This window comes from Zootoca vivipara, chromosome 10 (genome assembly GCF_963506605.1).
Source record: "Zootoca vivipara chromosome 10, rZooViv1.1, whole genome shotgun sequence".
Taxonomy (NCBI): Eukaryota; Metazoa; Chordata; class Lepidosauria; order Squamata; family Lacertidae; genus Zootoca; species Zootoca vivipara.
In genome coordinates this window covers 25,088,811-25,232,989 of record NC_083285.1, presented here as the reverse complement: position 1 = coordinate 25,232,989, position 144,179 = coordinate 25,088,811, and the positions used below count along the sequence as shown (strand labels likewise).

The 144,179-nt window shown below is 43.2% G+C and overlaps 1 protein-coding gene across 4 annotated transcripts; it reads right to left on the bottom strand.

Annotated features, from left to right (window-relative positions):
- Window positions 1-23,015: 23,015 nt before the first annotated feature.
- On the bottom strand, window positions 23,016-143,776 carry SLC16A7 (solute carrier family 16 member 7). 4 transcript variants are annotated; one of them, XM_060279631.1, is made up of 5 exons: window positions 143,756-143,776; window positions 56,378-56,609; window positions 33,219-33,362; window positions 29,394-30,206; window positions 23,016-27,218 (listed from the first exon to the last, which is right to left on the bottom strand). In XM_060279631.1, exons 2-5 carry the CDS (start codon window positions 56,586-56,588, stop codon window positions 26,947-26,949), a joined length of 1,440 nt encoding a protein of 479 aa, XP_060135614.1. In that variant the 5' UTR covers window positions 56,589-56,609; window positions 143,756-143,776; the 3' UTR covers window positions 23,016-26,946. The 4 variants fall into 4 exon arrangements, with proteins under 4 accessions (XP_060135614.1, XP_034982462.1, XP_034982463.1 ...); XM_035126571.2 differs by lacking the exon at window positions 143,756-143,776 and adding an exon at window positions 122,697-123,078; XM_035126572.2 differs by lacking the exon at window positions 143,756-143,776 and adding an exon at window positions 116,393-116,869.
- Window positions 143,777-144,179: the final 403 nt, after the last annotated feature.

The window sequence follows — 144,179 nt, the reverse complement described above, 5'->3', positions numbered from 1 at the left end:
TTTGCTTTGGCCCAGTTGTCTAATCTGTTAAGGTCATTTTGAAGTGTGATCCTGTCCTCTGGGGTATTAGCCACCCCTCCCAATTTGGTGTCGTCTGCAAACTTGCTCAGGATGCCCTCAAGCCCATCATCCAAGTCATTGATAAAGATGTTGAATAAGACTGGGCCCAAGACAGAACCCTGTGGCACCCCACTAGTCACTACTCTCCAGGATGAGGAGGAGCCATTGATGAGCACCCTTTGGGTTCGGTCAGTCAGCCAGTTACAAATCCACTGAATGGTAGCATTGTCTAGACCACATTTTACCAGCTTCCTTACAAGAATATCATGGGGCACCTTGTCAAAGGCCTTGCTGAAATCAAGATAGGCTACATCCACAGCGTTCCCTTCATCTACCAGGCTTGTAATTCTGTCAAAAAATGAGATCAGATTAGTCTGACATGACTTATTTTTCAGAAACCCATGCTGACTTTTAGTGATCACAGAGTTTCTTTCTAGGTGCTCACAGACTGTTTGCTTAATGATCTGCTCTAGAATCTTTCCTGGTATTCTATGACTATACACAGATGGGATTTCACATATTAAAATAACTCATATTAAAAACCTCTTTTAAAATTCAGCTAGCAAAGTAAGAAGGGGAAATATACAGTAGGTAAAATATAATAATGCATCAAAAACTTTCAGGTCAGGGGAAGAAAAGTTTCTTTCAAGCAATTATTCATTTTGTATAAACAAGTTCATTAAAATAAAATAAGCAAACTTATCTCCTCTGAGTCTAAGATTCGCAGGTGATGGCTGATCCTTTATTCATCAGTTGACTAATAATAAAAGCATTTTTAAAATGTTAAAACAGAGGGGGGGGGGACATCTGAATTTGTAAGTGCCAGAGGAACAGTTTCCACAATTTGTTAACAACCCAAGTGAAAACAATGTTAAATTATTCATTTAAAGTTAAAACCCAAATCATGTAGAGCTAGTTGGGCGGAGGACGGTTTCAAGGCATCATCTTCATGAGTGTCTGAAGATCACAGCTACAATTCTGATTATAGTTTTAGCCAGGGGATTATACCAGCTTTTATATTACAGAGGGAAACATTACATTTTATCTGTGGTACTGCTTTTACTGTTAGATGTAAAAAAAAAAGAAGAAGAATGGGAAAGGGGGCATTTTGTCGCACAGGCACCATTCAGGCAGATTTTAGTATAGTTAAAACCATTTTAATTAAGCAGGAATGATGCTTTTCATCTTCAAGTTCACAAAAAAAAGAAAGCATTGCCGTATTAACATCTATCCAACCAAGTTTTATTCATGGTAAATCCGTTGAAATTAACGGAGCTAAATTAGGCACATCCATTAATTTCAATGGGTATAACTATGTTCAATGCAACCTATTGTTATCCATCATACACCTTCCTGGATTGCATGTCTGTGCAAACTGAAGCTATCCACTGTTCAATAGATTTCTTTTTGTTTAACTTGAGAGATAACCTCATCCTCAAGGCTTCAGGAGGAGGAGAATAGATTAAATAGCAAATATATAGGATCCCAGCAGCATTACATTTAAAAGGATATTAAATCCCTCAGATGGTGGGTTGACTCTATGCAGTTCTAACAGGACAAATATAGCATATATATGAGACGGTATAAGAAACATGGGGCACAATGTTAATTTTAATGTTGCTTTAGGCCACTGAAGAAGGCCTTTGTGTTATTTGGATTATGTTGAAATATACTGCATAGGGTTTGGCCTATTAGGGATCTATGATTGGTGTTTTTGCATCTATGATCATTATTTTACTTTAATAAAGAATTCTGTATCTTAAAAAAACAACAACACCTACTCTTAACTCTGGTTTTGGTTTTAAATTGAACCTCACAACTCAAGTTTCCACCCATTTATAGATGACTTCCTAGACTACTTTTAGGCAGTTTCGTTCCATGAGTTCTGATTAATTCCAGGTATCCCTTTTCTGTCAATTTTAAAGAAGGATCAATGATTGCCTCTTTTCACCATAACTGAGAAGAATTAAGATTTATGGTTTCTTATATATCTTACTGTTGTGCCGAAACGACGGGGGGGGGGGAATGGGATTCTGAAGAATTGTTTGGGAAATGGAGAAGAAAATATTTGCAGCTTGAGAAAGCATTAAACCTTATGAAGTAGCAAAAGTAAACAGGCCTTATTTTGTTCACTAAGCCCGACCTTGGTGCTATGCCTCCTGATTATATATTCTATATATCAGAAAGTAGTTCTTTGAATTATGCCTCTGTGAGCCAATTAGAAAAACTACTTTCAAAACACATATGATGCACCGTTTCTCATTTAGTTGACCTTTTGGACAGCTAAGCTAATAGGCTTGACTCTACTATCAATGGATTAGCTCCATCACAACAAGTTTAAGAATCTTTTGAAAATGCTAATTTAAATTCAGCATTGAGGCAGGGTATGTAGGCGGGTAACTCCCATCTTTTGCAGGGGCTCAATTGGTACCAGCGCCTTCTGTCAAGAGTTTGGGTGTAACCTTTGACGCCTCCCTTTCCATGGAGGCGCAGGTTGCATCCACAGCAAAGGTGGCATTTTTCCATCTCCGCCGCATCAAGCAGTTGGTCCCTTACCTCTCTCGCCCCGATCTGGCCACAGTGATCCATGCGACGATCACCTCCAGGCTTGACTATTGTAACTCGCTCTACGCAGGGTTGCCCTTAAAGCTGACCCAGAAACTCCAGCGGGTGCAGAATGCCGCGGCGAGGCTCCTTACAGGGTCCCGGCCGCGGGATCACATTCATCCAGTGCTTTACCAGCTGCACTGGCTCCCGGTGGAGTACAGGATCAGGTTTAAGGTGCTGGTTTTGACCTTTAAAGCCCTATGCGACTTGGGACCCTCGTACCTACGGGACCGCCTCTCCTGGTATGCCCCGCGGAGGACCTTAAGGTCCACAAATAATAATATTCTGGAGATCCCGAGTCATAAGATGGCTAGATTGGCCTCTACTAGAGCCAGGGCCTTTTCAGTACTGGCCCCAACCTGGTGGAACGCTCTTTCCCAGGAGACCAGGGCCCTGCGGGATTTGTCATCTTTCCGCAGGGCCTGCAAGACAGAGCTGTTCCGCCTGGCCTTTGGGTTAGACTCAGCCTGACCCCTGTGTTTTTCTCCCTCATGGCTTGGATTTATGGCCTACTTGAAATGAGGCTGCATTTTAATACTGTATTTTAATCTGTATTTTAATTAATTGTTTTTATGTTTTATTGTGGTTCTGTTGGTGTCAGCCGCCCTGAGCCCGGTTTTTGACTGGGGAGGGCGGGGTATAAATAAAAATTTATTATTATTATTATTATTATTATTATTATTATTATTATTATTATTTGAACCATTTCAGCATATTCTATTCCATTAGCTTAATTTACCAGTCTTCTTTTGCTGGGACTGTACTGAGCTAGGATTATCCAAATGGCTTTTTCCTTTTCCTTTTTCCTTTTCCTTTTTTAACATTTCCAACATCTAAATGAAGTAGCTACAACCCATGAATTTTAAGTCATTCTTCCAGAATTTTTCCCAATCTGTCCATAGGTGCGTCTTAAGTGTCATTTTATTTTTCAGTTGTATTTACAAACTGCAAACTGCTATAAAAAGCTTGCCTCCTGAAGGGGGGTGTTGTTGTTGTTTAAGTGTTGCTAGTTCTTTTCTCAGCGGTGGAGCCTTGAATCAAGAGAGGGTCAGGAGCACCCGATCCCTTTTGTGAAACTAAGTTTCCAGGAAGAGAGTTGCAAGTGTATCTTGAGCATGCATTGGCTTTGATCAAGTCGCATTTCGGGGCCATTTTTTAAATCTGTGGAACAGAAGTTGTTGATGGCTAAGAAGATAAAGCTCCCATTTCCAGATATTTGCAGCCAGACTGTACCCCTGACACATTCATTTGTGGCCATATTCTCTCTCTCTCTCTCTCTCTCTCTCTCTCTCTCTCTCTCTCTCTCTCTCTCTCTCCTCCCTCTCTCTCTCCCTCCCTCCCTCTCTCTCTCTCTCTCTCTCTGTCTCCCCACAAGAAAGGCTTCAGGAGATGAAACATAAAATACACAGTTAATTATGTATATCAAGAAGAAGCTTGAATTAAATGAGAATTGTTCCCAGTGTGCAGAGGGTGAAAATAAGATGGAAATATGAAAGTGTTTCAATAAAGATTTTTAATGGAAATAAATGAGATGAGAATTTAACTGACAGTTACCTGGGGAAACCCATAGGAAATGAAGGCCCTAGCAAGCGATGCCTCTGGAACCCTTTTTATTACCGAGCTGTGGGACATAAAAGCTCAGGTAAAGAATATCTTTAGAAAAAGCTAAATGAATAGGTTTTCAGAACTATTGTTTGATCTAAATGCAAACCATTTGTTGGACACAGATATGAAATCTGCTCGACTCTTTAAAGACATCCTTGTTCTCCCTAAATGTCAGAGGCCCTGAGTAAATAGCCATTACAAGGAACCGCTTTCTACTTCAAATTACCTTTTCCCGGCGATACTTTAGAGAAGACGTGGAAGGGGGAAATGAAAGAATATATAAATCAGATAATGTGACCTGCACGCGCACACACGTTGTATAATGCTAAGTCTCTTTCTTCTCTCAAATTTAAGCAGTTCACCAAAGCCCACTTCTCAGTGGAGTCTTCTGAAGGTGTCACACCGTCACTAACACTGGCACTGCCCCTTTGATAGACCTTAATAGAGTTCAATAAACTGGATGGAATTTGATTGTGTGGTTTGAATTTTTTTATTTTTTTTTTAAAAAAGTCACTGTCCCTGCACACATGCTCCAAAGTTTCCGCTTTATAGATACCCATTGGTTTGGGATTTTTGTGGGAAACCGAGAGCTGCACCTGAGCCAAAATGGCTCCTCACTTGCTCCCCAGAAGCAGATTTAGTCCACAATGATTAATTATTATTATTTTTATCTAGTAGACCCAATTTGAGTCCCACGACTCAAATGGAATGTTTTGTTGTTGCGTGTCAACCATCCCAAAGTTTGAGAGTCAGTAGCACAGGTGTTCTAAAGCTGTTCCTGGAACAGCTTTTGAAGAAGACAACAGTGGTTACCGAGCCTTCGTTGCTGGTTGCAAAGGGGGGAACAACACAAGTTAAAGCTTCGGGGCCCCGACAATGTAGGTCCGCCACTGGACTGGACTGTGCACCCTGTATACAGCATGTTGACTAGTAGCTCGTTGTCCCTTGTAATAGATCACCTCTTAAAAGGTAAAAGTAAAGGGACCCTGACCGTTATGTCCAGTTGCGAACGACTCTGGGGTTGCGGTGCTCATCTCGCTTTACTGGGCGAGGGAGCCAGTGTATAGCTTCCGGGTCATGTGGCCAGCATGACTAAGCTGCTTCTGGCGAACCAGAGCAGCGCACAGAAACACCGTTTACCTTCCCGCTTGGAGCAGTCCCTATTTATCTACTTGCACTTTGACGTGCTTTCGAACTGCTAGGTTGGCAGGAGCAGGGACCGAGCAACGGGAGCTCACCCCATTGCGGGGATTTGAATCGCCGACCTTCTGATCAGCAAGTTCTAGGCTCCATGGTTTAGACCACAGCACCACCCACGTCCCAGATCACCTCTTACACTGTCACTATTCCAAAGCTAACACTCAAATTCACTCAATAGTTAGTGAGCTTCTCCTTAGGCTGTACTCTGGCTTGTTATCTCCTCTGCTCCTGTGGCCATGAGGAGTCAGATACGAATCCAGACAGCTGAAGAATGTATTTAATATTAAACTTAATTTCTTCTTATAATAATGTTCCGTCACTGATCAGAAGGAATGTAATTGGATACCAGTGTATGTAATCAAATTAATTTTGGAGGAAGGGGGCCGAATGTATTTCACACAAGGGCCCACTACAAAATTTGGCTGCCACAGTAATGATAGGATTGCAGGCACATGCCTGCTTGGTCATACAATATAAATGAGTAAATTAAAAAACCCACACAAAGTCCTCGAATAGTCTTGCTCTGGTAGCTTTCCAGCCCCCTAAACAAAACAAAGTGACAGTGAACCGTATTAATGACTTGAACATGCTTAGCTCCTGTCGTCGGTTGCTGATGTATGCTAACCTACCTATCACCAATTATTATTTACATCCCATTTCCATCTCATAAAATTCCTAGCACATACTCTATTAGCACCATGGTAAGAGTGCATATTTATTATCGTCGACTGCTTATACATCTCCATTGGAAATCAGCAACTGTAATAGACCTTTTTTGCTTTTAATTTAGCATCTGACTGACTTCCATTGGTATATTGACTGAAGTCTGCAGCTCCAAAGTGCGAGAGCAGGTGTAGAACTGCTTTGCAACAATCAGATTTTTTTTGGGGGGGGGAACCTAGCACCTTGGCTTTGAAAATTTATTGTGCACACATTTTCTGAGCTGGAAGTGGCTCTTCAAAAGTGCTAAGAAAAATGGGAGAACAAAGTCATTTTAATAATTACCAAGAGAGACCATTTCAACCATAGATTCTATCAAGGGATCGCAAGGTTTCTGAGCATACTTCAGGACGGATTTAAGTCAGGGGAGTTAAGGATATTTTGGGATGCAAATACTCTGGCTGCCATTGCCCAATTAGCCGATAGAGCATTCAGTGCCCAGTATCCTGTTTCAAATATTATTCTTTTCTTCTTCACATTGAACTGTCTATCAAAAAAGAAAGTTATTCAAAATAAGCTGTATTTTTTCAAACACAAAAATGTCTCTGGGAGATTTGTGTGGCAAGTGAAGAGCCTGTCGGAAGGACTCGAGCAACGAAAGATCAACTCGTTAATAGGCCTGGTTTGCATATCATGCCAGGGCCGTCTTAAGCGCCCCTGGCGCCGTGGAGCGACGGATCCCTCCGGTGCCCCCCCGCCTTGTTTCCCAGCGCGGTGGGCGGGCAGGTGCAGCTGCGCGTCAGACCGGCGGACCGGCTGGCCAGCGGGCGGGCGCAGCTCGCGCCGCCCTCCTGGCGGGCCGGCACCATGGTGCCCTGTGCCACCGGGGGTCTACCTAGAGCTGGCCCTGTATCATGCTAAGCCAAATCACGGTTTAGTGTGAACGCTTGGGGGTCTGGACTCCCAGCCAGGAGCAGGCAGCCACTTTGCTTGTCTCCCAGTTGCTTTGTTGCTGCAGTGCACTGAGCTAAGCCAAGGTTTGGATTGTCATTCAAATCCAGGCTTATTATTTAGCTCTCTCCAGCTAATCAGAAGCTGTACCCAAGGTTTGTCCTTTAGTTTACAACTTGCAGTTAGCCTGGAAAGAGCTGAACCACAACCTCAGGTTCCAGTGACATACTAAGGGTGGTGCAATAGCAGGGGAAAGGCAGAGAGGAGAAAACTGGCTGTGGTCTCCTCTCCCAGAGATTATGCAATTTGCATGTTCATGCTATACCATTGTTGGCTTTGTGTAAGGGAAGGACCCTGGGACACGGGTGGTGCTGTGGTCTAAACCACTGAGCCTCTTGGGCTTGCCGATCAGAAAGTCAGTGGTACGAATCCCCACGGTGGGGTGGGCTCCCGTTGCTTTGTCCCAGCTTCTGCCACCCTAGCAGTTTGAAAGCATGCCAGTGCAAGTAGATAAATAGGTACCGCTGCGGCGGGAAGGTAAACGGCATTCCCGTGTGCTCTGGTTTCTGTCATGGTGTTCCATTGTACCATAAGCGGTTTAGTCATGCTGGCCACATGACTGGAAAAGCTGTGTGTGGACAAATGCTGGCTCCCTTGGCCTGAAAGCGAGATGAGCGCTGCACCCCATAGTCGTCTTCGACTGGACTTAACCATCCAGGGATCCTATACCTGGATGCTGTTAGCACCTTTTCCATTTAAGTTCTATTTAAACAACAGAGCCAAAGAAGTTCACAATTGATTCCATGTTGCCAGACGGGACTTGGTTATATAGAACATAGGACTCTACCTCATCCTGAGTCAGACCATTGGTCTAGCTGGCTCTGGTTTCTGCTGGCATGTACTGATAGCGGCTCTCCAGAATTTCAGGCAGATGACATTTCTAGCCATACCTGGAGATACCAGGGATTGAACCTGCATGTCTGTAAATCACCTTGAAACATACGTGATGGTAATTCTTCTCCTCTTCATGCAAAGCAGAAAGCTAATTATTCTAGCAGTAAGGGAAGCATAGCTGCCAAGTTATCCCTTATTTTCAGGGAAATTCCATTATGCTGAATAGGCTTCCTCGTGAGAAAAGGGAAAACTTGGCAGCTATGAAGGGAAGGGGGACACAGTCCCAAGTTTTTACACCTCTCACCATGCAATCATATGCATGTCTACTCAAAAGTAAGTTTCACTGAGATCATAAGCATGTAAAGGATTGCAAGCCTGCAAATTACTTCCATGAGTGAAAACAAGTGTCAAGACGGTCATTTATGGAACCTGATCCTAACTGGTTGGATACTTCTCTCCTTGCCCCAAGCCCCAACAAGCATGGCCCATCTGGAAGAGCATAAAATGCATAGTTGCCAAGTTATCCCTTTTTTTAAGGGGTTTTCCCTTATGCTGAATAGGCTTCCTCACGAGAAAAGGGAAAACTTGGCAGCTATGATAAAATGCAGTGATTTAGTATTGCTCATGAAGATCTCTCTGTGTTGGTTTCACCTTACAGAAGAGTCCCAGGTAACAACAAACAAAATAGATTTAGTTCGTTACTTGCTTGTGCTGAACTGGCTTAGGAAGAAAATTACTGTTTGTTTTTATCATAAAAGCAACCTTCTGTTTCTCTTACTTGCTTTATCTTGCCTTAAAGAACATGACCACAATCTGCAGGCTTATTTTTACTGCTTCACATTTTTCCTTATTAAGGAAAGCCTATAGCCCTCTGTGTCAACAGCTGATGTGGGTAACAGATATTTAAACACACAAGGAAATCATCACACTTGACAGAGAATTGTTGAAGACACTGTTCACTTTATGCTAAATTTCCCACTGGATGAATCTCAGGGGAAAAAATTGCCATAGATTTGTTCAATGGGTTTATAAGGCATGTCTGATACAATAAGATTTGCTATTTCCTTTCTGATCGGAGTACGTACATCACTCTCACCCTGCACCCAGAAGGCCAGATGATGAGGAGAAAAGTTATACAAGCAGTTCCTGTTACTTGTTGGGGTGGGCTTCATATGTTATGGAGACAGCTTGGGGAATGAGCCGTTTTGTATATGGAATTATAGCTTGTTTATTCCATGCTGGTTCTGTATCTCTCAAAGCACGTTTTTGTGCCCCCCTGAATTGCCCTGTAGGTGCTCTGTTGAGATTCCATCACAGCAATGTTGTAAATTTAGGGACTTTCTTTGTGATGACCTACGGTTTCAGCAAAGAACACTGGCCTGAGCTATCACACAGAGTTATGGCAAGGCAGAGCGGTGAAATTGCTGTGAAATCGTTGTCATGTAAACACCTGGATACCTTTGCCGGAGCAGAGCAAATAGTGCCTGATGTCTCTGAGACTGAAACACCTAGAATGGAGGAAAAAAATTCCTTTCCTGTTAACTATAATATGGTTAACAGCAGCGTTAGGGAGATGATTTAAGTTGGAGAGATGGTAGGGGCAAAGGGTAACTTTAAACCTCAGGGGAAACTATGTATCAGCCTCCACTGCTACTGTGTTTTCCAGGAGGTAATAGAAAGAGAAAGAAAGTTCTATGTGAAAAACACTGTCAGCTCAGGTCAGCTCGTTCTGGCGCTGAAAACAAATTCTTGGGCTCAGAGTACACTCAAAGTAGGAATGGGCTAATCCAAGGTCCCCAAACTAAGGCCCGGGGGCCGGATGCAGCCCAATTGCCTTCTAAATCCGGCCCTTGGACGGTCCGGGAATCAGCATGTTTTAACATGAGTAGAATGTGTCCTTTTATTTAAAATGCATCTCTGGGTTATTTGTGGGGCATAGGAATTTGTTCATTTTTTTCTTCAAAACATAGTCTGGCCCCCCACAAGGTCTGAGGGACAGTGGACCGGCCCCCTGCTGAAAAAGTTTGCTGACCCCTGGGCGAATCTGTCCATTTTGATTTTGCTTGGTTTCTCATTTTCCCAATCTTTTGTTCAGCTCCCTGCATTTTCACACCAGCTTGCAATGTTGTTGTTTTTTAGATCCCCATGAAAACTCAGCTGCATTTTAGGGTGAATTTCTTCTAACTGACACAATTTTTTATTCGATTTTGCCTCATAGATTTGGCAAAGCAGATTTTCCCATATAAGGATGCTTTTTTGGTATGTCATTTTCACTAATATGTGAATTCTTGTGCATACTTTAGCGTTGGCTGGAGAACTCCACTGTGGAAGATGGAGAAGTACCAATTGTGAAGGCTGGCTGTGTCTCGGTTCTGATGTTGCTTTCAGAAAGGTGAACTGGGTAGAATTGCTTTTAAGTGTGAACTGAATTAATGGATGGGTCACTGGCCTAATCCTGCAGGGCTAGTCTTACGTTCTTACGGAATAAACAAACCACAACTGTGGGCAGCAGTACCAAAGGTTTCAGGGTTATTCCTTATTTCCCCATCCCCCGCAGCCTGGAAAAAAGGAATCTATTCAACATAACTAAGTATTGGGCTGGCTGTGTTTCTGTCAAGGCCTCAGGATTTGGGTCAATAATTTTTCAAGCAAAAGTAAAACCCAAGCCGAATTCAAATGTTTGGCCTCTGCCTTTAGACCCTCCACTTAGTTTATAAGATAATGTGTTTTGTCAGGTGGAAAAGTGATATATTTGGGGCAATTCTTTCATCATCCATATAACCTTCTCCCCCCCCCCCTGTTTCTGTTGTTTTTCCACTCATGAGTCAATACTATATCTGCCTGTTGCCCTCTCCCTGGAGGTGGACTTTTGAGAGGAAATCTATTGCCACAGTAGGCAATAACGCAGGAGAGACTCAAGGTGCATTGCTAATCCAACAAATTCCATGTACATGTAAATAAGCAAGAGCAAACAGCCTGGGGCTTTTATTAATATCCAGCGAAAGACCTGGGATCTGTTTTGTTTGCTATAAACATGAGCTTGTTCAAAAGAAACTGAAAAGGAGGGTTATTAGTGTCAATCTCATTGCTCTTTAAGTAGTTCTCTCCCCCCCCCCTTTTAAACAAAAAAAGGTATGGATAAATAGCACAGTGTTTCGAAGTAACTGAAATTACTAATCAGAAAAGGGGAAAGGGGAAAAAATCAGGGTAGGGTCGGAATGTGCAGGAGCAATTAATGGGCTGGGAATATTTGGAAATGTATTTCATTTTGGATTAGTTTACAGGGGTTATTTGAAACGAGCATTCAAAAGTTCTCTGAGGACTTTCGAAAGAATGGCAAGATAAAAGGCAGAGCTATCAGTATCATCTGGGGTGCAATTCAGGTCCATTGGAAACAATTGTGTGTGTGTGTGTGTGTGTGTGTGTGTGTGTGTGTGTGTGTGTGTCTAGGGAACGTGTTAAGCATGTACTGTACAATGATGGAATGTAGATTGCATCCTATTTTGTTTCTGAAAAGAAACGAGTTTGATTTGTGCCATACCTTGAGAGGAGAAAGTTGCTGCGTGTTCTCTACTTCCCTAAGCTATGTCGGCAGCGCCACAGTTTCCTTTAGAGCAGGGTGAACTGGAGACCTATTGTCTTTTTTGTGATATTTACAATTCTACAGGTGGTGCATAGGTGGAGACAAGCAGCGTGAGCACTCTGCTCCTAGACTAGATGGACATTTGGTCTGATCCAGCTTCTTATGTCTCTATTGACAGAGAGAGACACAGTCCTTCACGGGTGCCCCCCCCTCTCTTCCTCCTGATTCTGTTTCAAAAATCTACTTCACACACAAACACAACGACCTTATTTTATCTGGATAGGGCAGGATATTTCACCTTTCCCAAACTGGTTTCCACATGTCAAACATTCCAGAGAGATTTCTGTATCAAGAAACTGCATTCTCACCATTAAGGGTCATCAACAGACAAAACATTAGCATTTTGGCCAAATCTCAGGCCTTGATCAGCCATCATTGTGAGGCAAAATCCTAGTGCAAGACAACTACCAGACACCAAGCCCACAATGATATTATGTATAAGTTAACATTATCAGAAGTGGCATGCTTCACAATCGCAACACATCATTTCAAAGAAAGGTTTTTGGATGGTATCTATTCAAACATTCACCTGTACATAATCAAGGATTACTTTGATTAGTAATCTGATGAAAATGCAAGTGATATTCATGCATGTGAGTACAGTATTCTGTGAACCAATGCCTTCGACCTCTGTAATTAATATGATATTCTATATCTGTTAGTAAGGGTGCATCAATACCATGCAAACTCACATAGCCGTTAATTTACCACACTGTATAAGATGTGTGGGATGTGTGTGTCACTTTGATCCCCTCTAGTGGTGGATTTATAACCGAGCACATGGGGAAATGGTGAGAATTGGATAGATGCCTTTTAAATAAGCATGAGCTTCCAGTAAGTGAGGCAAATGACCGCAGCTCTCACCAGGAGCACAACACACCAAGCTGTGCTTGATTTAGCCACCACAATAAAGGAGCATAAAATACTGCATATTCTGCACTCAACTGTCCTGAAGCAACACCACTTTGTGGGATTCTTAGAGACATGCTTTGAAGGTCCCCTGCCCTCAAAAGAACATTGGCTTCTCATCTCTGACCCCAATCCAGAGCTTTGCTTGAACTCCAGTAAGGACACACACACACACACAATTTTACACAATTAGACCAGGCAGAGGGCCTTCTCGGTGGTGGCGCCCACCCTGTGGAACACCCTCCCACCAGATGTCAAGGAAATAAACAACTACCTGACTTTTAGAAGACATCTGAAGGCAGCCCTGTTTAGGGAAGTTTTTAAGGTTTGAAGTTTTATTCTGTTGGGAGCCACACAGAGTGGCTGGGGAAACCAAGCCAGATGGGCCGGCTATAAATAATAAATTGTTGTTGTTATTGGCATTTCCTTGTGCTGCTCTGGTTTGCCAGAAGCGGCTTAGTCATGCTGGCCACATGACCCAGAAGCTGTACGCCAGCTCCCTCGACCGACCAGCAAAGTGAGATGAGCGCTGCAACCCCAGAGTCATCCGCAACTGGACCTAATGGTCAGCGGTCCCTTTACATTATTATTATTATTATTATTATTATTATTATTATTATTATTATTACTGCTGCTGCTGCTTCCCTTCAGCAGGGGAGTAACTCTTGCACACACATCCATTGTGTTGCAGCAACAACATGTGCACCAGGGAAATTTCCTTATACACAATAAATAGTTTGACCAGTTTCTCAGAGCATACATATCTTTCTGAAAACAGGGAATGTTATGCAAACTTTTTTTTTCCTAAGCAAGTATCGCAATTACTTGATCATATGACCTTGATTGTGTGATGATCGTACTTGAGATTTAATTTTCCTTTGCTTGTTGTTTTGATTGCATTTTTAAATTCTTATGTACAACATGGCCTTAAGGGGATTGTCCTATCCTAATTTAAAAGCGATGTTTCTTAAACAGCCTACATGGGGGAGGGGGAATATGGATGGCAATGTGTTCTCCCCCCCCCTTCATTTAAATTGCTGGAAAAAACCTAGATCTCCGTGGATCTGTGAGGAGCACAATTAATGGTCAATACTAAATGTGCATGTGGATCCAAATTGAGCATCTGGGCTGGCTCATTGGGCAACAGGAAAATAATTTCCATGGTCAAGCAAGCATACACTGTTGCGAGTAGCTAGGGAACCAATCTGCTGCTGATGTTATAAAGCCAGAGGAGATGAGAGGCAAATGGCAAGAAAGGGTAGCGCCAAGATGGATGTAGCTTAAAGGAGCTTGACTGCCGCGTCTTTCTTACAATTAGTCGTGTACATGTATCAATCACGGGAAGGCAAATCACAGCCACCACCCTGGTGGTGAGCTGTGCCTGTGAATATCTTCTTATCCTGAGCAAACTGTTTTGTATGATTGGCTCTTTGGACTGATGAAGCGTATAGCGAAACCTGTAATATATCTGGAAATCAGGTCTTCTTTCTTTCGTCCACCTGTGTTATTCCCATCAGGGTGGTGGCTTTGATTCACCTTCCCCTGATTGATCCATGTATACGGCTTTGTGTTTCCAACCTAAGACCCATTGAAGAACATTTCATTTAGTTCAGCTTTGGCAAGCGGCTTTGAACATTTTTTTTTATATTTTCCTATGTGCTACCCTCACCCGTTGTGGTGGCACGGGGTTGCCGTTCCATGTTTGGACTCACGTTACTTCTTGAACGGTTCATTAATCCAGTCTGTATAATGTTCCATAGGACGCACCTGACCATAGGACATGCCTAGTTTTTAGAGGAGGAAAACAAGAATTTTTTTTTTTTGCTTTCTTGAATTGTCCTAGTCATAGCAGCCAACTCCTAGAGGCCTAGGTGCCTTTGCCCCTGCTCCATTAAATATTTGAGGAAGCTTCTTTTGCAAAGGGGGAAAGCTCCATTTTTTGAGGAGCAGCTCAAAGTTGTGCAGCTTTTTTTGCAAATGGGAAAAGCCCCGTTTTTTGGGGGGGGGGTCAGCTCACAGCTGTGCATCTTTTTTTTGCAAAGGGGGAAATCTCCATTTTTGAGGATCAGCTCAAAGTTGCTGAGTTTCCTTGCAAAGGGAAGAAATCCTGTTTTTATGGGGTTCAACTCACAGTTTTGCAGCTTCTCTAGGAAAGGGAAGGGACCCATTTCTACAGTTTCCAGACAGGTAATCTAATCAGCCAATCACATGTCTCCCTCTGCAGACAACAATTGAGGCCTAGGCAAGGGACCGGGCAGGCCGGGAAGGGACTCAGCTGCTGAGCGGCTTCCTTTCAACACTCTCCCTCTTGTCAGCCTTTAGCTCTTTCTAAAAAGAGAGAGAGAGCACGATCTGCCTTTTGCCCCCAGGCAATTCAGCTTCAGGGACCATGCATCCACCCCATAAGACACACAGATATTTCCTCTTACTTTTTAGGAGGAAAAAAGTGTGTCTTATGGAGCAAAAAATACGATAATCCATTCCATGTTTCCAGTATTTCTAGGTCTTGACTTGCACATGGTACCTTAGCAGGTTTTTTGTTTGAATGGTTACTTATCTCTATTCTAGCCATTATTTCGATAAATTTGGTTTTATATTGTCCAGCCAGTTTGTGGTGTTGTTGTTTTGTTTTGTTGTACCCTCTCCAGTGAACCACAGCCCAGGCAACAGAAATATGTGCAAAGAACAGTCAGAGCTGACAAAGCCATTCAGAAACTTTACATGGGGAATTTATTTTCACTTGCTTAATCCATTCCTTGTGGGTATTCTTCTCAAAATTCTATAGACACATTCTAGACATATTAGATGCTAATACAGGCCTGGAATAGGAATTAACAGGAAAGAAAGAAAAAATATGCATTTAAATAGAACATAATACAGTGTGTATGCTTTTATACAACATTAATATACAGTATAGACAGCAAAAGTTTGTCACGTCGAAACAGCTTACTGAGGCAAGAAAGAGAGAAGTTTGTTGTTGGTCTGAACATCTTTGGAATGTGAATAGCACCTCTAGTGAAAGAAAAAAAACACGTGGTTGTCAAAAGGTATCTAGCCAATATCTTGAAATAAACAACTTCATCAACAACAGAACAACAATGTGCTGGCATTCAAATTAAAAATAAAACAGTAAATATAGCTACCAGGTGTCTTCATATTGCTTTGAAAATGTCAAATAGGAATGAGACTATGTTTACAAAGCGGAGTGTGAAAGGGGAGATGATCAAGATGATTAATTCAGATGAGTATCAAAAGCCATAATCCAGAGAAATGCAGAACTTAATCTGTTGCAATAGATTTTCATTTTCTTTCTTGAAGAAGAAAAAAAAATGTTTTCAAGTAGCAGCCCCCTGCCACTCCCGCACACACCACATACCCAAAGGTTTTGGAGATCCAGGGTGTTTTCAAGGGGAAGTGTTTCTATGAAATAAAAATAAAAATGGCAGAAGTTCTGGTCTGCGCTTGAAAGCCCTTATTAGACAATCTTAAAGCACCTGTCTCTGGATTGCGATAATGGACTTTATTTGCATCCTAGAAGCAAACAGCCATTCATCCATACCTGCATACGGATTTGGAAATGCATGGCAGTAACATGAAATATGGACCAAGAACTCCCAGAAGTGCAAGCTGGATTTCGAAAGGGCAGAGGAACCAGAGACCAAATAGCAAACATGTGCTGGATTATGGAGAAAGCTAGAGAGTTCCAGAAAAACGTCTATTTCTGCTTCATTGACTATGCAAAAGCCTTTGACTGTGTTGACCACAGCAAACTATGGCAAGTTCTTAAAGAAATGGGAGTGCCTGATCACCTCATCTGTCTCCTGAGAAATCTCTATGTGGGACAAGAAGCTACAGTTAGAACTGGATATGGAACAACTGATTGGTTCAAAATTGGGAAAGGAGTACGACAAGGTTGTATATTGTCTCCCTGCTTATTTAACTTATATGCAGAATTCATCATGCGAAAGGCTGGACTAGATGAATCCCAAGCCGGAATTAAGATTGCCGGAAGAAATATCAACAACCTCAGATATGCAGATGACACAACCTTGATGGCAGAAAGCGAGGAGGAATTAAAGAACCTTTTAATGAGGGTGAAAGAGGAGAGCGCAAAATATGGTTTGAAGCTCAACATAAAAAAACCCAAGATCATGGCCACTGGTCCCATCACCTCCTGGCAAATAGAAGGGGAAGAAATGGAGGCAGTGAGAGATTTTACCTTCTTGGGCTCCTTGATCACTGCAGATGGTGACAGCAGTCACGAAATTAAAAGACGCCTGCTTCTTGGGAGAAAAGCAATGACAAACCTAGACAGCATCTTAAAAAGCAGAGACATCACCTTGCCGACAAAGGTCCGTATAGTTAAAGCTATGGTTTTCCCAGTAGTGATGTATGGAAGTGAGAGCTGGACCATAAAGAAGGCTGATCGCCGAAGAATTGATGCTTTTGAATTATGGTGCTGGAGGAGACTCTTGAGAGTCCCATGGACTGCAAGAAGATCAAACCTATCCATTCTTAAGGAAATCAGCCCTGAGTGCTCCCTGGAAGGACAGATCGTGAAGCTGAGGCTCCAATACTTTGGCCACCTCATGAGAAGAGAAGAATCCTTGGAAAAGACCCTGATGTTGGGAAAGATTGAGGGCACTAGGAGAAGGGGACGTCAGAGGACAAGATGGTTGGACAGTGTTCTCGAAGCTACGAACATGAGTTTGACCAAACTGCGGGAGGCAGTGCAAGACAGGAGTGCCTGGCGTGCTATGGTACATGGGGTCACGAAGAGTCGGACACGACTAAACGACTAAACAACAACAACAACAACATGAAATATATGGGGGTGGGACAAACTGCAGTCCTGCCATTTTAACTTGGACATTCATGAATATTAAACATTGGAAGCCACATTACTAACCCAGACCAGAGCCAACCCAGCCATGATAATGGAATTCAGACAAATCCAGTTGCACTATATTGAACAAGATTAACTTGAATCCAATAGTAACTTCTCTCTCATTTGCTTCCTTCCTTCCTTCCTTCCTTCCTTCCTTCCTTCCTTCCTTCCTTCCTTCCTTCCTTCCTTCCTTCCTTCCTTCCTTCCCAAAGGGGTTACTAAAACACACTTATTTATTAAAGCCCTGCATGAAAGAGGGCATTTCTCTGCACCCAGCCTGGGTCTTCAAGTTATCTAGAGCATGTGTTGATTCACAGAACCATATCTGAGGATCAATCCTCTTTACCCCTTGCTTTCCAGGATAGTGAAATATGTGTGATATTAGTTTAAATGCTCTCTACCTTATGCCCAGATCCCTAAATTAGCACATCATCACAAAGATCTTTGCGAAGTTAGGTATGGAAGCCTATGAAAGTGGCAGGATTCAGGTCCACTGGGTGAAAGTTTGGATTTTAGCTTCACCACCTCCACGGTAAGTCTTCACTGCCAAGAATCCAACCCCGAAGCTCTAATGTAGTTCATTTCATCTTTTCCAGGAAAGTTAAAGATAGTTCTTCAGTATATTCCATGCCCAGTGGCTGCTGATTTGCAAATCAACCAATCTCTGAGTCTTTGATTAGAACAGAAGCAGGGCAACGTTCTGGCTACAGAACATCACATACCCTTGGCCTTCTCTGTCCTCATTCTTTTTAGAGGTCACTTTGTTTGGTGATGGTAGCATGGAATTGCTATGAAGGAAGTCCTGCAGCGCTGGATTGTGTTTACTGCAAGTCAGTTTAGCTGTGGACAGCTCCTCAGTGATATGCTGAGATAATTGACATAATGTAGTACTAAAGGAACTCTCTTCGAAAGCTTTTCATCATTACTCTATATGCAATCTATATAGTGCTTGTTGAGCTGAGGTGGTAGAAGGACACAGAATGCTCACAAGCACTCCAAGTGCTCAAAGAACAGACAGGCAGAATATCTGCAGTCTTAGCATTTTAAAGAAAAAAATATTGGTTTGACTGGGGTTAACATTTCTCATAGGGACCTAGGGACAGGGACAGCTTTTGGGGGGTAGGATGAAGACTGGGAAGCCCAAAGTGTCTAAAGGAAAGCTTCAGAATAGGCAACAAACTGAGAAACGGTTAAGAGAAGGATAAAAGGGCTTGAAGGAAAAGGCAGAAGAGACAGTCGCACTCCCAACTTCCATCAGTCCCAGCTGGCAATGCCAATTATGAGGGATGATGGGAGTTGTAGTCCAACCACTTCACTCATTCCTGTATTTTGGAGAACCACAGGTGTCTCCCTACCATCCCAGAGTCACCAGGCCTTATTGCTCCTTCTCCTTGTTGTTACTACCTGTTTGCATCCCTTCATTTAGCAAGTAAACAATATGAACGAAATCAAGGAGCAGCAACTTCTGAGAGGTGGTATGGATTGGACCCAGAGGGACAGGCAAGTGAATGGGCACCAGTAATGATGTGAAAGTGTATGAGATGGGCCTGCTTCAGGGGTCAAACTGTGAGTATCTTTTCATACCCCCCCCAAAAACAAAGTCTAGTACATGACTGCAAACTTCTAGTCTAAATGCTTTACAGTGCACTGTTCATTTTTTATTTGCCTGCACATTAGATGCAAAACCACATACGAAATCCGGGTTGTTGTTTTGTGTTCAACAAAAACTGCCTTCTCCTAGCAAGACTTCCTGGTGTGCTACCAAACTGGAAGGGTCTGCAGAAAATAGCAGAATCATCTAGGTGCTTTTGAAGCCAAGCAACTACTGAGCAAACACCTGAGTGAGATGCAGGGCTGTTGCAAGTGGACAGACTCAAGACAAATGCGAGCATTTTAAAATCTGAAGAAGTGGGCATGCACACGAAAGCTCATACCAAAATAAAAACTTAGTTGGTCTTTAAGGTGCTACTGAAGGATTTTTTTCATTTTAAAATCAATTTCAGTGGAATCAAGAAGACTGTCATATTGCAACCACAAAGAAGGCCATGGGTGAGATCTAATTGGTATCCTTACACTCATGGAATGATTTTGATCTAGTGTGTGCCTTCATTAATGGAAAGAAAGAGGAGGACATTCCCCCCCCCCGGCTTGCACTAATTCCCTACAGCACATTCCACATCTCCAGCCTTTAGTGGAGGCATTGACTGGATCCCAAGTTCTTCTGTGATTCCATCCTGTGACATTAGGCTTAAATGGTTTGTGGATTCGGTTTTCCTGCTTTCAAAATCCTCAAATGCATATGTTTTCATGGCTAAGGCATCCTTCCTTACCCTGAACTTCCAAGAAGCAAGATGGCAAACTCTTTGGTTTGTGGCTGTATAATGCCCTGGATCAGGGGTCACCAAGCTTTTTGAGCCAGTGGGCACATTTGGAATCTTTGCGAAAATACTGTTGGTGGCAGTCACAAAATGGCTGCTGCAGGAGCATCACGTAAAATGCCTACCACATCCAAAAGTACAAACAAGAGAGGAGACCACAAAATGGTCTGGCCTGCCACCTCGTCCACTGGGGGAAAGGCACCTTCGTCAGTCACCATCACACACATACACGCAGAGGTCTTTATACTCCTCCTCTGTTCAGAACAGAAAAGAGAGTGGGTGTCCACTCCTGGCATCCAATGAAATGTGGGCAAGTTTAAGGGTGTGAGGCTGAACCAGTGAAACAGGAAATGTGCAGACAAAACAAGCAGTCTCATGTGAATTGCGTTTTTGGGAGGAGATGTTTAATGTTTTTGAAGGAAATATTTTGTGGGTGCCGTAGGAGGTGCCAAAGAGCACACTAGTGCCCATAGGTGAACGGGATGCAAGACCTCAGGGGTTGGTTTGTTTTTAAAGACAACCTAGAGTACAATTTGTTCAGAGATCATCTATACAACATATACACACACATTTTAAAAAAGGCAATTCCTTGCACTCTGACAGCAGTGAAAATATGCAGCAGTATTTCAGGCCACATTGAATTGTTGAGGCTCGGTAGTACAGCAATGTTATAAAATATTGCAATTCTCTCTTTTAATAAATACTTGAAGTTAAGACTGAAGATGAGAATAATCAAGTAAAAATAATAATTTGTTGAAGTGTTTTTCATCTGTTACAAATAAATTTTATTTACCAAACACAATTAAAAAAAAGAAAAACATTCCCAGCAGATATGAATGATGAAGATTACATTCTGATAAAGGAAGGCTTGCAAAGAACCAGGTAACTTTGATTCTTTTAGACTCAAGATTTGTTCTGATATATATATATATATATATACCTTTTCAATACGTTCATGTACATTCATGTTAATGTCATTATTTACACATTCCAGTAAAACTAGACATATTGGCTGTGATCCATAGCAGGAAGATATGTGCATGGAATAGAACTGTGCACAGTGAGGATTTTGCTTACTGTTTTGGCCATAACATATTCCACTGCAGAAGTGGTAAGCTATTTTTATATGGACCAAAGGATTGTCTCTTTAGCAGCGGGAAATGCTGTGGTTAATAATAAAAAAAGCAAGCACCACTAGGGCTGCACATGGAGTTTACTTTTGGATCCCAGCCACTGTGTGTAAATTTAGGGGTTGATTCATTAAGAAAATCATGCAGGCATTGTGCTCGTTGCCACAAGGTATTCAAACTTGGTCTATACATGTAGAACCCTGCTTCCACTCCAACTATCTCCTAACAAGGGCAGATGTTAGGACTACAGAGAAACACCTTTTTCTCTGACAATGTAAATATGGTATCACTTACAGCTTAAAAAATCAGGCTGGGTGGGCTACTGTTCTTATTTACACAGCTACAGTACACAAAATGGCTGCATATTGTGGATGGAGGTTGGTTGATGACTGCATTGGAAATATATGTTATAGGTGCTCTTTTGAGGTTTTGTACTCATCTTCAGACTTGGAAATACAGTGGTGCCTCGACTTACGAAGACGATCCGTTCCGCGGTCATCTTCGTAAGTCGAGGTCTTTGAAACTTGAAGCACTGCTACGGCGCATGCACGAAGCGCGATTTCGCGCTTCTGCACATGCGCCGACCGCGCACGCCAAAAATACTTCTGGAGGCTTTGACTTCGGAAGTCGAATTCTTCAGAAGTCGAAGCCTTCGTAAGTCGAGGTATGATTGTAGCAAGAAAGGAGGCTCTCGTGAAAGAACAGTCACTAAGACATAAAAAGAAGGGGATGCTGGAAGGAAATGCTTCCAATAGTTCATGCCAAAGACAACCCAAGCATCAATGGATTATCCTACAATGGAGCTCAAGAGAAATACACAGCTTTGGGTATTACTTGCATGAAACTCTCAAAGTTGTGTGGCTCCTGTTGCCCTCACCATCAGTGCTGAGACATCTGAAGCAGATGAGGCTCCCAGGCTCTGTCCGTGATTTAGATCTGTGGTCACCCAAGGTTCCAAGTCATGTGGGTTCGCCTCCACCTATAGAGCAGACCCTTTGCTTCAGAGGTTTTATGTCTCAGCTCTGTGATAGCAAGAAGAATGGCACAAGGATGGGAATTGGTCCAAATTTGTGGTCCTTTCACCAAGGTTGATCATCTAGCATAAGATCTAGGAACCACAAAATGTTCAGAGCCCCCTGCAAGAAGGAAATGCCCATAAATTAAATTGACATAAATAAATATGGAATTTCCCAGAGCTCAAGAATATTCAGAACTTGAATTTGGCTCAGGCATGTCTCTAGTTTACAGGAAAAGAAGAGGAGGAGGAGATGTATTGCATTCTCAGAGAACCAGGGAGGTGTTTGTGGCTATTTTTTTCTAGAAAAATAGCACTGATAGGGATCACTTAATCATAAGATGTTACTTTAATAGGATTGAACTGCACAATGGTCAACTTCAGGGCCAGCCCAAACATTAGGAAAAATGAGGCAAGTGCCTCAGGCACCAAAGACTGAGGGCAGTTGTCGCTCATGGCTGTTCCTGCTGAGCTCTCCCAGCTTCTCCGATGTCACATGACCTTTCCAGAGCCCCCTAATCTGGTCTGCTTTCTCAGGTGTGGTTGAGGATGCTATTCCATCCCCAGTGTTGCAATACAATTCAATTGCCAGGCAGTACATGGAATGGAGTGGAGACACAATCTTTCCTTAACCTCAGACAGAAAAATCTGTTGGGCCAGCCCTGGCTAACTTTCATAAATTAAGTTCTTTTTAAATAACAACCATATTGTTGTTCTCTAGGAGATCCACATAGTATTCCAGATCCTGGACTACGAGTTCAGCTCTGAGCAGACTGAGTTACATGTGGTTTAAGTGCCTTAGGTCTCAAAAAAGGCAGTGATGCTTTGGATCAGCTTTGCACTCTCCCTTTATAGTACATAGAATACCAATGTAAAGAAAGACAAGCAAAACAAACATAATGAAATTATTCCAAAACAACAAATAAGATATGCAAAGAAGAGAGCTGGGGCAAATGTGTCACCTTGTTCTCCCCTCTTTTTTTAAACAAAAAACAACCCTTGAGGTGTTAGCATATTTAATATGCTTGAGAATCTGCCAAATAGTCATATTTTTAGAGGGTTTTTTTTTTAAAAAAAGAGCTTCAATGAATTTGAAAACGTTCCTACTTTTCTGAAAGGAGTGCTGCATAAACAGTGCATACATATTTTATGAATCAAACCCTGAATTTTCACTTCTAAAACATTTGTTCTAAAATACCCACCAGAGAGCTTTGCAGCTTCTCTTCCTCATATATTAAACAAACATTGTCTTGAACTACATTCATTGTGAGATTTGTGTGTGGTTTTTTTGTTTTTTAAAAAACAAATTACAATTTTCCTTGCAGGCGGGAAACAGCAATGCACTTAATTTATACCATGTGTGCTTAACTATGAATAATGGCTTAATATGGAGAAAAAAGTGGCAACCATCTATATATATTTATGTGTCACATCAAGCTAATGAACCCAAGGTATATATGTAAGTAAGTGAAGGGTCGGGCTATGCAGATAAGGTTTGGCTTGGTTTTTGAAGGCTGCTAATTGATTTCTTTGGAATAAAATAAATGACCCACAGCATAGCAGAGTGGAGAGGTGAAACCGGTCCCTCACCCCAGAATCTGGGCTCAACAAGGATCATATTGAACCCTCGTCCCAATTATGTCATTGAAGAAACCACTACAATTTTTTCTTATGTGAGTGAGTGACTCCTATTCACTCATCTAGGGGAAAAATAAAGCTTTGCATTTTGGGGGAAATATTCTGATCAAAGAAAAACATGACCGCCAGCTCTGAAAGTGGTTGGCCTATTCACGACTGATAGGGAGTCCATGGGTGTGGTACAAGATTCATTGTAATCCCAAATAGGACCCCTGCAATATACAACCCTTCACTCCGGTTCCACCTGTCACAATGAAGAGCATTTTCCTAGGACTGAAATAACCCTTGCTTTAAAAAGAAGCCTCATTGGATGTGTAGGGTAGTCTGCTGTTCAGTTATCTTGCTGGTATAGCAGATTACAGGTGGAGAGGGGCTATACCATACATAGGACAACCTCCCCCCCGCCTTTGCTCCATCCTGCCTATTCATTCAAAGTCCCCCAGATTTGTGAACTGATGTTTGGGTGTGATCAGCGCTATTCTTCTAGAAAAAGAGGTGCCAGAACTCATCATCAATACCTCTTAGGATGGCAATGGCAACCACCTGAGAGGTGCCATAACTGAGTTCTAGAAGGTTCCAGCTGGCAAAAAAAAACCCTGAGTATGATCCATATTAAAAACAGGGTTGGGTGCTGTTGCTTCCACGAAGCAAAACAAGTTTCTCTTTGCTCCACGAAGCAAAACAAGTTTCCCTCTCCTGGACAGGAAGCTTAAACTCCATGCTAAAGGGGCACAGAATGGAGAGGGCACCCTACTTTTTTGGTTCTTGGTTTAAGCAGCATGTATTGCATATGTCAATCACAAGGATTACAGTTCATCTTGTCCATCTTTGAAAGAATGGCTGCCTTCTGCAGGCATAATGGGCGGGGGAGCACACTGTAAATTGGTGGCTCATTTTCATTTTCTATGGAAAATGTAACAGCCTATCTATATGCAGATCAAATACTGGGTTTTACAGGACCTTATAGATGCATAGCTGCCAAGTTTTCCCTTTTCTCGCGAGGAAGCCTATTCAGCATAAGGGAAAATCCCTTAAAAAAAGGGATAACTTGGCAGCTATGTATAGATGAAAGACTGAAATACATTTAAAGTGGTGTTCTGCAGGACATAACGCTTGACCCTGCTATAGTGCATAACACACGTTTCACCTCATACTCTGCATGAGCGCAACACAGTTTTGCTTTGCATTGCCATCATGGTCTTAGAAATGGTGGAAGGATCTGGCCACATGCACTGTTAACCTGAAAGGGGCTTATGGAAGGGGATGCATTGGCCAGGCTAAGTTCAGAAATGCAGCTGGGATGAGGCTGAGGACTTCATTTGCAAAGACTGACAAACACACCCATTGCAATACATACTACTTTGACCTGATCTGGTGCTACTTCAATTTCATCAGTGTTGGGAAATGTTCTGCATGACCAATAGGTACATTTCTGTGGACACTGGGCTGAAACAACTGACTAGCTTTGAATCTCCGGACCAAGTTGGTCCATAAGGAACTGATAACCGCCAGATTTCTTTGGCCTTCAAATAATTTGATCTACCTACACAGACGAAAAAGCTTACTGTCTCTGATATTGACAGCGGGGGGAAATCCAGGATGGCCAATTAGGTTGTATACAGCTCCCACATTTATTTTATCTGGTCCCTGTTAGCCCTATGAATGCCTGAGCACACATGGTCTATAGTAGTAAAGGACTAAGGCTGGATCTACACTGATCTGAAAAACGCTATTAAACGCTATTAAAAAGTTACATAGCTCTCAATGCAATTTCCCATTGCCAATGGATCGCTGCTCTGCAGCACCCTCTGGTGTCACATTTTTATAATGTATTTTTAACATTATAACCGACCAGTGTAGATTTGCCCTAACTCCTACTTGGCAGGAATTTTGTTAGCGGGGGGTCAGTTTTGCGTATCTAAATACACTTTTGAGTCCAAAATCTCAAGAGCAGAGGTAACTGGGTAAAGTGGCAGTGACAACTACAAATGTAAAACAGATTTAAAACATGTCTGGAATACAGTGATGAGCACAAGGCAACGTGTTGTTCAGAAGTTATACCCTGATCCTAAACGTCTGGGTCAGCATATGTAAGTATTTGTGATATTGCAACAATGCAGCAGTTGGACACAACCCATCCCAAGTGTTATTTTGCAAGTCTTAGGATCAGGCTGCAAATATTATAGTGTTAAATCTATTACAGCAGAGGGAAATGGCCCTTTATTTGCCACAATTAAAACACTTATTGCGCTTAGCAATAAAACCCACCAGTTCTTGTATCTGATTTCGTTTGTCCTTGAAAAATCCGCATAGTAAAATTTGATCAGAAAGAAAACAGCTTTTGATCCACTGAAAGTTCCCTATGAAAGAGTAATTTGCTTTGTGCGCTTTTTGCTCAGGTAGCTGTTAACAGTAACCTTTCGTTTTTAAAATCATGTTTTCACCTTCTTTCCTCCTCCTGACCCAAAACATACCATGCGAAGAGGTCAATAGGCATTGATCAATACCTGAAGGATTAAGACCTTTGTTTTCCATTCCTAGACAACCACCTATTTTTGCATTAGACACATGTTTGAAGCAGGAATCGTTTGTTTGTTTTTGGAAGACCTTGCCGTCCAAGTTCTACCCTGATTCGAGTCAGCATTTGAACGGACTCACTCACACCAAGTTAAAAACAGGAGACCTAATACTTTTGACACCAAAACAAAACACAGTATAATGCCTCAATCCTATTCCGTCCCTGCACGGAGGACAGAATGGGGTCTGGGTCCACGGAGGACTACAGCGTAACCTACGCCCTTGCTGCACCGTGCTACTTCTGTACTGCTGGTGGATACAGACTTTGCATCTGAGGAGCTTCAAGGTGCTAGATGGTTCAGGCAAGGTGCAGAAAGGCTTCACTTAGCTGTGAGTGGTTGGCCATGTTACAGACATCGAAACTGTGAGGGCCAGGCTTTGGCCTCCGGGAATACCAATGAGCAGGAGGGGTCCCAAATGCAGCGGATCTAGCTTACCACTTTTCGAAGCATTCCCTTCTAAAGAGCTCCCCCCAACCCCCCTAAATACAAGAGTTTCAGATAATCTAAACGCACCATGGTTACCTTTTTCTGAGACAGCACAGTGGGAGAGAGAGAAATTACGATGCTGTTCTACAGTGAATCCCTCTGCACCTTCTCTCTCTCTCTCTCTCCATGGAAGGGGAAGGATTGGGATCTAAGCGACGGATTTTATGCCCCCCCCCCTTTCAGAATTGCGACTGATTATTATTTCTATAAAAACCTGGCCTGTACTTTGAAGAAATACTTCTAATGGAAGTTATAAATATGAGTATTTGAACCATATCTTTTTTTTGTGTGCGTGCGCGCACATTAAATATTAGTTTCTCTTTCTGACAGGTTGTCTTGCAGTTTGCTCGATCTGCTGACCGTCTCTTCGCTCTCTTTGTGGGTCAAGGGCTCCACTTCCTTGGAATCGGCATGCTTAAGGGCTCTTTGCCTCTCCTCTTCCGCTCTCTTCTCCTTTGCCAAAAGTCTGTAGTTGATCGCGTTGCCAATAAATAGCCAGATGCTTGCAACGATGACAATGACACCGCAGACAAAATACATGTATTTGTAATCTTTCGTTATGTCCACAAGCAAACCTGGAAGATAAAAAGAGAATCTCTGCAAATAATACTGGCGATGAAACAAATCATTCTCTCATGGCAGACAGAAAGGAAGGTCCGAATGCAACTTTTGGAAGCAGAAATAGTTCTTCCGTGATGCTCCAGGTAGTTGAAGATTTAAAATAAAAAAAACACATAAACAAATAAGAGTTTCTTTTTCAGTATGCTTAAATTTACATACTGAATTCACATAACAAACAACTATGGTATTTGGTATGTTATGAATTGGCATTGGTATTTTCAAATAATGGCTCATGTGAGCCGTCTCCAATAAAATGGTGTATCAAATGTACAGTGCTTAGGTTTGGACCTGCTGTATCTACTTCTAGGTGTAGAAGTACAGAATCCAATGTGAGATACACCAACATATTATGGTAAAATACAAGTAAGTGATATGATAGAAGATCTGTAAATTTTCATCCCACCACATGTGTTACTTAGCTCAACAGTGCCAGGATTTCTGTGCTATCGTTGACTGTTTCTTGCAAATGGTTCAAGAGTTAAGGCAATCATCATCAATCTGCTGCTCTAATTTGTTAAATTTAACATATATTTAAACTCTGCTCATCACTGACTGTAATTTTTGCATTGCATTGCCATTTGACTCTCACCTCACAATGTTCTCCTCTGTTAACTAGGATTTCGCTTTAGGCATTTAATGAAGTGGGCCTGAGTACACAATAGCTTATACTAGAATAGATTTTGACAGATTTTTAGGTGTCCCAAGACTCTTTTGTTCCAAGAGGCTAACATAACTACCTCTCTGGAAAGGCTTCACTGGTGTAAGGCCCCTTACTTCAAGAACTGCAAGGTTGGAGGTGTGTGTGTGTGCAAGCAGTGAATGAGGAAGAGAACTCACATTAGCAAAGGTGCTGTCTGTTTGCTGAAAATGACCAATCCAGAACAACACAGATGCAGCTTATTGATTATGAGTTGCTATGAATTGTCCTTTTGACTGTGCATTGGTGTAAAAAGTTCAGAATAAGTAAACTATATAATGGGAGATGGGATCCTTCCCAACTATGGACTGTCAAGGGATTCAACAGAAAGTAATGCTATGTTTGCCACCATTAAATGAAAGTAAATGGCAAGACGGGTGTAAGAGAAGAAGGGCAGAAACGCTCTGAAAGCGTATATGCCAAAATTAGTTTGGGAATCTTCAATGAGAAACTAGTAGTCTAAGCAGGACTGATCATTACTAACCCAAGAGGTAAATACACCACTAGGTGGCATACTGAGAGCTAGAGTAGCCAGTTTCTAATGGAAGAAAGCTCTTTTCGCGTGGAGATTAAAGGTCGTGATTCAGTTCAATCGCGATAATTCAGTGTTCTGTTCAATGGTTTTTAAAATTTAGACCAGGGCATATTAAAATTATATCAATGTCTACACACCTAACTTTGAATGAAAATAAAAGCCATGAGAATATCTGGTGATCCATTGCTCTTCCCTCCCTATACCCACTGAAGGAAATTCAGATAGGACTCCCATTGCATTAAAGGACAACAGCATCTTGTGGGATTGCCCACAACAGCATCCTCCGCACTTGTGATTCCCAGGAACCAGGCATGTACACTGCCTTGGTCTTCATGGTGGAAATGCAGGATAGACCTGTAATACCAACAATAATATTGTAGGGCACAGTAGGAAATGGTAGAAGGAAGGATCTTTGCGCATGCTGTGTGGAAGATAAAGAGAGGTGAGGAAAGGGGAGCCTGTGGGGAAAGCTCACCATGTCCAGTAAGACTGTGTGCTGTTTGAAGAAAGCCAGTGAAGAATGGAAGGAGAGGAGAAATCTGATTGGGATGACAAGTGACCAGAAGATATGGGTTGCTTGATTGAGAGGTGGGAACTTATGGAAGCATGGAAGGAAGCGGGAGGGCGGGTGCAGGGAACCAAAGAGCCAAGGAGAAAAGGAATTTAATAAAACGTTTTCACACAGGATTTAAAGACAGAAGGAAATGTGTGGACAAGGAAACATTAGATCCCAGAAGGGTGGGGCCAGGAAAGCAAATAAATCTGAATGAGGTGGGCATGGAGTTAAATTTCCTATATTGACTTGTACCAACCAGCCAAACTGTTGGTTGCAGGTCTCTTAACAGTTCAAATGCATACTTGCCATTTTCTTATCATGACCATCATCGATATACTCACCTCCCAAAGGAGGGCCTAAAAGAACAGGGCAGCACTCCACAATGGTGACGAGTCCTACAGCACTGGAGAACCGGCTAGCACCAACCAAATCCATGAGGGTCTCAAAAAGGACACTGCTGACCATGCCGAAGGCAAGTCCAAAAAGTACTGCATACACGACCAAGCCTGTGTAGTCTTCGGCCAGCGGGCACATGATGTGGCAGATGCCATTGTACAAAACGGCGAAACTAAAGAAGTATTGGATTTTGGGCCGTATGTATTTGGAGTTTGCGAGCAAGCCCATGGACGGCCTGGCAAACATATCAACAAAAGCCAGGATGGAGAGGAGAAACGCAGCAGAATATTCATCGATCCCCTTGTGCTTGGCATAAGGAGCTAAGAATACAATGGGGGCAAAAAAGCCAAGGAACATGATGACATTTCCAGATAGATAAATCAGAAACCCTCTGTGTTTGAAGAGGGAGAGATCTAAGTATGTGTTGATGGTTTGCCAGACGGATTTCTTGTCGTTCTTGTGCAAGGCAGAATCTCCTTTCCCCTTTTCTAGGTCTTTTTTGACTGCAGGTGCTGGTGTGGGTCCAACAGGCCTCATAAGAGACCCGGCCACGCAACAGTTCAAAAGAAGCCCTCCCAAAATGAGGAAGCTTCCCTTCCAGCCAAAAACATTGAAGAGATACTGATTGAGAGGTGCCAGAGTACTTAGAAACACTGGACTCCCAGCCATGGCCAGTCCGTTAGCAATGGGGCGTTTTTTGTAAAAATACTTGCCAATCATTGTCAATGCTGGCTGCAAGTTGAATGCCAAGCCCAAACCTAAAAGAAAGAAAGAAAACACACACACAAAAAAACATGAAAAATAGAGCATTCCCCTAGAATAGTACCAAATTGCCACCTTCCAGGCACCCCATATAAACAACAAACAGCCAAAATGCCAGCTAGTAATTCTCCAGAAATATTAAAAAGCTGTTGGCGCCGGCAAATAAACGTGAGCATTCATTGCTTCCCATGTGCTTTAATGTCACTGATATGCCACACAAAATTTCTCTCGTTTCCCTCAAATTGCAGTGCAATAAAAGCGAGAGCTCTGCAACGCACGATTCATGTTGCAGACAACGGAGTGACAGAGGAACAATGATATCAAGACCTTGAGCTCACTGTTTCTGTATTTTACTAAGCTATAATCCAATTTGCTCCTGGTTCATTTCACAGAAGTTATTAAATGTCACCTTCTCGACGAAAACGGCAAGAGTTTAGGAGGATAAATCCTCTGCCTTTAGCTTTATCTTTTACTTAGGTTTGAATAGGTACACATAAAAATAAGGCTTAAAATGCTTAATGGACATGGGCCGTTACACAGAAAATGACGCCCTCCCACATCATTGCGGGGTCCCGAGGTTTCCCATGGAGGAGAGACTCACACAAGCATTTCAGATTCCTTGTTTGGTGCTGTGACTGGGAACCTTACGGGAAGAATATAGTGGAATAGGCCTGGCATTGCCGGCAGCCAATTTGCCTCTAGCAATCTTACAGCTGGGTTACATTAGTTACCAGAAGGAAGAGTAGCCCTGAATGCATTCATGCCATATTATCTGAGCAGAGATGTCTTTCCTCTATGGATGTTACTCATCCTATGTGGATAACACTCTTTCTCAGTCTACAGCCTAATTCTAAGTCCTCACATACCGGTAGCACAGTGGCTAGCAGGTTTGATTTGAGCTGGAGAGACCTGCTGGAATGGCTTGGAGTGACTTGCTTTCTCTTTGGCTGACCTACCTCACAAAGCTATTGGGAGAATAAGGTGAATGAATTTACCATGTTTTTATGTGTATTAGATGAGGTTTTTTGACTCAAAAATCATGTCCAAAAATTGGATAGTGGCGTGGGGGGGGGGGGAAGCTGCGCACTGCCCGCCAGTTGGTTGGCGAGCATGCAACTCCCCCCATGCCACTGCGGGTGACGTGCGCTCTAGGGAGCATTTCCCGCAGCGGTGTGGAGGGGAAGGTGCACACACCAGCCAGCTGGTGGGTGGCCTGTGCTGTCGGGAGCTTCCTGCCAGGGTGTGGGGGGGACCGGCTGCTCACTTTGCCAACCCCCATCAATGGCCCTGCTGGGGTGATGGCGCAAGTGCAATTCCCTCTTAAAAAAGCTCAACAACTTTGGGCCATCTCCCCTCATTTCCTTTAAATTTAGTCCCCCCAAATAGGAGGGGGCCGTCTTATACATGGAAAAATACAGTACGTCTGGTGGCTGGAATGGTGAAGCTATTCCAAGATGCTCAAAGACAGGCCAGTATCATCATGACCTGCCAGTTCCTGAATCAGTCTCTGTCTTCAGAAGTCCACTTGTCATGTCTACTCAGTGCATGGCTACTGCTACAGATTATTTTATTATTATTATTATTTTAAAAAAAGCATACAGGATTGCCTGTCATAGCTTGATCCGTGCATCTTTCAGTTAACTTTGCACAGCCAGGTCAGCATGCTGCATCTTTGTGACTCAAGGCTGAAAGAATTGACAGGACATGACAAACTGCAGCCTCAACGTCAGCCTGTAGGTTGGCAACAGCATCGTGTTGTGAAAAGCACCGTGTTTGAGAGACAACAATCCTGTGTGCCATTTTTTATCTGTGTGTGGTGTCTCATTCACAAATGCAGACCATCGCTTGAGCGTGCAGTCACCTTGGGCAGTATAACTAAGCCTAGAAAACAAGCCACCTAGAGGCTCCGTTAGGGTGGGTGCTGAACAGCAAACTGTCTGCTGGCTGCATGCATATGTCTCCAAAGCCATCAATACTTTGAACGGGAGTTTAATAGAATGGGCATTCTATTAATAGGGCTTTTGCTGATGTTACAGCATACAAACCCAATCCTCGTGCTCTTGTACAGTAACTGAAGCCCATTTTTGGAAACATTGCATTTAGAGCTTGCTTCAGGGGTGTACCCAGGATCAAACCTGGGGGGGGGCAAGAGAGGGGAAGAGAGAGGGAGGGAGGGAAGAGAGAGAAGGAAGGAAGGAAGGGGTGAGAGAGAGAGAGAAGGGAGGGAGGGAGAGAGAAAAAGGAAGAAAGAAAGAGGGGGGAAGGAAGGATGGAAGGAAGGAAGGATGGAGCTCCCGTCCACCATCCCCCAGCTCAGGCTGCTCCTCCCCCCTTCCACGTTCCTGTCGCTGGCTGCAGCTGCGGAGGGGGCGAAAACAGCCCAATTTCAGTCTGCTTCTCGCCCTCCCCACATTCCTGTCGCTGGCTGCAGCTGCGGAGGGGGCGAAAACAGCCCGATTTGGGGCTGCTTCTCCCCCCACCACCACATTCCTGTCGCTGGCTGCAGCCACGGAGGGGGTGGAAACAGCCCGATTTCCATAACCCGCAGTGATTTTTCCCCTTCAGTTTTCGAAGGGAAAAAGTGTGGGTTATGGTCTGTAAAATACGGTAAAAACATTTTTGCTTCAGGCGGGGGGGGGGCAGCTGCCCCCTTGCCCCTCGCTGGTTACGCCCATGGCTTGCTCCTACATTACAGAATTTCCACATAAAACACTACTACTACACCGTGAATAAACTCATAACATAGCATGGGGCAACTGGGGCATTTCGGGTACAGTTGGATTTGTGTTCCTTGCTGTGTATGGTGACATGATTAAAGGCTAAAAGAACCTGTAGAAAAATGAAGTACTGATTACTATAATAGGTGCTGCCATGAGCTAATCAATGCCTGGGCTGTAACTGCGTGTGACACAGTAAGAATGATGCAAAGAACATGCACCACAAGTTGAATTTCCATTTAAAAAACTGAAACCCAAGGGCTTTGTCTGGGATAGTGGGTTAATACTTACCTCCAATGACACCTATGCAGATATAGAGCTCTAGGACACTGTTGCAGAATGAAGAGCTAACCATTCCAAATGAAGCCAGGACCCCTCCCGCAATCATGACTGGCCGGCTGCCATATTTGTTCACCAGGACGCTGCTTATGGGGCCTAAATACAGGGGGAGGGGGAAGAGAAAAATTACTTTCTGAAAGCATAACTGCAATGGAAATAAGGAGCACTTTCCATGAGGGACAGAAGACTTCACACTCAGCTTGGAAAAGATGAAGGAACCTGGTTGATCACATCACCGCATTCGCAGCAGCCTTCCACTGAATCAGTTTTAATCCTTACAGAGGTGAACATGAGAGGTCCAACTGCCCATGTATAACCTATTCAGGGCTGGGCCTGCTGTGCAGTGCAGTGAAGCCACCTACTTCAGCTGCTGTCATAACATGGGCTGGCGGGGAGTGGATAGATGAAAGCAGCAATTGGTGTCTAAAGAGCAGGGATGGGGGCAGGTGGAGTTTGGAATCAGTTCCCGTTTAAGGGTGGACCTGTCTGATTGGCGCTTTCCAAAGCAGTAGTGGTACCTCTACTTACAAATAACTCTACTTACGAATGTTTCAACTTACAAATGGAGCTCCGTCCGCCATCTTGGATGCGGTTTAGATAGGATTTTTTCTACTTACAAATTTTTAGATAGGGTTGCTTCGACTTACGAATTTTTTCTCCCAATGCATTCCTATGGGATTCGACTTACAAATGTGCGTTCGGAATGCATTAAATTCGTAGGTAGAGGTACCACTGTATGTTGAAAACTTTTCTGTCCTGACTTTCCATAATAGTTAGCTGATTATGGATTTTGTTTTTTATTTTTGTATGGTTTTTTGGTTTTTTTAAAGTGTGGTTTCAGATACAAAATTGTTGTAAACCACTCTGGTATTTTTGTACGACTAGAACAGCGGTGTATGAATATCTTAATAAACAAATAAATTTGCAAACCGGAACACAGCCACTTTGAAATCCGCACTTCTCTGGATTTTGTGATACAGTTCTCCAGCTGAGTGACTTGCGTAAAAATGCATAGGCTATGGTAAAGTGTGCACGCAAACACCTCTGTTAGTGAAAATAACAGAGCAAATGCATGGTATTGGCAAAATGCATGATATTGGTGAAATCACCAACATCATGGGGCCAGATGATGCATGATATTGGTGAAATCACCAACATCATGGGGCCAGAGACAAAAGAGGGCAAGGCAAGAAATGGGGATTTTACTTTTGTGTAGTATGCAGGTTTCTACACCCATCCAAGGACACATTCCAGCCAGGCAAAATTACGAAAGGAAGGTGCAAAGCATGTGCTATATGCCTTGGATGAGTCTTGTGGGCGAGATGGAGAGGCTGGAGGGGGGCTGCTTAACAATTGCTTTTGTTTTATTTTGAAATGGGGTTCCACAGAGAGAGTGGCTATGCAGAAAAAGTGACAGATAACAGGACTTATGTACATTTGGTACATGTGCATATTATATATCATGGATATGAATACATTTAGAAATCAACCAGATTTCTGAAGGCAGCCCTGTTTAGGGAAGCTTTTAATACTGGATGAATCATTGTATTTTAATATTCTGCTGGAAGCTACCCAGAGTGTCTGGGAAAACCCAACCAGATGGGTGGGGTATAAATAAATATAAATATAATAATAATAATAATAATAATAATAATAATAATAATAATAATAATAATAATAATAAAATCTGCTTAGACACCAACTATTTCTCTTCCTAGTAGGGATGGAAGAAAAATTTGTTTTTTCAACATTTGCCACCAAACTGACCTCATTTGCACCTCCCTGATTAATTCATAGACAAAAATGTAATTATTCTTTGCATTTCATACTTCTCTGAATTGCAGAAGTTCATGTCTCAAAAAATATACCAACATGCAAAAAATTGCATATTTTCAGATAAAATATGTTTATAACGGTAACATTTAGATAACGTACATGTTGTGATAAAATGGCGAGAACCAACCAAGTCCAATTACCCATTGATTTCAGTGGGTCAACTCTGAGTATGGCTAGTATGCTTGGGGTGGAAATGCACAGATTAAACTGGAAACCAGATGGAAGGGATTTATGAATGAACGCGTGTGAAACTGACACAGACTGGAAATAGACTGCTCTGTCCAGCATCTCTTTATATGCTGCTAAGGTGTATATCATAAATGATGAACTCTGAAGCTACATAGGCCAGTGTAGTACTATTCTGTTGAGATAAGGCTTTTAATGCAGTGGTGTAGACCCACAAATTGTGAAAATCTGTAGTCATAAATCATGTTTCTAAGGAAGCTCAGTTGCTAGACTTATTTCAGTCTGTTATGCATTGTGGTTTTGTGATGTGCTATGTCAAGCCATTGTTTCTCACATGAACAATATACTGTATAGTTTTGAAGGGTTTAAAAATGGAATGTACCGGTATGTATTAAATATCAAGACTGAAGGGATGTCAGACACATTTGGGGAATTTTCCTCACCCCCAATTCTGTTCCTTCAGGATCTCACCTGTCTTAGTTTTGTAAGTACTAAATTACCATCCTTAAAGGAAAAAGAAATAAAAAGGAAGCCAAAGCAGCCTAACATTTAAAGCCAGTGCTAAAAACGACTCTGCAATAAAGTGAAATGTCAAGCACTGCATTTGGTTTTTACTGAAAATCTATCTGTATGTTGTCCAAGGTATAAGCTTTCCATTAAAAAAAACAACCCAATAAAAGAACAAACTTTGCATTTCCAGTGTGAGAAGTTAAGTAAAATATGCTGTAACCTACAGGTGTTTATGGAGGTCTCAGTTTGACAATCTTTAACTTGCAGGCCTATCCACTATGGCGATAAAGATATGTTTTAGTCAAATATTCTCCCCTTGTTCCTGGAATGCTGTGCTAATAAGGAATCAGTCACATCTCAAACCCCAGGACTTCTTTTTCAGAGTATATGTCAAAAGATTTCAAGCACGAGAATAATGGAAGGCAACCTAGCTTTTGAGATGTTAGCCCCTTGTTGAGCAAGAAATGAGTTGGCTCCAGCCATGTTAAAAGACCCACCAAAGTCAATGGACCCAAGTTAGACATGTTCATTAATTTCAATGGGTCTCCTTTGAGTAGGACTAACATTGGACACAACCCAATATTAATCAAGGGTGGAAATAACTTTTTGGTAGTTTTTCACTCTTGACCTCCCCTGCCCCCAGTTTCTCCACCATCCCTACATGAAATTTGACAGGCCGCCCACCCCTGTTACAGAACCTGACAAGATTAGAACATCTTCCTTAGTTAGGTTGCAGCTGCTCCATTCATTTCAAGCAGCTTATACCACTTTAACAGTCATGGCTTCCAGCAAAGAATCCTGGGAACTGTAGTTTGTTATAGCTGCTGGGACTTGTTAAGAGAACCCTATTCCCTCACAGAAATATAATTCCCAGAGCTCCGTAGGAAGAGGAAATGATTGTTAAGCTACTCTGGGAATCGTAACTCCCTGAGGGGAAAAGGGGTTCCAACTCTCCACACCCTTAACAAACTACATTGCCCAGGATTCTTTGAGGGAAACCATGATTATTAAAGTGCTATAATTGAGCTTGAAGTGTATAATGTAGATATGGTCTCAATCAACATATTAATCTTCCATTGGGGAAATCATCACATAGACCTCCAAGACAGAGGAGAGGAAGCACCTTCAAAAGGCTAAATGAGTCTTCCCACACTTTTAAACACCATGATAAAATATAGCTTTGGTGGTGGGATACACAAAGGGTTACAGACGCAATTATATTTCACTAAATAAGAAAATATGGAAAATGTTACCTGCCATATCAAGCCTAATGCTAAAGTTAGCCAACCACCACGAAGGAATATGTGCCTATTTTTTACTTTAAGAGTCTAATATGAGGCTACAGCCTCTTGCCTAGATGCCAAGGATATAAATCCAAATACATTGTAGCTATGAGCATGTAATCAAGCCTTTAATGGCCATGCACAAATGCAATTGCACATTTAACAATTTTTATTATTTGTTAAGTGGTGTCTGCTACATAGCAGCCTGTCTCTTTAATCAACCCTGTTTTTCTTTTTTTCTTTTTTTGCAGTCACTGGCATGATGTTCATGCTATTCTCCAAGATATGTCTTTGACGGACCAAGTGAAAAAGGCAACTCTGAAACAAGATGAAGGCTTGCGACTGTTCAGCTAGGGCAATCTGTTTTAACAGAAGCTAAAGAGAAAATCCTATATCTATATCTTTTTAAAATATATATAGCCTGATTGAACTCCATGGGTTTTACTCCCTGATAGATAGGTGTAAGACTGCACACTGAACACAAAGGTCTGAACCGGGCTTCTAACCACATTCCTCTCAACATGGTTAGATGCCTCCACATGATTGGAATGCTGCACTACAGGGTTATTGGTCATGCAGAGGCATCTAAGTTCATTCATCCAGACATGCGTGGAAGCCTCCTTTCTACCCAATGCATGGTTGGGGATGGCATGCGTGGCCTCATACCTCTTATGCCAGATATGGGGAACTTGTGGCACCCCGGATATCATTGGAATTCAGCTCCCATCAAGCCCAGCCAGCATGGCTAATGATCAATCATAACAGGAGTTGTAAGCCATCATCTGAGGCCCATTTTTTGTGCCTCCTCCATGAGAGGTCCAAGAGAGTGGCAACATGAGAACAGGCCCTTTCTGTGGTGGCTCCCTACTTGTCGAATGCTCTCCCCTGGTAGGCTCGCCTGGCGCCTTCATTACATATGTTTAGGTGCCAGGCGAAAACACCCCCCTTCTCCCAGCCTTTGCCGAAGTAAACAACCTATGGTCTTTCAAACTGCAGGAGGGGGCTATTGTTTGATACTACGGTATGCATTTTTGTGTTGTTATATTGTAAACTGCTCTGTGGTCCTCAAATGAAAGGCAGTACAGTGGAACCTTGGTTTATGAACACCTCGGTTTACGAACGCCGTGGACCCATCTGGAACGGATTAATTCACTTTCCATTACTTTCAATGGGAAAGTTTGCTTCAGTTTATGAACAGACTTCTGGAACCAATTACACCCATGCTTCAGGTTAAGTACGCTTCAGGTTGAGTACTCCGTGGACCCATCTGGAACGGATTAATCCACTTTCCATTACTTTCAATGGGAAAGTTCGCTTCAGTTTATGAACGCTTCAGTTTATGAACAGACTTCCGGAACCAATTGTGTTCATAAACCGAGGTACCACTGTATAGAAATTTTATTACTATTAACAATAATTTTAGTTCAACAAGATATGGTGGGCACAGGTCCTACTCCCTCTCTCTTCTCTTTCATCATGCACCCAAGGAGGACTTAGATTTTCATGTTTTGTATTCAGAGGTGGACTTTAGGATCTCAAATTTCAGTGGCGACCTGTGTGATGCTAAAATTTGGTGCCCTCCACCTCTTTCACTCTGTTCTACAGCACTGTTGTGGCGTCCACTGCAGTATGGCACCCACTGCAGCTGAACCGGTCGCATAACTCTAAAACCATCTTTTTGGGTTGATAGAGATCCATCACCTTTGATGTAGAAAAGAGGGTAGTTAATGGTCCATGTGTAGGAAAGGATTTGGAAGAAGAGAAAAGAGAGGGGGGGGAAACCTGCAACATTTCAATATGATGAGTAGTGCTCATATCTGTTGTGTGTATCTAGTGAATTGAAGGTTTGGGCATGATATTATGCATTTTAAGTCAAGCACAGACAGAATTGGGTTCAGCAATACTGTACAGATTTCTTAAACAATATAAATAATAATATGGGAAAAAGCAGTACACTTTTTATGTTTTCAGAAGCACAGATGATATAGAGCATTTCCTTTTCTCCTTGTTCCCCCAAACTATGTAAGATTATGGTAGTGGCAGATAAGTTTAAAGAACCCAGAAAGGAATGAAGATTTGTTTGGCATAAAATCCATATCCTGCTGTGCTCTCAGGCAGAAGAACATTTATCAGTACAAAGGTATTAGGTAATAGGTATACTCCATTCATTTGCGAGTCAAAGAGAAGCCAGGATACAAGAACCATTACATACCTACATTTGTCCTATGCATCTCAAAGGCTAAAATCAAACATGTTTAAGTAAGTAAAACATATATGTACTTCTCCCAAATAAGCAACACTTTTGAGGGCTGACAAAAAAATTGACACATGCTGAGATTCAGGGCTAGCAATGTAATGTAATAGGCAATATAGGAACAAGTTAGATCATTTGGTCCACATTGGCCAAGATAGTATATATGGACTGGCAGCAGGTACTGTACTCAAGTAACACCTGGTGTTACTTGATGGAACCTGAGACCTGTCACTGAAATTCAACAACAGCAAAATGATGGCAGATGACCCCACCTGCAAAATCCTCTGACATGCCAAAGCAGCACAACATCAATAAAGCCATAAAATGGAACATAATGTTAAAATAACAGTTACAATAAATATATATATAAAAAGCCAGCAGGAATGAATATCCGCAGAACCACATGCAAGAAATCAATGTGCTTTGTGATCTGAAAGCCGGCCTAAATAAAAATGTAATCAGTTGTCGCCTGAAAGTTTTGACTGTGCGGGCCAAGCAGATGTTCCATAACTGAAGGCAGAGGGTGGCAATGAGAATGCCCTGTCTTGTGTCATTACTTTCCTAGTTTCTTCCACAAATGGGGCAAGGATCAGGGCATTGCCTGCAGGTTGTAACTCAAGTACTAAGATCCCAAGTCACTGATGGCTTTTAATGTTATTAGCAAGACCTAGAGTTGGACTTGGCAGCTCTCTGGCAGCCAGGGCAGTACTTTCTGGACTGGGACGATATGATCCTTGCTTGCTACTCCTGGACTAAAGCATTCTACACCACCAGCAGCTTCCAAACTATCTTCAGGGTTAGCTCAACACAGAGTGAATTGCACTACTATGTCTGGGATGCTACAAGAGCATCGGTTACTGAAGCCGAGCTGAATTGAGGCAAGCAGTAGAAGTTAGTTCCTTTCTGGCGCCATCTTCTTTGCCTTGATGTTGATTTAATTCTGTGGTGTGCTATAAAGGTGCCACACAACACACTTATGATTCCAAACAGACGGATAAGTCCTATGGAAGCACATATAGCTATATCTATGCTTAATTCAGACAACTGCTTTCTCTCTCCAAAGCACAATCGCTTCAGTTATAAACATTCTGATTAAGATTATTGAGTGCTGCTGTGTGTTCTGGATTACTTCCAGCACCAGTGCCTGCTCAGAGAGGCCCTGATCACCTCTGCTCATTGTTTCCACTGTTTATACAATGGCACTGGAAACACCGAGTGACTATGGATGTTGAAAACACTCACCTGTGCAGTGCCTCCCAGAGGTGGCAACAGGCACCTTTTGTGATCTCAAAAGGGGTGGCATAAATCAGAAACTTAGATGCAAGGAAGGCTGTGCAGCTTTTTGATGGACAAATAAGGACCAGTAGCTGACTACAGAAACGTCAATGCAATCAAGGAGTTGGCCTTGTTTGCAATGTTCAAATGGTTCACAGGGTACAGGATGGGAGGCTGCATAGATTTTGGATACACCATGGAAAAATAATTCCTCTTGCCAATGCACATACTTCTCATTTCAGCCAGTATAAAAGGGAAGGTCCATAGCTCAGTGGCAGAGCATCTGCTTTGCACACAAGAGATTCGTGGTGCAATCTGTGGCATCTCTAGGAAGGACTAGAAGAGACCCATGCCAGAACCCCAGAAAGCCAGTGCTAGACAGTAGTGAGCTACATAGGCCAGTGGTCTAACTCAGTATTCAGAACCTCCCTGTGTTCCTAAGAGTTAGGTTTGGGGCTTCCACTACCAACCCTCCATTCAAACTGGCTCCATCAACATTCTTGAAATCCCAAGGGGATTGCCATGACTCTTGCCTCCTACTTCTTTTTAATCCCAAACCCAAAGCAGGCTGCAAATATGAGTTGAGGCAGGGAGTGGAGAAAAGCTGCTGTAGCTTTTCCCATGTCACCACCACCCTCCCCAAACTGCTTTCCCCCACACTCGTGAATGGATGTGGAGTCTGTATGGGAAACACATGGCAACCCAGATTTGGTGAATTCTAACTTCCAGACTGGTAGAGGGCCTTCTCGGTAGTGGCGACCTCCCTGTGGAACACCCTCCCTTCAAATGTCAAGGAGAAAGAAAGAAATACACAACTTTTAGAAGACATCCGAAGGCAACCCTGTATCAGGTTTTTAATGCTTGATGTTTTATGTTATGGGTGGGATATAAATAATACATTATTATTATTATTATTATTATTATTATTATTATTATTATTCCCAGTCACTATGGCCAGCGCTCAGGGATGATGGGAGATGTCAGTCCAACATCTGGAGGCACCAGACTTTGGACTGATATCTGTAGCTTGTCTTTCATGGATGGGCAGAGAGTTTAGAGAAAGGTTTATCCAAAAGCCCTCTCTGCCAGTCTCCCCTAACATTCATCAGCATCTTTGCTGATTACAGACATAAACTCAGGTTCTCTGTGCTCCTCTCCAACTCCATGGATCTCTTTTTCTAACTGAAATATTCTTTCTGCGAAGCAGAAATAGAATCTTCATGCAATATACAACTTTCAAATACTGTAGCTTCCTTTACAATGTTTTGGGAAGTGCTGGTTTGTTATATAAGTGTTTAAATGTGCTGGGGTGAGCATTAAGAAACTCAGTGGCAAATGTAAGGTGCCTGGTAGAATTAATAAATGTTTCCTGTTCAGGAATAGACAGGCTGATTCCCGCCCTCACCGTGCTTAGCATTTAACAGTGATTAATTCAATCCCCCAAGGGCTTCTGGGCTTCTGTGAATCTAAGCGCCACGCAGCCATTCCTGCACTAAAAACGTTCCAGAGGTTTCACCTAAACATTATTGCAGGTGACCTGCACAGTGCAATGCTGCCACAAAAGATTACTCCTTCTGCAAATGAGATGCCAAACCAAGAACGGCTAAGCCCAATCCTTCTTCCCAGTGAAGTGAGAAATGATATAAATTTTTTAACAATGGAGCCGATAAAAATTTATGCACTTTTCCCGCGCTTAATGAGAGATTCGAGGGGGGCCTTGTCGCTTGCTATACAAATGCCCTTAGTGAAACATTTAAAACTTCCTGCTGAGACCAAGCTTTTGGAAATATTACCCATTAATCTCAGTGGGTGATTCTTTCTGCCATGGATGGTTACTTGTGAAAGCCTGAGCTACAATCTGGAATGGCCTGGTAGTTATGCTGAAGGAAGCAATTTTTTACATTTTTTTAAAAAGGAGATTAACATAGAATTTGTATGCTTCTAGAGTATTTGGGGGGGGGGAGAGACACTAACATTCTTCTCATTGTAAAGAAAGCCTATACCTAATCCCAGGAGAGGATGGCCCATTGGTGCTAATGGGGCACTGCCCCACCTACCTCAGTCTGCCCTTAGCCAGTTCCCCACGGCTTGGCACTTTGCTTCCACCTGCCATTGGCTCAGCCTCCTCCTCCTCCTGACCTTCCTGACTCATGCTCCACTAGCCCCAATTGGTACCAACCACCACTGTGGTTTTTTATGCACCCCCAATAAAATTTACACACTGCTTGACTGTAGAAAAACGCACACCCTCGGAGTGGTTTACAAAAAGAATATGTGGCATGCCTGAATCCTTAACTAAGCATTAAAATGCAGTTGGCTCATCGTTCTGCAGCTATGTTTTAAATGCTAAATAGTGAGCATGGAGGCTGGAAATCAGGTTCAGGACTGTGGCATGCTAGAGCTTCCCTCCCTGCTGTAGTCCCAATGAACACTCCCTTCTTTCGCACCACTGAGATGTGGTGGCTTGGGTGCGTGCAGGCTCCGTGCTGCCCAAACCGTCCGTCCGCTGCCTTCCCTCCCCCCAGCTGTAGGGCGGCTGAGTGTGAGGAGGCAGGAAGGCTCTGGAGGCCCCACGGTGCACCCTGCCCCTATGGACGGCTCGCCCCGCCCTTGCCCTGCACCAGGCGCCCGAGTGGCTTCCTCCACCGCTGTGTGGAACCACGAAAGATGTGGAGCCAGCACTGAAAAGGCACTTCTGCTGCCCTCCACACTTCATTTCTGCATACCGTTTTTGGTGGGCAATGTTGTGGCCGGGCATTGGGCCCCGCAGTGATCTGGCTGGGGGCGGAGACTGATACCCTCCTCGTAGCCAGTCAGCTGCTTCACCAGCACTAGGTGGGGCTCTACCCATGGGCAGCCCTGCTGTCCAATCAGCACCAGTAGAAGGCGTGACCATGGCAACCTTAAACTGTGGCACAGCCTGGGGACCATCTTCTCATGCCCTTCTGCTGCCCTCCATACTTCATTTAACAAGTGAAACACCAGGAGAAGCTCCTCTGTTGATCTTAATGCAGAGGTAGGCCCACCCAGAAGAAGGTGTTTTCTCAGATATTTGGGCCCCAGATCACTCATGGTTCATGTCATCATAAACACCTTGAATGACTGCCCAGAAGTAACTGGCAACCAGAGCATCTCTTTGAGAATATTCTTTGCTACTACTATATTCGGGGGGGGGGGACGGGGGACGGGACGGCAGACTATAACTATGAACAAGGGCATTTTGCATTTTTCATTCTTAAGGTCAAGAAATGTATTAGTTTCCCATTATCACCAGGCCGTAGCTCCCCATACTATGTGGTTGCTTCAGTGCCTGAATTCAGTTAAGCTAAGGGAAGACATGAGATTGCTGGCAACTGTACCCTTGTTTTGCAGCTGCATAATTCTCTCAGCTACAGAGGAGTTGCTTTCAGATGACACCTGCAAAACAGAGAAAGCTCGCAAGTTTTAGTCCCAATCAGCCCAGTGTCCTGAGGTTGCTGTTTTAAATCTCCAGGATGTTTTATTATATGACCCCTGACTTCAAGGTTAGGGATAATACGGATTCGCTGCAACTGTTAATCAGGTGAACAGCATTTCTTTATTTAACTATCACCATAAGAAGGAAGCTTGCACTGCATCCTGCAAATATAAAGATGGTTTTGCTTTGACAAAAGGTTCTTGCAAGATTTTATGAGATGATAATATTCTGCCTGCCCCCCCTTTTTTCAATGGGATAATCTGTGCTGCAACAGAACCACAAGAAGGTGAAAGGAAAAAAGCAATGTGGAACACTCCCAGGAGATAATGAGAAGATTTTGGTTTTCTGAAAATACATTTTACATGCAAAAGATAACAGCCATTCCTAGCTTAAGTCTCTCATAAGTGAGCAGGAACTAAGAAGCAGAGATAAGTTTAGCAGCAAATAAGTATTAAAGTGGAGAGCTTAAGCAAGTAGTTATCTATATAAAGCATTCAGCTCTATCATTGTTCCCTTATTTCTGGTTCCTCGCACTTCCTATTTGGTTTATTTATATTTTCGCCAAGAAGGACAATTCAATGTTGCTTCATTTCATTTCATTTGTTTGTTTGTTTAAAAGGAAGGATAAATAAAGATTGAGAAGGGGTCCATCAACACTCTTTGAAAGGGTTTTAAGCATATGGCTGACAGTGGTATTACTAGCCAATCAGGTTCTGACAGCCTGAGGTACTCAGGCTGTGCAATTGCCGATAATGACAGTAGGCCCAGGAGACCTGTTAACTAACAGTATTTCCTTACTAGAAAAGCCTGGCATTGTAGCCTAGGCTTTTTCTAGTAAGGAAATACATTTTTGGGAAAAAGCTTCACTATGCCTGTAACTCTCTTTCATTACGCTTTATGCCATGCCACCCCTGGCAGCCATTTTGTAACTGGCACCCACAGCACACTCTCAAAACGCAAAATGTGCCCACTGATCCAGAAAGGTGGGCAACTCCGGCCTTAAAATTTAACAGCAGACAAGCGGCAGCACAGGTGCTCTTTGGAGCTACCTCCCCAAGGATTCCTCAAAGTAAGGGAACTCCAAGGCATTGGTGTCCCTGAACTTCTGGTCTCTGAAGAGCAGGGAGGGCAATTTTGCTTGCCACCTTATGCAATGAGGAGGAACAGCCCCTTTGCTGTTCTGCTGATGGGGCTGTGTGTCTTCCTCTTCTCCTCTCTCCCTGTGGTGCATTACTGTGTGTGTGTTTCTGTATGAAGAGAGGCGAAGAGCGAGGCTATTGCCTGCTGAGTATGCATGTGAGGTGTTATGCATATGAGTGTGTGGTCTCTATCTGCCTTGCGGCTTCAGTTGTATGCACTGTCTGCCAGTGATTTATATTTGTAGGGAAAGTCAAAGTCAAAATATCTTTATTGCGCTAGCGATTAGCCATAGCAAAAACCCGACCGACATCAACAAGTAATGCCGAATACAAACAATAAAATGACAAATTACATAAATAGCGCTGAGCCGCAAGCATAACATAACAAACTAAAACATGAATTACAATGACACAGATAGGGCTAGTGTTTAAAACTCCTAAGGCCGATTATAGAATTACGGGTAGATGCCAAGCAGCTAAGAACAGAGATGGACTTTTATTAATACATTCTGGAAATGAGTAAGTGTGTTAATTGTCCTGTTCTAGATCGCAGTCATGGTGCTCATGATTGCTGGCACTCCTATTGCATCCAGCGCGTCTTCATTGCAATCACTCCATTGCATTAGAAATGTAAATTCCCACCTGCTTTTAATCAGTGGGCCCCTATAAATGGGCTCTTGTTTATGGCTTGCCTACAAAAATAGCACAATCTGCACACATATATTTGTGGAGGACGATTCCCCCCCCCCCAAACAATAAATGTCACTTAGCCGACAGATGAAATGTCCTCAACAACAACAACCAAAGAAGCCCACTCTTATTATGGTACTGTAGTTTTCATTTAATTTACAATTTAATTAATCAATGCGCTGCTTGGAAAACAAGGCAATTAGTTAACCTACAAACAAACCTTTAATTAACTGACAGCTTTAGAAGCGGCAGTATATATGGCAGTGCAAATACCTTTAACTGCAATTCTGTGCAACCGAAGCAAATGCAAGTCGTTGCTCTTTTCCGTGCCTGGTTCCAGTGATTATTGGCGCAAGTACTGAACACATGCATCTGGAATTGGCCCTATCACAACCACCTCCCTCTCCCAAGGCCATGCCTCTTACTAGTCATAATTCAGACTCTCCCGGAGTCTTTATACCTTACTGTAATGTGTGTATGGACCTACAATGATGGCTCTTGCTCACCTGGAAGATGGTATGAATGTGTAGAAGCTAACCCAGGGCACAGAAGTAAACTTTACATTTGTCCCACCCGCTTCTGCTTCTGGACCGAACTGGGGCTGCTGGAAAGCTGCCCAGAAGGAAATGTGACCCACCGACACTTTGCCGCCCTTGGCTCCTTTGGGAGGAAAGGCAGGATATGAATCTAATCAAATAAAAAAAGATACATTTTTTTTTAAAAAATGTTCCCAACTGTTGGATTCAATGTCTCTCTGGAACGTACATGGGGTATGATTTGCTTGGCTGTCCCCAAACCATGTAATGTCAGAAGTATGACCTAGAATGAATAATAGCCAGCCTTCAACATCATGTTGCTTTAATTGAGTTATTTTATGAAGTTTGTTTCGGTATAAAGATATCGAAACCACAGACAGAATGTAGCCACATGCTTAGGCCCTTCTTCTTTCGGTGACAGTGGTGGGAGTCCTCCTTTCAGCCCTTTGATGTTTGTCATGATTTCCTGGTAGTTTTAGTTTATTTTTCAACAACTTTTGAAAATTGGTGGTAAAGCACCTTTGAGTCCCAATTAAAAGTCCCAATCGGATTCCTGGGTAAATCTGGGGTGATTTCAAGGCACATAAAAAGCAAAGGTAGCTGTGTTGGTCACAGTGGAGCAATGCCTTTATTAACCTCAAGCAAAATGACACAAAAGCATGGCAGGTTTTTGCGTTTTCCGGAAGTCTTCATTAGGCAAGCTGTTATACACCAGCACAGAGATCACTGTTTTTCATGTGCCTTGATGAATACCAAACCTAGCAGTTCAAGGCACAGTCTAAACCTAGAGGGCAATGATTTCTCATCAGTTGAAGATCGACTTCAGATTTTGTGGGCTACATCCCCTCCAGCCATTAGATAACACTACACAATTTGGTTTCAATCGATTCTTTCTACCTGGTACACTATTCAAAATTAATTCCTGGTTTCACTAAATTAAAGACTGCCATGTTTACTTCTCTTAGCTCTTGTTCTCTGCCTACCATGGGATGAAATGGAGCAGAGGGGAACCATGGACACCACCTTAAGCTCCCTGGAAGATAAAGGTGGTCTATAGATGTGATGATAGATAGATGATAGATACATTCAGACACACACACACACACACACACACATACATACATACATAAAGGTAAAGGACCCCTGGATGGTTAAGTCCAGTCAAAGGTGACTTTGGGGTTGTGGCGCTCATCTCGCTTTCAGGCCGAAGGAGCCGGCATTTGTCCATAGACAGCTTTCCGGGTCATGTGGCCAGCATGACTAAAACGCTTCTGGCACAACGGAACACCATGACAGAAGCCAGAGTGCACAGAAATGCCGTTTACCTTCCGTCCGCAGTGGTCCCTAGTGTGCTTTTGAACTGCTAGCTTGGCCATAGCTGCCAGGTTTCCCGCTGAAAAATGCAGGATCAGCAGCGGCGCGGCACCGGGAGTCACTTCAAATTCCGGTTCCCCGCGCTGCCCGATTTCCGGTGCCCAGACATGGGCAGAGCGGCACCCAAAATGGAGCCTCCCTGGCAGGTAGGAAATCCAGGGGATTTCCGGGATTTTTTTCTATTCAGGATAACAGTGGGAAACGGATTAAAATCCGGGGGTTTCCCGTGAAAAACGGGAGACTTGGCAGCTATGTAGGTTGGCAGGAGCTGGGACAGAGCAACAGGAGGGATTTGAACTGCCAACCTTCTGATCGGCAAGCCCAAGAGGCTCCGTGGTTTAGACTACAGCGCCACATACATACATACATACATACATACATACATACATACATACATTAATTATAATAATAAATTATAAATAAATAATATTACATGGTGTGGAGAAGGTGAATAGAGATATGCATTTCTCCCCTTTAATAATACGGGAATCTGGGGCCCTCCAATGAAGTTGAATGGTAGGATATTCAGAACAGACAAACGTGCAGCACATAGGAGTATGGAATTAGCTCACACAAAATGTAGTGATGGTCATCAAATTTGATGGCTTTAATAGAATATTAGACAAGTACATGGAAAATGATGCTCTCACTGGCTTCAAGTCATGGTCACTGTGCTATCTTCAAAATTTGAGGCAGCATGCCTTGAAAGGCCAGTTGCTTTGAAACAGCAGGGGGAGAGGAGAGGGCTATTGTGCTTATGTCTTGCTTGTCCCTACTGGAGAGGGATGTGGTAGCTGTGACTCTCCAGATGTTGCTGGACTCCACTCCCATCATCCACAACTACTGGCCATGCTGGATGAGACTGGCGGCAGTTGCAGTCCAACAACATCTGGAGGACGACAGGTTCTTCATACCTGATACAGGCATCTCATTGGCCATTGTGGAAAAACAGGGTGCTGGACTAAATAGTCCGTTGGTTTGATCCAGCAGAAATCCTCTTATGCTCTTTGGCAGCTGTGTGAGTGCCTTGTGCATCCCAAACTACAGAGGAAGTCTGTGAATCAGGGTTTAAATGTTTTATTATATAAGGAAACAGGATCAGAGTTAATAACACTTGCGGTTGTTTTTATACTTGGAAGCTAACAGATGCAAGGACAGCTGAAATTGGATGAATCAAACATGTTTTCTCACCATAAAAATAATTCCAAGCTTATTACATCTTGTGAGTGCAAGATCTGGCTGCCAACGGTAGGCTAGCTTAGAGCACCATTCCCTTATCTAAATTAACAATCCAATCATTTAGAACAAATGCTTTAGTAATTTGGATGCACACACACACAAAAGTCAGAAAAGAAGATATGACAGGGAGCAGGCAGCACAGCTTGCCAAGCTGTGCTAGAGAGAGAGAAACTGAGATGCAGATTTTCTTCTAAAAATATGTGCATGAAAAATGAACATTGGGTCAAAACAAGTTGTGAACTGCTAATGCCTTGCAAATGACAAAGGATTATGCTTTCCTCCATAAATATATTTATTGCACATGTTGATCACCAAAGGGAACTTGGAAAAGATTAAAAGCCTGATTCTAGCTTCTGTTGATCATTAAGAAGATAAGAAGAGCCTGCTGGATCCAGCAATCTACCCCAACATTCTCTCCTCACAGTACCAAACAGATGCCTATCGGAAGATCACAAGGAGGAGCTGAATGCAACAGTACTCTCTCCAGCTGTGGTTCCCAGAAACTGGCATCCAGAGGCATACTGACAGTGGAGGTAAAACACAGCCATCATGACTAGTAGCCATTGATCACCTTATCATCCATTAAGTTGTCTATCCCCCTTTTAAATATTTTCTGCTGAAAACCTAAGGACCAGGGCTTCTGCACAAAGACACCACGAGAAGGCCTTTGTATCAAAATAGGAATCAGTGCCACCAGTGGAAGAACATTTCAAAAAGGGCATATCTGGGGCATGCAGGGTGAAAAGAAGCCAGGGCTAATACGGCAGAGGTATAACAATCTAGAATGACAGCTCCCTGAAGCAAATAGCGCAGCCTTGTAATTGTTGAGGGATATACCAAGGATGTTTTGAAGGGAGAGTGGAAAGAGCTACTTCACTGTTGTACAAAATGCAACACTAGCAGTTGCCAGAAGAACATAAGTAAAGGCCAACCAAAGGCCTATCTAGTCGGGCATCCGCCAGTTTCTCCAAAATGTTCCACCAGATGCCAACCAAGAAGCAGGTGATTAGGGCAATATCTCTTTCCCCCTATGCTCTGGTGTTCAGGAACATGCTGTCTCTGATCCCTGGAGGTAACATGCAGTCGTTCTGGCTAGGAGCCCACTGGCAGTCTTGTCATGGATTTTTCTATAAATGAAGCTTCTGCTTGCATCACAACAGCCACATCCTACCAAAGGATCAGGCTGTTAAGAGAGCAACTTTTCCTTCAGTATTATATCTGAAGGTTCACTGAAGATCTACTGTTTGCTCATAAGACCAGGATTCTAGCTACACTAACAGTTCCACCCTGCTTATCTATGCTCAGTGCTGGCAAAACATTGGTGCAATGGTGATACAGTTTCATTCTCTGTACATCATTTGGTGCAACTGTCAATGAGCTCTGTTCTTATGAGCCAAACAGTAGCTCGTACTGTGACTCAGCAGTATCATGTTTCCCCAATAGAAGCCATTGAACCTTGGCCTGAAAACAGCTAGCCTATGATTGCTTCAATACACTTTTAAAAACAAACAAGTGGATATTTCATAACTGAGAAACAGTGGCAGATTTCAGCTTCCCAGCACAGCATTCTTGGCACATACCACACGGGCTGTTTCAGTTTAAGATATGCACAACACATTTTACAGAGAGTATTGACAATTTGGAGGAGGGCAACCAGAATGGAGTGGGGTTTTGGAAACCACGTCCTAAGAGGAATGGCTGGAAAAGCTGGATCTGGAGAAGAGAGCCTAGAGAGGAGAAATTTAAGGGGAGACATGACAGCTGCCTTCAAGTAGCTGCCACATAGATGATGCTGTACCTAAATTCCTGCACTGAGCAGGGGGGCTGGACTAGATGACATTGAAGATGCCTTAAAAACCCTAAAATGCTATGATTTTATAATGTGTGTCTCTCCCAAGATGGTTGCATATACTATACCTTATGCTGACAATGATGTCTCACAGTCCCTAGCAGTAATTCAACCCTTTCATAAGTACTGTAGTCTCCATTTTTTTGGTGTCACATTTTATGGGAACACATCCCGAGTTAGTTTACACACTTTCAAAACGCCCTTAAAACTAATGCAAATGTCAAAGAACAGAGCTTAAACAAATTAAAGGTATGAATGCTTTATACAGTGTTTTAAAGAAGCTCCTTATTTATTACTGCCTTTCACAACCTTTTGTCATTTATAATAAACTCTCCTTTTCCTGCTTATTATATTTTTTTCTTTGAAAATGATATTTATTTATTGAGAAAGCCTTTGACACAATATTGACAATTGAACTGATCTACATTTGTCCTGCAACTTTAGTATTTTAGATTCTTAAAACTGCAGAAGCATCACTTTAGTAATCTCAGAAGGATGATTTAGCTGTCAGCTTCAATGCTTCCATCCTACTTCTTTTCCCGAACAATTCTGATCACACACACACACTCCATTAAACTAGTTCTGGTGTTTTTGTCTAGGTTTGGCAGCAAAAGTCGCAATTCCTACTTCTTTGTCACCTCTACCAGCAAATATCAAATTAATTCAGCATGATGTAAAAATGTCTGTCTCTCTGTGTGTAAAAAAAAAACCCATCCAAATGTGAAGTATTCCCTCATGCCCAGGAGGCATTTGGAAATTGGGAAGTTGTGTTTTCAAGGGCACACTAAATGAGGTTCTTAAAATTCAAGGCTGTACATATCCTAATAGAGGGTAAAAGTTTGTCCCACACAGCAAAGGACACAAAGGTCACACTGAGCAATTTCCTAGTCATTGCCCGTTTTGTTTTCTCAAAACCAATGTCTTAACTGACAAGATACTATTGATGGTCTAGGGAAATAATTTCTGGAGTCTTAGTTAACCATATGAAAAACTTTTTGTTTTGTTTGTCTTTGCTTTTTCTTTTTTTTAAATGCAGCCATCTGGTGTTTGTGTTACAGTGTACATGAATTTTGCAACTGTCATTTTTGCAGTGCATACCATTTTATCTTCACAGTAATGTTGCTAAAAATGTCTGAATTGCCTTGTTGGATTTGGACCACATAGTTCAGCACTCTGTGTCCAACAATGGCCGCCCCTTGCATCTTACAATAAAGGCAGAACAGAGGATGGAAATAATTCTCTTCTGCTGTTTGTTCCCAGCATATGTTAACAAAACGTGCACTGACCTTGAATATGGAAGTTCTGCCACTTCAGTTTGATAAGCCTAGCCTTCTAGAATTGTCTTAAAACATTTTAAAGAACCACTCATGCGAGTGATATCACAATATCCTTTGACAATATGTTCCATAAACTGATAATGCCTTGCTTGTTCTGAACCTGCTGCCAATCACTAGTCTGAGTGCTCATGTTTGGAAAGGGCAGGCAATTCCCCTTTATTCATTTTCGCTGCATCATTACTTGCTTTATTATATGATATTTCCCCTCTCTCTTCTTTTGCAAACTAAACTTTCAACACAGCCTCCCCGCATTATGTACTGAGAGCCTAATGAGTAACATTAGCAAATATTCTGAACACACCAAATGAAATGTTCTTTTTCCAATTAACCTTCAAAATAAACCGCAAGAGCTTATCATTGAACTATTTTTTAGTTGTCCTGTGAACAAAAACATCAGGAGCTTGCTGCAGCTAGGTAACCTTAAAAGGCAGATATTTTGACAAAGCTGTAACGGTTTCCACTGTAAAATGCAATATGGTATCCAAAGAACATATCAAAGAAGGAAAACTGAATTCTGCAGAAAAGCAGATCATGTAAATCTGCAGATACTTCCTCTTTGTTTGCAATGCATCCTGCTTCGAAAAATCATACCATTTGGAATTTTTGGGTTGTGAGGTAGCTAACAGAATAAGGTTACCAAATCTTTTTCAATGAATCTGGGTTCCTCCTAAATAGATGCATTTTGTCAGGGGACTGACTCGTAAATCCGGGGACTGTCCCTGGGAGAGATGGAAGGGCATGAATTGAAAGGAAGTCCAGAGGTTGGGAGAGAATGAAGATGAAATCTATCTCTGTCTTCCTTTGGTTCTTGAAACTATCACATACAATCCAGGGGTTCTAGTCGTGAGAACTAGAGGCATGTTACTTTATTTTAAAATATAGATAAGCTGCAATTCCACAATGTACCCACGTTACAGATAGTACATCTGTGCAACGAATGTATGAATACTGTATGGGCAAACAGCTGGGGCATTGATTTATTTCCCAGTGCTCATACAAATTGAAAAGCAATTTTATTCTTGTGAAACGATGGGAGATTTAAGTATAAAATTAAAAGCAATATATATATAAGTGTGCTGATTGTCCGGTGCCATCCCACTGTATGTCCAAATCCTGATGATAGTATGCTATTTATTTAATTTTTGCGGGGGAAAGGTACTATTTAGCCCACCATATGAATGAAGGTTTGGAAAGTGTCTGAACTTAATGAGGGGAGAAAATGGCAGCAAAATAGCTTGTACTTCCTAGACTAATGTAGCGGTCAGGCATGCCTGAGATGACCGAGCCGCCATACTATACCTTTAGTTTAGGGCAACACCCAACAGATAGTAATTGAGGATCTTTGTACTGACTTTACTGAGAAAGTCTTGTGGCTGAAAAAGAAAAGAAAAAGCCCTGGAAACACATATAAAAAGAAAGAAGCCTCCTACTGACAAACGTGCTCCACAGAGGAGCAGGTCCACAGTGTAAGCCTAAGGGGCAAAGTGAAATTTTTTATACAAAACTTGATTCATTTAACTTAGCACATCTTTCCTCTGCTTTCTTGAAGGAGGTAGCGGGGGGTAGTTGAACACAGTGCTTGACCTATCTGTTGGAATTAACCACGAATCCAGGAGACCATATGGATTTGCCAGATGGCCTGCTATAATTTCATGACATTTATTCGAAGTATGAAGTTAAGTGATAAACATAATTAACATTCCTTTAGCTCCTTCCTGGATGTCTTTTATTAGTTTCATTTTTCCCCAGATATTGAAAGGTAAGTTAATACCTTGTTACCGAAACACAGATGCCTGCTAATTACCTCAGGAGGCTGAAGGCTCCGAAGCAGAGATCCTTAGTCTTAGACTCTCACTTACCCAACGACCCCGCTGTGAAGATTAATAGGCAGAGCGCTAAATCATAATGAGTGTGTCAGATCTCAAATGTTTTTCAGGTTCTCCCTAATTAGCATTAAGAGATACACAGTGTGCCCACAACATTTTCAAGATATCTGCCAGGCTTTGCCATAAACAAGCTACCTGACACGCTATGCTTTTCCTGCTTTCATTCAAGCAGTAGTACAACAAATGTTAAAAACCAAACAATCGAATTCGATAGGAAAAGCAACAACCCAAAGGAATAACTCCCTTCCAAACATTATTATAGTTGTTTGCCTTTTTTCATCCTCTGCCAGTGATTGTTCGGTGCTTTATTTATTGGGAAGCTATTTTGTGGTGGCTGTGGCTTCAAAGAATGTTTAGCTTTGGCAAGGCTACCTGCTGCTAGCACATTAAAGCCATACAGCAAGATAAGAAAATAACTGCTCCACCGTTTATCTTGTTACTTTTGCTATAGAATGTGGAGCTTGCTCAAAATCCTTTTTCTATGCTTGATATTTATTCTGGACAGGCAGATAACATTTCTGGGTTTCTATGCACTGTATAAGGTGGAACGAAGTGCTACAAAAAAGACGAATTGTTCTGAAGTTCTCAAGATGTTCTCCTATCCTAAGAGACAGTGAAACCAATGGCAAACTGGTTGACGCCAGTGCTAAACCGAGAGGCAGCATGAAATTTATCCATTTGCATCAGGGGTGGCTGCAAGCAAAGTGATCAAGAAGACAGACAGGAAATCAACAGGGTAAAGAGTCATTCTCGGTCAACCAGAAAAGACGGTGCTGATGAAAAATGGAATCAAATTACTTGAGTTGTTTGATAATGCTATATTTTCCAATAAGGAGAAAAGTTAAGGTGCCCCATGAACCTTAGCAAATTGTTAAGTAGCAAATTAATGGGTCATATTTCAAATCAGCCTTCCGCAACCTGGTGCACCTCATAAGTTTTGAACTACAACAACCAGCATGCCAAAACATCTTGAGGACTTCAGGCAGAGTAAGGCTGTTTCAAATCCTAATCATCTTTCATTTTGTTCATTAAAAAAAGAAGCAGTTACAGTACTTCTATTTTTTGCTACTATTTCAACAGCTGAGGGTCAAAGTCAGTTGCCTTCTCTGTTACTTTATGAAATACCTTCTATTATCCATTACTTTCCATTTCAGTGTGACATGTCTATCAGCAGTAAACTTTCTAGGATCACTATTCCTATTGTTTTTTTATCAATCCATAAAACTTGATACCCTGTTCCATCTGTTGGTTCATGATTGTGCTTTGCTTGATTCATTTATCTCAGCATCTGCTTACAGAAAACTTTTTGGTAGTCCACCTAGCTCCCCTTTCTTAACTTCTCCATCTCTTAAATCAGGGATGGGCAGACCTAAGACTTCTGGAATCTATTTTGGGGTTGTTGTTGTTTTCCTAAAACCCTAGGATCTGCCAGGCAAAGTACAAAAGACACTTAGAACACTGGCGGAGGAAGAGGAGTGGGGGGGGGAGCGCACCACCCCTGGCAGCGTGATCCTGGTGGGGTTCCATCGCAGCTGCCCCCTGCCCACGCTGGGCGCCCAGTCCCCAGGATGCGTGCCAGCCCTGCCCCAGCCTGCTCACCGCCCCCTGGTGCCGGAGCATGAACCTCTGCCACTAACTTAGAATTAAAAAAAATCTATGACACCAGAAATTATATTGAAGTACTATAGCTAAACTGAGTTCCACAGCCGCTCCAAACAAAAATCCATACCTTATCCTGGCCATTTCCCCTTATTTCCTTGATGTCATTTTGTTCTTACCTCTGTTACACACTAGGGCAGGCATCCCCAAACTTCGGCCCTCCAGATGTTTTGGACTACAATTCCCATCTTCCCCGACCACTGGTCCTGTTAGCTAGGGATCATGGGAGTTGAAGGCCAAAACATCTGGAGGGCCGCAGTTTGGGGATGCCTGCACTAGGGTATCAGAAATCCTTGCTGATCTACCTTAAATCACCCAGCCAACCACTAGTAGATCCCAGTGGGCCTTCTGCCCTCACTTCTGCACTATACCAAGCAGCAAAACCAATTGCACCATTGTTTGAAATGAACGCTCATGCATTCAGAGAGTGATAGTTATTGGAAGCGTTTAGAAGAGGAAGCAGAAGAAAGCAGTATACGGTTCTTTATGAAAACACATCTTAGAGAAGCCATGAACTGCAAAATCATGGAACAGAACTTTACTTAATATTATAAGACCATCTGACAGGCAAAAAAAGAAGAAAAGTTAGGTTCTCATATACCTCCTGCATACATGACAGCCAACATGATCGATGATATCCAAGCTATCTGGCTATATGATGTGCCGAAGATCTCCTGTATCTCCTTGAAGAAGACTGTGATGGCTTTAGGGAATGCGTAAGAAAATCCAATGGAGATGAAACTGCCAAAGACCACGACCCAACCCCATCCACCGTCCGGGGGAGCGTACTGCGTCGTTGTTGCGGGCGGCATTTTTTAATCTTTACAACTAGGCTGCAGAGGGAGGGGGGGGAAAGAAAGTTGAAAAGGTTATTGAAATAGCTTCCTCTTCCTTCAGCATACTGTCCATATATAGTAGCCAATTCAATACAATAATACAAAACTATTATCCAATGCTTTAGCCAGCAGCAGATTCTCAAGTAAGACTGTCAGTGGATGATGTAGTGCAATTACTCATCTATAAAAGCCAAGGTAGCCTTCAGGGAGGGTGAAAACCTTGGCAAGGGTTACTGGAAGAACCTTATTAGGTATACTGTAGTTTTTCCAGGTCACTGATCCAAGCCACTGCGGTTGTATTTAGCAATTAATCACAGATGGTAAAGTGACATTTTGGGTCTTCTAGTATCAATCCACCCAGCTTCACCATCTCCAGTGAAGTGTGGTTGATTTGCACCATATGTGGGCCTGGCCTATATCTACTACTTCTATTAAAATGCAAAATAGTGCTTGATCTCAGCCTTAAGGGAACATCACATTTTAATAGCGTATCATTTTCATGAAAAATAATACGTAAAGTGACTTGCAAAGCTGGTAAAACCCCAAAATTAAAACCATTTAAAAGACATACTGTATATACATACAAACAGTTTTGCACGCATGCAAAACTGTAAACGCATTTCCAATATAAACCAAAGTCCAAACTTCATTCAGAACATGGCTTGAATTAGACTATATGAAATAACATTTTTGGAAACCCGAAAGGCTTGATGGAAACCTTGTTATTTCATTATGTGAATGTGGAAAGTGACCTTTAGTGCTATTAAATCTGAAAATAAAGATTGGTTATATAATGAGTAGCAAAATTGGGATAAAAAAAAGAACTGAATTACACAGCTCCCATTTCCCCATTTGAGTTGCCCACCTCCCTCCCAGCTGCCCTTCCCACTTCCCTCCCTCCACATTCCAGCTGCAACCTTGATATCTGTCCCCTAAAGAAGCGATAATCCCAGCATGGGAAGAATGGCAAGCCAAGATGTTGGACTACGCTAAAATGGCAAAACTAACGGGAAGACTCAGGAATCAAGAAGACAAGGGGAAATATTTATAACTTACTTAGGAGACCATTGTAAGCAAATTAAAACCCTAGCTGGACTACAAGAAACACTTGTAAAGTAATGAAGATTATAGATAATTTGGAAAAATGAAAATTGTGGAGAATGTACTGATATGTAGCTTTGAATTTGGTTTCAAGGACCCATGTAGGGGAAGGGGGGAAGTCATGAGATTCAGAGAATCTCATAAAATGATTGTACAAATTGTTTGAACATAAACTTGTAATGATAAAAACTAATTTAAAAATATTCAAAAAAGAGATATCTGTCCTCTGTCCTTCCCGCATGCCCATGTCCTTAGGCCTCTTCCTGAGTCTTCCTTAGCGTAGCGGCTCCTCTGCCATCCCTCTCGCAGCTGCTATCACCGTCCAACTAACGTGCATGCCTGTCTATCTGCCACCATCACTGCACACTTGGACTCCCCACCCACAGATCTGCACAGGAACCATAGAGAGGGAAAATGGAAGGTGGAGTGGTGAGCCAGCTTCAGTGTCCGGGCCCTGCCATGTTGACCGGAGGTAAGGAGGGGAAGCCTTTGTTGCTACTGGCAATGTCTGGGGTATTCCGGGAGTGGCTTGTGTAAATCTGGTATGTACCGATCAAAAAGGGGCAGTTGTGGGGTTTGTATTTGCACAGTAAATGCTTCCTGTTTTAGATATAAGAAGCCAAGGAGGTTAGGGCTGGCTCACCCATGAGGCAAGGTGAGGTGAGTGCATTGGTCGGCTGGATCCACAGGGGCAGCAGATCCGGCTTCCAACAACTGTATTTCATGCTGTTGTCCCCACCCCCCACTGGAACCAGTTTTATTTCTTGCTGCGATCTGTTTTGTCATGGGTTTATGGCACTCTGTGTACAATGTTCTGTTTTACAGTTTTAGAATATTTTTTGTTCTTCTACTAAGCCATATTTGTAGGTATTGGAGGCTGAATCTGCCTCCTCCTCGCAGCCCCACCCCCATCATTTCTTGGAGAATAGGGGGCACTGCTGGTCTCCTCCCACCCCTAGGGAGGAATCTTTTTTAAAATATAGCTTTATTAATTTCCAATATATAACCATTACAAAAAAAGAGAGAAAATGATACTAAAACAAAATCCCAACTTGCCCCCTTCCAGGGCGGATCAAAGTTTGCTGAAGTCCAGTCTGTGATTTTGGTAGTTGCCATTCTTCAGATTAGCCAGTAAACTGTTTTAGAAAAGGATGCCATATTTCAACAAAATTGAAATTATCGTGGCTGCCCTCTGGGGCCTTCTCGGTAGTGGCGCCCGCCCTGTGGAACGCCCTCCCATCAGATGTCAAAGAGAAAAACAACTACCAGTCTTTTAGAAGACATCTGAAGGCAGCCCTGTTTAGGGAGGCTTTTAATGTTTAATAGATCACTGTGTTTTATTTTTCTGTTGGAAGCCGCCCAGAGTGGCTGGGGAAACCCAGCCAGATGGGCAGGGTATAAATAAATAAATGAATAAATAATAATAGTAATAATTATTCTAGGGTCTGCATCCACCTGGAGTGATTCAGAGCTGGCCCCTTCCTCCCCACCCCCCAGGATGGCCTTTGATTCCCCCACTTAGGGTGATTTGAGACCCCCCCCCACATTCCCAATGTTGATTTTCACTCCTCACTTGTCGCCCACGGGGTAGGATGGGGACATTATGTGCTTTGCCTCGGGTGTCTAAGTGTCTTGGGCCAGACCTAGAGGAGGTAATGTAAGTGTAAGTTCTTATTGCAGAATGTGCCCTACTTGAATGATCCTGAAAAGGAAAACTAAATGTCAGAAATGGGGGCTCCATCCTAGCCTTCTCCCCACTAAGTTAGTTTTCTATGTTCAGGAGTGGCTCCTCACATGAGCGCCTGTCTGTAGTCTAAAATGGGACCAACTGAGAAAACTAGTCCTTACACACAGGGTAGCTGTGACAGAGATTCTTAAAAGCATCGGGCTATTTCTCTCCCCATTGTTGGTGTCCAAATTACTATTAGTTTAATCTGTGCTGACAGATACTGTCCATACCTGTCCACACACACACACACACACACACACACACAAGTGTAATGTTGGGTTGAACATGTCCGAAGACCACTGACATGATGATTGCAATTGTTGCGAAAATAACACCATGTAAATCAGTGCACTGGAGCATTCATAGGAACAGAGCCTTCCATCACCAAAGCCTTCTGCAGACTAATGAAGAGATTCTTTTCCCAGTGTATCTACTGGAAAACATGAGTCCTGTTTAATGATAATGCCTAATGAGAAAATCACTACCCCAATAACAAACAACAAATAAAGAAGTATAGCTGCTAAATTTCAATATGTCTCAATTGAATTATTCTACAGTCATACCTCGGTTTAAGTACGCATCAGTTTGAGTACTTTCACTTTAAGTCAGGGGTCCCCAAACTTACCCGGCTTCGGGCCGGATGCCCGCCGTGCCGATTGCGTGGTGGGACGGAGGGTGGGGGAGTGTGCGCAGGAGCGCGTGGCTGTGCGTGCCCATGTGCATGCGCAAACACTATTTCTGGCACACTCCTGACCAGGAAAGCGGCAGAAATAGCTTGTGCGCATATGCAGAAGCCTCCTCCAACCCGGAAGTACACCGGAAATGACGCTTGCGCGTGAGAGCAAGCTATTTACGTCGCTTTTCCGGGTTGGAAGTCGGCAGCCGCACCGCACCGCGCCGGTAAGAGCGGGCAGCGGGTGGCGGGGGTCCCCGGGGGCCGCATAAAAGAGCCTCAAGGGCTGTATGTGGCCCCCGGGCCATAGTCTGGGGGCCCCTGCTTTAAGTACTCCATGGAACCATCTGGAATGGATTAATCCATGTTCCATTACTTTCAATGGGAAAGTTCGCTTCAGGTTAAGTACGCTTCAGGTTAAGTACGGACTTCCAGAACCAATTACACTCATACTTGGGGTTAAGTACGCTTCAGGTTGAGTACTCCGCGGACCCATCTGGAACGGATTAATCCACTTTCCATTAATTTCAATGGGAAAGTTCGCTTCAGGTTAAGTACGCTTCAGATTAAGTACAGACTTCCGGAACCAATTGTGTACTTAAACCGAGGTACCATTGTATTTGCAATGGTACTGGAAAGCTCTGATGCAACAGAACTCATACAGACAAATCAAGGCTGGATGTACAATTCCTAATAATAATAATAATAATAATAATAAATTATTATTATTTTTTAAAAAGTTGAAGTCCCTACAGAACCTGTTTGCTAGAGAAAGGAGAATGGTTGAGACTGATTCTATCTCCTACTTCCTCTCCCAAACAGCCGGGTAGTATCATTTGGCTTTTGGAAAGGCATTGCATGCACAGATCAGGAAGAGGAAGGGTATGTGTTGTACCTGATAGCTGCCAGTGAGGTGGTGCAGTTTGGGCTCTGTTACTTTTCTGGCTTGCCAACACAGCAGGTTGCTGTTTGATGCTCCTGGTGCTTCATCTATGCTGCCCCTGCACCACACCAAGCTCCCACTGACTTGACCCTCTCCCTTGCGCTCTTAGTAAGCACCAATGACCTGCTGTGTTGGCAAGCCAGGGGAGCAACAGAGCCCCTTCCACATTCCACTGGCCACTACAGGTGGTACTCCATCCAGCTGTAAATAGTCATTCTGATTTCTGCACGCATCATATTTTCCCCTAGCTTGGATTGGCATGAATGGATGGGTAGATGCAATGGAGTCCAGCTGGATCGGGGCTGATAGGTATAATTGAGATCCATATTGAAAATGAGCAAATAGGTCTGAACCACAGCAATAGGATTGGTTGACAAAGACGGGCAGCAATGAATACCATACCAAACATTTTAAAAGGATGAAAACTGAAATAACAAGGTCAGAGAAACAGCCATGACAAATAATTCATCTTGATATCATGCACTGTAGATTCTAGTCAATCATGATCAACCTGTTTAGACTGCTTGTCTGCAAATGCTTCATTAATATTCCTCTGCTTGCCGACTGACAAAATCAACTCTCAATACAATAAATAGCTTGTCAGGAGAAAACTCTGAAAATGCTCGACTCTCTCCCATTTTTTATTTTTATTTTTACAAATTCTCGGTATTTATTGTAAGATAGGCTGCAATTCTGATAATACCAAGGGGTGACTTTTTATTCCCCCTTTATGTTTAAGCAGGGTGCAACTTCTGCAGTTCCCCGCTGGCTGATAGAGCTGCAAGGATCACAGTGACTTACGAATCTATTGAATAAACTTGTTTGACGCGTTTCCAAAGACATGGCAACAACGTACAGTGGAGAAAACTGGTCACTGAATTGACTTGAACCCTACTTATCCGAAGTGCAGGCTCTGTCTTGCTTTGTACAGTAGTACCTCTACTTACGAATTTAATGCGATCCGAACACACATTTGTAAGGCGAAAAAATTTGTAAGTCGAATCCCATCGGAATGCATTGGGATAAAAAATTTGTAAGTAGAAGCAACCCTATCTAAACCGCATCCAAGATGGCGGACGGAACTCCATTCGTAAGTAGAAACATTCGTAAGTAGAGTTATTCGTAAGTAGAGGTACCACTGTATTTCCAACTGCACATATCATACAACGAGTCCCAGAACCAGGAACCTTTAGTTTTGCATGCAGCTGTCCTATGTGGTCAGCTAAACAAACTGCATCTAGGAAACATTTTCCTGGCAATGAAGTAATCTCAGGCTCTGAACTGGCTCTGTACTCAGGTGTATTCCTCAGATTCCATTCCCCAACTCTGATCACCTCCAACAGCTGCCCATGGCTCAGCATTGATAACCTCAAGCAAGGGATACAAACACATGAGGGCGCACTGAAATGAATGGGACTTGAAAGAGCACATCTCCCATTCATTTAGCTGCCCGAAGGATCAGTGATTAAGGGAGCTAAAATAAGCTGAGAAGATGATATGGATACCAATAGCACGGGGACTTCTCCTTAAGTTGGCAGAAAGGGTCAATATAAGAATAAAGCTGATCAAATGCCATTTCGCTGTTTGACAACTCCCTGGTCCTGCCTACCTGCAAATAAAATAATATAAACCCAAAACTGTTCAGAGTCTTTCCGCCACACTTGATTTAATAGGGTCAGCTAACCTTTCTCTTTACAGTTCAAACTGTTGGCTTGTCACTACAGTAGAAATCCTGATCCACTTATCAGTCTATTTTAATCATTCTTACTATTCCTTAAATCCCTGTGCCTCGCCAGCATTAAGTACACCAAGTTGTATTACAGCAGCTAAGGGCAGTTTAAAAGGACTGCCGTCAACATTTAAAGAAAGTAGGGTGTTTGACAAATATTAGCTTGGAATCCCCTTGGGATTTAACAACAGTTTTAAGGCACCAGGAAGCCCTCCTTAAGCCCTCCAACAGAACTGAATGGGATTTGTGCGATAGACCAAACCATGTAGCTAGCCTGGAAAGGCACAAGAAATCACTAAGCCATGTATTGAGTGGTGGGATGTTTTACCTCAGCATGGCAAACTATAAACAAAGTGGCATTTACGTAGTCAAAAATGTGTGTTTATCTACCTGAAAGTCGGACAATATAAAGAATTCATTTGAAGTACGCAGGGGGGGGGGGAACACCCCTAATATTACTGGGGCAAAGGAAAGTATAAATGCACGGAAGGAAAAACGTCAGTCTGTACTTTATTTCTGGGGAGGGTGGGGGAAAGGATGTTGAATCGCAAACTTACTATGTGTTTGGTCTGAGAACTAAAGAACTACCTACTAATATATACACACAAATTGCTTTCAACTCCCAAGATGCCTTAATCTTTCACTGTAAAGCCATTGTATAAAACTTTTTTTAAAGGCCCCCTTCCTTCTCTTTAACCAAGGAGATTTTTGCTTACGTAGGCCATATGCAGTCAGACTAACCAGAGTGGGAGAAGGCGGGAAATAAACATTAATCTGGTATTGGGGCACATGGGAATGTAAGAAGGGTTATTCTTATGTTCTTATCTAACCCATAGTGTCGCACTTCCGGCCTAGCATCCCTAGAAATTATTAGCATCTCTCTTTGTATGCAGAACATACTTAGCCCATTTTTATTTCAACAAGTATGTCTCCCTTCCTGCTGCCTATGCCTTAATACACACACCAGGCCAACTTCACACAAAGAATGGGAGGTATGGATGATGTTTCATACACGGCCACCTTGTGAATGCCCCCACATGGCCTATCACTGGTCCATCTAGTTCTGTATTCTGTTCTCACAATGGCCAACCAGATACCTGTAGGAAGCAGAACATGAGGGCAATAGTCCTCTCCCTCCAATCACTGAAAATTCGAAAAGCTTTGCCCACAACTCATTGTTTGCATGCTGTAGGGTCACGCACTTCTCAAAGAGCTCTGACAATAAGCGTGGGAAATAAACTGTTTCTCAGAATGCACGAGATGCCAGGGCTTAGCTTACCAAATCTAGATTTATAGAAATCTATGGGAGATTTGTCATTGGCAAAAATGGGACCACCATACACTGGCATTGTCTGAGTTGTAGAGTGGAAGAGGAGTGTAGTGCTTAGCTTTCAGACTAGGGCTGTGGACCCACTGCCATTTTATTTTGCATCCGATGCGCTGCCGCTGCTGGAAAACTGTGTAAACACATTGTTATCGTGATCTGTAACTGTACCTACTATGTCGTTCCTTAGGAAATACTGCATTTTGATACATTTCTCCCCCCAACCACCTTTGATTCAAATTAATGGGAGCACAGTCTGGACCAGGAAGATCCAATTTCAAATTCCCACTCGAGTAAAACTGTGGGCGACTGCAGATCAGTCACTGTGAGGATAATATTGGGGGGGGGGTGCTGCTGTTTTGAGCTCCTTAAAGTAAAACCTGGGTTTAACTTTAATATATATATAAAACTTAATAAAATACCCATTGTCACCAAATCACATATGAAACGGTAAGAACAGCTTGATGGACATGTATTTAAGAAATTTTGTGCTGTGAATTTTTTGAATTTTTTACCATGTCATTAATTGATGCAGTGTTGGTACAAAAAAAAAAAAAATTGCCCTAGATACATTTTCTGAGACTATACAGAAAGAATATGTTACCGGTATCAAAACAGGCTCCTTTCTAAGGATATACCCAGTGAGAAAATCACATTCCAGAAAACTGTTGGATGGATGTTGCTAATATTCTTCTGGCAGTAACACTATTATTGCCTAAATTGTTGAATTTCAAATTAACACTGTGCAGAGCTGGTAACTTTGTCAATCCCACTCATCACTTGCCGTGTTTCTGTTTTGGAAGGTGTTAGTTGTTTGGCACATAATAGCATAAACGAGAGCAAATGCTTTTAGATAGTATCACTGCAAGTAATACATTCTGCGCATCCCTTACTGAAGATCCATTTCCCCCCTCTGAAGATGTAACTTTCATTTTATTAGCTCAAACCCCAGCCAACCTGTGCTTGGATTTAATAGGATTTAGTCCCATCAAATGGGAATATGCTCTCACGTTTTCTTTAAAAACCAATCCGTTAGCAGTTTCACCTTCCCCCACCATTGTAAACATGTTGTTGTATAAACCAGCGTTTGTGGCCAGGTAAAACAAATGGAGATCGAAAGACTGAAATATCTTAGCATCAATACAGGCTGTTCTACAACACATCTATAAATAAAAACTCCCCAGCGCTAAGGGCATGACCCAGCCAAAGTTAAGCACCACTGGTTTCGGCGTGAGTGCCAAGGATAAATGCTTAACTGAATTATGGCCATCATTTTTAACTTCAACATTATCAGAGGTGCAGGGGCTAGTTATAAACAGAAGTAAGTGAAGTCTCTCAAACTCCTCCTCACAGCAAAGGGGTGGCAGATCTGTCAATGTTGGTTTCCTTCAGTTTCCCATTTTTTCCAGCATTCAGTTCTCTACATTTCCACATCAGCTTGCAGTTGTTTTTAAAAAGACCTTGTAAAAATTCAATGGCATTTTGTGCAAGCTTCTCCTAATATGCATGCCTTTGTATGCAATTTTGCATAATATGTGTGCAATTTCCCTTAAACCTGCCCATTTTTGCAAAACCATTTATCTTAATATAATGCATGCTTGCATGTTATTTACACAAATTTTATGCACCGTTCATCCCAGTGCATGTGTTTATGTTCACATTACGCACCTGGAGGGAGAAGTGAATTGCAAAATTTGGAGAAGTGCGAATTTGGAAGTATGGTGTGTTTCAATTCATGTATTGTTTTGCAGAATAAAATCAGAGAATTGTAAGGGACCCAACAGGTGACCAAGTCCAACCCCCTGCAATGTCAATTGCCATGCTAATTTAATAGATTCTGCCTTAAATGCATACTGAACTGAATTTCAGCCCCAACCTTACTCACAGCAACACTGGAGGATGAGACGGAAGGGGGAAGCGCATGAGTCTAAGTCACATGGTTTGTGTCATGTGTGAATGTATGTTTGGTTGTGCTCTGGACACTGATGTCAGAAAAATGAATGTGAAAAGTGAAACTCTGGCCTTAACCAGTTAGCTTTCAAATTAGCAGAGGAGCAGCAAGGAAAGCAGTTGCAGGACAAACCAGGTGAGTCATATGTTGCAGAATCATAATAAACTGAAAAGCAAATTCTTTTGGAAAGTGGGACACAGTGAACATCAATCTGTGCAATGACTTTGGTGTCAGCTTCAGGAGAGAAATTTAATCAGATCTGTAAGGAAAAGGCGTGAGTCATGTTCTTCTCTAGTGACACTCAGATACCTGTTTATCTAACCAGACTACAGTTATCATAGATTTCTTTTAAAATTTCCACTAGAGGTCAATCTACACAGAATATAGAAAATGCCTGCCTATTCTTTCCACCTTATCCCTGGGATCCATGCAGGCCCCAATCTAGGTGCAGTCCCGGTGGCACAGGGCGCCAGGGCGCCGGGCCGGCGGCGGGGGGGCTGCGCGCAAAAGCCGCACGGAAGCCATGCTGCGCGCTGCGAGGGCGGGGCGCCGGAGCCATCTCCGCGCCTCAGCGCCAGGGCTCCCGACCTGCTTGAGACTGCCCTGGATCCATGGCATGCTGTAGCTTCCCAACAACTCTGTGAAGTAGACTGAATGGAGGGCTAATGATGATTTACACAAGGCTTACACAATTTCAAACCATGGTTTATGATCCTGTCTTATTAATAAGCCATAGATAATACTAACTATGGTTTGTCTGAGTTTGGACTTAACCAAAAAACAGCAGTTCGTTGAACACCAAGGGAAAAGCTTCCAATCTCCTCTATGCCTTTACACCAGGAAAGGGGATGGGGGGGGGGACACACATAAGCCAAAGGATTGGGCACACTGCACTGAATTTACACAGGGTACGACAAATGAATGATTTCCTCAGGTGTACTTAAAGTGCAAAACAACTGCCAGAGAATGCAATTTAAACAAGCAAGCAAGCAAGCAAGCAAACAAACAAACAAGGAAATGTTTTTATTTTTATTTTTATTTTTGAAAGCCATCTTTCTTATCAAAACCACTTCCCCAAGCTGCGTTTTGCTGCATGCAGGAAATGTGATGGGTGCCTGGAATGCCGTGATTTTCCTACAAAAATTCATTTAGCCTGTGCTTTGTCCATAATACTTTCCTATTGTTGCACAAATTACCTAGAGTGGCACCTGGAAAGCCTGACATTGTTTTGAAAAGGCACATGGCAATTATGCTCCCTATAATTAACCAGAGAACTAATAACTGGAGACAATTATCATCATTTGCTATAAATAACTCCTCTGTTAAGCAAAGATAGACACTGACTCCTGCAGTGGTATCGATATCTAACTGCCTCTGCCACTGAGAAAGCCGCCAGGCTGGACAGATGGTTTCACTGATTATTTTTCAGATTGGCCAGAATATCTGACGACTTGCATAAATGTTTGATCACATGACCCGAGTCAAACGTTGCGTGCCCATCTGTGTTAATTTCCCCAACACAAACATTTGCATTTTCTTAATGATAAGCATTTGGATGTGGTTGAATTTAGATTTCCAAAGCAATGGATTTTAAACTGTTAGCTGGACCCAAGACCATTCCTTGAAATTGGAAATGCACTGGCAGAGTACTTTAGGGTTTTGCATATTACTACACATAAGAGCAGAAGAAGGTGTAACAACAGCAGAAGTGGCTCAACAAGGGTGAGCCATGATGCTCACTTCTTATTAGGGATGCTACTATTGCTTACCAGGAAGGAGCAGGCCAGGGTGGTGAGGATGCCAGTGTGGTGCAAACACACCAGCAGAGCCAACCCAGCACTCCTTGCAGTGCATTCACCCAGCACCCGGCACCCTGCTGCCTCTCCCCTCCACCTCTTGGTAAACAACAGTGACCCATCTTCTAAGACCATAGCATAGCAGCTCCTCCTCGATAAATACCGTGTTTCTCCAAAAATAAGGCGTAGCCATAAACAAAGCCGCAGCAGGCTTTGTAAGCATTCAAGGAATATAAGCCATACCCCGAAAATAAGCCATAGTGACAGGCGCAGGTCTGGAGGGCGCCAAGGAAGAGGCGAGGCTGCCCGCACCTCTGAGCCTCCTTCCCGCTGGAGGAGCCGCCCTCCAGCTGCTGCCCGTCTTCTTTACCGCGGCGCCAAGAAGAGCGTGTGAGCCCACGAGTACGGTAGGAGGAAGTATACAGCAGCACCGCGCGGAGCGAGAGTGCCGAGCCGCGGCAGGAGGAGGAGGAAACCTGCCAGGTTGGTGCCCGCGGAGCACCCCAAACCAGCGGCCTCACCTCCACCTGGCCCAGCTGGGCATTCTCCGAATCCGGGCTCAGGGTCAGGCCTGGCAGGGCGGAGGCAGGGGAGGAGCAGGAGTCGCTGCTTCACGAGTTGAGGCTTCCGGTGAGCCTCGCAAAAAGGTGTTGGGGGGGGGAGGTAAAAATAAGACAACCCCCAAAAATAAGCCATAGGTTTCTTTTCTTGGGGAAAATAAATATAAGACGTTGTCTTATTTTCGGAGAAACACGGTAGCAGAGGGTTGTATCCGATGGTGCAGTCCCATGGATGAAACAGACTGCCACTTGAACATCAGAGTTCCCTCTCCTCTTCCTTGCAGCCCCCCCCCACCATATACCATACACCTTCATAATCTGCTCCAGAGTTGTTCGTGGCTTCCCTCAGGCTTATGGTCTAAAAACAGGACTGGCCAACGTGTTGTTGGACTCTCAATTTCCGTCAGCTCCAGCCAGCACAGCCAATGAGTCATGGGCATTGTAATCTAGCGTTGTCTAGAGGGCAGCACATTGGCTACCCCAATTCCAAAAGACATTGGGAGGGGGGGAACTGATTGGGAGGGAGGAATAAGTAAGCAAAGTAAGGTTCTATGGTTATGTACCATTCTGAGCAACTTGGATGAAGGATCAGTAAAAGTGAAATGTGTGGTTTAACTGGTTAATAAAACCTCCGCATAGTGCTTCATTATGTAATAAGAAAGCATCTGCAGCTCACGAAGTGGTTATGACAACAACTAGTCATATAACTCATGGCTTTGACCTGCTTTGTGGACGAGGGCCAAGATGAAAAACACCAGAGTCATCCAAAGGCTGTCCAGTCCCTAAAAGCCTTTTGGCAAGTGTGAAGCATTCATTCACACTGAACTGTATAATAGCAAGCGATATAAAACCCCTGACCCATCAAAATTCCCCACTGATCTGTGGATACTTTCTAAGAGCTCTTGAATTTCACTCTTGGCACTCAAGTGAACCTCCAAGTGTCCGAGTCAAGGGCACGAAGGGAATTTACTTGAATGCCCTCCATGTGTTTCACAGAAGGGGCAGCAAGCCTTCGCTACCTATCCTGTCCTCCTAACTTTCCCCCTTCCCCTGATGTGTGCACTGACCACGTTCTTGCTGGCTAGGTGTTCTGTGTCAGGGTGAAGGGGCCTACCATGAGTACAATGAATGTTTGTAGGGGCTGTTCCTGGCTGGTAGCAGCCCTGATCTGCTAGTGTGCAGGAACTCCTATGCACATGTTTTCACATACATACCATATTTTTCCATGTATGACACGCCCCCATTTATAAGACAACCCCTATTTTGGGGACCACAAAAATGGGGGGGGGAGAGAGATTGCCCAGAGTTTTTGAGCTTTTTTGGGGGGGGGTGTCACCACCGCCAACAGCTCTACAGCCTGCCCACCAGTGCAAATCGCACGCATCGCTGTGGCCACCAAACGTCTGCATGCTCGCCACCCAAAGCCCACCTGCCCACTCGGCACAACCACAGCCGATTGCACGGACGCCTTGCCACTGCCATAAATCAACGTCTAATTGCCGCAGCCGATTGCCAGCAACCAATCACATGCCCAATCGCCACTGCCAATCTCCTGCTGGCTGCTGCAACCAATCGCCTGTCCGCCCTGCCCCCCCTTTGCTATCCGTGTAAAAGACGACCCACAATTTTTGCCTATTATTTCTATGGGGAAAGTATCTTATACATGGAAAAATACAGTAATCTGTGAAGATCTCTTCACTTAATTGCTGAATTGGCTGTGATCCCTGCACTGCAGGGGACTAGAATGGATGATCTGTCAGGTCCCTTCCAACTCTGCAATCCCATGATTCCAAGACTGTGTAGCCACTGGGGATGTGTGTGTGTGTGTGTGTGTGTGTGTGTGTGTGTGTGTGTGTGTGATGTCTGGTGTGTATGTTGTACTGCAGAGACTATCAAGTGCCATTCCAGTCACTCTCAATGGCATTCAATGAAAATGTATGAGTGTGGGACATGTGAACATCCCCAAAATGTTTGCAAAAAGATGTGTTCAGATATGTTCAGGGGTATATGGGTAGGAAAGATAGGTCCAATTTCAGGGCACATGTGAAGAAAAGGAAGAACGAAGGCTAAATATCCACTTATATATTTACTCTACTTCAGTTTCTATTCCACCCCCCCCCCCTAGGGCTCTTCAAGCTCATAACGGCAGTTTAAAGACACCACACAATCCAGACAGCACAATGAAATACCAAATAAAAAGAGATGCAACACTATATTAAAAATAGATCGCCCTTACTCCACACCTGCTTAAGCCTGGCTGTGAAAAAAATAAAATAAGACTTGCATAAGCAAGATCGTTTTGTCATTGGCTTTGGTGTGTGGCAATGAATGTAGATGAGGCAAGGCTTTACAACTTGCTCAAACACGACGGATTCGAACAATCCCAAATTGCACATCTCTGCTTGTATGCCTTTGTCCAAACATTCACTTCTTTGAAGGAAGAGAATGGATATGCAGGGTTTCCGGCATTAGGAAGGAAGATCTGTTTATATGTTGCACCCACTTCAGGCAGGGTGATCTAAAATTCTGCCACTGCTGTTAGCAAAACTGCTTCAGTAAAGGAGACCAGAGAGTCCAGAGGGAAGAGAAATTCTGGGAGCACTTCACTAAGGAAACTGAACAAAGCACAGTGTATATAGCTTGAGGAGAAAGGCACAGAGGGGTTCTGTCTTTCTTAACTCTGGCCTTGTACATACACAGCAGGAAGACATTCAACTAAACATACAAAGGAAAACACCCTCTGAATGACTCAGCTAATCAGGGCACATGCTCCTTCATCAAATATTAGGCCTCGCTGCCTGGTTGCTAAGCAACACCTCCAACACCCCTCTTGTCCAGCTGAATTACTGATAACAGAATTAACCTTTTAGGTTATAAACTGAATGATCTCTGCTGCTGCACTTCCAACCATTTCTTCCAGCCCTGAGTTTCATAGTTAGCATCTCTGGGGTTTCTTTAAATTGCCCTCTCCGCAGTAAAGTTTTAAGACCCACATATTTTAAAGGTTTTTCTTCTTCTTCATGCAGCTTAATACAAATCTATCAACTTTCCCTTGCCTCAATACCTAAATGGAATTTCCGTGTTTAGAGAGAGAGAGAGATTGAGCTGACTGCCAGTTGCTGAGGGGCAAAAACAGCAGGGAAGGGTGGATGCCTGCAAGTTGTGCTTGCAGGCTTCCCGGAAGCATCTGGCTGGTCGCTGTGAGAAACAGGATATTGGACTAGATGGACCTTTGGTCTGACTCAGCAGGGCTATTTATGTACTTCATAGGCGTGCTTTAATGTGAACAAATTTATTAAGTCTCCCCAGGCCAAGAGAAACATTGGCTTGAGGTGAAAACGGAGCAGCATGCGGCCATTTGCTCATTTGCTAAGCTGAAGTGCACTGAAACATTTCTGAGCATGTCGACCACTTACAGATACCATAAGGATAATTCTAGCCCTTTAAAATTCTAACACTCAGAATGGGGATGTATTTATCTGAATTCCGCGCAGCTATATAGCGAAGGACACCTCTATAATTCCCGTCCTAATGATAATGACATCAATGTGAGTGGCTTATCAAAAGCCAGTGGGTTGCTTGATGAAGCTGGCATTTGAATCCAGCCAAAGCAAAGTGCTTTTAAGTCACTTTTATGTCAACGACGCATTTTAAAACATATCTTTAACTCTTCCATTTACTTCGCTTTCGACAGACCCACACTCATGGTTCATGAATCCAATTCCCCCCCAAATGTACTGGAATATAGAAAGGCCCATTAGACAAGGAATTAGCTAGGAAGTGGTTCCCCCCCCCCATGCCACCACAGTATGAAAACAGAAGCAATTTCTATCATAGTAATTCAATAAGGAGAAGGAGCAAAGGAGTGGCACTCTGGCCTCAAAGGAAAAGAAGAAGTCCTGTAGCTGGTCAATCCCAAATGGCTCAACAAACAATGGTGGGCAGTGACTTTTTTTGTAGGGGAACAGTCAGGGCCAGAGGCTGCAGCTTGCAAGGGTGACTTGGGGCTATATGGATGTGAAGTTGCAATGTTGTGTGTGTGAGCATCAGGCCTCCCTTCCTAAGCCAGGCAGACGCTTCCCAAGCTTTGGGAAGGAGGCTCCAGGGGAACATTTAAGGGACTAGTCTAGTCCCCCCTAGTCCATTGACTGCCAACAAACTACCAGCGTTGGAAGGCTATGAAACAGTAGCTGATTTATTTCCAAACTGATTGAAGGTTCAGTGTTCTCAGCTGTGTGGCTCCTTCCGATGTGGCCCAAATATATATGAGAATGAGATCCTTGCCTCTGACTCATGCTGCATCCTAAGTAAATGCACAGTCTGCTGATTTACTAAAGCTTCTCCTGGTGACTATCCTTGAGCCAGACCTTTTACCAGGGAAACTGAGCTTAATTTGGGACACCAATAGCATCCCTAGGACATTGTGGAGTTACATGGAGCCCAGAGGAAGATAGTGTAAGGCAGAAATTTCCAAACTGTGTGTCGTGACATGTTAGTGTGTCGGATGCAGAGTGTAGGTGTGTTGTTCGAATGTTCCCCACGCTCCTACCGAAGATGGAAAGGGGTTAGTTTAACCTCCAGTTTGCGAGTAAAACTGAATTGTGATGCATGTCTAAAAGTGTGTCACCGACATGAAAAGTTTGGAACGCTCTGGACTTGGTATTTCCTAAAGGCCTGAAGTTTTAGCCTGCTACCGTGTTTCTCATATTATAAGACACGTCTTATATTTATTTTTTCCTCAAAAAAACACACTATGGCTTATTTTCAAGGGATGTCTTATTTTTTTCCTCCTCCTCCTGCCGTGGCCAGCATTGCTGCTGCTCCTATCACTATGTCTTATTTTCGGGGTATGGCTTATATTCCTTGAATGCTTAAAAATCCTGCTATGGCTTATTTTATGGGGATGCCTTAAAATATGAGAAACAGGGTAATTGAAGCATTTTAATTTTTTTTAAAAAGTACTTCATAACGGAAAGATGCATCTGTATTAAATGTAGGGAAGGAAATGAGAATAGAGTCTGTTTTGAATGACAGAATGAATTGTCGCTATTTTTTAAGAAAGGGAAAAAGGCATCACCTATACCGGCAAAAATGACATATCAGAATGCTACCTGTATAAATATTTCTCAGGGCCTTTAATTGCATCTCCCATCCACAGAATCCAGTGCTCTCGACATGCTTTCCTTATTTATAAGAGATTCTTTATATTTAATATCTGTGCTACCAACTCAGGGATACAGCTAGGGAACTCAATGGAAGATACAAATAAAATATCTGACGCCACAGCCAAGCAAGGTCACCTTCATATCCTTGTGACTAAGCGTCGCTCGGCCTCATCGACCCTGCAGCCACTTGAGTTCAGTGTGTTAAGTCAGGCAAGGTTCAGGGTTGTATTTAAACAAGATTGGCTAAGCTATGCTATGATAAGAAATAGTAATTGTGGCTTACGGGGGGAAAATAATACTTTAACCAAAAAAATATGTGGTCTGGATATGCAGTTGTTCTGCTCTGCTTTGTTTTAACTCACAGAAAGATTGATTTTATAATGTAACCAAGAAGATGCATGAACATTTCAAAACCTCTGCTGCAAAACTATATACTGTACATGAACAAAAGAAGCTATGTGATTTGGGTGAACTTTTAAGGAAATAAGCAATGTTTATGGCAGACAGTCCTCAAGTCTCAGTGTTGAAAAGGAAGAATAATATCAGATGCTCAAGGAATAATAGGGTTTCCCCTTTAAAAAGAAGGAGAAGGAAAGCATAAAATAAACATCAAATAGAAGAGTTAAGAGAGAGAGAGAGATTTTGTGTTTATGCCAAAAGATAGCAAGTCCTGAGTCAAACACGTCCAGTTCTTTTAAATCCACGGAAATATTAAAATCAAATCCATCCTTACTGCATAGTAACCAATTGCATTATTTAATATATATGATGAACCAGATTCACAAGGATACAATGTGATGTGATACGTGGATGTCACATTTGAATCTGTTGTAAGGAAATATTCCGTTTAAGATTATGAGATGATGCATTTAGATGACATTAATTCTGTCTGATTCAAGCTGTTTGAAATCCTGGAAATGGATAGCGGTCTACAAGTACCTACAGAAATCATACAATTGCCTCAACTTCAGAACTCTGGTGAAAGATTTTGCTCCTGCTTCAGAGGTAACATGCCTAGAGCCATGTCATGGTGGAAGGGCTTTACAATAGCCTGTGTTGCACATGTTGTGTATACAGCATTTGTGTATATAGAGTTCTCCCATCACAACTCATCTTCCTATATGAACCTACCCGGTCCCTGAGATCATCTTCTGAGGCCCTCCTTCATGTGCCCCCTCCTCTAGAGATCCAGAGTGTGGCAACACGAGAATGGGCCTTCTCTGCAGTGGCTCCCCGTCTGTGGAATGCTCTCCCCAGGGACGTTCGTCTGGCGCCTTCATTGTACAAATTTAGGCTCCAGGCAAAAACGTTCCTTTTTAACCAGGCCTTTGGTTGATCTTATTGACATCCAGTACCCTTTTAGAATGTCACTTTTTTGGGGGGGGGTTATTGGGTTACTGCTTTTGGTTTGATTTTATAAGTTGTTAACTGCCCTGAGACCTCCGGGTATAGGGCGGTGTATAAACTGAATAAATAATAATAAATAATACTTCCACAAGAGTGGGCATGGTATCAAAATAGAATCCCCTTGTCCTGAACAGGTGCCAACAAGGCATGGAGATGGGACAGGGTGTTGGAGTTTATAAGACAAGAAGGAACATTACATCTGCAATTGATGGATCTGATGCTATTGTTCTGTTCTGTTGCAGTCTGCTATTCTGACCCTCTCACTTAGTCAGCTGTGAAGCAGGACTGGCCCTCAATCCCCAAAAGGCTCAAAAGCTCATCACTACTTTTTACTTTCCAGGTGCTTTTCAAAATCTTTTTGCTTTAAACCATTTCATTGTTTACTGCAACTCTAAAACCTTGAACACCCATCAATAATCTCTGTCTTTGAAGGCTTGTTGAACTTGATGCTGTTGTTAAAGCTGACAGCATTTTAAAAAATGAGGTCAAGGCCTGATACTGTAAACCAGTATCCAAGGCGGCTAATGAATAGCACAAAAGTCCCACTACTTGCCCAAAGAAAGGACCCGCCCCTTTGTGCAAGTGTTACAGCACAACACTGGTCCCTCCACCATGCCTGATGCTTCCCTTGCCTAGCAAAATTAAATGCACAAGAGCCTGCTGCACCCAAGCAGTTGCTTTAGTTGTTTGTGTGTGTATAATCTAGAATATTATCTGTTTCACTGCTATGTCTGCATGCCTGATGACAGACTTCTTAAGTATCCCAAAATGTAGACAAAATAAACTCAGTAGGCAGAGTGTGAAACTCTTAATCACAAGGTCATGGCCACCACATTCGGTGAAATATTCCTGCATTGCAGGGGGTTGGACTAGATCAGCATTTCTCAACCGCTGTTCCGCGGCACACTAGTGTGCCGCAAGACGCTGGCTGGTGTGCCGCGACGTGCGGCGACAAGAAGGGCGATTTGCATTGTCATGTGCCTGGCGGCCGACAAAAAGCAGCGCTGACCCGCCGGAAAGGAAGCCGGCCGGGTCACGACGCGGAGCGAGCGCAGCTCTCAACAGCCACCACCACGGGAGGGTGGTTTTAGACAAACTTAAAGAAGCTGGCTGGATGAGCTCAAGCTGAAACTTGCTGAGCAAAGGATTGTGCTGGCAGAGAAATCAGCGGCTTGTGAAGCCTTATTACAGGAGATTGCAACCAACACAGCAATTGGCAAGTGTTTCTTACAGTCATAATTATATAGTCAATATAGGGCGGCACAGAGTTAAATTTTTTAACTTTTTTAATGGTGGTGTGCCTCGTGATTTTTTTCATGGAACAAGTGTGCCTTGGCCCAAGAAAGGTTGAGAAACACTGGACTAGATGATTCTCATGGTCCCTTCCAACTCTAGAATTCTATGCTTCCATAATGCTGTCGAAAAATGAACAACAGTGTGTTGCTCCATCAGGATGAGGGTGGCATCTTCTTTCAGGCACAGGGCTGTGATGGAATTGCAGCAGCAGGTAAACTAGCTTCTTTCATATTTAAACCTGAAGCTGATAAACAGCTACAAGGTAAAAATTAATCATAAGAAAATGGTCTACAATGTGTGTGTGTGTGTGTGTGTGTGTGTGTGTACATGCACACGCAAGCACACACACACACACACACTACAATATTCAAATTAAATGAGGACCGCATTACACTCATTTCCCCTGCTTTCCATCTTTCTCTTTCCTCTACTAATCAGTGTGAAAGTGGAACAGATAACTTCAGCTGATTTTGCAAAGGGCTGGGGCTGAATCTGTGCCAAACAGATGCCTTTTATTTCACAGAAATTCCAGCAAAAAATTAGAAACAGCAACAACATGTGTGTTCTAGATGGGCTATTATTCTTCCCAGTTCTTATGGGACTGTGCTGTTTTTAAACGTCACTGTTTCCTTCATGCATGAGATGAAATTTCACAGGCTTTTCCATAAAAAAGATGTTTTCTTGTTAGTTTATTCCTACACAACCCTCCTTTAAAGAAAATGTGTGCCTTCAACGCTCTTATCAGTACCGAAGAAGAAGAGAAAGAAGCAACAATAGAGAAGGTTCTATTTGTCTACTTGGAGGGAACGGCATAAAGGGCAAATAGCACAAAACTACTTCCTCAGAAGGTTGCAAAATGTCTTCCAAAGTTGTCACGACACATCAGCACATCGGATGGGGTGTGCGCATTATGTCAGCATGCCCCATGGCCTGCGCACATGGCGTCCACAGATTGCGTGGCCCAGGCCCCCTCAATCACTGGGGCAAGATGGAGTGCTTGGGGTCACATATCCTTCTATATGTGTCATCAACAACGTAAAAGAAAGAGAAGGGGATTGCCAAGAAATCTGTGTCCCAGAACTGCTTGCACGAGGGCCAAACTACCCTATGAGGAACAGAAATGAAAATGAGCAGAAAGTATAGCTTTTGAAACATTATTAATGTTGTGTGCCCTTTTTAAAAAAAATTGTTGGAAAATTCACTTTTGCATGGGAAAATTACAAAGGGTTTGTTTTTTTTTATTGAAAAGCTCACTAACGGACACTAGACACATGGGAATGAGACCATGAAGGCAAGAGAGAAAAGATTCAAAACTTGAGAAAGCACAGTTTCTTTTGTGGCCTCGGCACATATATTTGATGTGCCCTAACTCAGTACAAAGAACCGAGACCACCGAAATTCAGCGTTAACAAACTGAAACAACTTAAGGGAGGGAATTCTTCCAAGTTTGACGTGGGAATGGCATTTCACTTTGAAATTAATGTCATAGGGCAATATTAAAAGGAAAAAGGCCTCCACAGCCAGGGCAGAATTGGATTTGAATGGCAAAACTGCAGGAGCAGCTCAAACTTATTATTGCAAGATACCTGCAGTGTAGCTGGATTCTTCCTTCTTTTCATTTTTTTCTTCCTTGGGAACTATCACATGCCTCTCTGTTAGTTCCTGTTATCAAATCCAAAACACTTGGGTAACTGCTTGTAATAAGTAAGCTAATGGCCCCATTTAAATAATAATTAAGAAAAAAAAAACAAGGAAGAAAAGTATGTTAGTTGAATACCTGGCTGAACCACTCTCAGCCAGTTACATCCAGATAAAGGGTGGTTGCCATGTGATACTATGTGAAAGCAGAGGAACATTTTCTTTCCTACTTGAAAGCATGTGACAAATACAGCTTTGGGTTTCCAACACACACACACACACACACACACACACACACACACACACACACACTTTTATAGCAACTGTAAAGGACACTGAAAGATTCCCTGTGAAAGTCAGAGATGACAAAAGGTGCATATTAAGGGCTTGGCTTGCCCTTCTCTTTTTGGGGTGGGGGGGAGGTCACATGATTCAGAAAATGCGTCAGACAAGCAGAGGCATGTGATATGGGACAAAATTCACCTGCCTCTCAAATCCTTTCGAATGTAACAGTCCAGTGTAAATGTGCACCCATGCTGTAAACGAGGCTGCTTTCACAGACCTTCCTACAGCATCTCCACACATTTCACCAGTCTCGTTTCACCAGTCTGGGCTGGTGAACCTAAAGGAGGAATCTGCCTTATACACAGGAATCTGCCTTATACAGAGTCAGACCCATGCTGACCTGTATCATCTACACCAAGGGTGGGGGAACCTATGAATTCCCAGGTGTTGTTGGATTATAACTTCCAGCAACCCTGCTCACTGGGCCAAGATAGGCAGGGCTGATATGAGTTGGAGTCAAATCAAATCAAATACCTTTATTGGCTTCGCAATATAAAACACTTCAAATCACTGGGATGATTAAAAGGACAAGGGTGAAGCTGTCAAGGGTTATAGGGTCACACTGTGGTCATGTGAACTTAGATAGTCTGCTACGCCCAGTCTACTTCCTGAAGGGATGGTTCGTTGGGATCCCTTTAAGGTAAAAATTGTGGCTAAAAAGGAAGCTACTAGAGCAGTGGTATCTTTGTCCCGATCTGCCAGGAGAAACCTCATTTGATTTCTTCTCAGGTTTTGTGGGCTGGAGATCCAGCATTTTACTCAGCATCAGTTGGCGAGGTCTGCTATGTAAAGGGCAATATAAGAAAATGTGGTCCATGGAATCTGGTACTTCTTGGTTGCAGGCACACAAATGGGCTTGATATGAAGTGTGTGAGAATCTGCCTTTAGAGGGAAAGCATTTAATCTCGCGAGCATAAAGGCTCTTTGATGGAAAGGGTGTAGTGAATCCTTTAGGTATTTGACACAGGTTCTGTAGGCATCTGGAGAACAAGATCTCAGAGTATGAGGTAACAAGCGCTGTCTTAGAGCTGCTGCTTGATTAATCGGAATATGTTATTTTCGTCACATGCTTCAAGGCTCTCGAGAGCAATGCCCAAACTACGGGTTTTGTCTTGAATTGCTCTATACCATCTGGATGAGATGGGGTCTTCAAGCATAGAGGTTAAGAAGAAGTTAGATGTTGTTCTAAAGTGGACTTTCAGCCAGGCCTTGATTGTAGAGAGCCATGCTTTGGTTTCCATCAGATGTTGGCAAGTTTCAGCACATAAGGTTAAATAACTTATGCATTTAGGGGCACCAAGGATCATACGGAAACAGGTCGCTTGGATAGAAGTTGGAGTTCATCCAACAACATCTGGAAGGCCACAAGCCGCCCACTCCTGTTGGACACTGACTAGCAATTCTTCTTCAGGGTTTCTAGCATCCTACCTGGAGTTTTGGGGGAACTGAACCTTCTACATTAAAAGAAGATGCTCTGCCACTAAGCTACGGGCTGCCCTCCGGTGAGGTGCCACTTTACACTGGCATCAGGAGTTCTGTGTTGCATTCCTTGTTCTGTTGTCACTCTTTCAGAGGGACCGATGTAGCCAGGCCCGTCTTAACCACACCGAGCGCCGTGGCGCAAAGGTCCCTCCGCCGCTGCCCCCCCAACTCACTGCAGACGCAGAGGAGGGACATGGCATGGGCGGGCCGGGCACTGAGAGTGGGCCGGGCTCAGGGGCACCGCAACGGGTGGACCGGGCTGCCTGGTTGTCCTCCGGGGCACCGAGGGCGCCTCCTCCTGCGCGGAGGCCTCTGCTGGGGGGGCGGTGCCGTGCAGCATCCGGCCTCTTGTCCTACTTATGCCCCCAACCCGACCCGCCAGGCTGAGGCTGGGACTCGAACCCGTGGCGGGCGGGTGGGAGGGAGACAATGAGCAGGGTGAGCAGCCGGGCTGTCTGGCGGGCGCAGCGTGGCGCCCCCTGGTGGTCTGGCGCCCTGGCGCATTGCACCACCCAGCCTTGCCTTAGCCTTAGGGCCGGCCCTGGATGTAGCTAAAAACACAAGGTCACTCCATTCTCCAAAGATATGCAAACACATAATGCTTCCATTCCAATACATGCATCACAAACTCTATAGCTTACATGTTCCAGCTACCCCAACAGTGTTTTTGTTTTTGTTTGTTTGCCTTGCATATATTCCTCCCCCCCCCTGCAGAACAAATGTACTCCTTGTTTTATTGTATCGTTCTTCTTCAGTCACAGCAGCAACTTACAGTACAAGGTTGCAGCTTTTCAAAATAACAGAGGAAGCAACTCAAGAGATCCTTTCTAAAATGCACTTGAGTGATGGTATCAACTTCTGGGGAGGAAACACCACAGGAAGTCTGTCTGGTTTTATTTTGTTGATTTGTAATGAGGTCCATGTGTGTGTTAAATTTATATTTTTCTCTTTTTACAGTGGCCGTATTCCTTCTGGGAGTGCAGGGAAAGCTTCCTCCTTTCTTCATAGCAATCCTGTGATAGAGGATAGGACAGACACAAACTATCCCACGGCTGAAGACAATCGGAGCTGGAGTTCAACAATATCTGGAATACCTTCTCTGCTCCTGCTCTAACCAGTATCCCAAACTGCCTCTCTTACAAAGCAGGTGTTTGGGCAGAATAAAGTCCAAACAACAGCACCGGGCCACAATTTACACATGGAATCAGACACTGATTCTCTTTGCCTGGAGGTCACAGTGGTAAGTCTGGGCCACTGGGCACAGACTTAACACCCCACAGTGCCTTCCTTTCCCCCCAAAAGATGGTACCACAATGGACAACAGTGATGGGGGGGGGAGAAAAAAGGAAAGCATTTTAAAGAGTGGACATGGGTCTCCCACAAGTGTCTCTGAGTTCTCTGTGAGACCAGCGGCGCTCTGAAAACTGAAGAGGGCTAGATGAAATGTTTGGAGCTTTCCTCTGTCTGACCGAAGTACACCCATTGTAAAAAAGTTATATAAAAAGATATTGTGGTGAGGACTGACACTGCCTAGTAAGGGAGGAGGGGGAAAGGGAGGGGATGGCTGACCAGAATGAGCAGGGGAAAGGCTTTACTTTTGACATCCTTTGTTTGAGACCCCTGTCAGGTATGACGCAGGCAGCCTGCCAACAACCCTCATAAGAGGTTTGGGAAGAAAGTTTAGAGACAGGAAAAAGCCGCTTCCCCTCAGCCTGGTACAGAAGCATGACATCACAGGCCAGTTTGGGAGACCCAGCTGACCTAGGCCAGATGTTCCCAATACTGGCTTACTATGTATTGTGGGAAAAGGTGAATCCCTATTCCCATCATTTAAAAGAGGCTCAACAGCAGGTGGCTGTAAAAACCAGCACATAGTGCTGACTATACCCATGAATGAATCTATGCTATGGAAAGGAAGACATCAGAAGATAAATGACAACCTGCCTGGATGGAGGAGAAGAAAGCCATGTGTATTGTAAGATGTTGGATCTAGAGGAGGGAAATAGTGCTTTCTGCATTATTATTTTACTACTGTTGAAAGCATAACGTTTGTTAACTCGATATCCTAAAAATGGAACACAGCTGCCTTCCCTTGATGGCATACTAAGATATCCTTCTGAGATTGTTTGCTCTTATTTTTAAGCCTAATCTTTCATATGCGAAGTTTCTTTCGCTGCGAAGAGTTACCTGCTCCCCTCGCTCTACAAGAGCGGCCTTTCAGAATTAGTTTTCGAAAGTCGAGATGGCTCAGCAGTGTAGCTCTCTTACCTCCTGGCATCTACTGCCTGTGCCATAAGTGAAGCTCCTGAATTGCCTTTAAAGCTTAGGTGTACTACTGGGCAAAGCTGTCATCGCTAGTAAAGTACTGCTCGAGTCTGTACAGTTTGATTAAATGGGAAATGACTCTGTTGTCTTCCAACAGCATCTGCCCATTGTTTGAATTAGTCTAACTTAAAATTGGGAGCTGATTATATTTGCCCACATTAACATGTCTCAAGCTGGCACTATTTTTTGTCAGATCTGCCTAGCCAGATTTGCACAGGAAAAAAACTGGGCCCTTGAGCCCCAAATTATGTACACTAGCTTGCCATTTTCATTTCATGCCTCTACTGCACAAAGTTATTCAGCTACCCTTCCCAACCAGATGTTACGTACATGCTGCTCATGTAAATCATCCCCTGCCAAGTTCAAAGGGGGATAAGGTGGGATCATTGGGGCCAAATGCAATGCTTAAATGGGAATGGCATTTGATGCTTCGGGAAGGAGAGAGATGAACCAGCAGGCAAACTTTTGTTCTGCTTTGCAAGTCATTCATTTTAGCAGCTTTCACAGAGAAACAGAAGAAATGGAAAGATGTATCAAGGCTGTAGCCTTAAGCACATTGCTTGATTGGGAGCAAGCCTTTTGGACTTAATCCTGAGTAAACATATATAGCAGGCATCCCCAAACTGCGGCCCTCCAGATGTTTTGCCCTACAACTCCCATGATCCCTAGCTAACAGGACCAGTGGTCAGGGATGATGGGAATTGTAGTCCAAAACATCTGGAGTGCCGAAGTTTGGGGGTGCCTGATATATAGGATTGCACTGTACAACTGCAATCCTATACAGTACACATGGGAGTAAGTCCCATGGAACAAAATGGGGCTTGTTTATAAAATGTTTAGGGTTGCATTGTGAATTGCACTGCTTGAGCTATAGAATATAAAGTATGGAACTCGCTCCTGCAGGAGGTAGTAATGGCCACTAACTTGGATAGCTTTTAAAGAGGCTTAGCCAAATTCACTGAGGATAGGTGATCAATGGCTACTAGCAGAGAACGTACTGTACCTCTGTGATCAGGTACTGCTTGTGTTTCCCACGGGAATCTGGTTGGCTACTCTGGCAACAGGACTCTGCAGTAGATGAGCCATTAGCATGACCCAGCAGGCCCTTCTTATGTTCTTAATTGAATGGGGAAAAAAAATTCTGATGCAATAAAATGTTAAAACTTGTCGTTTCTCAATTTAAAGCTGAGTATATAATCTATCTTGCATAATATACAATTAAAGACACCATGACTCACATAATGGTGTGTTTCCCCCACTTGTTTAAGGTATACTTGTTTGAGTCACCCGTGCTAGTTATCCATAGTTATCCAAATACGATGCATTTGGACCAATGGACTTGCCATATGACCAATTTGTGGTTTGCCCAAATTCTGTGTATGCCATGTAGTAAGCATGTGGGCCACTATTTGGCCAGGACTCCCAGCCTTTTTAAAAAGGGGGGGGGAGAGAGGGAGAGAGAGAGTCAACTGTAGCCCTTGTAGATCCAAAAATACAAAGCAGTATGTTCAGTCAGTATTCTGTCTAGTCACTTAACAAGGAAGAAGCTCAATCCTACCTTCCATTATTCTAATGAAGGATGCCACATGTAAGGGAAGCAGAGATACCAGTGAAGTTTTCCTAAGCCAAGCTTGGAAATAAACATTGTGTCTTATTAAAAGTCCACTTCCAAACTTGTACTTCACAAGCTCCAAAATTCTACCTTGACTCATATTTTCAAAATCCCCAGACACATCTCTTGTCACTATTCCCTAATCCCCAAAGCTGTTATCAAGCACTTACAGAGTGACAGAGAGGAAAGGAAGAGGAGACTCCCCCCCCCCAGTACTGCCATCACTGCTGTGTTAAGCAAAGGATGGAGTAATATTAGGGTATAGCAGGGAGTTATGTAGATGAGCAAGGCATATCTGACATCCTTGGATTGGCTCTGCAATATTTTTTTCAGGTTGTCCTGATTACTTGGAAGTCCAGAATAATCTTAAATCAAAACAGAAGTCTTGGAAAGTTCCAAGAGCTTGATAATATCACTAGGGAATTTGCAGTGTTAACCTGCATTGTTTCCCACTTTCATGTGACACCGAGAAGAAGAACTTCCTTCAGCTCACCTGAGTTTTTGGTGGTAGGTGTGGATAACTGCTTAGTGACAATATTCTATAGGTCAGGGATTTATAGACAAGGTCAGGGATAGGCAATATGTGGCCCTTCAGATGTTGTTGGGACTCCAACTTCCATCAGCCCCAGTCAGCAAGATAATAGGAATTGTAGTTCTAGGTGGTTAAGGTTGAGACAGTATATACACTCACTTAGAGATAAGAGCCATTGTAACAGTGCTTAACTCTCTGTGTTACAACTGAACTCTAAGGCTGCAACCCTATACAGTACTACTTAACTGAGTGTAAGGCTACACTTCTATGCATGCCTACCTGAGAGTAAAATCCTTAAAATTCAGTGGGATTCGTGTTTACTTCTGAAAGGAAAAAGAACATGCTTAAGATTGTGCTGGAAGCCTTATGGAAATCAAAGAAAAACATGGAAATCAACAGATACATGTATGTATGCACAGGACAGCAACTGAATCTTAATTCAGGTGGTGAAGATGACTTTCCATTTCCTTTGCGCAAAGGCTAAGCTCTACATGCTAAGGGTAGGCGTTTTGCTTTAGTATTCAACTGGCTGTTATTCAAGACTTGGGGAAAAACAAAGACTTCACGCCCTGGGAAACTCTACTTGCTTGTTAACTGAGCCAAGAGAAGCTTGTTACATTTCCACTGGACATGTTTGGCTACTGTAGAAGTAGATCCTGGTATAGGCAAATGGTCAACTTCCTCTGCTTGTTTTTGGTGGTTGTCAGGAGCAGATGACAACACAACAGTGAACGTACTTCATTTGAACAATTAACAAACAACATGCATAACACATCTTCTCAAATTGAGAAAACTGGCTGGAAGATATAAGGGTGATCAGGCACATAGTATGGCATGGCAGAGGTCAGGCAGTGAAGGGTCCAGGACCATGGAGAGCTCTCTGTAGAACAAGAGTCAGGATTGGGCTGGATGCTAGACTCTGCAGGAAGGGAGGAGTGTTGCTTCAGCTCACTGGTCTACAGCTGTCTGAAGTTTTAGATCAGGCATCCCCAAACTGCGGCCCTCCAGATGTTTTGGCCTACAACTCCCATGATCCCTAGCTGACAGGACCAGTGGTCAGAAATGATGGGAAATGTAGTCCAAAACACCTGGAGGGCCGAAGTTTGGGGATGCCTGCTTTAGATATTCCTACAGAGAGAGATGTGGGTGTGCCTTTGCCACCATGGGGAAAGCCTACCAGGTAGTAAAGGGGACTGCATTCTAATATGCAGGGGTGTACCCTAGTGAAGATGAAATGCCTCCTGTGGCTACTAGTCATAGTTGGAGGAAGAAGCCTCTTTGGACCCGCAGGGAGTTAAAGTGAAGAGTCATTCAAGTTTGAGGAGGGGCACAGCTACCGTATCCTGAACCAGAGATAGAGGCTTTATTGTCTGCTGGGGCTGCTTTTCCATGGAAGCTTCGATTAATCACTCATCTCCAGTCTTGGAGTTTTCAGTGCTCTCCTTTGGGTGAGAGGTATCAGGTTCCTGAAACATGACAGGATCGTAGAGATGGAAAGGATCCCCAAGGTCATTCAAACCAACACCTGCTGGTGCATCCTGATTGGTGATCATCCAGCTTCTACTTAAAAACTTCCAATTAAGGGGAGTCTACCACCTTCCAGAGCAGTCTGCTCCACTGCCAAATGGGTAGCACCAGGTGATCCCAAGGTAAGAAAAACTTTATTCCAGGTGAATAGGAAGGAAAGATTTTGCAACTGAAAGAGAGTTGGTTTCTTTTGATTAGACTATTGTTGCACCACAGAGGACTAAGGAGGCAATCCCATTACCTGGGAGTAAGGCCCACTTAACTCAGTGACTAAATATATATGGATTGGGTTATAAGACAAATATACAGGTGCAACAGGCTTTTAATTCCGTAATAACTGCTTCTTGAAAAAGTTTTGGTGCGATAGTAAACTGTGTAGATTTCTTTGCATGATTGTATTGGCTGTATTTGAGACTTGCCTCTGGTAAACTCCCTCTTTGCAAATATTTGCTCTAAGGTTCTAGCTGCTGTTCTTGAAAAAAATAAAATAAATTTTTATTGTTTATTTCATACTTACAACATAAAACTCCCTCCCATACCACCAAATCCAGAACAAATAATTTCATTCCAAACTACTAAAGGTTTGAACTGAATTGAGGTTAAGTCAATCATGTGAAGAGCAATTAAAAGGGTGGGGTAGAAGGGGGGGAATGGAACTTGTTCTATGGTGATCTGCCATCATACCATATACTAATAGGCACTTGGGTTTCCCATTTCTACTCAGAAGTAAGTCATACGGAATTCAATGGGGCTTGCTCCCAGGTAAGGTGGGTTAGAACTGTACCCTTAGGGTATCTTTTAAACATCGTCCATTTCTCTCTTTAAAAACAAAACAAAACTCATAGTTTCAAAATGATCTTAGTGTTCTTTCACACTACTTTTATTATAATATTTGTAATATAAATAATATTTTGATATTCCTTCTTCCTTAAGCAATTAGGTAAAAGCCAGGGTCGGGGTGGGTGGAGGTTCTTCAACATGACAGTCTAGTCTCAAGCAATTGTGTTTATTATGAACACACACACTGGACCTTGTTTTCTTGGGTCTGGTCAGTTCTGTGCCAAGCCAGCATTAAAATATCAGCTGTACTGAACAAGGTGTCTGGTGAAAACATTTTCTCTGCCCCCCCCCCTATTATTGCACGCACCCTTCCTCATGATTTGCGCACTCTGCTATTATCTGACCCTTCACCCTGGACATTCCCGTCAGCCAGACACTCTGCCTCTCTCCTTCAAGCAGGAGGACACAGTCCCTCACAAGGACACAGGCAGCCACTGCCAAAGTTCCTTCCACACTCCTCTGGGTTATTGTCAGGTCACAGCTTGACATTGTGGCGTGAGGAAACTGCATTGCAACATCCTCTGCTTGTGTTAAAAGTGCTTGTTCTCACTGCTTCTCTAATTAAACTCCTTCTAAGTTATCATTCTAACTCTGTTCTCTCTCTTTCCGTGGTTCTTTTAATGTCTTCCATTTGGCATCTTTGTTGTAACTTGCTTCCTCATTTCCCCTGTCATTGGACAATGAACAAAAGCTGTATAACTTTGCTCAGAGCTGTTCACTTCTCAGTTATCTGCAGCATCACAGAAACCATTCTAATATTTGTTTACCATTGTACTAGTCAACCCCTGAAGGGAATGGCATGCTGTATTTTAGTTTTGGTTGGGTTTCCCAGTGTTACACTTTTAACTGCATCTGCAGCTTCTTCTCCAGTGCTGCTATGGGTTCACATAAGCTTGTAGAGCTGTAACACAGGATAAGTCACTGTTGACATCTCTTCTGAGACTTCAGAATCGCTCCAAGTATCACCTACATGCAGTGACAATCACATTGTTGGCTTGTGCATACACTCTGCACCAAAATGGCACACTGCAAATTATGTGGGTCAGTTTTATATCAGGGCATGTCTGGTGTGTACCCAGTTTAGGCATGCTAGTGTAAACACAGCCTTAGCATAACTCTACTTGAACTGTAACAATAGCTCCCTCTCCCCCCCCCTTTCTCTCTCTCTCTCTCTCTCTCTCTCTCTCTCTCTCTCTCTCTCTCTCTCTCATATTTCCTCTAATCCAGGCATAGGCAAACTCGGCCCTCCAGATGTTTTGAGACTACAACTCAACCAGTGGTCAGGGATGATGGGAATTGTAGTCTCAAAACATCTGGAGGGCCGAGTTTGCCTATGCCTGCTCTAATCTTTTCTGTTTTCATCTTGACTTTTTTCCCTAGCTGTGAAATCAAATATGAGCCCCTAATTGTTGGCCTGAGTGTTAGGCCAAGATCTAGAAAGTGTTGAATGGATAGCCAAACCCAAAGAGAATCTTAGCTCCAAAACCTTAGGCTATTTGATCCCTTCTGATTTAATCATTTCAGACCTAATGGAAACTGCCACATTAATGTGCATCCAGGGAACTTTGGTGATACTTAGGGCAAAACTAAAAGTGACAATGAATGTGAGGTTACTGCCAAGAATGTGAACTCCATGAGGAGTTCCACATCATTAGCTTTCTTGCATCTCCCCACAAAAGTCAATGATATGGAAGAAGACTGGAGAAATGCAGATCATGATGGTATTCCATAATTCCATAACTAGAGGAGAAAGAATGGGGAACTTGACAAAGGTTTGCCATTTTCTGAAGCAACCCCCTCCCCAGCACATGTACATGATCAAACTTCACATAGTCTTAGTATACACTTGAAGGCAAATTCCACAGACTACATTCTTTGGCATTATACTATTCTTATATGACTGGGGGGCAACTCCAAACAAATTGATTGTGGACTGCAGATTATCATCCCAGCCAAGATGTGGATGCAGCTCTCAGGTGACATGTGCATTCCAATCAAAACTGTTGATCTGCTCACATTAAAAATATGTACATATGGGTCTTCATCACCCACTGGGATCAATGGGGAAGCCCACCTTAGTATGTATGGGAAACTGGGTCCAGATCAGAGCTCAGTGGCCTATACAAATTCACTGGATTAAGGAACAACGTGTTGCACAAAGAGAAATAACTTACAGGGGAAACATTGTTAACTTCACAGGCATTACTTAGACTTTTGTATTATTGAAATAAGTGTCTCACAGACAAATGAAAGTCACCGTGCCCACCTTGGAGAATTTACAATCTAATGAGTCTTGAATTTCCCAGTCAGATGACCTAACAGCAAAAACTGAGGGAGAGGCAAAATTTACACAAAATAATACAATCAAGTGGTCTGTTGTGATTCTACTTAGTATGTGTGTCGTGTTGGGTATACATATTCATAGAGCCTGCTGCATTTCTATTTGCCATTCTCCTGGCTTTAGATAATATGCAGCACAAAGGACCCTAATAACTTTATTAACACTTTCGGAATGTTACTTTACCCTTTTCCAGCTTTCCCCCACATCAATCAGTCTCGGCTTCCTATAAACTCTAAAGTTTTGTCTGTCGGCTCTCAGGCATTTCCATTCCCATGATGCCTAGGACTATGCATGATGGCAGAAGGCTTGCTTCTTCAAACTCAGAGCCAAACTGCACACTACACTTAATGGTTTGGCCTTGTGTGTTTCCTTTATTTTGCTTTAAAATGACGTTAAATAGCAACTGTCAGGATTGAGAGGGTTAAACAGGATCGGGCCTGTGGTAGAAAGTTTAAAAACCCTTCCTTCATGATTCCCCCCCATCCCAAAAAAAACCCTCCAAATCTGCTACTTAATCCAGAAGTCAAGCTGCCATAGAAGCAAGTGTAGCTTTGCTGTGGATGCAAATAACAGCTTCAGAAATAGACCATGGTGTGTGAAGGTAAAAGGGTGATCCTATCACCACCACCCAAATCATGCTGCAATGGGTTCCTCCAGTTACCATTTGTCAATTGAAAACAAGCTGGGACAAACTATGAGTTTTAGTGTTCTCTGTAGTTTGGTCCTCAGGTCACCATCAAACCCTTGAAAAAACAGGGTGTGGATCCTAGTGATAGGCAGCATGTTGAACCTTCATCTGCTCATCACTTCCCACTGTGACATCCTTCCCTCCCGTCCCGACCCCAACATTCAAAGACCAGGAGAAAAGCAGCTTGGGACTGGGGTTGCTAGAAGAAAGTCAAAGGGTCTAGGCCTTCTAGGGCCTCCATTTGAAACCACCCCATCTTACTTTACCAGTATTTTGCAGCACCCCATGTTGGAAGACAGTGGTCGGCTGCCATCAAGTACATTTCCACTCACAACCATCATCTTAAAGGCCTGGGGGATCTTTTCATGGGCTTGTTGATCACCGTCATTATACAAAGTTAGACCCATGGCTACTGTCAGCTCATGTGTCATGTCTCCGAGGAGGAGTCCATAGATACACAGCTCTCCAAAGCTGCTCATTTGGGATGCCTCGTGAGAGTAGACTAAGTATGTCACACAAAACAATGGGCTGATACTCAGAGTAGGCCCATTGAAATTCATAGACATTACAGTACACCATTAATTTCAATGAGTCTACTTGGAGTAGAACATAGCTGGATGCAACTCAATACCCGCCCCACAAAAAAGCCTTTTCTTCTTCATATCAACAAGCAACAAACAGTTCAACAGCAAAATAACATTTTTTCTTGTTACAAAGACAACAGAAGATTCTTTTTCATTCCCTTATTTCTGACACCAAGAACTGCAAATTGCAATTCTGACCCCATTAAGTACCAACCTTTACCTTAGCCCCAATCTTCATAATTTCTGCACACCATTGTTTTTTCCCAACTGTGAAATGTACATTTTAGAGGAAGTTTCATATTAATGGCACGTACCTGTTGGATAAGCCTCTCTGCTAACAACTATTTCCCAAGGCTTACTGTACCCGCAATCTACAAACAGCGTTATGGGACTTTTCCAATTTTGCGTAATAGCAAGTCTAGCCACAACCTAACATAAAGCGTTCAGAAAGACACCTCCAGTTTCTGACTGGGTACAATTTATTTAGCTCTCCTTTATTCAGTGAGAGCGAACAGTGTGCTAGAATGTTTCCAAGGTTTATAAATAGAAATTAATAAACCTGCTGAAAGCTCCTCTTGAACTTGTTGGCAGGGAAGGAGTTCTACTAACATGTTAGGAAAGACTTCCATTGCAATCTCATTGAATGCATTTCTCTTAGTCATGTGGCATTCCAGCCACCACAAGCTTTGACCATCACTTGACCTGGAGAAGGTCAAGCTGATATAAGTGAGAAGGGTTGCTATGAGACAGTCGTATGTACTACTGAAATATTATTTGAAAACTCTGAGCTTCTGTTTCTAATTAAGGAGGAACAACTAAGTTTTTGCTCAAATGCCACTTGCAGGCTGAATCTAGACTTATCCATACTTAGTGGGCACCCATTGAAATCAATTGGACATTTCCTAATTATACATTTCCCAATTATTTCATTTCCAATTACAGTATTAAGAGGCACAAATGTTTCTTCACAATGTGTTCACAAGCCTCTAGTAAACCAAATTTCATATTTCAGCGGCTAGTCTTGAACCCTATTGTTCTTTTTCAGAGTGTCTTTGACTTGGAGGCACAAGATGACATTAAAAATGTCCCAGGGAGTCATTGTAACCTCTCCTAGACAGCCACAGAACACTTCCAGTTGTCCTAGAAGCAGACAAGATGCTGTTAATCTCTCCCTGGAAATTTTATAATGGCAACAAAAATCCATTACTGAGGAACCTTGGGCATCAATTTCAATTTGTACATATCTCCTTCTCTTCCTTTCCCTCCCAGTGCTTTCCTTCATGTTCACGGTTTGAGTTACCATGTGTGCATCATCCTGACCAATCCCCAGAAGTGCCCTGCCTCAAAGCAAACTGAGAAAACTCTTAAACTGAAATGGCACCTAAAACTGATCTCCCCACCTTTCTTTATCATTATCAGGTATTCCCTACCCACTTGACCCATAAGATTCTACAAATGTGGTTTCATTACTACAAAGGAGGAAAAGAAAGATTAATTGTTGCTAGATTTTGTGGTTTTTTTGGACAATTGTTTAGGGGAAATGTCACTTTAGAAACTCTTACAGCAAGTGTATGCAAGAAGAAATAGCAGAAAGAAAATACCATTTTTGTTTCCTGGTTTTCTGAGGCAAGATTTCTGCTACTTTCATTTGGGGTTAACAAAGCTTACATTCTTTTGAAACACTTTTTTTTGTTACCCCCTTTCTTATTCTGGGTACATTTTGGCAAAATATAAACGTAATAAATGAAGTCTGAAGAAACCAGTACCAAGAGCGGGAAAATTATAATGCAGTTCCCTCAAGTGAAAATGTAGAACAATGCACACTAAAATTAAAATTGCAACAAGCCCATAAAAATCTCTCAGGAACATTTGTCATCGGAGAGCTGGAGGAGCGTTTGTGTCAGAATGAAGGTGTAATGAACTTTAAAAAGCCAGTTATGAGGGCTCTCTCAGTTCTCTCTCTATTTTCCCCCCAGAATAAAATGCCCAGATACAAGTTGGGAATTATTTGCAGACTAGGTAATAGCAAACTCCCATGCAGCAACTTTTAATGACCATGACCCAAATTTTGAAAGGAAAATAGGGGACTGTAGATGTGTGAACTGCTCTTTGGTCGACCTGCTCAATGCAAAATGGCATTTGAGAATAAAGTGTTTTCTGTATACGAGGTGTTTAAACTTTCCTCATTTTGCATTGACCTTTCCTGGTGGATTTTAACACAGGGGCAACAGTGGTTTGACCAGAAATAACTGAGCAAAGCATGTCTTTTACCTCTTTCTCAAGCCTTTTTTTGTCTGCATCTATCTATGCGTTTTGTGTATGTTTATAAACTTCATGGCTGGTGTTCAGTCACCTGGTTGCTGTTGTTTTTAAATACTCCTATTTTCAGCCAACAAACAGGAAGATGATTTGTGTACATTTATGTACCGCTTCATAGCCAAATTCCTAAGTATGCAAACCGCATACATAAAAACACAGTAAGGTTATTAAAAAGAGAAAAGTCTATATGCAACATGATAAGCAAAAATACATTAGTAAGGCGTCAATTAAATTTCAGTGCATAATAAAGCAGAGCAGTGTGATGAATCTTATGAGCAAGGAAAAGCCTGCTTAAATAGATGGATCTTCAGAAGGCATTTTAAGCTTGCCCCAATTTCTGCCTCACAAAAGGGATGTGGAAGGGTGTTCCAATAATAATATGAAGAGAGCCTGTCGTCATAGCAAAACCTCTGACCCCTGACTTGACGGAACATGGGCCTTCACCAGCCTGTGAAATCAATGGGTTGGGGCCTCCTGACACGACTAAGCAATTGACCATGGAAATGTTGACATTCCCTCTCCTTATCACTTGACCTCTCCCTTCCATGCCTGTCTGAAATGGCTCCACTTCTTAAAGTGCCATGAGTTGAGTTGTATCTCTGAAAGCCTCTGGGTCAAAAATTGACTTGTGCAGTGGACAAGTGGCTGCATGCTTCCTTCCATCATGGTTCTCCATGTATTGGATTGTAACCATGATCTGGTTGATTGACTTACAGACCCTATTGCCACCTTTTGGGATGCTGCCTAGTTTATAACATGCAGGGCACACATCTGGGAGGTTGCCTTGAGATACATAGGGGCTCTATCTCCTGTTCTCTCTGATACTTCATATACTGTCCTTTCTCCCTTCAGTTGTTGCATGCAGTGACATTAGAAGCACCAGAGCTAACTAACAGAGAGGGGGCATATCCCTGGCAGATTTGTGGCAGGTATTACCTACAGTGATAGTGTTGATCTGCTATGCCATGGCAACCATTTCCCTCTTGCCTTAATCCTCCATGTACAAATGGACACAGATTTTCAACAAAGTTTGTTATAGCTGCAACAGAGACACACTTATTCAAAACTACATAAAAGACTGAAGTAAAAAAAACTGCCTGCTCACAATGAACGGTACATTTTCATGTGAAATCTATGATTTAGGGCACACACACAGAGAGAAGAATCTGAAGACCACTATTCTTTGAAGTGGGGAGCCGCCTTCTTGCTCAAATGCATCCTCTAAAAGCAATAGTTATTTAGAAAATTCAAATTATTTTTATTGGTTCAACCCTGAAGCATTTTCAGTAGGCAAGAGTTACTGCATTTTGAGAACAAGTAAAGTAGTAAGAACCATTGCCTCACATAATAACGTAGCACAAATGGAACCTACAAAGTTGACAGTTTAAATCCTATCTTTTTCAGCAAAGCCCATTTGATCTCTCTTTCCTCCCTTCTTCTTTCCCTACTGCAATGTTGTCATCTAAAGTAAAAATAATATAATTAACTCAGAAACAACTTGGGTGATTTCTACTTCAGGCTACACAAATAAAAGGCAAGTCAGAACAATGGTATTTTCTTTTAAATCTTTTCAGTGAGTTTACTTTGTTCTTTTTGAAAGCATTCATAATATTATTCTAAATGCTGTTTCCATACTAGATGTTCTCTGCATGTGTAGGAAGACAAACTTAATTGTCCAGAATTCCTTTCAAGAAATAAGAAAATGAAGTGAACATATAGTAAGTGAATTCATGGAAGATTTATTTCCAAGATGGTGTGTTTAGGATTATAGGATTAAATGCAAAATGGAGGCATAAGATTTGGGTAGTTTCAATTTTAAAAGGAACAAACAAGGGAAAACAGCATTATGGCTTTAATTCTCTCCTATGATATAGGTTGTTTGCCACTAAATTTATGGCAACTAAACTTAAGCATTGTCATGTTTTACATGTGACTATATATATCATGACATTGAAAGATTCTGGGACATATCTGGCCATGCCCTTTTGTGAATGGAAAGGCTCCTTCCATTATGCAAGGGGTTCCCAGCCAGCAGAGGTTGCTGCTGGAGGAAAGGAGAGGCGACCTTCATAGATCTCTCCATACACACACCCCCAGGAAAAACCTTGGAGATAAAACAGGGGGCTGCAAGAAGCTGCAGGAATCAGTGAAAAATCACCTCCACTCTTCTTCCATCAAAAGTGTACTATTAGTAGAGTTCCACTATTGGCAAGTCTGGATCTATATGCCATTTTAAACTTTTTCTCTCTCACATCATTTGTGATGCCCCATTCACTGGGAGCCTGAGCATTCAAAGCATATGCCCCACTGTATATGCAACTTTACACTAATCCTTTCTTGGAAAACTTGTTCTGACATTACCCTACCTATGTGCTTCCCTGGGGGTGCCCTGTGAGCACATAGACAACCTCAGTTTCAAACAGGAATACTTTTTCTGCAAAAGAATCACATGCTTTCTCCAGTTCATCCCATCTTGCTTTCCTGTTTGTTGTTTCTGCAGTTTTTGGATACTCTTGGTTTCCTGATCATTTTTATCTCCCTGCTTCCTTGCATTGTAATAGGAGATCAAAAATGGATTGTCAGACGCAATGTCAGTACCATAAAACCAACCACATTCTTATTATTCTAGTGTGGTTTTATGGCACAGTGTGCTCTTGCTTATCCCACCCACCTTACATCCCAATGTGTCTGATACTAAGTGGGTCAAGCAAGACGTTTCCTTCCTCTGAGGCTACCCAGGAGGAACTGAAAAATGCTACAAAACTAAGTCTCTTGTTCTCTCTCTCTCTCTCTCTCTCTCTCTCTCTCTCTCTCTCTCTCTCTCTCTCTCTCTCTCTCTCTGGCTGTTTGACAAAACTGGAAGGTATCCTGGCAAGTCAATTTGTGTGCTACTTTTAAAGCATCTTTTCAGGAACCACTAAGAGCATAAGGAATACTAAACACAGACACAGGCTTTGGGGATCTTATAGGTTCTACTTAAAGGTGAAGGAATATCAATGGCTACTAGCCGCAATAGATCTGTTCCACCTTCATTGTGAGAGTTAGTATGTCTTTGAATACCAATTGCTGGGAATCACAGATGCAGAGAGTGCAGTTGCACTCAAATTCTTCTTGCTGGCTACCTTGGTGGACTTTTGGCTTGATCTAGCAGGCTCATCTTACCCTAATATATTCAGGGTCACTTAAGAATGTAAGAGGTGCCTGGCTGGATCTGACCAAGATCCTGCAAGAATGCCAATGTCTTAACTGTATCCTTCTCTGAATGATCAACAATTTATTTGTAATCTCTAGTACTCAACATTCACCTGGAGCTCTGGTATGTTTTATAACTGCTTTGCATCTGAAGAGGACATCTGTTCAAATGGCATGCTCAGTGCTAATATTTTGAAGATTACTCAATAAGGACAGCAGGTCCAACTGTATAACTTTCTGTCAGTGGTACAAACATGACTATGTTAGGATTCCCATATACATTCCCAGCCTGTATATGGCCTGCAAGAGATGCTTTTTGGTGGTTGCACCCCAGTTATGGAATATCTCCTCCAAAAAAAGTTTTACTAGCACCTATATTATGCTAGGTGCCAGTAGTGATGTATGGAAGTGAGAGCTGTACCATAAAGAAGGCTGATCGCCGAAGAATTTATGCTTTTGAATTATGGTGCTGGAGGAGACTCTTGAGAGTCCCATGGACTGCAAGAAGATCAAACCTATCCATTCTGAAGGAAATCAGCCCTGAGTGCTCACTGGAAGGACAGATCGTGAAGCTGAGGCTCCAATACTTTGGCCACCTCATGAGAAGAGAAGAATCCTTGGAAAAGACCCTGATGTTGGGAAAGATTGAGGGCACTAGGAGAAGGGGACAAGAGAGGACGAGATGGTTGGACAGTGTTCTCGAAGCTACGAACATGAGATTGACCAAACTGCGGGAGGCAGTGCAAGACAGGAGTGCCTGGCGTGCTATGGTCCATGGGGTCACGAAGAGTCGGACACGACTAAACGACTAAACAACAACAATATTATGCTATTTTCAAGGCCAAGTGAATTTAACTTTTTTTATTCAACAAGGTCTTTTAGTTTCAGTTATATGTTTTTGTTTTTGTTTTTAAAAAATGTCAAGACATGAAATGCTTTCTCTTGCTGATTTTTCCTGTTAATTTTATGCTGGTCTGTTTTTATGCTGCTTTTTGGTAATATTTTATAGTGGATGTTGAGTTTTTGCATTGATATGGCTTTCTGGATGATATTATATTGCTTATATTTCTGTAAGAGGACTTGGCCCGATGGGTGGTCTAGAAATGAAATAAAGATGATGCATTGAAGCATGGTGGATTTCTGGCCAATCTCTTTTGCAGCACCCTCAAAAGCTGTTAGTAAGCATGCTATAATGAAAGTGTACAGTTTGGTCGCCAAAGTGATATGAAATTGTGTGCTACCAAAACAAATGCAACTTCTAAAACACCCACCCACCCCCTTTTTAAAAGACCTAAGATAAATGTGTTTGAATAATTTTGTTTGCCTCAGAAGCACACATGGATCTCTGGATTAGGGAAATAACTGTGGTCTTGCCAGAAATCATATCAGGTGTCTCACCTTGAGATGTATCTATTTATCAAGGCAATCCATGCTTATAAAAGTTGGACTATTTCATAAAAGATTATTCATTTCTGATGTCCTGCATTATGAGTCTCTCTTTTTTCTTATTCTGCGAAACCATTCAACATCTTTCTTGGATGCTGTTTCAAGCACATCCAGCTCTTTAGTCGGGTCTCTTTTATTGCCACTTGTCCTCATTCCTGTCTCTTTCACTTTATAGTTCCACTTTTTGTCCTCACCTTGAAATCCAGCATAAATTTTGCTTTACAGTCCTCGTTTTTCCTTTTTTCGCTTGCCTAGTCTATCCATTTCCCCCTTTCCATCCAGCATGCATTCATTAAATTCTCCACCCACTCAGTTTCACTTAATGTACAAATACGTTGACTAAATCTAGTCTGGAAGGAGTCTCAATATGCATAACAATGGATAATTGCCCAGATTATTGCCATCTACAGATGTACACAAACTGGCAATGCAATCCTACACGCCTACTCATTTAATTCAAGGGAGTTTACTTCCAGTTAAGAGAGAATTGGATTACACCCTAAGGCTCCATTCCTATATGATCTGGGTTTAAACATCATGAAGATCCATAGAACTTACTTCTAAGTATGCATGTTTGTATGCACTGTGAAAAGTATACTGTCAATTGCTATATTTGTAAAATAGTAATAATAAATGGTTTTGCATTTAAAATCAAAATACTGCTTTAAGTTATGAAAAGTTGTTCCATGTGTAACTGGTAACATCATACAGCACAACAATTGACCCTAAATAAATGTTTAATAGTAGGAAAAGTGGTAATTTGAGCAAGTTTCAACAGTACAGTATATAAATCGCTGAAATGAAGAAGCTCCACTGCTTGCAACATAAAATTCTGAATACTTCTCTCTGACTCTCACAGTTTAAACAAAGTCCCTGACTAATTCATGGAAATCAGCAATGTCTTAATAGGTCATGAAATAAACTAAAGTTCAGCCTAATCTCAGGAATCAACAAATAAGGAATAAAGCAAATCCCCTGCCTAACTAGTGAATTTTCAAGCTCATTTGTCAAATCTGCAAAATAACCACAGCCCTTTGTGAATTATGCAGACATTTCATCATTGTAGCAGGTAGCGTTTCATTAATTACTCAAAGGTATTGCCAATTTGATGAAACAGGTAGAGGTTGATTAATTTTTAGAGGGGTTTTTTTTTCTTTTAGCTGCATAAGTGATTAGCTTTCAGGAAAATTGCTAGGCTCTCTAATTTAGGCAAAGGCTTTGGTGAACTGATAAATCAGGCAAACACAGTCAGCTGAAAGAAGGAATAAATATATAGATTGAGTCCCAAATGAAACCGTATCACAAGAATATAAAAAAAAAAATTTTCCTTAAAAAAAATTAAGAACTTGGAAAAATTCATAACCAGGCCTTTCACATACTCTTCAAATTATTCATGAAAAGGTTTCCATCATCACCTGTAACACAGTAAAATTGTTGCATTTGTTATGTTGAAATGACTAGGAATACATCTGATTTTGAAAAGGCTGGGGCTAGAGGTATGTAAACACATTTACTCAGGAGTAAGCCCCACTAAATTCAATAGAACTTACGCTCACATAAGTTTCTACAGAGTTGCAGCCTAAAAGTCCTAACATACATGCGATACATGCAGTTAAACAATTGCAGCAACATGCTAGCACAATGCAAAACAACCCATAATCATTTCATTACTGCTAATTATTAATATTCATTATTATGGTCCAACATTGTCTGCTTTCTTTAAGTAAAACTGGAAGAGAAAGTGGTGAATTACCTGGTAGAAGACCTCTGTCCAAAGACAATAATTAACTCTCCTGGCTATAGAAACTTTAGTATGAGCATTTAAAGCCCTTTTGTAATCCTGATTGGTCAGTGATAAAGCATGCTGTTTGTTTATTTTAGGCAACCAATTGAAAACTGAAAAGGCATCTCAGACTACTTAGGTGCAGAAAGTTACAAGGACTTCTTTTTAAACCCTTTAGTTGTACTTCACAGAGATAATGGCCATTTATTAAAAGCACTGAAATATTATATTTTTAATGAATGAAACACTACCCTTGTTTAGAAGAGTGATAGTCACAATTCTATGATATATATTTGCAGGAGTGACTCAACTATAAAATAATATTCAGTCCACAAAGCAATGATGCTGCATGTGGAAGTGACACAGAAAACCATTTTTATAACCTCAGAAATGCAGCTGTAAAATCAAAATTATGTTTCCTTATATAAGCGACATGACATCCTCCAGCGTTGCAAGGTCTCAAGCAGGGTAGCATTTATTTGGGGGAATTTAGCAGCTTCTTGGGTCAGACTTTATCAGAAAACTAGACCATCTTTTTCCAGACCAGACTTTGTGCATTAAGAGGGTCAGAAGCAAGTCTTATTATGTGTCATGGATTTTGGTATAAAGGAAAGGTGTGCTAGTGTGAGAGAAGCAGAGGTGATTTTTTTGCAGATTCTTCCTTCCCGCTACAGCCTCCCTGTACCCCTCTCATACAATTGTCCATGTTGTTTGGAAGGCTCCCTAAACTCTCTGAACAGATGTAGGGGAGGGACAGGGACTGCAGTTAGGAGTTAACATTTCCCTGCTTTCTCTCTCCCCCCCCCCACTATTGTCACAGTCTATATCAAGCCCTGCACAATTTACATAGGATAGAAAGCCAATATGCTACTGGACTGAATTTACCATTAGTGTACAAAGCCCCTACACAAATCGCCACTAACATATCTGAAGACTTGCCTTAGTTTCTCTAGATCGGCGCATTCACTACAGTCATCCACATCCTTGTGGTGCCACAATAAAAGGTTTGTTTTGAGGCGGCTTGGGTTGGGTCCTTCAGCACTGGGGCATCAACCAGCCTTGTGGAAGACAAGTTAGAAAAGACCCAACATGGTATACATGTCATAACATACTGATGCAAATGTTCACTTTTACAGGCTTTCCCAGAAAGATGAGTTGACTTTTATAATGATTTTGAATGTACAGTGGTACCTCTACTTATGAATAACTCTACTTACAAATGTTTCTACTTACGAATGGAGCTCCGTCCGCCATCTTGGATGCGGTTTAGATAGGATTTTTTCTACTTACGAATTTTTAGATAGGGTTGCTACGACTTATGAATTTTTCCTCCCAATGCATTCCTATTGGATTCGACTTACAATTTTTTTCAACCTACAAATGTGCGTTCGGAATGCATTAAATTCGTAAGTAGAGGTACTACTGCACTAACTGTCTTGTTAGCTGCTTTGTTTTTCAGCCGGCAACCTTCATATTTCAAAACACTAGATCAGGCATCCCCAAACTTTGGCCCTCCAGATGTTTTGGACTACAATTCCCATCATCCCTGACCACTGGGTCCTGTTAGCTAGGGATCATGGGAGTTGTAGGCGAAAACATCTGGAGGGCCGCAGTTTGGGGATGCCTGCACTAGCTAATCCCCTAGTATGATGGTGGTTATTTTACCACCATATCCTTCTTAGCTGTTCATCTTCTAACTTGTTAATTGCCCCTTTTCTACTAATAAACTGTCCTGGAGGTGAAAAAGGAATATAGGATACATGCCAAATAGGATACATGCTACATTGAACCTTCCAAACATATATGATGGATATGATACCAGAGATCCTCCTTCGTGGGCAGCTGTTGCCATTACATGTTCCCCACTCCCTTATCATATAGCAGTAAAAAGGGCATTCTGCTTTTATAACACCCCCAGTTTGGTTTTCAAACTGTAATGCTACTTTACTACTGTGAGCCTACATTCCAATGGAATCTTACCACCAGGGGAAATGGATTAACAGGACAGGACTAGTTTTTAAGGGGAATTCCTAACAGGCTCGGTCTTGTAGCCTAGGTACTGGCACAAACTTGGGCTTAGAAGCGCAGTGCAGAATGAAGTGTCCTCGCTAACCAGTCCGAGTCATCTGGGGACAGAGAAAGAAGGGAAGATTCCAACTGCACCCTGCCTGCTTCTGTGCATCCAGGATCGCTGTTTAGAAGCAACAGTGATTTATACTCCCTAGTGTGTACATGCAAAGTTATGCTGGGCAAAGACAAGAGCAGTTTTTCGAGACAGGATCTGTGTGTGCAGAAGCATAGCTTCCGAAATGATTGCAGCCTGCTTGGTGTGGCCTCTGGCTTTCCTCGGGATCTCTGTATCAGAAGAGAGAAGAGATCCATCCATGGCATGTATGCTGCAGTTGAGAGATCAGGGTCTCTTGGCAACTTCAAGACCCCACTTATTTGGGGCCCAGCTGGAAGCTTTTAAGACATCCAGTAGTTACAGAATCCATTTCTGAGCATGGAAATGTCATGGAAAATCTTTCCCTTGAACTTGGGTGGTGAGTGCAACAGAGGCTTGCAAACCTGGGTGAAGAAAACAACAACCTTGCAATAGAAACTAAAGGAGTGTCTTGATTGAGAAAGAATCCCTTTCTCAGTCTCTCATTATTTTTTTCAAAAAAGAGGGGGGAAAAGGATGCAACTGTCACTGAACAAAGAACTTTTTAATGAATTATTTGCATAGCTCCAACACATACAGTTGAAGATTTATTAGCTTAGATAACAGCGGCATGCCAGAATTAAGTAATAATAAGACAGGGGTACCAGAATTATTTAATGGTTGCATGCTTGACTGTGTTAAGTAGGACAAAGGTTAAAGCTTAAATGGTAGAGAACATTTTATTTTTCCAGTGTTATGTGATCATAAGATAAATCTCCTTAGGGCATCCAGTATAATTATTATGATTATAAAAGCACAGAATTGTCAGGGTGGAGAGGACTATATAAGGAAATCATGTCAGAAATAACACAAAATCACAGCACAGAGCTCAGCGGGCTCCTCTGTTTACAACAATGGACGCATTCCTTAACAGTGTTCATTCGTGGAAGTCATTCCCAAGCCCTATTTATGCAAAGTCCTGCTTACCACCTACTAGATACTTAACCTTTGCCCCATATTAAACAAGTGGTACCAGGGATGTTATTCCAGCATAATGACCCTGAATTTAACAGGAATCCAGATAGCAAGCCACCACATATTATCAAAACAACACGCCACGGGCCTCTGCAACAGACCTTTAACCCACCCACCCCACTATCCTGAAAGTACTGCAAACCATTGACCTGCAAGCTTGACAACATCCCCAAATACTGTCAGAGAGAAGCCCATAAGCTTGCATCACAGAGGGCCAGGTATTTTGAGAGGTAAGGCAGAAGGTGTCAGAATCTGCTGTTTCGAGTCAAAACCAATTCATAACAATACGCAGCATCTCTTGTCAACCAAAAAGCTCATCATGTTACCCAGACATTGGCTGTGTCCTGGCTGAAGTTTTAGATGACAGGTGATAGTCAATAAGAAGGGAGTTTCAATCAACCAATCAGAATGAATTCAATGGAGGCTACAGTGTAAGTCCTGGACTGAACTCACAGGTGGGTGAGAAATAAAGCAGAAAGACGGACAGACAGTCATGAAACAGAAATCTTAGAATATATGTATCTTGCTCAGAGTGTCTTCTACCTTTCGGGGTATGGCTTATATTCCTTGAATGCTTAAAAATCCTGCTACGGCTTATTTTATGGCTACGTCTTATTTTTTGGGGAGAAACAGGGTATATATTGAGATCTCTTTTTAGTGGTGTCTCCAATGACCTGCTGCTCAGTGGAATCAGCTACTGGGTCTGACTTACCGTAGCTCAGCACTACAAGTCTTCTGAATGCTAGACTTTGAACGTTCAGTCAGTGAACTGTTTCCGTTCATTCATTCATCATCATTATTATTTTTTAAAAAATCTTGATTAAACAAAAAGGTCCCACAATGAGCACAGCAGCAGATCTTAAATTTTGTTTTTGTTTTTTAGCAGTCAAAAAACTTGTAAATTGTTTCTGCACAATTACTTTCAAAAACCGTAAGCAGCAGGCACCATTTTAAAAGAAGCTTTCCCCTTCTATGACATACATCGGGGGACATTTCTTCAAAGCTAGTGCCTGATGTGATGTGCCCCTGCATCATCTAAAAACAAAGAAAGCCTTTTTCTTCGTCAGACTTATTGTTTTATTCAGATGAAAAATTGGGTGGATAAAACGGATCAAGAAACTGACTGAATTAAATTTATGGATTTAATCCAACTAAAGGACAAAGGAAGAACCAACAATAACAGAGAGAGAGAGAGAGAGAGAGAGAGAGAGAGAGAGAGAGAGAGAGAGAGAGAGAGAGATGAATATTTGGATCTGATTTGAGATTTATGGGGGTTTCCATTGCAATGTGTTAGTTTAGACTATTTGCAGATGTCACGCTCCCTATTAATCACCTGGTTAATCTAACTGTTAAACCATTGTTTGGCAATCAAACACAAAAGCACAATCTCTTATCTAGCCCTTATCCACTATGCTACTACACCAGCCAGGCATTTGCAGGAATTGACTCCAAGAAAGAACCTGTGGTCTAAACCACTGAGCCTAGGACTTGCTGATCAGAAGGTGGGTGGTTCAAATCCCCACGACGGGGTGAGCTCCCGTTGCTCGGTCCCAGCTCCTGCCAACCTAGCAGTTCAAAAGCACGTCAAAGTGCAAGCAGATAAATACCAGCAGGTACCGCTCCGGCAGGAAGGCAAACGGCATTTCCGTGCACTGCTCTGGTTTCGCCAGAAGTGGCTTAGTTATGCTGGCCACACAACCTGGAAAAACTGTCTGTGGATAAACGTCGGCTCCCTTGGCCAGTAAAGCTAGATGAGCGCCGCAACCCCAGAGTTGTTCACGACTGGACATAACTGTCAGGGGTCCTTTACCTTTACCTTTTTAAAGGACCATATGAATTAAGCTATTTGAAAATTTTCTCTTCTCAGGGTCGTGGCTTCGAGCCCCAAGCTGGGCAAAAACATTCCTGCATTTCAGGGGTTGGACTAGATGACCCTTGTGGTCCCTTCCAACTCTACAATTCTATTACTCTTCTCGTACCAAGGTGCTTCACTATTTCTTTTGTCTCCTTGCCTCCACTTTTGTCCCTTTATGCTTCTAAGAAAAGTCACGCCAGCAGACATGTTCCCTGACACAAAAGGCTCACTCATCCTTAGGCTGCAGAGAGAGAGACAAAGACATTTGAAATAAGGCCGTTTCTTTTCTGGATAGTGAACAGTTTCTGGGGGCTTCCTTCCAGGCAAGAAAGTAGACAGTCCATTTCTCCCCACAGCAGGATCCAAATAAACACGGTTGCAGGTGAGGAAACAAATAGATGGATTCTCTCCTGGCAGAGTCAAAAGAGCAAAACTGTCTCACCCTTGGTGGTAAGAGTTCAGCAAAACACAAGAAGTTCCGTCCTCAGCGGGGCGCATCTCAAGAATTCAAGTCCACCCTTTTAGCAAAACAAACAGTTCCTTTCTCTGGAAGTTGTTAGAGACGGGAGGAAGGGGAAGCCACAAAAGGTTAATGAACTTGGCAGGAGTCAACTAACACAATTGAAATTACCCACTGAAGTAGTGAGAATTGTGAAACCAAGAATCCCAGCTGGCTAGTTCCAGAAAACAGAGTTCTCTTACATCTGAAGAACTACTTGTGGGAAATCCACCCATCCCATCATTTGATCTTGCGCAAGGCTTTGTATAGTCTTAACCCTGGAAATAAGGCAGGGTCTCATCTCCTGTTTCTGTGTTAACTGACACAGAAATGATGAGTATGGGTATGGTTCAGCATTCATCCTCCTTTACTTAATATAGGCCTCCCTACGACAGGCCCCTTCAGAAGACTGAAAAGAAGAGTTTGGGGCCATGCTTGTTTTGTGCACTTTAAAACCAGTGAGCATAATCCAACAGGAAGCTAGATTCCTGTTCATGGGACAACCCACAATGTGACATCGAAAACAGGCAGTGTGTTCCAAGGGATGCATCACATTCAGCCCTAACACTATTGAACTAGTTCTCCCATGTCTACACCAGGAGTAAGAAGAGTTTATGCTTGCTGTTCCTACTTTGCTGTTATTATTTAATAGGACTGGGCAATACCTGGTTTTCAACACTGTAATAGATCACTACCTAAATATCGTGATATACTGGCATATCATGATGTCTCAAATAAGGATGGAGCTATGTAGAGGCATTGGTTGGCTGCATGGTTTTTCCCGCATTGTGATTTTTGCATAGCACACACACACACACACACACACACACACACACACACACACACCATGATTCACAATATATTGGCAGGTCAAAAATTATGAAACTGAATGGCCTCGGTCCAGTATACCTGAAGGAGCGTCTCCACCCCCATCGTTCCGCCCGGACACTCAGTTCCAGCACCGAGGGCCTTCTGGCGGTTCCCTCGTTGCGAGAAGCCAAGTTGCAGGGAACCAGGCAGAGGGCCTTCTTGGTAGTGGCACCCGCCCTGTGGAACACCCTCCCATCAGATGCCAAAGAGAGAAACAGCTACCAGATTTTTAGAAGACATCTGAAGGCAGCCCTGTTTAGGGAGGCTTTTAATGTTTAATAGATTACTGTATTTATTTTTCTGTTGGAAGCCGCCCAGAGTGGTTGGGGAAACCCAGCCAGATGGGCGGGGTATAAATAATAAATTATATTATCATCATCATCATCATCATCAAAATATAGACTTCAAACTGGTTTTGGATAATATATCAATTGCACAAAACCTTTGCCCTAATTATTACTAATATTGTTTATTATTGTTACTCCATGCTTGGTACAACAGTAAGACATTAAAAACTAAATTATTCTGAACCTAGGAATTGGAGGACCAGAACCAAATGATGTCCAACAGCTTTGAACACAAAACACCATTCCTGGTCTTTCTAAACTCTCTATCAGCTGTATAATTTGGGGCAGGGCGGTCATTTTGCTGCTGCTATTGTTTAAAAAAAGCATCTTAAAAAGCATCTTAAAAAGCAGAGACATCACTTTGCCGACAAAGGTCCGTATAGTTAAAGCTATGGTTTTCCCAGTAGTGATGTATGGAAGTGAGAGCTGGACCATAAAGAAGGCTGATCGTCGAAGAATTGATGCTTTTGAATTATGGTGCTGGAGGAGACTCTTGAGAGTCCCATGGACTGCTAGAAGATCAAACCTATCCATTCTTAAGGAAATCAGCCCTGAGTGCTCCCTGGAAGGACAGATCGTGAAGCTGAGGCTCCAATACTTTGGCCACCTCATGAGAAGAGAAGAATCCTTGGAAAAGACCCTGATGTTGGGAAAGATTGAGGGCACTAGGAGAAGGGGACGACAGAGGACAAGATGGTTGGACAGTGTTCTCGAAGCTACGAACATGAGTTTGACCAAACTGCGGGAGGCAGTGCAAGACAGGAGTGCCTGGCGTGCTATGGTCCATGGGGTCACGAAGAGTCGGACACGACTAAACGACTAAACAACAACAACAATTGTTAAAAAGCTGGGAGATAGGAACCCTTACCAATCCACAGCAAGTCACCCAGGGATATATCAGTAATGTCACCCTCTGCCCAACCCGTTTTATGTAGAAGTGTGTTCTTCTACACACTGATAAATTCTCCTTTTTTTAACCACTAAGTAAGATTACAGACAGGGCAAAAACCTCCATCTCCTCGCACAAACATTTACTTAGCTCATTTCCCCCTGTAAAACATTCAGTGTGTAAACTTTTTAAAGGGGTAAAAGGATTTAAAAGAAATCCGCTGAATATTTGGCCAGTGATTCTTCCAGTGGTGTTGCTGAAATGTTGCGAGAGTATTAAGCAAGGCTTTGGAACTGCAATAGATCCTGGGTTCACCTTCTGCCGATAACTTGTCTCCTTTCAGTCAACTTAAGAGCTCCAGACTGTGCTTTAAGGATTCCCACATGAATCAGCTGATGATATTTCCCAACACTGCAAATATTTCCAATGAGCCTGCTTTACTAGAAATGGTACAAAGAACATTTCTTTATTACTTAATAGAAAACTAGGAGTGATATTCCCCTTCAGTACTACAATCCATACCCAGAAGCAATTCCCACTGAGTTCAATTACACCCAGGTAAATGTGCACAGGATACCAGCCCTCAGGTGTGATCTGAGTCAGGCTTAATTTGAAAGAAAGTTCCTTGGGAACCAGCCATGACGGCCATGTTCCACCTACATTGTCAGAGGCTCTGAATAGTTGCTGCGAATTACAGGATGTTAGAGTGCTGTTTCCCACAGAGTGCATGTTTCCCACAGCAATCTAGTTGGCCACTGTGAGAACATGGTGCTAAACTAGGAGGGCCTTTGGCCTGCTCCAGCAGCCTCTTCTTATGTCCAACACTTTATGGGGCTGTGGGTGAAAGACATACCTTCCAACATTTTTCTGATGAAAATAGGGACGTCCCATTCCACAATGATAATTTTACTATTTATACCCAGCTTACTGCGTTGCCCAACCACTTGGGGCAGCTTCCAACATATATAAAAACATAATAAAACATTAAACATTTTTTTAAAAAACCTTCCCTTTACAGGATTAGGGGACCCAGGTGGCGCTGTGGGTTAAACCACAGAGTCTAGGGCTTGCTGACCAGAAGGTCGGCGGTTCGAATCCCTGCAACGGGGTGAGCTCCCGTTGCTCGGTCCCAGCTCCTGCCCACCTAGCAGTTCGAAAGCACATCAAAGTGCAGGTAGATAAATAGGGACCGCTCTGATGGGAAGGTAAACGGCGTTTCCGTGCGCTGCTCTGGTTCGCCAGAAGCAGCTTTGTCATGCTGGCCACATGACCCGGAAGCTGTCTGCGAACAAACGCCGGCTCCCTCGGCCTATAGAGCGAGATGAGCGCCGCAACCCCAGAGTCGGACACGACTGGACCTTATGGTCAGGGGCCCCTTTACCTTTATACAGGATTACTTTCGAACAGCTCGGGGGTCAGATAACTCCATACCCTCCAACATTTCTCCAATGAAAATAGGGACATCCTAAGGAAAAGTGAGACATTCCAGGATCAAATCAGAAACTGAGGTGGCTTCTCTAAATCAGGGGTGTCCCTGGAAAATAGGGAAACTTGGAGGGTCTGGAAATATCTCTGCTCTCATAGTAGTGGAGACTCTAAAATGTGGCATTGAGTAGTTTAGGTGGCCTTCTTCTTTAACATGTTAACTACTTTATTTAGATTTGACATAAATGTTCCTTTTAATCAGCAGAAGTGAAGCAACAACCTGCATTTCACCTCGCAAATCTGATGAGGCTAACTAAAAGATGCCAGCCAAACTTGCTATTCTCTGCAGTGTGACAGTTGTCTTTGGGTTCTTATAAGAGCACCAGGTGTGCGGCAGGTACAGTTGCGGCTGCAAAGGAACCACCATGAGCTTAGAGTGAACGGTGCTGGGAGCCTTGCTGGTATTGACTGCATTAAGGAGTTCCTCATAAAGGACCCAAGCGCAGCTGAGAAGCAGTTTGGTTTTAAACCACTTCCTCAAATTGCAGGTGTCTGCAGAGGGGGAAATGTATCGCACAGAGGAAATGGTTTCAGTCCAGACCACTTCCTCCAAACAGACTTAACAAGGAATCCCTGTAAAGAGCTGACTGGCAGTTACCACAAGCCCCTCTGAAGGCATGCCCTTTGAAAGCTGTGCCATCAAGAGGTTACTGCGACCACCGATCAGGGGTTACATCAAACTCCTCTGAGCTTTAACAAGCGCCAGTCACCGGACATCATTATGACATCAGGTAACTGACATGGGAGGGTGGGAAAAAGAGGGACCCTACTCCCTACCTGTCCTAGAGCTTTGGTGCTGTTGATCTAGGGAAGTGTTTTTCAAAGCAATGAATTAGACAACTTTTTCCCACACAAAAAAACCTGTTTCACTTTCCCTATCTATTTGTGCTCAGCATTCATCCTCACCTTGTGCAGGGGATGTTCTTCCCTCTTCTTGCCATTCCCTATTGTCTTTCTCCTTTCATAAATTTCTGCTCTCCCCCTCCCACCCCCTTCATTAATGTGCTCATTCATTCGTTCATTCTTTCATTCAGGTTGACAGTGGAGTGAAATGGCTAGTGCCACCATTTCTAAAGTGCTAAGAGTCAGCTTTTAGACAACTTCCTAAGGGACTGGCAGAAGGAACAGAGGAGGGAAACGAGGACAGGAAATCAACTAGGATACAAGCTGTGCTGTGTTCATTTGCATGGAACAGAGTGACACCCGAACTGATTTATGGCAACGATTAGAATAATAATAGATACCTCCTATTTGACCTTTTTTCATAAATGAAGTTCAAAATACTTTATGAGAAGAGATTAATATTATATGGGGGAGAAAACTGCCGTAAGAAACTTGTGATGAGCAGAGCAAAGTACCCAGCCCATTAGAAAGGTGGGGTGAATAAGGAATATGTCACCTGCGTTTATCCTCTGGATTCATCTCTAGGACTAACAACAATTTCAAATCACTCATCAAACAAAATGCAGAATCCTATTGTTTAGTTGTTTAGTGAATAAATTTGCTTTTCAAGGATGCGGCATTTTAGATAGACACAAAGTGAAAATATATAACGTAACACATATTTCAGTGTCGTTAGCTACAGAAATGCATCCAAGCTTTCTCAATTACTCCACTTGTTAGCAGCACACACACAAATTATCCCCAGTAGACGTTTAACCTAGATCTGACTAGGAAAACTATTGGATATATTTGTGTTAAATAAATACATTAAAAGTCTTAAACAATTGCTTTGCAGGCCAATCACAGTAAGCCTGGGGTTGCTGAGGTAGGGGCATGGGAAGCAATAAACAACATTGCAACCTTTGCGGGGAGGGGTCAAACTGGCTACTTTATTGATTACAGATGTAAGTAGCCTTTGGCTATGGCACTGGCTATGCCAGCTTGGTTGCTGGCTGATTATTTCCATCAGGGTCAGTCCTGGGTTAAGGATCCCCATATGATGCACATAAAATATGGATGACCCCTCCAGGATGCCAATTGAGGGGTTCCATGGCCCGTTAGCCCCTTTCTGGGCATATGGACAGAATCCTTCTCCTTGGACTCCATAACCAGGGTGCCCTTATACTTTGATCCTGAGGAGAGGGGGGCATAGCTCCTTCACGCACCCCTAATTAGACTAAGGATGCAACCCAATGCCTTTTCCCACCATGAAGTTGCGGCAATTGCTGCGAAGCAGGTAAAACCTCTAAACAGGCCCATTTGTTCCGCAGGCAAATTCCTCCCCGGCCGCAAATATGGCAACTGAGTCACTCCTCAACAAGGTCATAAACACATACACCACCTGCTTACCTTCAAGGGGAGCCAAATTTATACAGAGTGGGAGGATGGGGTGTCCAATGGGGACTGTTGGAAGGTGATGCAGCTGGCTTTTATAATTTGGAGATGTGGACCTGGGTGGAAACGGACTTTCCCAGATCCATCTCCAAATTCCCACTCCACTGGACTCTGTTTGGTCAATTTAATGTCAAAAGAACTGGGGCCGATGACATTGGGCAGCCAATAGCATGGGAAACTTTTCTCGCCCTTGCCCATAAGTTGCCCACAGCTGCACCAGGAGGAAACTGCCGCCGCTGTCAAGAATGATCTTTCTGTTTCTGTTTTCTATTAGTATTCCAAAACATACAAATAAATCAATAACCCTCAAAACCTATGGGTATCTCCATCCTCTTCCTCCTTCTCCTCCTCCTCCCAGACTATTGTAGAACTTACAATATGAAGATAAATTTGTACCTAGAAATTATGCTTGTAAGCAACAGTTCAAATAGCAGCTTCTAATTTCTCAAACAGGTTCAACGGGGAAACAATTCATTTCTTGTTTACTGTGATTCCTGACATCATTTGAACAACACCAAAAGAACGGCCAAAAGTACATGCTGTTTTACCAGTCATACCAGAATTATTTTTATCAGCTACAGAGTTATTGGTGCTGTCAGACTAACTAAACATCCCCATAAATCTTTCAATTAGATAACTATTAACAAATGGTCAAAAGATTGTTTTTAAAAAAACAAAAATGGTAGACATAAATTGAAAATTCATGACTTCCCTTTTGTTATGGTTTGTTTTTAAAAAAAATTTCCAAACCATGAATGTTTGACCAAAAATCCACTGACATAAACCGAAACATTTCAATTCACTTCAATGTGAACTGAATTGAACCAGGTGTTTGGGTAGATAAATCAGATTACTACATACAGTCAAATCTAAATCTGGCACATGACAAAATTGTCAAAATAATTAGGTTATGGCTCAAAATTTAGGTACAGAATCAAACACAGCAGAACATAAGTAGTTTGATTCTATAATGACTATGTGTAATATCCATTCAGCTAACACCAAAAGGCAAAAAAAAGAGAATTTTACTTTTAACCCAGAGCTGTGTTATTGAGATTCGCCACTCTCTGAATGCCATATTTCTGAATGCAATATTTTTAAAAGTACATACATGCACTTATTAGCATAGATCATGGATATGAAGTCTGAGAAGAAAAGGGATGGAATAATTATGTAGAGATTTTGTACACTAGTGACTCAATCCTTGCATAAAGAGAACATATTGGTAGTCCATACAACTACAGTATTTGGAAAACGATGGTGACCACTTTCTCCACGCTTTCTTGGCACAAAAAGAAATTCAATGGGACTGCCTGCTCCACAGCACAGTAGTCAAGCATCGCCAGTGTATGGCTTTGCTAGGTCTTTCAGAATCCATGGAAAGGGAGCCCTGAAGTCCACTATTGACCACTGCAGGAAAAGCCTGAAGCAGCAGGGAAACAATGTAGGATGTTCCAGCCCCTACTAGATGGAACTGGGCACTTTCCACATGAGACTGAGCACCTGAATGAGTTCCACATGCCTTAAAGCAGAAAAAGAGCAATGCAGTCACATCCTGATACAGTGACATCTGGACCCAGCTCTCCAAAGCTGTATATGAGGCCCAAGGAACACTTGGAAAGCTACTTCAATGGCTAGCTTCCTTTGCCATTTGGGTGCTTTGCAAATGAAGTAGGAAAATGCATGCAAAAGCAGTGCACCGAAAGATACTTGATGGAGGCCAAATTATTATGAAGTTCAAGATGTTTGATGCAACATACTTTGTCCTTTCTGCTACCTACATGTTGCACAATAGAGGATGGGTGATAATGGCTAGCTTCTTGGAAATGCTCAAGTATGCTGAGCCACTGACCAAATGAGATTCAGTCAGATGCATTCGGGTCGGGCAATTCTCTTTCTAAAGTACAGTACCCAGCATGGTGACCTTTCTTGGGTGGTTACAGGTAGGTAGTCATGTTGGCCTGATGTAGTCGAAACAAAGTACAGTGGTGCCTCGACTTACAAATTTATGTAGGTCGGAAAATTTGTAAGTCGGAAAACGCCATTAGAAACGGGATTTCCCATAAGAATGCATTGGGAACGGAAAAATTCGTAAGTCGAAGCAACCCCATCTAAAAATTCGTAAGTCGAAAAAAACCCTGTCCACGGTTTCCGTTCGGATGCCGAGAAATTCGTAAGTCGAGGTACCACTGTAATAAAATTCCTTCCAGTAGCACCTTAGAGACCATCTAAGTTTGTCATTGGTATGAGCTTTCGTGCAGTAATAAGAAAAGGTCAGGAATGCATACTTGGTTGGTAACCTGCAGCAGCGTTTTTAGCTAGATAAATAAGAAAGAGTTTGCAGGGAAACAAAGCCTTTATATGAAGAGTGATTTTTGTCTAAACTGCAAAAACAATTGGCTGGATGTGGTGACCTGAAAGGTTAACAAGGCAGCTCAACAAGAACAACCCAAGGGATCCAATTCACACAACAGGATAGGGGGTGGGAGTGGACAGAGAAGGTCTAATATTCTTCACATTCTTCTTGCCAGCATTAACCTTGTTGAAGAAAGAAAAAATGTCGGACTTATGACCAATATCAAACACCAGACCTAGGTTTTAGAACTAAAAGATTCATTTCCAATTTCAAGCACAATGCCTACTTATGGGCAAAACATTGTGTGCTTATCAATTTATTTAGACCTTTCACTGAGATTGGTGCCATTTGATAATTCCAAATTCCACTAAACATTAGTGTTCAGATTTAGAAGTTGGTGTCTTCCCCTCCTTTGGGCTCCTATGTGGTCTGGCAGAAAATCATTGAACATAAACGTTACTCTTTCTGCTTCAAAGCTTTTTTTGAAACGAGAACACGGCAATAGGTAACAATAAACTTGTTGGGGGGGGGCTTTTAAAAATAATCACAATAATCTCAGAACAGAAACTTTGGACCACAATGTGCCCTCGTCCCAAAGTTAATGCGAGGCATTTGACTCTTGCATTGTTGACTGCCTGCCTGCCAGCACTTGACATTAAAAGAAGTTTCTAAGCAGCCGCTAAGGTGTTATGCAATTCATGTTGCTATAAACAGTCACCCGAAATAAATTTAAAATCTACCATTATGGAAAAGCAGATATTACTCTCTCAATCTGCCTAATGCTTTTGTTGTGCATGTTTCTGTCCATCCAATTTGCATGGCACTTTTATCACGAGGCAATATTTTCACGAGCAAAACTGTTAAGAGCCCCCTGCTGCAGAAAAATCTCTGGAATAGAGTACTCTGTGCTCAAGCTTGTAATGACACCAGCTGAGGACGATGTGCAGTCCTCTAAACACTTTTATCTCCCCAGCTCTCAATCCTGATCTTCGTCCACTTTCCTGAACAAACCACAGAGACTTACTCTCAAGCAAGCATGGACGGGTTCAAACTGCATGCCTCAACATACAGCTCTATTCCTTTCTAACCAACAAGCCGGCAGAAAAAGGTCTTCAGCAGACGGAGTTCAATGAAATCAAGCACTTTTTTGAGTACTAAAGCAACACTTTCTTGCCTGCATCTCCACTTATGTGCAGAGCTGTTTACAGCCGTGGCACGAACGTGAACTTCTAACTGCACCTGCAGGGCACGAGATCAGGGAATATTAAGGAGCTTTCTGAGCACACCTGGGCTTTGTACCTGGGTTTGCGCAGGAATCAGAGCTCGTAGTTATCCCTGAATAAGTTCACTGTCATCCCTATGTAATGCACACATTTTACACCTCGTATGTATTTTTGAACCTTATTGTCACTGGTATTCCTTGCTTCTGTACTATACGAGAAATTGCAGTTGCATATTGAATTGTCACTGGAAGTCTGTTCCTTGCTTTGTTGTGTAGAAAAGGGGGGCTGCTTACTTTGAAATACAAGAAGGCCATCGTGCAGTTTGTCTGCTCTTTGTGGGATGTAGCAGCTGCTCCCAAGAAGACAGCCAAGCAGTAAATCTATTTGACCAACCACCCCGCACACCATTGCACACACCACTGCCTCGCTGCTTGGCCTCACACTTCTATTGAGAAAACACACTGCACCACTGAGTTTGATGTGTGAGCGCCGTCCCCTTTGCTATCCCAGCTGTTCTTGAATGATAGCATGAAAGAGCTTTCCCTCCTGAGTGTCAACACTCTGACCTTATGTGCTCCAAGTAACATACAGGCTTCTTCAAGTGCCAAGCAAGCCTCCTATGCTAAGACTCCCTTTTAGCAGGCTATGTTGCTTCGTTAAGACACAGCAGTTAGCTGCACTTCAGACTGCACCAGAAAATTCGGGGATAGGGACATACATCCTATTTCTGTAGCATCAGAACCACACAGCTGGGCTAGCTTTTACCAGTCCTACACTGCATAACCACTAGGGAAGGAAAAGTTCAATTTTGTTTGCATTCTAATGAAAAACTACTTATTCCACATTTCTCAAACCAATATGCAAACCAAAACCCAGCTGTGCTTTGAAATTCGCACTTCTCTGAAATTTGTGGTGTAGTTCTCCAAACAGAACCCATTGTGCTAGCAGAACTACTTTTTTTGATACCACCCATCGAATTCAGGTCAGAACCATAGCTTCTGATGAGCCAGATGTATTTCTAGAGGAAGCCCAGGAACTGCTTTAGTTAGTGTAGTTCCTTTTACTTAACGAAAATATATGGAAGGTGGACAGAAAGCAGTGCAGGGGGCCTCCACATGCCATAGGGCAGTAAACTGTCACTCCCTCTGTACATTGGAGACCTCCTAGCTGTTGGAATGAAGCCTACAATAGCCCTATCTGTGCTTATCGATTCCGAATTGCTAAAGCCACTCTAGATGACGTAATTTGCCAGCTGTAATGCTGCATTCTCCTCTCTGCCTAATCTTGGAATGGAACTTTCTGGTTTGCCTTCAACTACGCATACATTTCTTATCTTCTTCTTTCTTATCCCTAGACTAAATATTTAGTAGCCCTCTGTAAGACACCTCACCACCAATTCTCACTTTTGAGTTAGGAAAGGAGCCATCACTGGCGACACTAATGATTTCACTGTCTTTGACACACATTCCTATTCCTCTGGAAAATGAGAAGAAAAAGAGACAAGGGAGAGAGAGGAAAGATGAACATAACATAAGGAGATGGTGGAGGAGATACAAGACGGACAAGAGGGTGGGATAAGCAATGGCCCCCTCAATAGCTGCACATGCTCATTTCAAAGTCTACGCACAGGTATAGTTTGCCTAGCTGCTTAACCCAACATAAGCCTGCTATATGGCCTACTATAAAATAGGATGAGCTTCACGGGAAAGCCCCTATGATACAAAGCTTATCTTCCAGGAACAGAGATAATAAAGGCAGGAGAAGGAAAAGACAACACCGTGTTTTTACGAAGTGATACAGTACAATAAAGCAATGACGAGAGGACTGACAGGAGCCTCACAAACAGAAGCACAAATGTTACTTTTCAAAATATTGATACTCAGCTGGAATACTTGCTGTCATGTACACACACTAGCCATTTGTGGCACATTGAAAGTCTAAAGGAAAAAGGAAAAACCATTTCCCTTCCATATATAAACGCTTTTCTATATGATCCCCTGGAAGTGATTCTTATTTGCCTCAATGGTTGGCCAAGTAGCCTTCTATTATAAGCAGCTTGTTTCATCTTATTACGGTCTCCTACAATTCCACTGATACTACATATTTGATATTTTCCTCCAGGGCTGGGCTGTGCCCACCAGTACATGCTTGTGCATGTAAATGGGAGTCTTAAAAAGGAATATTAAAACATAGTCACTCAGAGGTAAATATCACTGACTTCAATGGAATTTACTTTCACATATGTGTTGTTAGGACTGAAATCCTAATGTCCAAAACATACACATGGCTGTGCTTTATCACTATCACACACAAGCTATTCTCTACGATTTACAAAATTTGCCACATTTGAAACTGCACCCAAAACAAAGAGCTAAAATTTGACTGGATCAATGCTGCTCAACACGGCACGTACCTTCTCCTTCAGTTCCGGAATGAGAACTTGCAGGAACACATGCAAACATAATGGGACAGGTAAAATGTGAGAATGTCCACCCCCACTCCATTCTTACTTTAATGTTCCATTAGTACCTTAGGCAATTGTCAGCATTTGGCATCTCGCTAAAGCTTCGTTTCTTGTGAGCTTACAACTGTAGCCTGCGAGTTTCCAAACTGTTGGGCAGAGAGCCCAAGTGCACTTGCATAAGAGTTTAGGTGCAGCCTTTGGAGACAACCCAAAAGGCCTTTTGCTCAAGAGAACTATATCATGGTTATTTCCCTGGGACTGTTGCGTCCCAGGACACAACATGGATTAGAAAAAAAGATTGTACATGTATAGCACAGCACTGGCCCTGAAAGCTCACATTTTTTTTTTCTTTTCTTTTTTAAGGGCAAGGTAGGCAGCAATTCAATAGCAAAAAAGATTTGTCATTTATGGACATGGTGACTTATGTATGTACCGTGTTTCCCCCTTTTTAAGGCGTAGTCATAAAATAAGCCATAGCAGCATTTCTAAGCATTTGAGAAATATAAGCCGTAACCCGAAAATAAGCCATAGTGATAGGCGCTGTGCGGAAGAGAGCACTGAGCTCCCCGAGTCAGCAGCAGCAACGCCGGCCGCAGCAGTGTTTGCTGAGTCCTTTCTTGCTTTTGGGACTTGGTTACTGTGCTGGCTTGGGATGGTGTGTGTGCAATTGCTGTTGCTGCTTCGTGTTTTTCAGCCAGATTCTCTGGGTTCTAAGCACTTTCCCCCGTTTGTTTGTGAAGCAGCACTCGGCTGCAGCCCTTGCCTCTCCCGGCGGCTGCATGAATGCTCGATCCCCAGGAGGCTGCAGTTGATCGCTATCTCCTTTTCCATTTCTTTTGTCTTTGAGCACCCGGCCCCACCCCCTCTCCCCTTCGTGGAATGAAGAACGGAGTTTTAGAAGCATTTCCTCATTATAAAAAAAGGTCAGGAACTTTTACTTTAACCTCAAAAATGGGATATTTCCTCTCTCTAAAAACAACTCTGACCTGAACACCAATAAAACGGGGGTAGATCACTTCCAGTTTATAAATCCGCAAGTAGATCGCAGTCTCCTGGAAGTTGGGCTCTATACTTTGGCTGATTGCAAGCCTTTGCATCTTTAAAAAACAAAAACCATGCGCTTCTCAGTCTTAATTTTCCTTTAATTCACCCCCCTATACCCTCCTCCAACCATTGCCTCCTTCCATTCCTTACCCCCCTCCCTCTCTCCCCACTTCCCTCACTCCTGTGCGATCTCATTTAGTCATATACTTGCTTTTTCTGTTGTGTTGTCTATTTTATATTTAATATTATTACCCTTTATGATGTTACTTTTTCCCTTGCGATAATTATTATTTTTTATCTTTAACTTTCCTTTCCATATTTTTCCATATATAACTCAACACTTTCCCATTCCTTCTTAACTCTTTGGATAGAGTGCCCCCCCCTATTATTGTTGTTAATTTTACAATTCCTGGATTTTTTATGCTACAGGGCTATGGGGCTTCACTATTTGACCCCCCCCCCCAGGTTGGGATTTTTAAAATAGTTCTGTGGGTCCCAGGGCGCAGAATCACCCCCGATCCTTTCCTTTGTCTAAACAGACCTCTTCCCCCCTGACTTTGGAAGGCTGTGCTTCAAGGGTGATACCAGGGGTTTTTTAAGACCTGCGCCTCTTAAGGATTGTTACGGTCCATAACTTCCATTGCTTTCTACAGGGTTGGGGGTTTAAAGCACTGCCACCCCACCCCACCCTGCAGGCGCTCGGAACTGGCAGCGCCAACAACGCGCCCAGCAGCGCGCAGAAGAGAGCACCGAGCGTCCTGAGCCAGTGGGTCCCAGTTGTACCAGCACTTTAAAAAAAAAAAGACACCCCCTGAAAATAAGCCACTGGGTGTTTTTTTGAGGGAAAAAAGTTATAAGACGGTGTCTTAAAAAAGGGGAAACACGGTAGGTGTGGGTTTTTTGCGTCTTTTTTAATTGATTTTTTAATTTAAAAATGTATAAAGAATAAAAGTTACTCCTTAAGATTCGTCTAACACACATAGCATGCTAAATAACCAATTTGTAAATTAATCACTGTGAAGCAAAAGTCTGCAATGGCACATTCTTCTCCCCACATTTGAGTGCCTCTCTGCAAATCTGTTTTGGAATGTGGGGCTCAGAACACAGGAAACTCCAGGTGTGTGGACATCTATGCAGAGTCCATAATGCTCTACCTATTGTTGCACTGTGGGTTAAACCACTGAGCCTAGGGCAGGCCCGGCTCTAGGGGTAGTCTCGGTGGCGCGGGGCGCCAGGGCTGGCAGGAGGGCGCTGCGCGGCAAAGCCGCATGGAAGCCGTGCTGTGCGCTGCGCCCGCCCACCAGGGCGGGGGCGCCCGACCGGCTTGAGACGGCCCTGGCCTAGGGCTTGCCAGAATCGACTCTAAGTAAGAACCTGTAGTCTGAACTACTGAGCCTAGGGCTTGCTGATCAGAAGGTGGGCGGTTCAAATCCCCGTGACGGGGTGAGCTCCTGTTGCTTTGTCCCAGCTCCTGCCAATCTAGCAGTTCAAAAGCACGTCAAAGTGCAAGCAGATAAAAAGGTACCACTCCAGCGGGAAGGTAAATTCTGTTTCCGTGTGCTGCTCTGATTCGCCAGAAGTGGCTTTGTCATGCTGGCCACATGACCCGGAAGTTGTACGCCGGCTCCCTCGGCCAATAATGTGAGATGAGCGCCACAACCCCAGAGCCGTCCATGACTGGACCTAATGGTCAGGGGTCCCTTTACCTTTACTTAGTAGTAGCAGTAGCAGGGGGGCAAAAATTGCACTGGCTGTGGAGGCCACTGCATACATGGTTGTAGAACTGCAGAACTTGACTCCCCACCCCTAACAAGCTTTTCTTGGCATTTTCTCCACTAAAATGCATGACAAATGTGACAGGTCTTATTTTTAAGGATGTTTTCTATTCATTACCTTTATCATATGAAGCTTTCATGGATCATTAGACCATCTATCCTAGTATGAGCTACTTTGTCTGGTGACAAGGGTCACAGCCAGAGTTCTTTCACAAGTTTGCCAAATGGAGTTATTTAACAAGAGATGCCCTTGATTGTTAACTCAAGGGCTGCAACAAATTCAGATTTTTCTTTTAGAAGATCAGCCGACCTTTACCAAACAGACTAGATCACCTGTGTCTCTCCAATGTTAATTATATCATCCTTTTGTATTTTGCTGTGCATGGTTATGGTGCATTGTATGATTTTATTTCTGATCAAGTTCAATGGATACCAGGACCATTCAGCCCTTGAGGCTGCCCAAGGAATCAGGTGAGATTCATCAGCAGGTTTCACTAGAGGGTCTACTACAGGCAGGGCCAGACCTACTATTAGACAGTGTGAGGAAGCTGCCTCAGGAGGCAAATGCTGGGATGCTGCAGCAAGGTGTTAAGAGGAAAGAGCTCCATGTGATCTGCCTTGTGCCCCTAAGCTAGCCTGTTGTCTCAGGTTCAGCAAAGGATGCTGTCCATCACCACTGCTGAAGATGCAACAGCCAATCTGGAAGAATGGGAATGACTTCTCGTCCTCTGCCTCAGACAGCAAGATGACTTGGGACTCTTCTGACTGCAGGGATGGGGAACCTATGGCCCTGCAGATGTCACTGGACTCCAGCTCCCATCAGCCCCAGCCAGGATGACCAATGGCCAGGAATAATGGAGAGTGGAGTCTAATGGCATCTTAATGCACCGCTTATTGGCCATGGGTCCTGACGTAAAACAATGCAATTCAGATGGTTTTGAGAAAACATTTTCTGCTCCAAATACCATATCTATGTTGCTGTTTCTTTAAAGCCACTGTCTCAGAAACCATTCTGCTTAAATAAATGATTTCCTTATCAATAGCTCTTCTATTAAGGTTGTGTGGTTTAAGTTTGAGGAAAGGAAAAAGTGAAGTTGAAATGGAACTGGCTAAACTGGTTTGGTTAAATATTTCTATATTCAGAGCAAGATTGACCGCCCCCCACCCACCCAGTCCTGCCCAACTACTATATGATGCAATGCTTGTTTTTCATACTTTTGGAACAAAGCACTTCATTCACCTAGAAGTAGGCTCTAGTCCTGGAAAGGTTAAGTAACAATAAATGTATCACGTTTTTAAGGTGTCCTTAGACTCTTACTGGAGTCGACTCCTAAGGCCACCACTATACGGAGCCTTACATATAAGTCCCAGCAGCAAAGCCACTATGCTGTCCGTCCGCTATAAGCCAAGGCCTTTCTGACCTTGCAAATGAAATGAATTGAGGATCACACGCCTGTGACAAAACCCACCATCCTACGTTAGATTCCACCTTTATAGCTTGATCTATTTACTCAGAAGCAAGCCCCCTCCAGATCCGTGGAACCGATTTCCCTCCCCCCCCCCCAAAAAAAGCGTGCGTCCTTGGACAGCTCCGGAGCTCTGCAGGGCGCGAAACGGGAACTGCTCGGCAAGGTCAAACTGCCCTGCGGAGGCACCAGCAATGAATGAGGAGGCTGCATCTGCGAGGAGCCTGGCGTGCCCTTCTCCGGCGTGCGGGCCGACGGCGGTGCCAGCAGCTGCTGTGCCGCACTCCACGTGGCCTGGCGCCCGCCAGAGCCAACCGGCTGCAGCTTGCCGGCCAAGCCCCCTCTCTCGTGACGTCCGCATCGCTCCCTTCGCCGACGGATCGAATTCTCGCTTCCTCCATCCCCCTCGCAACCCTTTCTGGCAGCCGCGCGCGCGCCTCCCATTGGCCGCCGCCGAGGTGGGGCCATGGAAACCAGGAGACGCGCTGCGCAAAGGAAAGTCATCCACGCGCGCCCCAGCCCGCCTCTGACGCGCCGCTTCCCCGCCCATCGCGAAGAGCATCATCCGACTCCAGGCGCCTGACACTTGGAGGATTTGACTAGCAAGAAGCAGGGAGGGAGGGGGTAGAGAAAGAAAATCCAGCCCCACGCAGACCTGCCTGCCCAGAAATACACCGCCTGATCCTAGCCACCCCGAGTCCCCTCGCAGGGCGGAGGCGGAGGCAAGGGCCGCGCTGGGCAATGAGCTCCAGAAGGAGACCCGCGCGCGCACGCGAGCGATGCCGCCGCCCCCGCCTTAGCCACCTCCTCCTGCTGCGGCAGCGCAGACACAAAGGCGCACCACCGACGTAGCGGCACGCGTTTTGCCTACCTACCCACCCATCAACCCGTAGCTCTTGCAAGCCACGGTGCCCGGTCCAGGCAAGCAGTTCCTTCCTTCTCCACCGTGCCACCCACCCCACTCAAAATGGCTCCTTTGGGTTGGGGGGGGGGAAATAAAGAAGAGCCCCTCTCCGAAAAGCACCAGAGCTGCAGGCGTGCGTTTTCTGCTAGCTAAAGGACTAGAGGGACTGGAACCGGGGAGCAACGTGATTGGGGGGGGGGGGGGTCGGTTGTGTTCGGGCGCGCACCCGCAACGTGGTGCAGGGGTGCCAACTTGAATAAAATGTTGTTGAGGGCCCTCAGGTAAGCCCCAGGCCACATGACGGCGCGGCGCGCGCGCGCATCATGGCAATGCCCATCCACTTTGGGAGCGGCCTCTCCAATAAATTATGTTGGCTCCTATGTTTTCGGGTGGGTGGGGGCTTGCGTGGGAGTGACTCTAATACCGTTGTCCGGATGGGCATCTGTCACTCGGGTCTACGTGGGTGAGTGCCATTGCTCGCTCGCTCTCCACGGGGTACATCTCTGGAGGTCACTGATCGGACGGGGACAGGCAGGGAGGCGAGCTCCGACCGCGCTCCCCATCCATCTGTCCCTAAGGCCGGCGGCGGCCAAGCCAATTCTCATCAACGGGTGGGGGGGGGTGGGAAGACATCGTGTTCTGCTTGCAACTCAGCGCTGCTCCTTTGACGGCGGACGCCGTTCATAGTGTGGCTCTCCCGCCCACCCCGCGCCCCTCGCGCCTGCTCTGCCCGCTTCCCCCGTGTGTGGTGCATCATCGACAGTGTGATCCACTCGTACTTGGGCACCTCGCATACCCAAAGCCAACGCAATCGCGGCGGCGGCAGCAGCAGCAGCAGACCAGGCGCTCTTCTCGTTGCTTAAGCGACACCATTCCTACACAGTCAGCAACACACTCGGGCGGCAGAAGCAGGGACATTCAAACACGAAGCGGCGGAGACAACGGGGCTGGAACAGGCGGCGGCCAGCCTGCAGCCCCCTTCTGCCTAGAAACCCGGCCGCCCTGCCCATCTATTTTGTTAATTAAAAAAAAAAGATGAACTGGATGGGTCCGTTTTACTTTACCTGGCTTGGTCTCCCTCTCTGTGTGTGTCTAGTTTGGGTGGGCTGGTCCTAATCTTCCAGCTGCCGCCGCCGCCGGTTCCTGCTCGCTGCCACTGGCTGAATGGGGCGATATTTATTTATTTCCCCATGACGTGGCCTGCAGAGGCCGCCGCGAAAGAAAAGAGGCGGCACGGAAGACGCGGGGCCTTTTGTGCGCCGCGGCCGCCTCGGGCTGGAGTCGCTCGGAGGCCGCGCGCGGGCTGAGGAAGAAAGAGGAGGAGGCTCGCCGTCCCTCTCCGCGACCTGCCCCTGCCCGCTTTTTGTTGCCGCGCCGAGGGGGACTGGTGTCAAGGGCAGCCGGGGAGGCTCGACGAGGAGCCGCCGCCGCCTTCGCCAAGTGGGGCGGAGGCTGCCGGGCGGCGGGGAGGCGCCTGGTGCCTGAGCCGCAGCATCTCCAAGGCTCCCGGCGGCGGGAGAGGAGAAGGGGCAAGGCGAGGAGGACGCGGCTGGCAAGGCAGGGCCCGGCGGCACGCCAGCGGCCGAGTGGGGCCGATCCATGAGCGCGCCTAAGGACACTGAGCTACGCCTTGAATGGTTTGGGTGTGGGTATTTGGGGGGCACACAAATTGCCCCATAACTAGATCAGGATCGTAGGGACGGGATGTGGGGGGCAGCCATTTGGCCACGCCCTGGATCCTCGGCCACGCATCCAGGCAGGGGTGCTAACTTGAATTAAATATTGGGGTGGGGCAGGGTTTGCAGGGAAGCCTTTGACTGGACTTAACCGTCCAGGGGTCCTTTACCTTTAGCTTACCCCACATGACAGGGCACACACGCCCACTATTTGAATGACAATGGCCATCAACTTGGGGGAGGGGTGCATGGGTGTAGCCAGGATTTTTAAAATTTATTTGTTTGTTTGAATTTATATACTGCCCTATACCCAGAGGTCTCAGGGTAGTTCACAGAAAAGATCACAATATATACAAATAAAATAAGAACAAACAAACACACACACACACACACACAGAGCCACATTTTAAAAGGGTATAGGCAGGGCCGTCTCAAGCATGTTGGGCGCTGTGGTGCAGAAATCGCTCCAGCGCCCCCGCCCTGGTGGGCGGGCACAACGCCTTCCTGCCGGCCCCGCACCACCCAACCTACCCCTAGAGCCAGCCCTGAGTATAGGATGTCAATCAGGTCAACCAAAGGCCTGGTTAAAAGAATGTTTTTGCCTGGTGCCTAAAGGTGTAGCCTATAATGAAGATGCCAGGCGAGCTTTCCTGGGGAAAGCATTCTACAGACGGGGAGCCACTGCAGAGAAGGCCCGTTCTCCTGTCGCCACCCTCCAGACCTCTTGAGGAGGCACATGAAGGAGGGCCTCAGAAGATGATCTCAAGGTCTGGGTAGGTTCACATGGGAAGAGGCAGCCCTTGAGGTATTACGGGTGTGTACCTTGAGGTACAAGGGCACGACAGAGGACGAGATGGTTGGACAGTGTTCTTGAAGCTACGAACATGAGTTTGACCAAACTGCGGGAGGCAGTGGAAGACAGGAGTGCCTGGCGTGCTATGGTCCATGGGGTCACGAAGAGTCCGACACGACTAAACGACTAAACAACAACACCTTGAGTTATTGTTAGGGAGCAGAACCGAATTATCTGCAATGTGATTGGTCAGTTAAGTATTTTTTTATTTACTTGATTGGGGGTGGCAGCTGCCTCCCCTGCCCACGGAGGTCCAGCACTCAAATATGTTTTTTGGGGGGGCTACCTCGGCCCCTAGGAGTTGGCTCCTGTGCCTCCAAGTGGCATCAGGCGCAAATGCCCCATTGAAGTGAATGGTAGTGCCCACTACCACCAGTACAAAGTGTAGCAGCTGAGCAGCACCAACCAGTGATTTCCTCTTCTTTCCTCCCTGGGGCACCCTTATTCTGGACACCCAAGTCAGGGAGAATTGGTTCCATGGTGCTCCCTTTTGGAGAGATCAAAGACAGCTGCTTTGGCCTCCTTGCTCACTGGCACGGGAAGAGCATCCCACCTCATTCCCTACTACTACAGCACAACAAAACTGTGTAAACACCCTGCAAGCAAAGCAGGATGAGAGCAGTCTTATAACTACCCCATAAACTAATCAGAAGAAAAGATCAATAAAGACCAGCAAATCAGGGTGAATGCTAAATAAACAGGTGGTCTGGAGGAGCCCTCAGAGCTGTTTCCCCTCCTTTTCTCCTTTATCTCAAACCCATGTGGAATGGATTGGACGTTTTGTTTGAAAATAGTTCTCTGCTTTCCATTCACAGTGACACAGTCCCAGGGATACCTGTTAATAGTTGGGAATGCACATTACATATTATTATTATTGATTGATTTATAGCCCACCTTTTTCCTTTACAGAACTCAAAGCAGCTTACAGATAAAAACAAGAATCGCTTAAAAACAGAAATAAACAATAATTTAATAAACAATGAAACAGTAGAATTGAAACTATATACATATATAAAATCAGTTTGAAACATACACATAATTACAATCAGCACAGTTCCAGACCTTTCATTTAAAGCAGCCAATTCCCACAAGCCTGTTGGAAGAAGATCTTCACCTGTTGGCAGAACTACAGCTCCCAACACCCTTGAAAACTAGTTATTCTTTGGTGGGGTGCTATAAACATATGGTGTGTACGCAGCCAGAGACTCAGGCTGCAACCCTATGCACGCTTTCCTGGGAGTAAGCCCCACTGAACAGGAGAGAATGTGCTTCCGAGTGAATTTGTGTAGGATTCTGCTGCCAATGACATGGATCCTAAGTTTGTTTACTCGGAAGGAATTCTCCCTGAATTCAATGGGACTTTTGAAGAAGCATGTGCATGATGAATACCTTCTTGCATTCTGGAGATTACATTTCTGAAAGGCAAACCATACTTGCAAGAATCCACCTAGTAAGACCTATCGATTTTTCTTATGGTCTAAAAGAGACAATTATTTGATGCAGACCTTCAAGCAAGATGGTATTGCAGGTATATCAGTTTGGTGCTGGCACCTAACAACTTTGGGATTTGTTTCATACCTGCTATTCCATGTGGCTGATCAGGGCATTAATAGGTCAGCACAGGTAGCCCAGTCTAAATAGGACTGGCCAGGCAACGTGCAAAACTACAAATCTTTATGTTTCTTTTTCTGCTGCTACTTTCTGTGCTTGCCCAATGCTAAACAAATCTGAGCTGTTTGGATGTAGCACTTACACTGATTTAACCCAGTTTGCTTATATAATGATCAGTTTGATACATAGTGATTATTTGAACGTTGTTTTAAGCATTCTTTTATTTACCATTTCTTATTTTGTTATAATCCATGTCAATACAATAAAATACACATAATCCTAGAACTGCAGAGTTGAAAGGGACCACAAGGGTAATCTAGTCCAACCGCCTGCAATGCAACAATCTTTCGCCCAGTGTAGGGCTTGAACCCACGACCTTGAGATTAAGAGTCTCATGCTGTATTGTCTGAGCAAGGGTCTGTTTCATAGCTACATTTAGCTTTCTCTTTTTCTGTATGAGCAACTGGGGTTCTTGCACAGATTTAATGTGCACATGTCAAACTAAGCATGTGAGTTATGTTTGGTCACTGGATTTCCATGATTCCACTGGGCTCTGTTCAGAATCAGACCTAATCTGGCCATTTCCTAGATGCCAGCTGTGCCCTACAGATAGTTATCACCTATTCTCTGTCTCGGAGTTAAACTTAATAACCAGTATACCTGAAGGAGCGTCTCCACCCCTATCGTTCAGCTCCAAGGGTCTTCTGGCGGTTCCCTCACTGTGAGAAGCAAGGTTACAGGGAACCAGGCAAAGGGCCTTCTCAGTAGTGGCGCCCGCCCTGTGGAACACCCTCCCATCAGATGTCAAGGAAATAAACAACTATATGACACTTTGAAGACTGTTTAGGGAAGTTTTTTAATGTTTGGTGTTTTATTGTATTTTTAATATTCTGTTGGGAGCCGCTGACTTTTAGAAGACATCTGAAGGCAGCCCTGTTTAGGGAAGCTTTTAATACTGGTATTTTAATATTCTGCTGGAAGCTGTCCAGATGGCTGGGGAAACCCAGCCAGATGGGTGGGGTATAATTAATTAATAAAATTATTATTATTATTATTATTATTATTTAATAAGGTGGGGCAACAGGAAGTGTTAAAAGCTCCATCATTCAGGAATCAGGGTTACACTTTCCATGATTTCCAGGGTCTTTTCGCACTGCTGTGCATTCTTGCAGCAGCATTCAGAAATACATGGGAAATATTGACTGTGATTCACTTTGCCTCTGGATCCCACCTCACATGTTAGGGGCCATAACTAGAATCTAATGGAGGGCCTATAACTATTGTGCCTGCCGACGGTCCATGCATTCTGATCTTCCTCACAAAAAGGTGATGTACAAAAGTCGTGTTGAGAATTGAAACTGCCTTTGTCGGTGTACAAGCCCCCTGCAATGTGTCATTGTAAGCAGATGCTTGGAGTCACCTGATGGTAAGGTTATTTCACGGCTCGAATCAATCGGCTAGATCCCTATGTTGTATCGGTGCCATCCCACTGATGCCAATGAGGTAGCAATTGTAACTAAGAATGGAAGTTGGCACAGTTTTTCCACAGAGCTGTTGCTTATGTCCCAAAGTCATACACCGCAGATGGCATGACAAGCATTGGCAGCTGTTTTCCATGGAACAGCTAGCCGTGCACAGTGTATCTCTCTGCAGAAAACGAATGACAAGAACCACAGATAGTTCTTGGAAAACAGAAAACATGGATACTTGATCTAGACAGAAGGGGTCAAGGTTAAGTGCCATGTTACATCCTTTAACCCAAACAGGGCAGAGCGTATACAGTAATGGAAACCATAAAGCGGAACTGTGTTTTGTTTTTAATGGTGGTGTTTTGGAAAGAATTCTTGCTAGTTCCTCTTTTTTAGATCTGTAACCAATTTCCAGCAGCACCACTGCATAGGTCAGCCTGGGGAGAGGACAAGCATGTCACAGAAATACATTGCCCTTTCCAATGTGATGGCGTTAATTTATGAAAGCTTCACAGCTCTGAAACTCCGGCATCAACATCTCTAACCATATTTTGCCCACTTATGTTAATGCTGATAGAAGCAATCAGTTTTTAGTAGGAACATTGTGTCATTCCACCACTGTGGCATATCATACACCTGACAACTGCCCTGGAAAAACCGGGACACCCTGTTTTCTCCCCATGAGAGCATGATTGTCATTTTGGGCTCCTTGCTCTTGCATGGATTTGGTCCAGGATCTCACCCTGAAATGCTTTTTCGGGTCCCTGATCTCGCACGGCACCCCAAAATGCACATTTTGGGGCACTGTGCCCAGACAAGTGCCTTTTCTGGGTCTGTGACCTTGCACAGGTCATATGACTCACAAGGGATTGGGGGCCAGGAAGGGGGTGTCCCAGATTTGGGCTGCATCATGATCTCATAGTTTGTTTCAGAAGTGCCCTTGCATCGCAGTGGGTTGAACTAGAACCCCTTGGATCCCTTCTTTCTCTACAATTCTAAGATTCTGCAATATGCCAGTGTTCAATCCTTAGTATTTGTAACAGCTGTGGATTAGCTAAGGGGAAAGCCTAGGCCCTAGACCAAGCAGAGAGCACTAAACTGGAGTTTTTAAAAAGGAAAGCCTTTCTCTGGCTCAGTTTCTTTAAATGCAAAGGGAACTTCCAGTATGTCAGCATATGGGAAAATGCAGTGCCCAGAGCTGAGCACTACCCTTCAGGCTGATGTGAATCTCAGTGGAATGCGGCTACACAAGTGTCATCATGCATGTCTCCTAGATATATTCTTTTGTAATGATAGGCATCAGATTGGCTGTGCTGTGGTGTACGGTATTTACATGTAAATTGAAGTCAAGTACAAAGTGTATTATAAACTTTTGCTCATGCACAATGCCAAGCCAAATCAAGTGGCTGCTCCAGACCCTGGATGCTGGAAAGTGGTGAGGCTTTTTGAAATCCTTGCTCCCTGGAATTTGGCTGGTGCCCAATGTAATGGCATTCAGTCACCAGCTCAAAACATGGTTCATTATCCAGGCTATTGAGAATGGTTGCTGATGATTAGTAATTGCTGTAATTTTGCTTTTCTTGCCCCCCCCCCCCCAATTTTATAAATGCGCCGCAAACCCAGAAGTGAGTGTTCCGGTTTGCAAATGTTCTTTTGGAAGCCAAACGTCCAGCGGCGCTTCTGCGGCTTCCAATTGGAAGCTCCTTCAGCCAATCGGAAGCCGTGCCTTGGAAGTCAAAAGTTTTGGAAGTTGAATGGACTTTCAGAACGGCTTCCGTTCAGCTTCCAAGGTATGGCTGTACAACTATTTTATAAATTACATTTTGCTGCTACCTGCACTGAGTAAGATCCCAAGAGGAAGGATGGAACACGGACACAGACACACACAAACATCACACACACACACACATACACACACGTGTACTCCCAACAGGAGTTACATTCCAGGGGGCCCACACGCATAAGTGAAGTCACGTAAAGGGGGCACCCTCAAAACATCCTTTAAATGCCTTCTCCGCTGCTCTCTCCAATCCACACCAAAAATACCATATCCAAAAATTTCCACAACTAGACTTGAAGCTCTGGGGCCAGCAGGAGGCTAGAGGATGCATAGGAAAGCAGCTGTGCTACCCCACATGCCAACTGTTAGGTGGGGAGGCAGAGCAGCCTAAACAAAGCCCCACTCTGCCTCTGCTCTCTTCAGGGCTTCAAGGTCTCCTCACAAGCCACAAGGACTCTCCAGCTGTCTCCCACCATTGAATTGAATTATTTACTTATTTCCTGGCATCATGAATATACACAGTCATGCATGAGTCCATTGTGCGTAAGTGGAGGGACACCTGTATGTATATATGATTTAAATAAATTATAAATCAATAATCTTTAACATTCCAAAATTTAAAATCATCAAACAATAGTTATTAAATTTAACATCCACGAGATTACCTGAATGCAGAGCCCTCACCATCAACAAATGCAAGGTGGTGGGAACGTAGCCCTCATGAAATTTATCAGTAACTTTTTTTAAACATTGATTGGTATCATTGGATATCCTTCCCTAAAATCTCAGGTGTGCTTTCTACCTTCCTAGGTTTCTACAGCATATTTATTGATGTGGGCCAAGGGAGAAGAATATTTTTTCAGTCTGAGGGCTCTTTTTTTTCCATGTGAAACTTTCCAGCGGTCCCATGTAGTGGTAGAAAGGACAAGAAGCAACTAGCAGGTGGATAATAATAATAATAATAATAATAATAATAATAATAATAATAATTTATTATTTATAACCCACCCATCTGGCTTGGTTTCCCCAGCCACTCTGGGCGGCTTCCAGCAGAATATTAAAATACAATGATTCATCCAGTATTAAAAGCTTCCCTAAACAGGGCTGCCTTCAGATGTCTTCTAAAAGTCCGATAGTTGTTTATTTCTTTGACATCTGATGGGAGGGCGTTCCACAGGTGGAGCAAGGAATTTGACTCATCTTTGTTCAATACACTACATTCCAACCACTCAAAACTAAGAGGTTTCTAAGTCCCTCTTCCCAATCTTTCCACCCAGGAAAACAGAGGCAGCGTGACAGTTCAAGGACACATTCCAGTGATGCAAAAGTATTTAAGAACATGAAGCAGGTGAAGATGTGTGGCCTGGAGAAACTCACAAAACCATATTAGAGATGCTGGCAAGCTACATGTGACCTCTGGGTCTGATGTTCCCCACTCTTGATGTGCAGAGTTCCTTTTGCATTGCCAGAGAAGTGTTCATCTTGGACAAGCCTCACTTTATCTATTTTCAAACTTCTCTCGCCCAAATCACCCATTCCCACTCAATCCAGAGCGTTTTGCTGATTCGTTACTTTTTACTAGATAGAATGAGGCCTTCACTCTCACTCCTGTCACTTTGACATGGCAGTATGATCATTATTCCCTGATAACAAATACGATTCTAACAAAATGACCTTGCCCAGGATCATGTTTCTCTCAAATATCATTCAGTTGTGAAATGGGGAGTAAGTGAAAAGATTTGACCCAAATCTTTTGGAGATGCAGAGTTTAAGGCTCTGACAAGTAGGTGGACCAGATTTTAGAAACAAAGGAAGATGGTTTTGACAAAATCAGTCCGTATCACTATTATTTGGCAGTGTTGTAGAATTAAACCCCATTCGAACATTCTAAGAGTAGTATGTGAAAATGAAGCCATGTAGAAGTTTCCCCATCAGTGACCCTTTCCTGGGAAGTGGCTCTTTCCACAAATCTAGTGATTCCCCCCCCCCCAGCTGTACCATTGCAAGCTACTGAAAAGCAAGGTACAACACCTTCAGGTATTACGCTATGCTTTGCAAATGTGGCAAATTATTTGCAGATAAAGACTCCTTCTCTATCTTGTCCACCCATGTCAGTTTATTCGTACAATTTTCTTTGACTCCAAGAGACTTTAGTATGTTTATTCCCTTTCATATATTCCTGACCACAATCTCCCATGATATCCTTGATGTGAACCTGGTAAAATGTGGGCTGGATTCTGCCACTGTTAGATGGATCAGCTTGTTGAGCAACCATCCCCCAAAGTGCTCATTAATGGTTCTGTATCAACCTGGTCCGTGCTTTATAAATGACTTGGACAACAAAGCCGAGAGGGGGCTGCTTATCAAATGTGCAGATGATGTGAAGTTGAGAGGTGCGTAGCTAGTACCATAAAAGACAAGATCGAGATCTCAACAGTTTGGACCTCTGCGCTGAAACCAACAAGATGAATTTGAGATAAATAGAAAGTTCTGCATTTAGGTATCACAAGTCAAAGGCAAAAATTTAGGATGGGTGAAGTCTGCCTTGCCAGCTGTTGGAGTGTTGCCTACTGAACAAAAATGGGTCACATCTCTTGCTTCACCCACTCATTGACTCTTGTCACACCACCCACCCACATCTTTTGCATCTTTCCTTGTCTTCCATTGACTTAAGGTTTGCCGTAATGTAGCCCTTGGGTCGAAAAAAGATTCTCCACCCCTGCTCTACATCAATAATGATACATTAGGAACCTAGTAAGGCACACTTCAGATTTTATGGAAGGATGACCATAAAAGTTACTGATGAATTTCTTCCTGCAAGAGGACTACATTCCCACCACCTTGCCAATGTTGTTCATTTGTGTTTGGCACAGGTATAGCATAAACTATTTTCCGCATCAGGAGGTAAACACATTTTCTTCACCCTGCATGCTAAAACTATAATTTGTTGGCTATAATCTTCATCAAATCTTCATCAAATGCTTAGCTAACCACAGATGGTTCTAATTGTTTTGCAGGATATATTGGCTCAAGTCGCCAGACACCAGTGAAATCCATATTTTCCTGATTGACTCCAATAGTCGATGTTGTTGGCCTCTGAAAGGAAAGAACTGATTGGATTTTATTTTATACCTACTTTTTATTATTAATTTCTTTGAATAAGCAGTTTCTGCTTAATATGGCAGATTTACAAGGAAGGCAATGTATTGTTAAGCAAAATCAACGTGAAATTGTGTAGTGCTGCTGCTGATCAGCTAAATCATATCTAATAAAATCTGGCATGATTTAAGTAGGCTACATTAAATTTTACATAGTTTGAGCTCTGGTCATTTGACACCACCACCCATTTCTATAGAAAGCCTAAAGAAAACCTTTGGCGATCAGAAACAATAATGCATCCTCTTTTATATGCAAAGTAATCAATTTATTGGGAATACATCTGGGACTCTCACAGCTTCCATACTTCAAATAGTCATCCTCCAACTCGGGGAAGATGAGACGGATGGGGGCAGAGCTAATAGCTCACACACACACACACACACCAGCCCTCCTCTCATGTTCATCGACCCCCGTTTCCAAAATGCAACACCCACAGCCCGGTGTCTTCATACTTGTGGTTTACTTTTCATAGAAGGGAAAGAGGGATTCAACATGAGCCTTCTCTTTTGACATCATAATACTTTTGCAGGATTGGTGTGGTTTTCTGGCTGCAGCAACATCTGTGCTGCTTCCAAAAATTTAGAAATGTTGGAAAAGAAAGGTCACATTTATTCACCTAGTTCAGCAATAGGCAATAACTGGGTTCAAGAATGGAAAGTTGTTCTGATGGCTTCAGAAGTTGTATAGCATAGGGATATGGACAGCACATAGAGAGGTGTGCATGTTGCCCTCTTTAGGTGTTCTGGAAACAGGGTGAAAACAACACACAGTCACCCTCTATCAGCTGGAGGGTGACTGTGTGAAGTGGGGAGCATTCCTACACCTGGTCAGGCTACTTCTGCCATGTAAGTTTGAGTACAATGTTTTCAATGTGTGCCTGACTTAGAGAACCCTCATCTGTACATAAGAGAAGAAATGAAACGAAAGAGGGTTTGTTTTTGTGTGTTTTTTGCCTACGTTAAACTTTCTGCTTCCTTCGGCAGAAACAAACATTGGACCCCAGTTTGACTATGAAAGCATTTTTCCCCCTTCTGCATAGAAGTGAAGATGCTGTCTCGCGGCTAAATTAATCACTGCAGAGTTCCCATTCGGCCAGATGTTTCCTGTCCTATTCATCTAGCAAGAGGAGCCTGTTTGTACGCACTGCCTGCTCCTGGTGATTTCTTGCAGGTACGCACACCGAAGGCTTATCAACCATATAGCAGCAGACACTCTGTTACAAATTATTCCCTTCACATTGTTCTTTTTTGGATTTAATTGTTTGCATTGCTTTAACTGCTTTTTTTTTACATTCAGACAACAGGAAGGGGATAAAACAGGGTTGGAACAAAAGTTAATAAAACATACATTACACAGCTTGGCTTAAGCAGCACTTGTTTGGGTCATTCCCTGCAGGGGTTAACCCCAGATGTTGTTGGGACCCAGTTCCCTTCATGCCTGGACGCTGCCTAGGAATAGACAAGTCCGTCAATTTCAGCTTCTCTCCATTTCTCAACTTTCCAATCTTAAATCCAGTTCTCCACATTTTTACAGCAATTTGCAGATTATATATATATATCACACACACCAGCATTCATTGGTACTTTAGTTCAAAATTCTCCCTATGAATGCAGTTTTGTGTGCAGATTTGACTAACATACACATTTCCGCAAGCATTTCCCTCCAATATGGTTCACTAATAGATGCATTTTTCTGCACATTGCTCAGTGTTTGATTATTTATGTATCTCACGTTTTATTCATTAAAGTGTATACACTGCTTGATTGTAAAAAACCTCAAAATGGTTTACAAAAAAGAATAATACAAACATAGAGCTGGTATGGACACCAATGGTCATCTAATCCAACTCTCTGCAATGCAGGATTCTCATCAATGACAGTACTAGAAAGCACCAGATTGTCTAAATATTACTTTGGGGGGAAAGCTAGCATTGTCAGAGGATAATATTATTTAAAGTTACCCACCCACTACATGGAATTTGACAACTGGTCAATGTAAATGGATTCTTTGCGCCCTCACTATGGCTAAAAGACTGATATTGATCCACTGGGAAGATAGATCTATGCCCCCCCCTTTAATCAATGGGTAAAAGACATGACAAGTCTTGCATCAAATGAACTTATAGGTATCGACTGTGTATGGACAAATATGATAACTGGAAAGCATTTATAAAAAAATATAGGTTATAAATAAATGTATATGTATTAGAATAATAATTTCATTTATATATCTTTGTCTTAGACAAATATGTATAGAATTGTAGTGGTTTTTTATGCAGCTTTTGGTTTCTTTTTCCATTTTTTTCACTTTACTTTGTTTAAGTGGAATATTTTCAATATTTTATTTTTTTGATTTTTTAATGAAAAAACTAAAGCATGTAGAACAGGTCAATGAAAGCCTTCAGGTACCCCGGGAAAGGAAGATACTATTCTGCCGGTGATTCTCTTGTTAAATTCCCAAATTTGGTATTGCCAAATATGGAAGGTGAGAACAGGGCACTGATATTCCTTGCATAGTTCATTGGTCTTCTCTGCAAATCCAACACCCCAAAAGGCTGTCATATATATCACAAGCTCTCCATCTCGAAGCTAGTTCATCCCTGAATATGAGAAACCTTGCCATAGACTGGTCAATAAGAGACCTTCCCTGAGTGAGCTCTTTTCTGGTACTTCGAAAGGAAAGTCTTCCTCCTCCTTCCTAGACAGAAACTGGAACTGTGGAAATGAGGAGGGGGAATGATTTAAGTAAATATAACCCAAGCAGCCTAAAAGGGGGGGGGGATGAACATTCACAACTAATTTAGAAAATATAATATTGATTGTCCATTGCAACATAAATGTAATGTTTCATAGTCAGTACAAAGCATGAAATAAATTGACTAGGGACGAGGTTGGTAAGTTTCGGTTTGTATTAGCATAATTAATTATGCTTCGTTGCAACACTCCCTCGAGCTCAAGATGGAATGCTTACCTCCATGCATAAAGAATTGTTTTCTTCCCAGCCTTACAATTCTTGCAGTATATCACAGAACCGTAAGCAAGAATCAAATGACAGGTCGGATTTTGTTCTTGTAGCATGCTATGTATTAATTTACTTGATTGTGCTCCTTTATGTGAAAAGACACTCTTGCGCAAAACCCGCGTTACAGCATTTTTAACAGTCTTTTGCATGCAGAGGGGATCTGCACTTTGGTGGCAAACTCATCATATTGTCCTGAGTCTCCAAGCACCTTTCAAAACAAACAAACACACAAAACTCAAGAGAACTGACATAAGAAGTACTGTACAGTATCAGATCAATGGCCTGTCTAGTCCAGCATCCTGTTCTCATGGTGACCAACCAGATCCCTGTGGGAAGCCTGCAAGGAGGACCTTGTCAGGTCAGCCGGGGACTAGGATGAGCCCCCTGCCCCAGGCATACGACAGGATCGAACCACCTTTGAACCACCCTCCCCAACGGTTTCTAGTGACTCATGCCTTGGAGACATTAAGCACACATTCAGAGTCCAGCAGAGATAAAAACACAGTCAGAGCTAGGCTGGGGTTGTAAGCACTAAGCTACTTTATTAAGCATAAGGCTTAATCCCCTTTTAATGCCACCCAAGTTGGTGGCCTTCACTGGCTCCCTGTGGGAGCCAGGTCCCTAGTTTCACAATACGCTGCATGTGAAGAAGCACTTCTTTTTAACTGCCCTGAATCTTCCAACCCTGTAGGCCGGTTTGGGGAAACAAATGCTGTTCTAATTACAATCGAAACCAATCGAATTTCAGCTTTCAGTAGGAAGCGCATAGACACTTCAAGTATGGCGTGCAAGGTTTGTAGCCAGGTTCAGTGGTTGCCTCTTTGATGTGTTAAGTATCAGACTGAAAGCAGCGGCAGTACACCAAATCTAAACTCACAAACAGTGTATTTGTGGTGCTTTGTTCACCCTTCTGTTAATATATGGTGAGGGCTTCATTTTTGTGGCCAGTGTAACATACTCAAGCAACGTACGTTTCGTTCCTAACACCAATTTATTTTCTGCTGATCATATAAGAAAGCAAAACCATTAATTCAATAAAGGGTCATTCACCTATTGCATATTTCTTGGAGACGCCTTTAACTTTTTTTGGGGGGGGGAATAGAAATTCTGAGTCATCTTGCACAGTTCTGCTCAAAAGTAATGCCATTTGTAAAACTGTTGCCAGATCATGAGACTTCAGATATTTAGAAAGATAAAGTAAAGGTAAAGGGACCCCTGACCATTAGGTCTTGTCACGGATGATTCTGGGGTTGCGGCACTCATCTCGCTTTACTGGCCGAGGGAGCCGGCGTACATGCTGGTCATGTGGCCAGCATGTCTAAGAACATGTTACATATATGAAAATGAAAAGTGGGCCTGTATGTTGACATTTCCATGGAACTAACCCATGGGTTTACAGACTTTCCATCAATCTTCCTTGATCTTTCCCATTTTATTACCCCATCTGCATGGGGTAATAAATCAGTAACTGGCTGATCAGTTACTGAGTTGCTGTTAACCTTTCCAAGAACCCTGAGGAGATCAGCGCTAAATAAGCTTCTCCATTTGAAAACACTTTATTTGGATAGTCACTAATAGGTTCTTTAAAATTTTTTTACAAAATCCTTCCAGTAGCACCTTAGAGATCAACTAAGTTTGTCATTGGTATGAGCTTTTGTGTGCACACACACTTCTCACAGGGTGTCTGTTGTGGGGGAGGAGGGGAAAGGAGATTGTTAGCCGCTTTGAGACTCCTTCGGGTAGTGATAAAGCGGGATATCAAATCCAAACTCTTCTTCTTCTTCTTCTTCTTCTTCTTCTTCTTCTTCTTCTTCTTCTTCTTCTTCTTCTTCTTCAGATACGAAAGCTCATACCAATGACAAACTTAGTTGGTCTCTAAGGTGCTACTGGAAGGATTTTTTTCGTTTTGTTTCGACTACGGCAGACCAACACGGCTACCTACCTGTAACTAAGTTCTTTAAAGTTCCTTTTCCCCATTCATCCTTATCTCCATTGGGGAGATCAGGCTTCCACGAGGTGATGATCAGATCTCTCTTGATTACAATCTAGAAACGTTTCTTCCAGTTCGAATTTCAATAGCTCCTGTTAGCTGGAAACTTTGCTAAAACACAAAATGAGCCAGATCAGCAGGTGGCGGCTGCTGTTTCTGCTTTTTTTTTCAACGTCATCTCATAGTTCAGTTACCAAGCTGCAAAATCCCTTTCAAATTGACGGTTGCTTCAAGCCAACAAAAGTAAATTGTAGCAGAGTTTTAGATCACAGGAGAGACTCCCTGAGCCTGAAAGAGAGCTGCGTTGAACAGCTGTGCCTAGTTGTGGAGGGCACTTACGCCTTTGCAAGCACAAAGCATGCTAACTGTAGACAGTAAATTTTAAGGAACGCCATGAACAAGGTGAGTCAAAGGGCTATTGACTATAATCAGTGAAATTTCAACTTCAGGGAAAGCATTCTGCATGGAATGATTGGCGAAGTGGGAGCAATAATTTGCTCCTTACAACTCTGCTTGGCAAAACATTGCCTCCAACAGCTTGCCAGGTAGCTTTTTCTAGCATGCAGTTTGTAGGCGACAAATTTCCTCCCAGGATTTCCAGAAAGTGCAGGATTCGTGATTAATCTGATAGGGCAGTGCTGTGCATTCTGCACACACACAGGGGAGAGTGCTAATACCAGGAGAGATGAAGCTTTGCTACTGTAACACAGAAGTTATCATCAAACAATTGCTATTGGGATGAACCCCGTAGACTTGCAAAAAAGACTCTGATGGTAAAAGTGAAGTCAGGATTCAAGTGAGACTTACATCACCCCGCTGCAAATAATGGGAGAAGCAGGAACTCACAGATAACTGTAGGTCACCTAGAAAGCATTTATCTAATCCCACCTGTTGAAATGAGCATGGAGGCAGTTGGCCCTATGAAATTTCTGAAGGCACATAGATTTAAAGTTCATGTTAGCATAGGAACCTAGGATCATAGACAGTTGCCTTATCATGAGCCATGCCAGGGGTTCATTTAGCTCAGGACTGTCCACACTAACTGGCAGCAACCCTACAAGATTTCAGGCACAGGTCTCACCCAACCCTACCTAGAAATGTTGAGGATTAGGTCTAGGACCTTCTGCATGCAAAGCAGGTGTTTTACTGATGAGAAAAGGCCCTTCCCCACAATTCCCACATTCCTGCATGAATGAAACAGGGTGCATAAAGTAAGGCAGCAGCTAGTGGCTAGTGCAGAAAAATGGGGCAGCGGCAAGTTCAGAAAATGGCCACTCAACACATTCCTGGGGGGGGGCAGTGTTTGTGGTCACTCATCCTCCTACCTCAATCCCCACCGCTTGGCCTCACATGCTTCTCAGATGTTGTGGGGAAAGTAGGGGCGCAGGTGGTGCTGTGGTCTAAACCACTGAGCCTCTTGAGCTTGCCGATCAGAAGGTCGATGGTTCAAATCCGCATGACGGGGTGAGCTCCCATTGCTCTGTCCCAGCTCCTGCTAACCTAGCAGTTCAAAAGCAAGCCAGTGCAAGTAGATAAATAGGTACTGCTCTGGTGGGAAGGTAAATGGCATTTCCATGCACTCTGGTTTCCGTCACAGTGTTCTGTTGCACCAGAAGCGGTATAGTCATGCTGGCCACATGACCCAGAAAGCTGTCTGTGGAGAAACGCCGGCTCCCTCGGCCTGAAAGCGAGATGAGCGCCACAACCCCATAGTTACCTTTGATTGGACTTAACCGTCCAGGGGTCCTTTACCTAACCTGTTGGGAATGCCCAGTGGCCTCAGAGTTGCAGGGTGGGTTCCTGACATAAGGGACCCTTCAAACCAGCCAATCAGCAGGGGGGAAAGCACTGGAGCAAAATAAAAATAAAAATAAATAGTGCTCAGACATGGCACTTTAAAGTATGGATCTGTGCCTAGAAACCCAGCAGAAAAGGAAGTCTGGATGAGCACTATGCTGTGCTTTAACATATGCTCAACCTATGTATTTGTGCGTAATACAAATATTTAAAAAAGGTAAAGGTAAAGGACCCCTGACAGTTAAGTCCAGTCACAGACGACTCTGGGGTTGTGGCGCTCATCTCACTTTACAGTCTGAGGGAGCCAGCGTTTGTCCACAGACAGTTTTTCTGGGTCATGTGGCCAGTATGACTAAGCCGCTTCTGGCACAACAGAACACCGAAACCAGAGCACTGCACGGAAATGCCATTTACCTTTCCGCCGGAGCAGTACCTATTTATCTACTTGCACTTTGATGTGCTTTCGAACTGCTAGGTTGGCAGGAGCAGGGACCGAGAAACAGGAGCTCACCCCGTCGCGGGGATTCAAACTGCCGAGCTTCTGATTGGCCAGCCCTAGGCTCAGTGGTTTAGACCACAGTGCCACCCACACCCTAATACAAATATTACTAAACACCAAAAAGCCTCCAATGACCTCTCTCTGAAGGAAACCCAACCCAGATAGGTGCTGCGGCACTGAAACACCCCGTCACTCTGAGAAGCAGGATGAGCACAGCACTATGCAGACCTCCTCCCTTTCTCTCCATGCCACGGGGAGTCATGTGCACAAGCCAAAAATCTGTGTGCTCGCTATGACTCAGAATTAATTGAAAGTGTTCATCTCTGCAAAACAGCTTAAAAGCTGTCGTTTTATAACACCCAACTTTGCTGAATCATGTCAGGAGTTCACAGCTACACCCGCCTTCATATTTAATTAACCTTAGCATTTTAACGTGGCAATGTGATAGTCTCTGGTGAGCCTTCCAAAAGCTTCATCTGAAACAATTCCCTCTTCTCAGCGGATACACGCAGATATTGAAATTTTGTCTTCACTAACGCTAGGCCCAGTGTCCACCACTGCTAACAAAGGCCCTGCAGAGCAGCAGCAGCCGAAAAGGAAATGCAAGCGCTAAACTTCCAAGGTGACTGAATGTACCAACGTCTATGGGCTCTTCCCTCCTGCAAGATGGTGAGAACTTAGTCGTCTCAGTGAAAATCAAACTAGCTGTGGCATTAACTCCACCCCACCCCACCCCCAATCCCCTTTGTTTCCCTCTTTGCCAAAGAGGGGAGGGGTTGCATCAGTTCAATGTGCAGCTCAAATTATGATGCAAATAAGGGTAATCCAGTTTCACTCTGTCAACTGACGTGCCCCCAAGGCATTGCCCTTTGCCACGTAATATAAAATGACTGCTGCATCTATTCATTTTTTAACCCCAAAACTAAGCTGCTTAGGGATGTGTTGTGGGGAGCGCATTTCATTTTGAGCTTTACGCTTTAATCACAGATCATTATATTACCAGGGCACTCCACTCATAGTGGTTTGGGGGAGTTGCCTCTGACAAATCATCTCTGAGGGGGATTGCCATATTTTAAGGGGTGGGGCGTTCCAAAAAATGGAGCACCACCACTGAGAAGACCCCGTCTGCCCAATCATAATCATTGGTGCTATTTTTCTAGAGAAAAGATGGGCTGGGACTCAACTTGAATGCCTCCCTCATTCTCTTATAATGGCAATGGCATCCACCTGAGAGGGGCCGGAACTGAGTTGCGATTAGTTCTGGCTGAAAAAAAGTCTTGATCACCATCACCAATAAGGCCTCTTTTTTTGTATGGGAAGAGGTAGTACCTTAAAAACTGTCTGTTCCTTTATATTCCACATCAGCTACTGAGATCTGCTGATGGAGTTTCCTACACTCTGAGGTCCACTTGGCCTCCACTCAGGATTGAGCCTTTAGTGTGGCAAACCCTTCCCAGGTGAGGTTCTGCAGAACCATCCCTGCTTCTTTCAGGTGTCTCTTAAAAACTTTACTTGTTAGGACTTCATAACATGATTCCCCCCCCCCTTTGACCAATCTGTTCCTGTTTTATTGATTTTGTAATTAGGTTTTACAGATACCGTACTGGTTTATGTTTTGTTTTGCATTGCTTTCATTGGATTTTATTTTGTAAACTACCTTGATTTATTTTATGAAAGTGGGGGGGTTATAATTATTCAGATCATTGTACAGTCATACCTTGGTTTTCAAACAGCTTAGTTCTCGAACGTTTTGGCTCCCGAGCGCCGCAAACCCAGAAGTGATTGTTACGGTTTGCGAACTATTTTTGGAAGCCGAATGTCCGATGGGGCTTCTGCGGCCTCCGATTGGCTGCAGGAGCTTCCTGCGGCCAATCAGATGCTGGACTTTGGTTTTGGAAGTCGAATGGACTTCCGGAACGGATTCTGTTCGACTTCCAAGGTACGGCTGTATAAAAGGGCACTTTGTTGGTGTGTGTGTGGCTGAGTTCACTCACTGCAGGATGGGATTTATGAGGGCTTGGAAGGGGGTAAAGAATTTAATCCACACATTATATGCTTTAAAATGCCCTGTTAGAAATACAACCCATTACATCTTTAGAATTCTGATATTACTGAGGCACAAGATAAAAAGGCCCTGTTGACTGCTCCCTTGCAACATCTTGTGTGTTTCAAATGATGCGATGGTATCGAACATTTCTTTTTGTCCCATCGCTCCTCTAGCTATTTCTTTTTATGCTGAAACCTTCAATTTCTTTTTCGCTGTAAAACTTATCTTGCTGCATTATGAGTCTTCCCCAAAACTGCCTTGTAAATAGAATGTTCCTATGATGCCTCAAGGCTGCTGTGGCAATAGCAATCGAAACTGAGTTTTGCATGATGTTTGGGTTGTACAAACTGGCACAGTCCACAGACTGGAAAACATAAATCTGGCCTGGATGTTTCACAACAAACCAGAAAAAAACCAGTCGGGCATTATTCTCATCCAACTCTTGTTAATCTACTGTATTTAATTTTGGGTTAACAGAAGCATCATTGCTTTTAAAAGTTCACATAAAATTCCACTCTTTACTTCAGTTTGATGCTAGACAAGATCTGCTTTGGCAGGCTGGGAAACCTATGTTGGGAAAATGTTCATGTGAACTATTACTGTGGCTGAGGGCTTTAGGATATACTTACGGTACGTAAGTATTGAGCAAACGCTATTATCTGAGCCCTAAACAGTTTGGGACCCATATCTTGAGATTTTCTGCTGAAGTTCTTCTTCAGCTGCCTTCTTTATTGGAAGTGTGCTGTGTAAAACCAAAGTAATTGGTTTCTGGTAGTGTTGGCACCCTAGTTGTGGAATGCCTTCTCTAAAACAATGCCTACATTGCATGTTTTTTCACTGCCAGGTTAAGAGACCTCTGTTTTTGTAGCATCTGAATTTGTGGAAATCTTCAGTCTGCTGTTTGTATGTGACTCTGATTAGCTGGAGGTCAATCGGCTGCTGTCAGACCTTCATTGGAAAAGAATTTCTGGCGTTTGGTACACATTCAGATCCAATATTATCCATGCCACCTTAGAACACAAATGCAGAGAATAATGGTATATGCAGCATGTTGTAACTGCAGTCCCTGGAGACAGATGGTCATCCAGAGAAGGAATGACTGCTGGAAGGAGCACAGAGAGAAGAAATGCCATGGTGCATCTGCAGCAGCACAAACGGACACCTTCATTTGCCCCAGCTGCAACAAAACATGTCTCGCCCCTACCCATCTCTACAGCCACAGGGGGCACTGCAACCTTCCAACAGTTTGACTTCAACCGCAAAGGTGCAACTCCTCCAAGACAGACGGGTGCCAACAACAGTTACTGAAAAGATGACATGGACTCTTTGGGGAGGAAGGGTGGGATAGATATTTAATATAAACAAACAAACAAACAAACAAGACATGGTACCCAAAATGCACATTAAGGCATAGATCACATCCAGTTTTTCTACAGTGGAACCTGGTTTTACAGATGGGATCTGTTCCGGAGACCCGTCCGTAACATGGAACTGACACAAGCTGAAGTGGTGCATCTGCGCACGGCGCGATTTAGCGCTTCTGCACATGCGTGAGCAGCAAAACCCCAAAGTAACCTGTTCAAGTACTTCTGGATTGCCGCAGGACGCAACACGAAAACACGTAGCCTGAAGTGGGCACAATTCATGAGGTATGAGTGTATTGAAAAGTTTTGAATGTTTGATGTTTTACTGTGCTTCATGTTTTAATTTGTTGGAAGCCACCCAGAATGGCTGGGGCAACCCAGTCAGATGGGCGGCATATAAATAATAAAAAAATTATATTATTAATGACCACATTCGATCCACACTATTGCATGCAATATTAAGAAAAGTGCTTCGTTTTCTATTTATTCCACCTGCATTTGAAATATTTTTAAACATTCTCTAGTAGCTAATTGGAGATTGAATGCAATGAAGCAAGAGATAAAAAGTCATTTCTCTGATAGTTAGCTGGATACTGTCTCCCCCGCTCCCAGTCACTTCCTTTAATAATTTTGTGTAGCAGCATGGACATCCCCTTGTAAAGACCTCTGGCAGTTTGGAGCAGCTACTGTCTCTTATTTATGCCTGCCAAGCCTGTTCACTTAGCAGCAGGTGATCATTCAATGAGAGTTTATTAACAAGTCTCCTCTTCAGACTGCAGCATGTCGAATCCCTCATTAGAGTGAGGATCTGCCTTTCATCATTAACCTGGAAAGTACCAGTAGAAATGGCCACATACCTCTAACAAATCCAGACTTTCTGAACACTCCCGAATTATTGTTTCTGCAGTATATGTGTCACCAAAGCAGAGCTTGTTTTGTTATGGTCTCCCTGGTGTTTTGGTTTCCCTGGTGGTCCTTATGGGCTGGGCTTGCAACCTGTGACTCAGCCACGCCAAGCAAAGAGCTCCAGCCACATATTATGACCTGCTAGGCTTTTTTTGGGGTGTGTGTGTGTGTTCAAAAGCAGGAACTTGATCAAAGTCCTGATTGCCACAATGCATGGCTGGGCTGCATGTGACTTGACAGGTCACAAGTTGTACAAGCCTAGTAGATACAATATGCTCAATTGCTGAGTAGCCATCAGTAGCCCTCTCCTTCCTTGAATCTGGCTAATCTTCTTTTTAAACCATGTAGGTTGGTGGCCATTTCTGGCTCCTGTTT

Bases quoted from the DNA above. Each gene is read 5' to 3' on its own strand.
- SLC16A7 (XM_060279631.1), bottom strand. From the start codon at position 56,588: ATGCCGCCCGCAACAACGACGCAGTACGCTCCCCCGGACGGTGGATGG. The intron at 33,363-56,377 runs GTATATGAGAAC...CCCTGTATTTAG, and splicing joins GGCTGTCATGTATGCAGGAG to GCCCCATAAGCAGCGTCCTG. The intron at 27,219-29,393 runs GTGAGTATATCG...TTTATCTTCCAG, and splicing joins TTTAGGCCCTCCTTTGGGAG to GTTTGCTTGTGGACATAACG.